This window comes from Anomaloglossus baeobatrachus, chromosome 11, assembly GCF_048569485.1.
Source record: "Anomaloglossus baeobatrachus isolate aAnoBae1 chromosome 11, aAnoBae1.hap1, whole genome shotgun sequence".
NCBI classification, from domain to species: Eukaryota; Metazoa; Chordata; class Amphibia; order Anura; family Aromobatidae; genus Anomaloglossus; species Anomaloglossus baeobatrachus.
In genome coordinates this window covers 121,463,176-121,607,354 of record NC_134363.1, presented here as the reverse complement: position 1 = coordinate 121,607,354, position 144,179 = coordinate 121,463,176, and the positions used below count along the sequence as shown (strand labels likewise).

Here is a 144,179-nt window from a genome sequence, read left to right as displayed (position 1 = left end):
AGGGACAGTACGCAGCGTGCGCACATAGCCTTACACCTCTCACCTGGAATTTTGGACTCTTCTTTATAAACTGCTCCAGGTCTCTCATATGTGAAGGCGTCTTCTCCCAACAGCAATCTTCACATCTCCCCACTGGAGTCAATGGGTTTTAGATCCGGACTCATTGCTGCCACTTCAGGACTCTCCAGCACTTTGTTTCCATCCATTTCTGGGGCTTCTTGAAGTATGTTTTGGGTCATTGTTCTGCTGGAAGACCCATGACCTAAGACGCAAACGCAGCTCTCTGACACTGGGCACTACATTATGTTTAATCTCTTTTTATTCAAGTTTTAAAAGAGCAGCAAAAGTTTCCATACAACATAACATTTCAAAACATCCTCAGCGTAGACATAAATTCTTTAAAAGTAAGAGTCCCCCAACGGGTAAAGAACAACAGTTGTTATGTAAAACCAAATCCTCTACACATTTTTGAGGAAGAAGTCATTTACCAATGCCTTCAATATTTTTATAGGTAAACAGGAAAGATATGAAAAAGGGAAAGAAAAGAAAAAAGAGAAAAGAAGGAAGTGGGATAGAAAGAGGGCAGAAGACAAGACAAAAAAAACCACTCCTATTCATACTGCCCCGCCCTACAGATCTCAGAACACCCCTCAAGCGAACAAAATCAAGGGGAAAGATCCAGGAGGAGAGGGCCAATGCGCAGGGAGGGACTGAGTCCTCAGGAATTGGGGAACGAGGATGAAAATACCGGAGAGTCTAAAAACAGAATCCAGGGGCTCCATATTTGTAGGAATTTGTCTGTAGTGCCATTAAATTTCGTGGTCAGGTCTTCCATCTTATAAAGGCTGCTCATCTCCCCGTACCACTCCTCCAGGGTTGGGGACTGTGAGGACCTCCAATGCTTGGTTATAACCGTGCGGGACACCGCCAGACAAAATCTTAATAGTCCATTCTTCTGAGACCTAACTGACCCTGGGAGGACAGATAAAAGGGCCACCTGTGGCGTGTTAGGAGCATAATTCCCACTTATCTTCTCGTGGACAGAGAAAACAGTGTCCCACATTGGTTTAACTCCACCACAACTCCACCAAATGTGCAGCATGGTACCCCGTCCCATTCCACACCTCCAACACTGATCGGAGACGGAGGGAAAGATAGCATGTAGTGTAGCAGGACAGCGGTACCAACGGGTTAATATCTTATAATTTTTTTCCTGTGCTGCACAGGCCATAGAAAATTTATGTATAAATAGGAATGCCTTACCCCAATCAGCCTCTGAAATTTCAGTCCCCAGCTCCTCATTCCATCTCCTCATGAAATTAGTATTCACTATTTCAGTGTGTTGGATCAGTAGAGTGTATATGAGGGAGACTGTGTGTGCTGGCGGCGACTCCAGGAGAAATAATTGCTCAAATTGTGTAATCGCAGATGAAACAAACCTTTCCCTACCCCCTACAGAAAGGAAGGAACGAATCTGAAAATATTGGAACCATGGAAGAGGCCCCTCTCTATCAGGGGTGGCCACCTCACCATAAGGGGGTAAGCTGTTGCCCCCAAGGATATGAAAAAAACGAGTATCCTCACTCGACCTTCTGCCCAAAAAACTATCCACTCCCAAGCCAGGGGTAAGTCTGGGTTAGAGAAAAGGGATGAGAGGGGTCCAGGACCCCGAGAGAGTGAGCGCCTGCCAACCTCTGCATCCCACATCCTCAGAGCAGCTTTTAAAAGGTCGTCCTGAGGACCAAATGAGCCTCTGTTTTTGGGGTCAATCCAGGGGAGATAGTGCAATGGGACAGTGGAAGAGTCCTGCTCTAATCCCACCCACTGTTTCGAGAACCGATAGTGGTGCCAATCCAAAAGCCTGGTCAGGACAGCCGCTTTGTGATAAAGCTTAAAATTAGGGAGGCCTGCCCCACTTGAGCACTTACGCCTGGATAATTTATTCCTACCTAATTAGGGCCTACCTCCTCCCCACACAAATTTACCCGCAGCCAATTGCAATCTAACAAAAAAGGTGGGCGGGGAAATTAAAGGGACAGTTTGGAATAAATAAAAAAATCTGGGGAGGACATCCATCTTGAGCACGTTAATGCACTCAAACCATGACAAATTGCGGTTATAATTATTTAGGTCTTTTAACGTCTTCTCTAGCAGGGAAGTATAATTAAGAGTGAGTATTTTAGAACTATCTGTCGGTATCTTAATCCCCAAGTAATTAAGGGCAGAGCTCTGCTATTTAAAGGGAAAGTTAGCTTTTAAATTAGCCACTTCTTGGCTGGCCAATGTGACGTTTAGAGCTTCAGATTTGGAGTAATTGATTTTAAAATTAGTTAAGTGGCCAAAGGTCTCGAATTCACTAAGCAGGGAGGGGAAAGAGACTAAAGGCTGTGAGACGAACACCAGTAGGTCGTCAGCATAGAGGGCTATTTTACTTTGACCATATTTTGTCGGGACACCATGGATGTTAGGGTTGCTCCGCAAAGCTATGGCAAGATGCTCCATTATGAGAACATATAGAAGGGGGGACAAGGGGCAACCCTGACGTGTTCCGTTATTAATATATATCCGCGAGGACAACATACCATTGATTTTTACTCTGGCCGAGGGCCCCCTATATAATGAGGACATTTTTCCTATGAATTTAGAACCCAATTTGGTGAAGTGACGCCAACATAAAGCCCCAGCTGACCTGGTCAAAGGCCTTCTCAGCGTCAACTGAGAGCAAACACAAAGGGATCACTTTGACCTTCGCCCGAGCCAGCAGGAGGAATGCCTTATTTGTGTCATCTCTGGCTTCCCGTCCCATAACAAATCAAACCTGATCTGTATGCACAATTCTGTGCAATATAAGGACCAGCCTGTTGGCCAGGATTTTGGAAATTTGGAAAAAAATGTGACATCAATATTAATCAGAGAGATTGGTCTGTAGTTAGATACAATAGAGGGGTCCTTCCCCGGTTTGGGTATGACACTAATATGTGCCTCAAGAGATTGGGCCACAAAGGGAGAGCCGTCAGATACAGAGTCGAAAACCTTTTTCATAAAGGGCATAAGCTGGTCCCCAAACACCTTGTAAAATTTGGGAGAAAATCCATCAGGGCCTGGACTTTTACCTGCCGGAGAGTTCTTAATAACAGAGGAAATCTCCTCTTCAGTATAGTCTTCTTCTAGGACTTCCACTAATTCAGAGGGGACCATCAGGAGAGCGGTTGGTCGAATATATTCCTCTAGGTTGCCCTCAAGTAACGTCGGTGGCATGTCGGCGAATTGTCCTCTAATGTTATACAGGTCCTGATAAAAAGACTGAAACATTTCTATAATCGTATTTGGGTCCTGAGTGGCAGTACCCCTGTTCGTCATAATTTGAGGTATATGGCCCAAATCCTTCCTGGGATGTATAACTCGCGCGAGCACTCTTCCACTCTTATTTGCGTGTTCATACATAAATCTACGAAATCTAATTTGCTGTCTAAGATATTTTTGGTCTAGTAGGCATTTTAGTTCCTCTCTAGTTTTGATAAGGTCCGAATACACTGACAGGGATAGGGACCGTTTGTGAGAGCTCTCCCAGATTTCAATCTGTTGCAATAAGGAAGAAATGAGTGAGGCTCTCTCTCTCTTGATCCTGGAACCGTGCTTAATCAAAATACGCCGAACAACACACTTAAGTGCCTCCCATTGGGCAGCAAGAGGGGTTGGGTCTGACAAATGAATGCCCAAAAATTCAGTGATAGAGCTCTGCACCTCCTTGAGACAAACTTGGTCCTTAAGTAGGTTGTCATTAAGGCGCATTGTCCACTCCCGCTGGGAAGGATTCGGGGGAGTGATATGTAAAAAAACAGAGGTATGATCCGATAGATAAATGTGCCCAATGGATGCCTGGACTCGCCAAATCAACGCAAATTGACTAATTAGTAGCATATCATTCGGCTATAAGATGAGTGTGCAGGCGAATAAAATGTGTAATCTCGATCCTTTGGGTGTAAAATACGCCAGGCGTCTACCAAGTGTAGATTTTGCAAACTTTTTTTTTAGGGCCCTGATCCTTCCACCAGAAATAACGTGACGCCCAGATGATGTGTCCACGGTCGGGTCCAAGGTTAAGTTAAGGTCGCCGCGGGCCACCAACACACCCTCTGTGAATTCTGACAGGAGGGTTAGGATAGAGGAACATGCCAGAGTGGGGTCCCTATTGGGTAAGTACCAGTTAGCAATTGTGTACTGTATGTGCGTCGAGTCAACTCTCAGTTTCAAAAACAAGTATGTACCCTCAGGGTCTACCTTGGTCTCCAGTACAGAATGGACTAGCGACTTGTGGATGGCTATAGAGACACCCCTGGATTTGGAGGTTGGGTTACAGCTATGGAACCACGAGGTGTAGTATCTGTCCCTCAAAGAGGGGAGATGACCAGCCTTGAAATGGGTTTCCTGGAGCAACAGAATATGAGCCCTCTTTTTATGCATACTGTACAAAATTTGGGACTGTTTTTGCGGGATGTTCAGTCCCCTCACATTGAGGGACCCTATGTTGATTTGTGCTATGTGGCAATATACAACACAGAGGAGGGGGGAGATGGAGGGGTGAAATAAAACAAAAAAAAAAAAAAGGGGATGGGGGACGCACACACGAAGGAGAGTACGGTAGAGAAAAAAGAGAAAAAAAAATACGTAGGAGATAGGAAAGAGTGGTAGGAGTTTGATAAAAGTAGAAAGAAGAAAGATACAGTCCCTTTCCTGTGCCACCCAGATCAATATAACCCAGAAGACACCCGGAGCCCCTATGTAAGGAGAGAGAGAGAAAAGAATTAGAGGAAGTGCTCAATGGCACCCCTCTATATGGGATGAGTAACTACGTCACCAATGTTGTGACGAGTGTTCCCTGGTAGGGAGTGTGCTTTCCATGAAGGGACTCCTCGGCCTGTCCCAAGTTGAGCCACAAAAGATAAACTGTTACTCACTATTACATTACACTTATGAATGTTAAAGGTGCAGGGGGGAAAAAAAGGTGTGGAGAAGGAAAGAGAACATTGTGTTAATAAACAGACAACACTTAATCCAATACACCAAGCTCTATGAACCTCTCCTCCTGAAGCACCGGATTTACTTACGACTGAACCTCTAACAATGACCCCGGCTTATATCCAAGGGGCCCGCATATCAACGAAAGACGAACAACAGGTCCGCTCTTGAAGTGTCCTGAGAAGAAGAGTGGTCAAGAACCCCGTGGGAGAGAAAGAAGTTTACCACCAGCCTCCAGCAAGTCATTTGGGTAGGGGTCCACTCCGACGGCCTCTCCTGCCACATCCAGAGGTGCTTCGTCCAGGGGTACCTCTTAAGGGACGTTAAGGTGGACCAGAGAGGGAATCCCTGGTCATTTCCGGCCAGTCCAGTATCTCCACCGACGGAAGGTCAAGGGCTGCAGTCAAAGAAGGAATGTCTGATGGGGACCGGAGGACAAGCATCTGACCATCATGGCGCATCTGCAGACGAAAGGGGAAGCCCCAGCTGTACAAGATGTTATGGGACCGAAGCAGATCTAGGAGCGGTCTCAGGGCCCTTCGCCTCTGAAGGGTGAGGCGGGACAGGTCAGGTAGAACCTGTAGCTTTGTTGTTTGGAATGAAGCAGAAGATCCAGCACGCAGGTTTTGCAAGATGGTTTCTTTCTGTGTATAATGGTGGACTCGACAAATCACGTCTCTCGGGAAATTTGGGTCTGTTGATCTGGGGCCCAAGGCCCTGTGAGCTCTGTCCAGTTCTAACTCCTTATCAGGGGGAACCCCCAATATTTTATTAAAGGTATGCTGGAGGACGGCTGGAAGATCTCTTGAATCAACCGACTCGGGCAAGCCTCTGATCCTGAGGTTTTTACGATGCCCTCTATTCTCGGCGTCGTCCAGGGCCTCTATGAGATATTGGAGCTGGTGAGCATGAGAAGATAGGGTCTGCTGTTGTGAAAGTGACTCCGACTCCTGGGACTCAATCTTGTTAGAGTGTATCTGGATCTGTTTATCCACCTTTGTGACATCAGAGCGCAATTCAGAAATCTCGCTGCGGAATGCGTTTTCGAGTCTGGCCATGTAGTCCTCCATATCTTCTCTGGAAGGGATCGCATTAATGCAAGTACGGATCTCTCTCAGTTCATTTAAAACCACCGACCCTTGAGCAACATGGGCTGCAGGGTTGCTGAGAGGTGGGCCCAGTTGCATGGACCCCCCCCATATGTGCATTTTTATCTCCTGAGCCCTCACCCTCCACAGGGCTGCTTACCTGAAGTAGCTCTAATGGAAAAAGTTCTGGGGATGATGGGGTGATGCCTCCCAGTGGCCCACTGTGTGAGGCCAGATCCACCAACAAAGGTAGGAGTTGTGGTGTTGAGGGGAGGCCCTGCACTCTCTGGTCTGCATCAAAGATCTTCTCTCCTCTGTCAGCAGCGACGGGCCTGCAGTTCAGTGGAGGGGATTTACCTGCAGCTCTGCCAGAGATTACCTCATGGTCTGGAGCAGAGGAAGAAGCTGCCAGCGTCATTTGCAGCCCGGGATCCAGCACGGCGTCTTCATCTCTTCCCTGCCTAACTGAGCTTCTGGTGAGTACACCGGAGTCCCTCTGGGGGGCCCCTCTGTTCAAGGGCCCAGAAGCACTGGACCTCTGCACCTGTTCAGCGTCGGGTTCTCCTGCAGAGAGAGCTGAACTGCCAGGGCCGGTGGCCGTGTTGTTTTTCTTCTGAATGGCAGTAACTGAGGGCGACACTGCAAGGAAGAGTCTGATTCCCCTGGCCTCAGAAAGCGTGTCAGCAGTTGCACCCCGGGATGGTCTCCCCTGCCTCCTACCCCTCATACTCTGGAAATCCATTTGTGAGCTTGTAATCAGCAGATATTTGGGACAGGTCGAGGAGCTGATGTGAAACACGTTTTTACTCCTCCATGGCCAGGCCACGCCCCGTCCTGGGCACTACATTATGACAAAAAATCCTTTGGTAATCTTCAGATTTCTTGATGTCTTGTACACAGTCAAGGTACCAAGTGCCAGACCCAGGAACTCAACCTCAACAGATCTTTGATACTTTGATCTGACACTGTTGCCCCCTGAGCCTGCAGCACAGCTTGAATTTCTTTGGAACTTGATTGGATCTGCTTATCAACAATACAAACCATTCTGCATTGCAACCTTTCATCAATTTTTCTATGCTATCAATGTCCAGAGAGATTAGCTACAGTGCCATGGGTTGCAAACTTCTTGATTATGTTGCTTTACATGGACATAGGAACATTAAGATCTCTGTAACCTTAAGATTGTTGATATTTTTCAACAACTTTGGTTATCAAGTCCTCAGACAGTTCTCGTCTCCTCTTTCTGTTCTCTATGCTTAGTGATGCACACACAGACACACAATGCAAAGATTGAGTCAACTTCTCCCCTTTTTTGCCGAGAGATCGGCTGAAAGGACTTTTTTTGTCCAGCATGGCCATTCTACATGGAGGAATGACCCGATTGAAGAACATGTTTCTTCTGTGCTTCAGCAACGAACGTCTTACTGGGAGGAACTCAAGACACGTCTACTGGAGCCACCATGAGCATCTTGAAAGGTTCGATAATGTGCTGAGGCTCCTTCTCTTGATTGGCCAACAAAAAGGACTTGGACAGTGTATCTGCCTTGACATTCTTCTCGGCCAGAAGTGCAGAACGAAATCAAAGACAGCAAAGAACAACGACCACCGGGCTTGGCGTAGATTCAGCCTTTGGGCCAACTGTAGATAGGCCAAGTTTTTCTGGTCAGTGTAGATGATTACTGGATGCACCGCCACTCCTCCTGAGCCATCTTGATCGCCAACAGTTTTCGGTCACCGATTGAGTAGTTGTACTGAGAAGGAGAGAAGACCCTGAAAAAGAAATAACAGGTTATCATCTTACCAACAGCCAAATTCTGTGTATGAACCGCATCAACCCCAGAGGACGAAGCATCCTCTTCCAGGAGGAACTGTCTTTTCATCTTCGGTCTATGCAGCACTGGGGACAAGAGAAGGCTTACTTGAGGGTGATAAACACTCTCTACTTTTGGAGTCAATACTTGCAGGTCAGGTCCGAGATGGGGAGAATCCAGGACGAGAATTACAGGATGAACTGACTGCTGGATCGCCTTTAATCTGTCAGGCTGAGGCCACTTCAGCATCGCCAATACCTTGTCTGGATTCATTCTCAAGCGGTGTCCGAAATTATGCAGCCTAGGAACAGCAGGGTAGACTGCTCAAAGAGGCACTTTTCGAATTTGGCGTAGAGACAATTGTCAGTTAGTCTCTGTAGCACATGGCGAACATTCCTCCTATGTGCAGGCAGATCGGGAAATAACAACAGAATGTAAGCTAGGTACACCACCACACATGAATAAAGCAGATCTCAGAATATATCGTTGACTAATTCCTGGAATACTGCGCAAGCACTGCTTTGTCCGAATGACATTACTCAATACTCATATTGGCCATCACAGGTATTGAAGGCCTCCTTTCATTGTCACCCAACCATATCTGGTCGAGGTTGTATGCACCATGGAGGTCGAGCCTGGAGAAGATCCTAGAACCTCAGAGCTGGTCGAATAATTCCGGTATAAGTGGCAGCGGTATTTACTTTTGACCGTGAGTAGATTGAGACCTCAATAGTCGATACATAGAGAAAGAACCGTCCTTATTCTTCACAAAGAGAATCTGGCTCCGGCCAGCGAGAAGGAATTTTGGATGAATCCTCTTGCCAGGTTCTCCTTAATGTACTTGGACATGGCTTGAATCTCAGTTCTCAGCTTGAGAGAGGGTAAATACGACTGTGGTGAGTAGAGCCAGGAAGAAGGTCAATAGGGCAGTCATACAACCTATGTGGTGGCAGAGTCACTGTCTCCTTCATTTCAAAGACGTCCGCATAGGCCCAGTAGGCAGACGGTAAACGGCAGACCCGGAAGATTAGAGGGTCTCACAGGCCACCGAGCAGGTTGCACGAAAATGAGGCAGCTTTTGTGGTAGGAGGGACCCCACCTGAGCACATCTCTAGATCTCCAGTCCAAAACCAGTTCATGCTTCCAAAGCCACGGCAGGCCCAGTCAAAGTGGATGCAACATACCAGGTAATACATGGAAGGTGATTCTTTCCATGTGTAGCAATCCCACCCAAAGGTCATCTTGCTTGGTGTCGAACTGGACAACCTCGGACAGAGGCCTTTCATCCACAGACAACACTGCAATGGGAGTTTGAAGCTGCTGGACAGGAATCCGATACCGATCCACTATGACCTGTTGTATGAAATTCCTGGCGATACCAGAAGCGAGTAGGGTCATGTCAGTGAATCTGGTGTCGCCACTAGTTGCCGACAGGGTCATATATAAGTATATAAGGGTGGAGAGGACTTGTTCTCACCTATTGTAGCCTCTCCTAATGACCATAGGCTGGACAGTTTCCTGGCTTCCTGGGACCGAAGGAGATCAGGTGGGTTGGACTTCTGCACTAGAAGCACCCCTCTCCAGTGTGACAGACCTCAAGGCGGGCCTTCGCCGGATTGACTTGATCCGCCTCCATGGGCTCGAAAGGAGTCATAAAGAATACAGTTAGTGGTATGATGTGCCTCTGAAATGAAGGAGGCATGCACAAGGACCTCTTCTCCTGATTCGTCTCTCTGGATCATTCTTGGAACCGAAGGTCAAAGTGGATATCAAATGATACTAGGTCATTCAGAGAAAATGGCACATATTGACCAGCCAGCTTGTCCTTTATCCTCCTAGACAATCCTTCTCAGAATATAGCCACCTATGCCTCATTATTCCAGCCCAGTTCAGAGGACAGGGTGCGGAAACAGAGAGCATACTGGTCTACGGTGAGACTCCCTTCGCGGAGTCTAAGGAGCGGGGAATCCGCAGAGGAGACTTGACCCGGCTCGTTGAACACCTTGTGCAACGTCTCCAGGAAGACAGACAGATTCTGGATGATTGGATCATTCCTCTCCTACAGTGGGTTGATCCAAGGAGAGGGCCTCGCCAATCATGTGCGACATCATAGCAGTCACTTTGGCCCAGTCCGAGATGGACTGATGTGACAAGAGTTTGAAGTGCTAGGAGCACTGGTTTATGAAGCCCCTGCATAGCTGGGGATCACCGTCAAACTGTAGAGGAGATGACAGATGAGGACTGTAGCTTGGAGCCGGGATTTCTGCTGGAGTATTAACCACAGCTGATACCGCAGATGAAGATAAGGCTTGCACAAATGGGTAGCAAAGAATTGCCAAATAAGGGAAAAAAAATCATTATATAAAATAATTCAAGAAGATAAGGCTTGAAACCGGGTATCCAGTGATCGTAGATGAGTCAGGATCTGGTCCTGTTTTTCTCACTACCAGACCACCTCTTGCTGCAAGCCGGTAAACAGGACAGCACTGGAGTCAGCGGGATCCATGGCCTGGGCAAACTGTGATGCTCGCCAGTGCAAGTGGGGAGTGGACCCACTGGGCCACAGCACACAGAAAATATAGAGGGGCTTGACTATGATTTCTCACCAGGTTTTCACCAGAGCCTCTAAAGGTGAGGGTGTTGCACTCTATGTAGAAGCCAGGTGCCACTCAGGAAGACTGGAGCTGCGACAGCTGGCACCAAAGGCATTTACACAGACAGTAATGACTATATTCAGTTAACAAATACTGTAGTAGAATCCGAAATCTGGTTACTACAGTATATTTTTAATGTCCCTAATCTATCCCTATCACCTAATCTAAATTATTTGACCTCAGATGTCAGAAAGGCAGGTATTGACTATGGATAAGTTACGAATATGCAGGACTGCAGGAACAGACTGGACGGCTGGTATAGGGAGGACTGGAACATGGACACAGGGCTAGTACTTGTGAAGGAACACAGGTGTGGGTATATAGGACCCTCAGGAACACAGGCACGTATTGGGACACAGGAACAGGATACAGGTACGCCAACGGGAATCAGGAACGGCAGGACAGGCAAGGTATGGGCTCAAGAACACTTGTTCAGGTCAGGGGACCTCACAACTAGCAAACGTAGTAACAACTGACCTTATACGTTGCTCAAGCAATCCCTAAGGGGAAGGCTGCCTTAAGAACCCAGTGCCTCTCAGCCATAGGATAGAAAGACTTCTGGATTTAGGAGCGCTGTCCCTTTAAGAGGCAGGGAGCGAGCGCGCACACCCCCTAAGAGCGCTCTCTAGAGACCTGTGCAGCATGTGCAGGAAGACACAACAGGGCAGTAGGACACAGTGGAAGAAAAGCATGCCGGCGTCCCTGCCGAGAGAACGGTAAGAAGAAATACAGGGACGCCGCCCTCCCCCTTTGTCCGTGTCGGAACTGCGGGTTGAAAAGGTGCGGCTAGGGCCTCTGGTGTCAGAATGTTTAAGCGGGTGTTCAAAAGCGGGTTAAAAGAAAAATGGGTTAAATGCTGCGCTTAAAACCACAAATCCAGTGTATATGATGAATTCCTTTTCATGCGTTCAAGGAGTTGTGCCTGTCACAACTACAGCAGGTGAGTGCCTGTCCTAAGACCTACGTTAACCCCATATCGGGTAAAACCCTACGTGCGCTTCTTTTCCACAGTTATACAGTCTCTTTCTATAAGCGGGTGTGGACAGACTTCAGATACGTCAGGATCTGATCCTGGTGTACCAGCTGGTGGGATATCTCCTGGCAGAATGCCAGAAGTGTAAGGGATTTGGAGTCACTGGGGTCCATGGCCTGATCAAATTGTCAGGATGGTGGGTGTAGACCCACTGTGCCACGGGACTGGGCTCATCTTGGAGGAGCTTGACTAAGCAGCTACCTGGTTCTTCACTAGAGCCACTGATGATGTGGACAAGCTTGCTCCTGCAGGTAGCCACCAGGTGCCACTCCAGGGCAGTACCCAGGGGTCAGGAATGCAGGTACGGACTCTGGACAAGTGAAGGCTCTGCAGCTACAGACTGAACTGCTGGTAAGGTAAAGGCAGGATGGGAACATGGACCTGGGTACACAGGGATAGCATTGGTGCAGGAACAGAGAGAGGTGTGAGTATATAAAATCCCTCATGAACCCAGGCAGGTACTGGGACATAAGAGCAGGATACAGGTACACCAGCGGGAATCAGGAATGGAAGAACAGGCAAGGTACGGACTCAAGCACACAGGTTTGGGTTAGGGGACCTTAGTAAACATAGTTACAACTGACTTTACAAGTTTCTTAGGCACTTCCCTAAGGGGGAGGATGCCTTAAGAAAGCAGTGTCTCTCAAACATAGGCTGATAGGCACTTCCAGATTTTCGAATGCTTCCCTTTTAAGAGGCAGCGAGCACACTTGTCCCCTAAGCACACTCCTGGGAGACCTGGGTGGCATGCGCAGGCAGGCCCCGCGGCAGGAAGAAGCAGCAGGGTAGCTGGAAAGGATAGCATGCCGGCATCCCTGCCAGGAGAAGAGGGAAGAAACCTGAAGGGTTACCAGTGGCGGTACAACATTAATAGCTGTGTGTTCAGTAATTTAGAGGGCACACCAGATTTACACTGTTATACAAGCTGGAAACTGACTGATTACATTTGATCAAAGTGTCAGATCTTCAGTGTTGTCCCATGAAAAAAATATAATGAAATATTTCCAAAAATGTGAGGTGTGTACTCACTTTTGTGACATACTATATGTGGTGGATGCAGATTTAAATATCTGTACTCTGTCTCCTCAGTGTAGACATTTGGGTTAAGTATCTGCCACCTTCCTCCCAATGGAGGGTCATGTGACCATAGCTGCCCCTCTGCCTCCTCCCGCTGACAGCGCTGCCTTCCCATGGTCACATGAAAGGTCTGGTCACATGACCGTCCAGCAGAAGACAGTCTGTGGGGGCGGAGAATACCAGTATTAGTTTTTATATCCCAATCCGTGACAAAGTCTTGGCTTACACCTCTTACAATAAAGTCATTTTTAAAGGGAACCAATCATTTCAAAATGACCTTTATAAACCAGGTTCTCGTGATCTATGTATTTTTTTTTTACATTTCTTGCAAATGTTGTTTTTCTTTCATATTTGAAATCATGATTGTATGTATATATATATATATATATATATATATATATATATATATATATATATATATATATACAGTCATATGGAAAAGTTTGGGCACCCCTGTTAATGTTAACCTTTTTTCTTCATAACAATTTGAGTTTTTCCAACAGCTATTTCAGTTTCATATATCTAATAACTGATGGACTGAGTAATATTTCTGGATTGAAATGAGGTTTATTGTACTAACAGAAAATGTGCAATCCGCATTTAAACACAATTTGAACGGTGCAAAAGTATGGGAACCCTTAACAATTTCTTGATTTGAACACTCCTAACTACTTTTTACTGACTTACTAAAGCACTAAATTGGTTTTGTAGCCTCATTGAGCTTTGAACTTCATAGGCAGGTGTATCCAATCATGAGAAAAGGTATTTAAGGTGGCCACTTGCAAGTTGTTCTCCTATTTGAATCTCCTATGAAAAGGGGCATCATGGGCTCCTCAAAACAACTCTCAAATGATCTGAAAACAAAGATTATTCAACATAGTTGTTCAGGGGAAGGATACAAAAAGTTGTCTCAGAGATTTAAACTGTCAGTTTCCACTGTGAGGAACATAGTAAGGAAATGGAAGAACACAGGTACAGTTCTTGTTAAGCCCAGAAGTGGCAGGCCAAGAAAAATATCAGAAAGGCAGAGAAGACGAATGGTGACAACAGTCAAGGACAATCCACAGACCACCTCCAAAGACCTGGAGCATCATCTTGCTGCAGATGGTGTCAATGTGCATCAGTCAACAATACAGCGCACGTTGCACAAGGAGAAGCTGTATGGGAGAGTGATGCGAAAGAAGCCGTTTCTGCAAGAACGCCACAAACAGAGTGGCCTGAGGTATGCAAAAGCACATTTGGACAAGCCAGTAACATTTTGGAAGAAGGTCCTGTGGACTGATGAAACAAAGATTGAGTTGTTTGGTCATACAAAAAGGCGTTATGCATGGAGGCAAAAAAACACGGCATTCCAAAAAAAGCACTTGCTACCCACAGTAAAATTTGGTGGAGGTTCCATCATGCTTTGGGGCTGTGTGGCCAATGCCGGCACCGGGAATCTTGTTAAAGTTGAGGGTCGCATGGATTCAACTCAGTATCAGCAGATTCTTGACAATAATGTGCAAGAATCAGTGACAAAGTTGAAGTTACGCAGGGGATGGATATTTCAGCAAGACAATGATCCAAAACACTGCTCCAAATCTACTCAAGCATTCATGCAGAGGAACAATCACAATGTTCTGGAATGGCCATCCCAGTCCCCAGACCTGAATATCATTGAAAATCTGTGGGATGATTTGAAGCGTGCTGTCCATGCTCGGCGACCATCAAACTTAACTGAACTGGAATTGTTTTGTAAACAGGAATGGTCAAATATACCTTCATCCAGGATCCAAGAACTCATTACAAGCTACAGGAAGCGACTAGAGGCTGTTATTTTTGCAAAAGGAGGATCTACAAAATATTAATGTCACTTTGATGTTAAGGTGCCCATACTTTTGCACCGGTCAAATTTTGTTTAAATGCGGATTGAACATTTTCTGTTAGTACAATAAACCTCATTTCAATCCAGAAATATTACTCAGTCCATCAGTTATTAGATATATGAAACTGAAATAGCTGTTGCAAAAACCTAAATTGTTATAAAGAAAAAAGGTTAACATTAATAGGGGTGCCCAAATTTTTTCATATGACTATATATGTATATATATATATATATATATATATACATACATACATACACAGTACATATATATATCTATATATATAATTGCCTTATTCGGTCTGTCTGTCTTGCTCCAATAGTGTCCTTACGGTGACAAACAGCAGATTGGCCGCTCGCCTCGGCTCCGCCCCCTCGCACGGATTGGCCGTTCGCCTTGCCTCGGCTCCGCCCCCCGCACGGATTGGCCGCTCGCCCAGGCTCCTCCCCCCCACGGATTGGCCTCTCGCCCCGGCCCCCTGCACGCATTAGCAACTCGGCTACGCCCCGCCCCCTCACGCATTGCACACTCGCTCTGGCCCCGCCCCCTGCACGCATTCCCCGAAACGACACGGAGCCCCGATCCCAGGTGAGTGCTGTAGCCCCGGGAGCCCACACCAGCATACGCCGGCAACCCAGCCGACACATACCCTCGCATTGCTGGGGTTGCCGCCGTACGCTGGTGTTGGCTCCCGTGCGAGCGGGGGGCGGGGTACGCTGGTAACCATGTAATATTGTGTAGCATGGTTACCAGCGTACACCGGCTCCCAGGTGAGCGCATCAAGGTCCTGCAGCGGCGGAACACACACACGCACACACATAAGAACAGACACACACACACATCAGATCACACTCACTCACTCTCACACACACCTCACACACACATCAGAGAGCATCCACACACTCACAACATCCCGTGATATCGCTTGCTTCTCGGCGGCGATTCTGTGCGTGCAGTGACCTTCCAGGACCTGCCGCAGGATCACATGGCAAGAAGCATGTGGTATCTCCGGATGTTGTGAGTGTGTGAGCGCGTATGTGCGATATCGTCAGTGTGTGTGTGTGCGTGTATGCGATCGGATGTGTGCGTGTATGCGATCGGATGTGTACGTGTATGCGATAGGATGTGTGCGTGTATGCGATAGGATGTGTGCGTGTATGCGATAGGATGTGTGCGTGTATGCGATAGGATGTGTGCTTGTATGCGCTAGGATGTGTGCGTGTCGGTAGAAGGCAGAGGAGCACGGCGTGCAGCACAGCAGCTGGGACCGCCCACCGGAGGGCACAGGCAGAAGTGGGGTGTGAGTGTATGCGATCAGACGTGTGCGTGTATACTGTCTGATGTGTGACTGTGGAGCACGATGGAGGGTGCACAGCATGGGGGATGGTGCACAGCATGGGGGATGGAGCACGATGGGGGGTGCGCAGCATGGGGGATGGAGCACGATGGGGAGTGCGCAGCATGGGGAATGGAACACGATGGGGAGTGCGCAGCATAGGGGATGGAGCACGATGGGGAATGCGCAGCATGGGGGATGGAGCATGATGGGGAGTGCGCAGCATGGGGGATGGAGCACGATGGGGAATGCGCAGCATGGGGGATGGAGCACGTTTGGGAATGCGCAGCATGGGGGATGGAGCACGTTTGGGAGTGCGCAGCACGGGGGATGGAGCACGATGGGGAATGCGCAGCATGGGGGATGGAGCACAATGGGGAGTGCGCAGCATGGGGAATGGAGCACAATGGGGAGTGCGCAGCATGGGGATGGAGCACGTTTCGGAGTGCGCAGCATGAGTGATGGAGCACGATGGGGAATGCGCAGCATGAGGGTTGGAGCACAATGGGGAGTGTGCAGCATGGGGGATGGAGCACGATGGGGGGTGCGCAGCATGGGGGATGGAGCACGATGGGGGGTGCACAGCATGGGGGATGGAGCACGATGGGGGGTGCGCAGCATGGGGGATGGAGCACGATGGGGGGTGCGCAGCATGGGGATGGAGCACGTTTGGGAGTGCGCAGCATGGGTGATGGAGCACGATGAGGAATGCGCAGCATGAGGGATGGAGGACGATGGGGAGTGCGCAGCATCGGGGATGGAGCACAATGGGGGGTGCGCAGTATGGGGGATGGAGCACGATGGGGGGTGCACACCTCCCCCCAAAACACACACACCGCCACACACGCACTGCACAACACACCACACACACACTGGGAACCACAAACACCGCCCTACCCAGACACCCACACACACAGACAACGCCGCACACACACAACACCCAACATACAAACACCGCGGCACACACAAATATACGCACATGCCGCACAACACACACATTGCACAAAACATACCTCCCACCAAAACACACACACCCCACACCCACACAAACCGCGCAACACACACACACAACGCTACAGACACACAGCGCTCCACAAACAACGCAACACACACAACGCAACACAAAAACAACACCGCTCTCACCCCCCGCCACACCCAGACAACACCCAGAACATGTACAGCGCCCTACACAAACACTTGGTAACTACACACAACAACATATATATATATATATATATATATATATAACAAAAATCATACATTAACTACACAATACGTAAATTCTAGAATACCCGATGCGTAGAATCGGGCCACCTTCTAGTATATTATATATATATATATATATGTATATATATATATATATATATATATATATAAAAAAACAAACTGTCCACTTAGGTTATTTTAGACAATCCCTGTTCTTCTAAGAAGAGTTTTCAGCGGGTTTGTTATCAGCAGAGAGAAGATTACAATGACAGGTAACACTGCTATACACAGCTGATACCACAGGGCCCACTAATCACAAACAACATGTCACAGCTCCTCCTCCCTTCACAATGACTTTTGTACACTCTCATTGGTCACTTTAATACAAATCACAGTGTCGGGGTCTGAGGGTTGTGGCTAAAGTACGTGTGGTTTTTCCTGAACTAACAGGAAGTTGGTTTATAAAAAGTCCCAGTGGTCGGAGTGAGAATTGCAACGTTTCTATTAGTTAAAATGTCAATTTAAAAGAAAAATACATATGACCACAAAAAGCTTTTTTAAAGTGCACCAATCACCAGGATTTTCGTATATAAGCTAAAGCCAGTGCTATACTGGCGCTATCAGGCTGAGTCTATACATACCTGTAGTGGGCAGCTCAGATGTATAGGTTTTGAAATCCAAGAAAGTGAAGTTTGTAAAATGAGCAGCAGCAAAGGAGCAGATCACATATTCAGAATTATCCTTTCCCCTGTTAGAATTAGCATAAGTATTATACAAATGATTCACTTTGTCTATGGAAGGACGTGTGTGAGGTCATACTCATGTGACCTGGTATCCAGCTTTGGTGGCTGAGTCCCCCCACCCACCAGTGGACGGACCGCCACACCATCATGATCCCATGTGCACCAGCGGATGGACCGCCACACCATCATGGTGCTATGTGTACCGGCGGATGGACGGACCGCCACACCCATTTCTTGGAGATGACTGGACAGTTGCTGTAAATAAGCACCTGTACCTTGTCACCCTCACCTCACCCCATTGTAGATTGTAAGCTCTTACGAGCAGGGTTGTCATTATTTTTGCTTTAATTATTGTATTTTGCTTAACTGTTACTTATGAATATTTGTATATGAACCTCTGAATTGTCTAAAGAGCTGAGGAATATGTTGGCGCTATAGAAATAAAGAGCATTATTATTATTACTAGAAGGTGGCCCGATTCTAACGCATCGGGTATTCTAGAATTTATTGTGTAGTTAATGTATGATTTGTGTTATATATATAGATGTTGTTGTGTGTAGTTGCCGAGTGTTTGTGTAGGGCGCTGTAAATGTTCTGGGTGTTGTCTGGGTGTGGGGGTGTGTGAGAGTGGTGTTGTATGTGTGTTGCATTGTGTGTTGCGTTGTTTGTGGAGCACTGTGTGTCTGCAGCATTGTGTGTGTGTGGTGCTGTGTGTGTTGCGCAGTTTGTGTGGGTGTGGGGTGCGTGTGTGTGTTTTGGGGGAGGTATGTTTTGTGCAGTGTGTGTTGCGCGGTATGTGCGTATATTTGTGTATGCCGCGGTGTTTGTGTGTTGGCTGTTGTGTGTGTGTGCGACGTTGTCTGTGTGTGTGTGGGTGTCTGTGTAGGGCGGTGTTTGTGGTTCCCAGTGTGTGTGTGGTGTGTTGTGCGGTGTGTGTGTGTGTGTTTTGGGGGGAGGTGTGCACCCCCATCGTGCTCCATCCCCCATGCTGCGCACCCCTCATCGTGCTCCATCCCCCATGCTGCGCACCTCCCATCGTGTTCCATCCCCCATGCTGCGCACCCCCCATCGTGCTCCATCCCCCATGCTGCGCACCCCCCATCGTGCTCCATCCCCCATGCTGTAGCCCCCATCGTGCTTCGTCCCCATGCTGCGCACCCCCCATCATGCTCCATCCCCCATGCTGCACACCCCCTATTGTGCTCCATCCCCCATGCTGCGCACCCCCTATCGTACTCCATCCCCCATGCTGCGCACCCCCATCGTGCTCCATCCGACATGCTGCGCACCCCCCATCGTGCTCCATCCCCAATGCTGCGCACCCCCCATCATGCTCCATCCTCCATGCTGCACACCCCCCATTGTGCTCCATCCTCCATGCTGCACACCCCCCATTGTGCCCCATCCTCCATGCTGCGCAACCCCATCGTGCTCCATCTCCCATGCTGCGCACCCCCCATCGTGCTCCATCTCCTATGCTGCGCACCCCCCATCGTGCTCCATCCTCCATGCTGCGCAGCCCCCATCGTGCTCCATCCTACATGCTGCACACCCCCCATCGTGCTCCATCCCCCATGCTGGGGCTGCCGGGGGCGGGGCCGAGTGTGCCAACGCGTGCCGGGGGCGAGCAAGCGAGGTGTCAGCGTATGCCGGCTCCCTGCACATGTGTACCGGGAGCCGGTGTACGCTGGTAACCATGATACACATTGGGTAACTAAGGGAAGCGCTTCCTATAGTTACCTGATGTGTATCATGGTTGCCAGCGTACACCGGCACCGTCACGATCCCAGCATCGCAAAGTTATGTCCGCCGGGGGCGGGGCCAAGCATGCCAACGTGTGCCGGGGGCGGGGCCGAGCGAGCGAGGTGTCAGCGTATGCCGGCTCCCTGCACATGTGTACTGGGAGCCGGTGTACGCTGGAGCGGGCGATGCGTGCAGAGGGCCAGGGCGAGCGGCTAATCCATGCGGGGGGCGGGGCCAGGCCGAGGCGAGCGGCCAAACCGTGGGGGGGGGGGCCGAGCCCAGCGGCCAATCCGACAGTTGTCACTATAACGACACTGTCACCGTGAAAGAATTTTGGAGCAAGACAGACAGACAGACAGAATAAGGCAATTATATATATAGATTATGATCATCATCATGGTGTCATGTGCACCGGCAAATCAGCAGACGGACCACCACATCATCATGGTCGGTCCCATGTGCACCAGCAGATCAGCTGACAGACCGCCACACCATCATTGTTGGTCCCATGTGCATCAGCGGGCTGTGGATCAATGGATGGACTGCCACACCAACATGGTCCCATATGTATCGGCAACTCAGTGGACGGACAGCCACACAATGGTCGTCCTTCTCTTCTGCAGACATCACTCTCTCATTGTCAGGCCTGCCGGAATATACCGGAGAGCGCTCTGCCCCGTTCAGCACATCTGCCGTGCACTCTGCCCTGTACAGCACATCTGCCGTGCACTCTGCCCTGTACAGCACATCCGCCGTGCACTCTGCCCTGTACAGCACATCCGCCGTGCACTCTGCCCTGTACAGCACATCCGCCGTCCGCTCTGCCCTGTACAGCACATCCGCCGTGCGCTCTGCCCTGTACAGCACATCCGCCGTGCACTCTGCCCCGTACAGCACATCCACCGTACACTCTGCCCCATACAGCACATGCCATGCGCTCTGCCCCGTACAGAACATCCGCCGTACACTCTACCCCATACAGCACATCCACCGTACACTCTGCCCCATACAGCACTTCCCATGCGCTCTGCCCTGTACAGCACATCCGCCGTGCACTCTGCCCTGTACAGCACATCTGCCGTGCATTCTGCCCTGTACAGCACATCCGCCATGCACTCTGTCCCCTACAGCATATCCGCCATGCGCTCTGCCCCGTACAGCACATTCGCCGTGCGCTCTGCCCCGTACAGCACATCTCATGCGCTCTGCCCTGTACAGCACATCTGCCGTGCACTCTGTCCTGTACAGCACATCTGCCGTGCGCTCTGCCCCATACAGCACATGCCATGCACTCTGCCCTGTAGAGCACATCCGCCGAGCGCTCTGCCCGTACAGAACATCCGCCATACGCTTTGCCCCATACAGCACATCCGCCGTACACTCTGCCCCGTACAGCACTTCCCATGCGCTCTGCCCTGTACAGCACATCTGCCGTGCACTCTGCCCTGTACAGCACATCTGCCGTGCACTCTGCCCTGTACAGCACATCCGCCGTGCACTCTGCCCTGTACAGCACATCCGCCGTGCACTCTGCCCTGTACAGCACATCCGCCGTGCACTCTGCCCTGTACAGCACATCCGCCGTGCGCTCTGCCCTGTACAGCACATCCGCCGTGCGCTCTGCCCTGTACAGCACATCCGCCGTGCGCTCTGCCCCATACAGCACATGCCATGCGCTCTACCCCGTACAGCACATCCACCGAGCGCTCTGCCCCGTACAGCATATCCGCCATGCGCTCTGCCCCCTACAGCATATCCGCCATGCGCTCTGCCCTGTACAGCACATTCGCCGTGCGCTCTGCCCTGTACAGCACATTCGGCGTGCGCTCTGCCCCGTACAGCACATCCCATGCACTCTGCCCTGTACAGCACATCCGCCGTGCACTCTGCCCCATACAGCACATGCCATGCGCTCTGCCCTGTACAGCACATCCGCCGTACACTCTGCCCCATACAGCACATCCACCGAACACTCTGCCCCATACAGCACTTCCCATGCGTTCTGCCCTGTACAGCACATCTGCCGTGCACTCTGCCCTGTACAGCACATCTGCCGTGCACTCTGCCCTGTACAGCACATCTGCCGTGCACTCTGCCCTGTACAGCACATCCGCCGTGCACTCTGCCCTGTACAGCACATCTGCCGTGCATTCTGCCCTGTACAGCACATCCGCCATGCACTCTGTCCCCTACAGCATATCCGCCATGCGCTCTGCTCCGTACAGCACATTCGCCGTGCGCTCTGCCCCGTACAGCACATACCATGCGCTCTGCCCTGTACAGCACATCTGCCGTGCACTCTGTCCTGTACAGCACATCCGCCGTGCGCTCTGCCCCATACAGCACATCCCATGCGCTCTGCCCTGTACAGCACATCCGCCGTGCGCTCTGCCCTGTACAGCACATCTGCCGTGCGCTCTGCCCCATACAGCACATGCCATGCGCTCTGCCCTGTAGAGCACATCCGCCGAGCGCTCTGCCCCGTACAGAACATCCGCCATACGCTTTGCCCCATACAGCACATCCGCCGTACACTCTGCCCCGTACAGCACTTCCCATGCGCTCTGCCCTGTACAGCACATCTGCCGTGCACTCTGCCCTGTACAGCACATCCGCCGTGCACTCTGCCCTGTACAGCACATCCGCCGTGCGCTCTGCCCTGTACAGCACATCCGCCGTGCGCTCTGCCCTGTACAGCACATCCGCCGTGCGCTCTGCCCTGTACAGCACATCCGCCGTGCGCTCTGCCCCATACAGCACATGCCATGCGCTCTGCCCCGTACAGCACATCCACCGAGCGCTCTGCCCCGTACAGCATATCCGCCATGCGCTCTGCCCTGTACAGCACATTCGCCGTGCGCTCTGCCCTGTACAGCACATTCGGCGTGCGCTCTGCCCCGTACAGCACATCCCATGCACTCTGCCCTGTACAGCACATCTGCCGTGCACTCTGCCCTGTACAGCACATCCGCCGTGCGCTCTGCCCCATACAGCACATGCCATGCGCTCTGCCCTGTACAGCACATCCGCCGAGCGCTCTGCCCCGTACAGAACATCTGCCATGCGCTCTGCCCCATACAGCACATCCGCCGTACACTCTGCCCCATACAGCACTTCCCATGCGTTCTGCCCTGTACAGCACATCTGCCGTGCACTCTGCCCTGTACAGCACATCTGCCGTGCACTCTGCCCTGTACAGCACATCCGTCGAGCGCTCTGCCCCGTACAGCACATCCGCCATGCGCTGTCCCCTACAGCATATCCGCCATGCGCTCTGCCCCGTACAGCACATTCGCCGTGCGCTCTGTCCCCTACAGCACATCCGCCATGCGCTCTGTCCCCTACAGCACATCCATTCCACCGAGCGCTCTGCCCCGTACAGCACATCCGTCGAGCGCTCTGCCCCGTACAGCACATCCGCCATGCGCTCTGTCCCCTACAGCATATCCGCCATGCGCTCTGTCCCCTACAGCACATCCGCCATGCGCTCTGTCCCCTACAGCACATCCATTCCACCGAGCGCTCTGCCCCGTACAGCACATCCGCCGAGCACTCTGCCCCGTACAGCACATCCATTCCACCGAGCGCTCTGCCCCGTACAGCACATCCATTCCACCGAGCGCTCTGCCCCGTACAGCACATCTATTCCACCGAGCGCTCTGCCCCGTACAGCACATCCATTCCACCGAGCGCTCTGCCCCGTACAGCACATCCATTCCACCGAGCGCTCTGCCCCGTACAGCACATCCATTCCACCGAGCGCTCTGCCCCGTACAACACATCCATTCCACCGAGCGCTCAGCCCCGTACAGCACATCCATTCCACCGAGCGCTCTGCCCCGTACAGCACATCCATTGTACAGCACATCCATTCCACCGAGCGCTCTGCCCCGTACAGCACATCCATTCCACCGAGCGCTCTGCCCCATACAGCACATCCATTCCACCGAGCGCTCTGCCCCGTACAGCACATCCATTCCACCGAGCGCTCTGCCCCATACAGCACATCCATTCCACCGAGCGCTCTGCCCCGTACAGCACATCCATTCCACCGAGCGCTCTGCCCAGTACAGCACATCCATTCCACCGAGCGCTCTGCCCCGTACAGCACATCCATTCCACCGAGCGCTCTGCCCCGTACAGCACATCCATTCCACCGAGCGCTCTGCCCCGTACAGCACATCCATTCCACCGAGCGCTCTGCCCCGTACAGCACATCCATTCCACCGAGCGCTCTGCCCCGTACAGCACATCCATTCCACCGAGCGCTCTGCCCCGTACAGCACATCCATTCCACCGAGCGCTCTGCCCCGTACAGCACATCCATTCCACGAGCGCTCTGCCCCGTACAGCACATCCATTCCTTCGAGCGCTCTGCCCCGTACAGCACATCCATTCCTTCGAGCGCTCTGCCCCGTACAGCACATCCATTCCACCGAGCGCTCTGCCCCGTACAGCACATCCATTCCACCGAGCGCTCTGCCCCGTACAGCACATCCATTCCACCGAGCGCTCTGCCCCGTACAGCACATCCATTCCACCGAGCGCTCTGCCCCGTACAGCACATCCATTCCACCGAGCGCTCTGCCCCGTACAGCACATCCATTCCACCGAGCGCTCTGCCCCGTACAGCACATCCATTCCACCGAGCGCTCTGCCCCGTACAGCACATCCATTCCTTCGAGCGCTCTGCCCCGTACAGCACATCCATTCCTTCGAGCGCTCTGCCCCGTACAGCACATCCATTCCATCGAGCGCTCTGCCCCGTACAGCACATCCATTCCACCGAGCGCTCTGCCCCGTACAGCACATCCATTCCACCGAGCGCTCTGCCCGTACAGCACATCCATTCCATCGAGCGCTCTGCCCCGTACAGCACATCCATTCCACCGAGCTCTCTGCCCCGTACAGCACATCCATTCCACCGAGCGCTCTGCCCCGTACAGCACATCCATTCCATCGAGCGCTCTGCCCCGTACAGCACATCCATTCCACCGAGCGCTCTGCCCCGTACAGCACATCCATTCCACCGAGCGCTCTGCCCCGTACAGCACATCCATTCCACCGAGCGCTCTGCCCCGTACAGCACATCCATTCCTTCGAGCGCTCTGCCCCCGTACAGCACATCCATTCCATCGAGCGCTCTGCCCCGTACAGCACATCCATTCCATCGAGCGCTCTGCCCCGTACAGCACATCCATTCCACCGAGCGCTCTGCCCCGTACAGCACATCCATTCCACCGAGCGCTCTGCCCTGTACAGCACATCCATTCCACCGAGCGCTCTGCCCCGTACAGCACATCCATTCCACCGAGCGCTCTGCCCCGTACAGCACATCCATTCCACCGAGCGCTCTGCCCTGTACAGCACATCCATTCCACCGCTCTGCTCTGCCCCGTACAGCACATCCATTCCACCGAGCGCTCTGCCCTGTACAGCACATCCATTCCACCGAGCGCTCTGCCCTGTACAGCACATCCATTCCACCGCTCTGCTCTGCTGCTAGACGTGGGGCTGGTTACACACAGCAGGAAAAATAGCAGCTATTTTCTATAGTGATTCGTTCTACAACGAATTGGGCTGAGGTTTGCGTCAGTGTCGGGCGCCCCCTGCCGGCTCTTGTGTGATCCTGCTCTGAAATATCGGAACATAAACTGCGCAGCCACTACACAACACAATCAGACGCAGCGTCATTTCCGCGCCGCCTGCGCTTCTGGCTGGACCGATTCACCGACTCTTCCGGACGTTTCCGGAATTAGCCGAGGGCAGGAACAGGGGGTTTCCGAACGCCAAGCCTTCTGTTTCCGGAACTTGCCGAGTGCCGGGACCAGTGTTTCCGAAGCTGCGCAGTAGGAGCAGCAGAGTGAAGCGCCCGCAGAGCTCAGTGTTTCCGCTGCCGGGCTCGGGGTAGAGCCGGCCTAGTGTGTGCTGCGCGCCGGGCTCCTGACTAGCGCTCCCGTGCGTAACTGACAGCGGCGGAGACGGCCCCGGCTGCGGCCTGGCTGGTAGGTGAGGCGGAGGGAGGAAAGGACGGAGGGAGGCCGGGAGCTTCCCCCGGTGCGGGACACAGGGAGAGCCGGAGGAACCGGGCGAGAGACAGCGAGAGGCCCGCGGGGGAATCAGCACCATGATCAAACTGTTCTCCCTGAAGCAGCAGAAGAAGGAGGAGGAGTCCGCGGGCGGCACCAAGGGCAGCAGCAAGAAGGCGTCCGCCGCACAGCTCCGCATCCAGAAAGGTGAGCACCGGGAGCGCTGCCAAACCCAGCCACCGGGGGGTGCTGCCCACCAACCCAACCACCACCGGGGGGTGCTGCCCACCAACCCAACCACCACCAGGGGGTGCTGCCCACCACCCCAACCACCACCGGGGGGTGCTGCCCACCAACCCAACCACCACCGGGGGGTGCTGCCCACCAACCCAACCACCACCGGGGGGTGCTGCCCACCAACCCAACCACCACCGGGGGGTGCTGCCCAGCAACCCAACCACCACCGGGGGGTGCTGCCCAGCAACCCAACCACCACCGGGGGGTGCTGCCCACCAACCCAACCACCACCGGGGGGTGCTGCCCACCAACCCAACCACCACCGGGGGGTGCTGCCCACCACCCCAACCACCACCGGGGGGTGCTGCCCACCAACCCAACCACCACCGGGGGGTGCTACCCACCAACTCAACCACCACCGGGGGGTGCTGCCCACCAACCCAACCACCACCGGGGGGTGCTGCCCACCAACCCAACCACCACCGGGGGGGTGCTACCCACCAACCCAACCACCACCGGGGGGTGCTGCCCAGCAACCCAACCACCACCGGGGGGTGCTGCCCAGCAACCCAACCACCACCGGGGGGTGCTGCCCACCAACCCAACCACCACCGGGGGGTGCTGCCCACCAACCCAACCACCACCGGGGGGTGCTGCCCACCAACCCAACCACCACCGGGGGGTGCTGCCCACCAACCCAACCACCCACCGGGGGGTGCTGCCCACCAACCCAACCACCACCGGGGGGTGCTGCCCACCAACCCAACCACCACCGGGGGGTGCTGCCCACCACCCCAACCACCACCGGGGGGTGCTGCCCACCACCCCAACCACCACCGGGGGGTGCTGCCCACCAACCCAACCACCACCGGGGGGTGCTGCCCACCAACCCAACCACCACCGGGGGGTGCTGCCCAGCAACCCAACCACCACCGGGGGGTGCTGCCCACCAACCCAACCACCACCGGGGGGTGCTGCCCACCAACCCAACCACCACCGGGGGGTGCTGCCCACCAACCCAACCACCACCGGGGGGTGCTGCCCACCAACCCAACCACCACCGGGGGGTGCTGCCCACCAACCCAACCACCACCGGGGGGAAGTGCTGCCCACCAACCCAGCCACCACCGGGGGGTGCTGCCCACCAACCCAGCCACCACCGGGGGGTGCTGCCCACCAACCCAGCCACCACCGGGGGGTGCTGCCCACCAACCCAGCCACCACCGGGGGGTGCTGCCCACCAACCCAGCCACCACCGGGGGGTGCTGCCCACCAACCCAGCCACCACCGGGGGGTGCTGCCCACCAACCCAGCCACCGGGGGGAAGGGGTGCTGCCCACCAACCCAGCCACCACCAGGGGGTGCTGCCCACCAACCCAGCCACCGGGGGAGGGGAGGGGTGGGGTGGTGCTGCCCACCAACCCAGCCACCGGGGGAGGGGAGGGGAGGGGTGGGGTGGTGCTGCCCACCAACCCAGCCACCGGGGGAGGGGGAGGGGAGGGGTGGGGTGGTGCTGCCCACCAACCCAGCCACCGGGGGAGGGGAGGGATGGGGTGGTGCTGCCCACCAACCCAGCCACCGGGGGAGGGGAGGGGTGGGGTGGCGGTGGCCACCACCTAACCACTCACTAAAGGGGGGGAGCGCTGGCTGCCCCTTACCCAGCCACTGAGGGGGAGGGGCGTTGCCAATGCCCAACACTGCCTAGCCACTGGGGGGAGGGGGGCGCTTTGTCCCCATACTCTTAAGATATGCTGCAGTCGTGTCTTCACCTTTAGGCTATGTGCGCACGTTGCGTAACTGCATGCGTCCTGCGTCCCCTGCATAATCTATGGAGATTGTGCAGGAGCCGTGCGCACGTGGCGTCTTAGAGCTCAGCGCTTCGGCTGCTGCCCGAAGCGTGCGTTCTAAGAAATGACATTTTCCTGCGCTCTGCCTGCATCCCCCGCCCTGTCTATGGGAGGAGCTGCACTCAGAGCGCATGGAATCGGCTTTTTTTTTTTTTCCATTACGGACTGTTTCTGCAGCGATTTGAAGCGCACGTGTGCTGTTCAAATCGCTGCAGAAATTTCTGCAGGGACAGAGCGCAACATGCGCACATAGCTTTGTATGTGGCAGTATTGGCGGGGTGATCATCAGGCTGTCGCGGTGCCTCTGCTCTAATGGTGGTCTTTCAACTCACTTTTACTGTATAATATAAATCAGCCTCTTAAAGTGATTCTCCCCATGCAGGGTGCTGTTGAAAGGAGGGGTCCTTCTATTAATGAGCGCACAGCCACTGAGATCCCCTATAATCTGAGTTGTGTGCAGACCCCATTTTTGCGGCCATTGATCCTACACCTGACTTGATTTGCTATAATAGGTAACTCTTAACTTTTGTTTTCCTCAGCAGCTGATCATGGATCTCCTACAAGCAGCTGATAACAGAAAACAATAGATTCAATTGAATAGCGCTATAAAAACACTAGAAAAGTGTTGGTAGCTCACACTATGTATGGCAACTGATCAATCACTTTTCCCCATAAGGGTACTTTCACACTTGCGTTCAGCGGAGTCCGTCACTATGGAGACTAGCGCAGTCCGATAACGCACTGCGCTATTCTCCATAGACTTGTATGGATGACGCACTGTAACGCAAGTGTCTGCGTTGCATCTGCTGGACGACGCAGCGTCGTTATTTTGACGCTGCGTTGGGCGGAAGAAAAGCAGCATGTAAAATTTTTTTGAGATGCGCAATCCGTAGGATTTCACTGCGCATGCTCTTCTTTTTTTTTTTTTTTTTGTAAATCACAAACTTTATTTTGTCTCGCGGTGGCCGAACGCTCAGCTGAGCGCCTGCCCGCCGACATGTGACAGTGCTCAGCTGAGCGCCTGCCCGCCGACATGTGACAGTGCTCAGCTGAGCGCCTGCCCGCCGACATGTGACAGTGCTCAGCTGAGCGCCTGCCCGCCGACATGTGACAGTGCTCAGCTGAGCGCCTGCCCGCCGACATGTGACAGTGCTCAGCTGAGCGCCTGCCCGCCGACATGTGACAGTGCTCAGCTGAGCGCCTGCCCGCCGACATGTGACAGTGCTCAGCTGAGCGCCTGCCCGCCGACATGTGACAGTGCTCAGCTGAGCGCCTGCCCGCCGACATGTGACAGTGCTCAGCTGAGCGCCTGCCCGCCGACATGTGACAGTGCTCAGCTGAGCGCCTGCCCGCCGACATGTGACAGTGCTCAGCTGAGCGCCCGCCCGCCGACATGTGACAGTGCTCAGCTGAGCGCCCGCCCGCCGACATGTGACAGTGCTCAGCTGAGCGCCCGCCCGCCGACATGTGACAGTGCTCAGCTGAGCGCCCGGCCGCCGACATGTGACAGCGCTCAGCTGAGCGCCCGGCCCGCCGACATGTGACAGCGCTCAGCTGAGCGCCCGGCCGCCGACATGTGACAGCGCTCAGCTGAGCGCCCGGCCGCCGACATGTGACAGCGCTCAGCTGAGCGCCCCGGCCGCCGACATGTGACAGCGCTCAGCTGAGCGCCCGGCCGCCGACATGTGACAGCGCTCAGCTGAGCGCCCGGCCGCCGACATGTGACAGCGCTCAGCTGAGCGCCCGCGACCGCCGACATGTGACAGCGCTCAGCTGAACGCCCGGCCGCCGACATGTGACAGCGCTCAGCTGAGCGCCCGCCCGCCGGCTATTGAGAGCGATCAGCTGATCGTTCACAATAGTCTGCTGCCGGTAAAACTGTAAAGAAAAAAAAAAAAGCTTTCCGTTGTTTTGTACAATCCGTAGCATCCGTTGTGCCACTATATGCAACACATCCGTTGCATCCGTCACACAACGCAATGCAACGGAAGCCGTCCAACGCAAGTGTGAAACTAGCCTAACAAAAAAAAAAACATTGTCAGACCCCTATAAAATAACACTTGACAAAGCTTCTTCCTCAGTATTGCTGATCCTCCTGTCCCAATGCTTCCGGACCCCCTATTCCTGTACTTACATCAGGCCCAAAATGATGCTTTGGTCTGCCGGTCGTGGCCTGTATGGGGAGCTGACCTCAGCCTGATCTGCTGCACCTCGTCCATCACAAGAAGCCGCCTTGTCATTCACAATTGACCTGTTGATTCCGGCCCCTCCAGAGCCCCGTGCTGCCGGCCCCTCACATTCCTCAGCATGAACCGTGCACACATACAGCAACATTCACTGCAAACGCAGCATCTACTGAAAGCAAATCACTATACAGAGAGCAAGACCATTATTGCCCTTCAGTCATCTTAATCCTTGTCTGGGGGTCTTTTCACTTGTATTCGGTGCAAGAGGTTTGGGGGGTTTCACCAGTGATATGAGAAGCCCGTCACCTGCCTGACGTGCATTGATGCAGCTCTGCTCCATTGGTTAGGCTAGTTTTACACTTGCGTTGTTTCCCTTCAGTTGCAGTCCGCCGTTATGGAAATCAGCGGAATCCGTTAACGCATTCCGCTGCTTCCCATAGACTTGTATGGACGACGGATTGCGAGTGATGGACCTGCGTTGCTTCCGCTGGGCAGAAGGAATGCAGCATGTAACGTTTATTGCTTGCGTTAAAATGACGCAGAGCGGCGGATTCTGTTACATCCGTTAATAGTTATAATGGATCCCTATGGTGGTGGATTCCGTTGCAAAGTGCTTTATAACAGAATCCGCCGCTGGATTCCGCTAATTTCTACTGAGCATGCCCAGAATGAAAAAAAGCAAAAAAACTGAGCCGACGTATTCCGTTAGACGGACGCCAAATGGATGCAACGGGTCCGTTATTTCACAGGAATCAGCTAACGGATTCCTGTGAAATAACGGACCCGTTGACAACAAAAAAATAACGGATGCGTCAAAACGGCGCAGCAACGGACCCAGCGGATTCAACCCAATGCAAGTGTGCAACTAGCCTTAGTGGGAGCAGCGATACACTGGGGCACACTTATGGTCAGGTGTGGGGCTGTTTCTGGAGGAAGCCATTTTTCTCCTTCTTCAGAGACTCCCAGCAATGCCCTCTCCCCCTTGTATCGAGCCTTGGTTGTCGGTCCCCCCACGCTCCCTGCTACAAATGATGATTGTCAGTGGGACATAGTTAGGAATGAACGTTCTGTAGGGAGCTGCCGTTTGGGCTTTTCCATCTTCACGAGGCTTATAAGCTGGAGTCTGAGTGAGGTGCTCACTAGCAGCGTACATGTTGCAGTGGCCCCACCCCGTGATCTGGCTTCTTATAAAAATGGTTGGATAACAATGTGTTTCCAGCAAATACATTTATCACCTATCCACAAGTGATGTGTCATTGCTGGGGTGCCACCATTGGGACCAGAACCACACCATAGAACTGGAGCCTGCATATGTCGTGTATGAGCAGTAGTGATCGTGTGCAAGCACCACTTCACTCCAAAGGCTGGAGAGCTAAGAGTCTGCACAGACTGATTCAGGACAGTCCAGTGGCCTCTCTAGTAATCTGTGGCCGATGGATGGAAACCTGGGAAGCATCATGTGCATCACTCTAAAATGATGACGTGGCGCCTGGTAGGAGACTGTCCTCTGGTCTCCCACCTGTTGGCTTCAGATTACTGGTGTGACCGCTGGCTTGGGGTTCAGCACAGGTGAGGGGAGAAAAACATCTGAATTGGCTCCCAAACCAGATAATGCATATTTATGATGGATGTGCACCCTATATAGAGTGGGCACCTCATCAGATGATAATGCTGCTATAAACAATACAAATCACCAGAAGAAAGCAAATATTCTCACCACTCAGTGACCATTGAGTGGTTTCCATCTGGCCCTTAACATTTTGATGTGTTCTTCAGTGTCTTGCAGAGTGTGCCACACACATTTGACTTCACATATCCAGCACCATCTCATTCTGTTCCACTTTATACAAACTGTCCATCCCGCTGATGCCCCCAATTAGGCCTAAGGCTATGTGCGCACGTTGCATAACTGCGTGCGTTCTGCGTCCCCTGCATAATCTATGGAGATTGTGCAGGAGACATGCGCATGTGGCGTTTTAGAGCGCAGCGCTTCGGCTGCTGCCCGAAGCGCGCGTTCTAAGAAGTGACATGTCACTTCTTTCCTGCGCTCTGCCTGCAGGTCTCGCTCTGTCTATGGGAGGGGCTGCAGTCAGAGCGCATGGAATCGGCTTTTTTTTTTCATTACGGACTGTTTCTGCAGCGATTTGAAGCGCACGTGTGCTGTTCAAATCGCTGAAGAAATTTCTGCAGGACAGAACACAACGTGCGCACATAGCCTTAGACACACGGCATGAAAATCGGCACGAGCGGAGTGCGATAAAACATCGCATTCCACTCAGTCCAATATTACGCTATGTGCCAGCACACATGAGCGATTATTTTCTCGACCCCAATCGGACCGAGAAAACAATCGCAGCATGCTACAACTGTAATGTGAGACAATTTCTCTCACACCCATTCAAGTCTATGGGGCGAGAGAAAGATCGCACTGCACTCACGGTACACCGGTGTACCGTGCATGCAGTGCGAGAATGGCAATAGCTGGCAACGGAGGACAGAGGGAGATAAATCCCGCCCGCCTCTCCTCCGGGACGGCCCGCCCCTCCTCCGCGCCGGCCCGATCGTATGATCGGACCTCAGTCGCAGTGACACTCGCATGACACTCTGCTCCTGCTGTACTGCCAGCGTGATCAGAGTGTCATGCGGGGATCGCATTAGTCCCCCGTGTGGCCCTGGCCTTATAGGATTATAGAATGGTAGAGTTGGAAGGGACCTCCTGGCTCATCTGGTCCTTCCCTGGCTCAATGGATTCACTAAACCATCTCACACAGATGTGTGTCCAGTCTCTATTTGAAGTCTTCCATTGAATGAGAACTCTCCTTCTCTAGTGTCTGCCTGTTCCACACATTGATCAACCTCCTTGTCAAAATGTTTTTTTTTTTTGCTAATATGTACAGTCTTTTTCTAAAAATAAGACACTGTCTTATACTTTTTTTTTTTTGCCCCCCAAAAAGCGCTAGGGCTATTTTTGGATTAGGTCTTATTCTTGGAGAAACGAAACATGGTTGGGGTTAAGTTTACACCCCCCCCAGCAGACACACCCCTACCCTCCCCAGGAGACTCATACTTACCAGACCCTGGACGTCTGCGTGGCTCCCAGGTCCTCCTTGTGATCTCCAGGGAGCGCTCCCGGCAGGTATGCTCCACGCTGTCTTCCTTGCTTTTGGCCGACACTTACATACAGTACATCAGATCACACTTAGATATCTAACTATTTATCTCATACCTTATGTGCCGGGTGCATGTCATTGAAGAATGCAGACCATGTATAATGTCCAGGAGAAGGTAGAAACAGGCGGCACTCATCGACATCCAAATGCAGTATTTTATTTTTTCATATGAGGAGAGGGTACAAGTGGAGGGAGAGGGTGAGGAAAGGTTTACAACCCCCGCTACACTGCTAAAATACAGATATGTGTGTGAAAAATAACATATCAACTGTATGATACAATGAAAATGTATCGGTGTCACAGAACACAGCCAAACAGAAGAGAATATCCATATAGCTTAAATAGCGTTATATATGTATACACCATGTGAAACACATAATGCGCAATGCATGAGGCATATAGCCCGGGCAGTTAGAAGGGCTGTAATATTGTGTCACCCACAAACATAATCACAGAATCAATTGCACATCATACCTGCCAAAGTATACGGTCCCAGTACCACGTCCCGACCCCGACACGTGTTTCGCCCTACACTGTTAATTATACTTATGGTTGATCTTGCTACATTTCCAATTCCAGTGTTTAAGTTTTCTATCTTGAAGCACCTTTTTGTTGTATCTAACTTAAATCTATTAATAAATATTCTATTTATATATTTAGACTGAGTCACTTTTTGACCATTATTCTGGTTAATGTTGTGGGTTAAAAAACTTAATTTGTGAGCGCGGTCTATAGAATTCCATATTATATGCTTTAGGGATCCTATGGTTTATGCACACACACACACGTACACACGCTCACTAGTCACTACCACATCCGGCAGTACAGAATGCCACCGGCCGCAGGGAAAGACTGGTCGCAGTGCAGTGGAACGCTTCGCAGGTCCTGTAAGCATTCCATCTGCAGGTCTTTGTGTTCCACCGCACTGCAATTCAAGATCCTGCTGGCCAGAAAAAAAATCGGTATCACTGGATGTGGTGAGTGCAGGTGTGCAATCTGATGGGTGATTCTGTGTGTGTGATCTGATATGTGCGGTGCCGGGTGTGAGATCTGGTGAGTGTGATTGCACGGTGTCCGCTGTCTATAATGAAGTGTTTTGCTGTATTCTTTAACTTTTTTAGCTGCATGGACCCTTCATTATTGAACGCAATTAGGGCTTATTTTTGGGGGAGGGCTTATTTTTAGAAAAACCCGGTAATCTGTATCTTCTCCATTTCGGTTTCATCCCATGTCTTCTCGTGTTTCCATGTGTAAATGAGAATAAGAATGATCCCTCTATGCTGTGACTTCCCTTCAGATATTTGTACACTATTATTAAGTCTCCTCTTAACCGTCTTATTTTTTTTTTTTGCACTCCAAACATTCCCAGAACCTGTAACCGTTCCTCTTGGGACATAGTTTGCAGACCGCTCACTATCCTGGTAGCTCATTTCTGAACTTGCTCCAGTCTGTTGATGTGTTTTTTTTTTTTTTTTTAAATGTATTGCCCACAACTGGACACAGTATGCCAGATGAGGTCTGACCAAAGAGGAGGATAATTCCTTCACGTGATCTAGACATTATACTTCTCTTAATATTTCCCAAAATTGTGTGTTGCAGTTTTTGCTGCTGCTTCACACTGTTGACTCTCATGCTGTCTGTGATCTATCAGTATACCAGTCTTTTTCCACACGTGCTGTTGCTTAGCTCTATTCCTCCCATTCTGTAGTATTATTTTTGTTTTTCTTGCCCATATGTAGAATTTTGCATTTCTCCCTCTTAAATACCATTCTATTAGTCGCTGCCTGTTGTTCCAGATTATCTAGATCCTTCTGAATCCTTCCTCTATCCTCTCTAGTGCTAGCTATCCCTCCTAGTTTTGCATCTTCTGACAATGTCATTAGTTTATCCAAAGTTCATTTATAAAAATTTTGAACACTGCGGCCAAGACAGAGCCTTGTGGTACCCAATTTGAAACACTCTTCCAATTGGACCAGCAACCATTTATTACACTTTTTGAGTAGGATCACTGAGCCAGTTATGAATCTACCTAACCATAACCTTGTCAATTCCATACTTTTTTCCATTTTTTTTTAATAAGGGTAGTATGAGATACTTTATCAGAAATACTACATCTATCCCATTTCCCTGATCCACCCAGTCTGTGATTCCATCATACAAGGGAATCAGATTAGTCTGGCATGACTTGTTTGCTACAAACCCATGCTGACTCTGGTTAATTACTGTATTCTTAGCCAAGTACTTCCAAACATGCTGTTTAGAATTAAGGCCCACTGGCCTTTAATTTCCTGGCTCCATATTCTTCCTTTTTTGAAGATAGGGACAGTTGCCCTTCTTCAATCTTCTAGGACTTCTCCTGTTTTGAAGGACTTTTCAAAGATCCTGGCTATTGGTTCTGCAATTTCCTCTATTTCTTTCCGTACCCTGGGATGTAATTCATCTAGACCAGGAGATTTACATTATTTTAAGTTGGCTGTGTCCCCTCACATCTTTTTTTTTTATTGCTTTTGGCCTCCCTTGCAAGCCTCACTTCATTACTGGCTTCAGCTCTTCTAACGCTTGCAATAGAGTCCCTGCGCACAGCATTATATTCTTCTTTAGATATGCCTCTCTTTCCATTTGATAAACATTTTTTTTTCCTTTTTAGCAAGTGTTTAGGTTTTGTGTTCATCCATCCCGGTCGTCTTAAATGCTTCCAAATCTTCCTTGTTTTAGGAATTGTTAGAGATTGTGCGGTGAGAATTTCATTTAGCAAAATCTCTCATCCTTCTTGGACATTTGAGTCTGCTAATGAATGGACAGCGACGCGCACATACCTCACTGTTCATGGCAGCCGACGGAGGATGGATGCGCATGATCCGGAGTCCTCTGCATTTCCAGTCATGCGCACTATACCTCACTGAAGCGGGGAAACTTACACCCGGCATCAGTGTAGTGCGCATGATCAGAAGTCTCGGGCACTCTGGATCATGCGCAATGCGCATCCATCCTCCGCCGGCTGCCATGAAGAGTGAGCGTCGCTGTGCATTCGTTGGCATGTTAGTATGCCCACAGGGGCGTGATACCATTCTATGTGGGCCGACTAGCTAAGGGAACAAACTCCTTTGGGACTAGTCCCCATGCCCATTAGCATATAATATACGATCTTTAGAAATACTTTTTTCTAAAGATCCCTTTATCTATGCTAGTGTATAGAGGGACGGTTAGGCAGGGATTAGCAATATACACCCAAAACTGCTCGTGGTTCTGGGTGCATATTGCACCTGACAGATTCCCTCGAAATATTGTACTTAAATATAGTGATGCCCCTAGTGTACCTTTTATAAACTAGCATGCTGAAGTCCTGTGTGTGCCCCCTAAAGGGTTGTGTAAGTGTGGATAAAGTTGAGCGGCGCTTTCCCATGAGTTTTGGCGGCCGCCCACTCTACTGAGTCACTCCTATGTAACTAATGGAACGGCCACCTTCTTGCATTCCATAAGGGATATTGGGTCTCCAGCAGGGCTGTGGAGTCGGAGTCGTGGAGTCGGAGTCGGAGCTCATTTTGGTGGAGTCGGAGTCGGAGTTGGAGTCGGTATAAAATGCACCGACTCCGACTCCTAAAATATATAATAAATTGGGGACAGGAGTGCAATGCAGAATGTGCTGAATATTTTACTAAATAATAACATTTAGTATAATGCTTATATTTAAGTGAAAAATTTATTGTAGTATAATGTGAACATCAGACATTTAATTGTTTTTATGATACAATAATCAAGATATTTGGATAGAACATAAAATATTTATTGGATACAACTTTAGAACACAAAAAACTAATAAATTGTAAATATGTAATATTATATATATATACACAGTGTATATACACACACGATATATGTAATCTACTGTATATTATATAGTGTATTACATATTTACAATTTATTACAGTTTTTTGTGTTCTAAAGTTGTATCCAATAAATATATTTTATGTTCTATCCAAATATCTTGATTATTGTATCATAAAAATTATTAAATGTCTAATGTTCACATACACATATTCATGTACTACAATAAATTTTTCACCTAACTATAAGCAATATATGTAGGAGTCGGAGTCGGTGCAAGAGAATTTGAGGAGTCGGAGTCGGAGTCGAAGGTTTGGCTTACCGACTCCACAGCCCTGGTCTCCAGTTCTTAAGGGCACTTTACACGCAGTGACCTCGCTAGCGATATCGCTGCTGATTGCACCCGCCCCCATCGTTTGTGCGTCACGGGCAAATCTGTGCCCGTGGCGCACTATCGTTAGTCCCCGTCACACGGACTTACCTGCCTAGCGACGTCGCTGTGGCCGGCGAACCGCCTCCTTTCTAAGGGGGCGGTTCGTGCGGCATCACAGCAACGTCACACGGCAGGCGTCCAATAGAAGCGTAGGCGCGGAGAGCAGCCGAAAGAAAGTGACGCCCACCTCGTTGCCGGAGGACGCAGGTAAGGTGTTCGTCATTCCTGGGGTGTCACGTAGCGATGTGTGCTGCCTCAGGAACGACGAACAACCTGCATCCTGCACCATCAACGATATTTGGGATTAGAACGACGTGTCAATGATCAACAATAAGGTCAGTATTTTTGATAGTTGGCGGTCGTTCGTACATTTCATACACAACGACGTCGCTAACAAGGCCGGATGTGTGTCACGAATTCCGTGACCCCCCAACGACATCTCGTTGCGTGTAAAGCGGCCTTTAGGATCATGTTGGTTCCAGTGGTCAGGTTAGCAACCTTTCTTGATCAGTGTTTTTAGTGAGCAAATTCCCACCTTCACAGATGAGTACTGTTGGATATTACTTTTAGAGATGAGCACTTTTGCACTTTACTGTTGAAAATCTGAGAAATGGCAAAAAATTTGAAACACTTTTCACCTTATTGCCCAGGAGACCGACCACCACGGGCCGAATATCTGCAGTGCTTACTAGCTCCCCCCTTATTGTATTCTAAAAACTGCGTTGAACTGTCGGATTGCTGGCTTGTGCTGTTGGCTTCTAATCCGGGCCACCTTCAGTGCAGTGATTACAAGATACACAGTAGCAGTGGTTGGTTTCCTAGGCAACGAACAGTAAATCAGTCAATCTGTCAAGAACAACGCAAAATTTTAATACCGTGACTTTAATTATCAATAAATTTGTATTCTTTTTGTAAGTACAGATCTATGAAGATGTAAGAATTTAATATAGCAACTTTTTTAAAACCTGTATTTGGCCACTTGCTGTCCATTGGTGCAAAAAAGACATTGAATATTGGCAATCACAAAAAACTGCTGTATGAAGATCTTTTTTAATATACCATATTTTTCGTTTTATAAGATGCATCGGATTAAGATGCACCCCAAATTCAGAGCTAGAAAAGGTGGGAAAAAAAATGCGGTCTGTCTTGTAATCTGGTGGTGTCTTACCTGAGGGGGCAGTAGTTGTGCTGGGGCTGCGGCAGAGACTGGGGCTCGAGCTGTGGCGGAGGCTGGTGCTGTCGTGCTGGGGCTCGGGCAATGGCGGCTGCTATACCTGCGGATGGTGAGGGCTTCAAAGAAATGGCGCCCGGAGTCAGCGCAAATTGAGCTCTAGGCTCAATGGCAAGCTGAGATCTCATCTGCGCAGGCACCATTTTCCTGAAGCCCACTGGAGGGAGATCAATGGGCTGAAGGCGGTGCCTGCGCAGATGACAGCTTGAGCCAAGAACTCCAACTGCCACGCACCAACTTCGGGCGGCATTATTTGAAGTCCTCACTGCCCAACCTGCAGCGCCAGTAAAGCCGCCGGAGACCCCGCACAGCAGCACCAGCTGCCACAGCCGTTGCAGCAGCTGGAGACCCTGCACAGCAGCTGCTGACACTGCACAGCCGTGGCAGCATTCCCCAGCCCCTTGCGACTCCTCTCCACCACCCCGGTAAGCTACATTCAGATTATAAGATGCACCCCTCACTTTCCTCCCAAATTTTTTGGAGGAAAAGTGCGTCTTATAATCCGAAAAATACGGTGTGTGTGTATATACACACATTATATATATATATATATATATATATATCAATATATATATATATATATATATATATATATATGTATATATGCTTTTTCATTCAAGTTGAAGCTGTGTGCTGCCTTCACATTTTTTGCTGTCCATTGGAATCAGGTGAGACTGATTAGAAGGATTTTGCACCACAACAGGTTAAGTTCCGCTCCTATTTTTGCATTGTGTGTGTGTGTGTATGTATATATATATATATATATATATATATATATATATATATATATATATATATATATATATATATATATATATATATATATATATATATATATATATATATATATATATATATATATATATAAATTATGTATGTGTATATGTAATGTCTTTATTCATTTAGTTACAGCTCAATGGTGGAATGATTACACTCTAGTTACTACAGCTCAGCAAGAGCTGATTGCTGCTGTTAACTATTTAGATTCTGCTGTCAATCACTGACAGTGCTCTTTTGCTCTTTACATGGCCTGCTTGAAGAAATAAACGTGTTTTGGTATTGTCATGTCCATAAAAGTTTTATCTATCAATGGAAAATTATTTAAATTGAACTCTTAGTATAGAAAAAGACGCCCGAAATGCTGTCTTTCATTTGCCACACAAAAAAATACAATAAAAAGCGATCAAAATGTCACGTGAAAATGGTATCAAGAAAAATTTACGCTCAGTATGCAGAAAAACAAGCCTTCACACAGTGACATTGGCAAAAAATGTTATGGGTTGAATGTAAATTTTTTTTTTTTTTTATCTACTTCTAAATCTATTTAACCACTTAATAAATATCAGATCACCAACCCAATGAACGATGTGAAAAGAAAACCCAAACAACAATGGTTCAATGTTTTTGTTTGTTTTTTTTTTTACTTTCACTGTGGTAAGATTTTTTTTTCACATTTTTCAGAGCATTATATGATATAATAAATGGTGTTGTTCAAAAAGACAGCTCATCCTGCAAAAACCATTTATGTAGACCTAAAACTAAAAAGGTTGTTTTTTGAAAAATGGGAGGAAAAGATGAGTGAAAATTTCTGTGTCCTCTAAACGTTTGAGGATCGCGCTGGGCCAAACGGTATAAACTAAGCACGTAGGGCCTGATTCATACTTTGCGATTTATTAGTGTCATTTTTTTTTTCTTTTTGGGTCCTATCTTATTTGCTGATGTTTTTTGCATCAAATTCTTCAAAATGGCGCACGCAATTCATGAATTCAGCACAAAAGTCCATGGCCAGAAATCTTCCCAGATCTCCGTTCCATTGAGAACGTGGTCATTCCTCAAAAAGCGGGAGGAGAAATATATACCCAGAAATTGTGATAAACTCCAAGTACTGATGAGACCAGAATGTGCGGTCATCAGTCAGGATCTGTCCCAGAAGCCAATAACCAGCTGCTGGGGAGAAGGCCAGAAGTCCTGTGTAATAAGGGACAACACTAAATATTCAGTCTTTACATAAACTTCATATATTTGTAAATAAGTGTAAAAACTTATGAAGTGTTTATAATTGTACTTCAGTAATCATAGACATATCTGAGTAAAAGATCTACCGTATTTTTCGGACTATAAGACGCACCCTGGTTTTAGAGGAGGAATATATGAAAATAAGATTTTAAGCAAAAATTGTGATCATGACACACTGTTATGGGGCGAGGATCTGCTGCTGACACTGTTTAAGGGGTAATGTCCCCAAATTATCTACTAAGGTACCCCATCTTGGTAATGATCTTCCTGCCTTGTATATGTACTCCATCCTGCTATATGCTTCCATCCTGCTATATGGCCCCATCCTGCTATATGGCCCCATCCTGCTATATGGCCCCATCCTGCTATATGGCCCCATCCTGCTATATGGCCCCATCCTGCTATATGGCCCCATCCTGCTATATGGCCCCATCCTGCTATATGGCCCCATCCTGCTATATGGCCCCATCCTGCTATATGGCCCCATCCTGCTATATGGCCCCATCCTGCTATATGGCCCCATCCTGCTATATGGCCCCATCCTGCTATATGGCCCCATCCTGCTATATACCGCCATCCTGCTATATACCGCCATCCTGCTATATACCGCCATCCTGCTATATACCGCCATCCTGCTATATACCGCCATCCTGCTATATACCGCCATCCTGCTATATACCGCCATCCTGCTATATACCGCCATCCTGCTATATACCGCCATCCTGCTATATACCGCTATCCTGCTATATACCGCTATCCTGCTATATACCGCCATCCTGCTATATGCCGTTATCCTGCTATATACCCCCATCCATCCTGCTATATACCCCCATCCATCCTGCTATATACCCCCATCCATCCTGCTATATACCCCCATCCATCCTGCTATATGGCCCCATTCTGCTATATTCCCCCACCCATCCTGCTATATGGCCCCATCCTGCTATATACCCTCATCCTGCTATATTGCCTGTATCCTGTATCACACAAAAAAAATAAACATTTATACTCGCCTTTCCTCGCTCCATGTAGCATTGCTCCTCCCCCTGTCTGTGGCGGCAGCAGCGCCGCTGATCTGTGTGGAGCCATCACCATTCACTTCCCTGCAGCATCGCTCATCCTCCTGTCTGCGGTCAGCTGACCTGCGTGACTAGCAGCGCGCACAGGGATGACTTCATCGCTGTGCTCACCGCTCTCTACACAGATCAGCTGACCCGGCAGACAGGAAAACATTGCGAAGCTGCAGGGGACGGTGAGTATGCCATACTTATTCACTGCCCCCCGCGCTGATGATGATGCACGGGGAGCAGTGAATATAGACTAACATGATAACTGTTTACTGTGCGCGCACCCCCCGCCCATCACCCCGCCCACCTGTCAGCTCCAGCCTCAGTGCTGAGATGATGGGCGGGATGATGGGCGTGCATATGTAATGAGCGGGTCCACATGGTCACGGCAGGCGCTGCTACAGCCTGCTCATGCCGCCGATGACCCGCTCCACCGCAGCACCCTCATTCCCGGCCACAGCCCTATATTCAGACTATAAGACGCACCCCCCCACTTTCCCCCAACATTTGGTGGCAAAAAAGTGCGTCTTATAGTCCGAAAAATACGGTAAATACGATTGGAAAATCAAACTGTGTGTCAGTCTCATAACTTTGGTCACAACTGTAGCCTGACAAGTATGATGGTCATCCAGTTGCTTCTTCTCTAGAGCACTATGTCGTCCTTGCATTCACAAGGTTGCTGTTTTGTATTTCAGATATTAATGAACTAAATTTGCCGAAGACGTGTGAAATAGAATTCTCAGACCACGACGACCTTCTTAATTTCAAGCTAGTCATCTGTCCCGATGAGGTAAGTATCTTGATGTGGTGACATGGAGCCCCAGGACTGCCTGACCTTAGTCCCTGTTAGTGTGTACTTCCTGTAGGTGCCGGAACAGCAGCCTATTACTACTAGGACACAGTAATGTACAAGTATATACATAAACTGAGTGTCCACCCTATTGGAGACACCCGTCTAGTAGTGCGTTATACCTGCTTTTGCTTTCATAACTAGCAATTCATTGTTCTATCAAGTCCACTGGGTGATAAAACCGTTCTGCAGGAACATTACTCCATGTGAGCAGGATAACTTCTGAGCAGATCATCTATAGAAAGGGTCTTCTACTATGATGAAATTCGGGGCCTCTTAGAATAGTGTTAGGGCATGTGCAGAGTTGTTAAATTTAGGCTGGGCCTACATGACCACTTTGGCTGCAACAGACACAAAGTACCCAATGCTGCACCCCTACATGCAGATATGCACTACACCACTAGTATATAACTATCATAAATTGATAAGCCAGCACTGTGGCATTATCTGTGAATATTATTATTTTATTATTGCTTATGGGGCTACAAATTAATAGGCAGGTAGTTAAGTAACTGCCTGGCACAGACCTCTGCCGGATCAGAGCATTCTCTGACCACTACTGCCGGGGATTCTGCAGCTTCCACTGACATCTGGTTGACAGAGCAGCTCTCTCTCTTCCGCTCTCCTCTGTTTATGGGTGGTCTACGCTGACAAGCTGATTGACAGCTGGCTCTCTGCTGCCTAACTGCAAGGAGCTGGCTATCAATCACCATTACTTCAGCAGTGATAACTCATTGATAGAGGAGAGCGGAAGAGAGAGAGAGCTGCTCTGTTGACAAGATGTGAAATGAAGCAGGGAATCACCGGCTGAGCCGACATAGATGGTCCCTGTGCAGATCGGGCAGGTAGTTGGCAACTCCCTGCCCCAAACAAAAAAAAAAAAAACAAAAGTCCTGGATAACACCTTAAGCTATAATTGGTCAATTTTCCCCAGCCAAGAAAAATATAAATCAATTGGCCTCTGTGTCTATTCTCCCAATTCATTACAAGTCCCTGTATTGTGCCCAACTTTCTCAATTTATTACAATTTCATGTTGTCTTTCCCATCCCCCCACATTCCTCTGCGCCTTCCCCATTCCATCTGTCTGCTCAGCCGGCGATCCCCACGTCTTTGCTCCCACCTGCTGCTCCCCCCCAATTCATTACTATTGCTTGTCCTTTTTAGCACCCACATTATGCTTTCCCCCCACTGTGTTAAAAAAAGGAAGAAATCCCCCCCCCCCCCCCCCCCCCCCCTCTGCAGATGATCCCTGATGGCTCCGCTTCCCTCCTCTGGCCGGCTGATCAGTGTGCCTCGTATGTGCGATGCTCAGTTCACTTGATTTTCCCCATTCCAATGTGGTTTGTCACTGATGGTTATCCACAGAAAACTGGTGGACATGATTTTATGCTGCATCAAATAAAAGCACAAATTTGCATTTTTAATTTTTTTAAATTTTTTCCAGTTAAAACCAATGAAGTGTAACGTATACATATCTGCCATTGACTCTATCCACCTCTCTAGTAAATTTATATATTCATTTATGATGATTCGTATAAAATAAATAAAAACTTAAGTGGCATTGCTTTTTTTTTTTTCCCTTTTTTATTTTTGGAAAAATAAAAATTCTCCTTAAAGGGATGGGGGGGAGGATTCCTGGTCCCTAGAGGGTTAATCGGGTTCTTAAAGGAGTCAGTTTAAAAAACAAAACAAAACAAAGTTGTGGCTAGCAGAAACAGCGCACCTATGATTCAGTGGCCTGCTCAGGTACTACAGGTGAATGGGCCGGGGGCCGGTTGCTGTCAGGGTGCTGTGGATCTCCTGACCAGAACCTGATGGCTTCATATGTGTATCAGACCGAGATGGATGTGTGAGTATGGCCTGAGCACTCAGTATGCAGAAGGTCGCATACAGCCCAGCAGCACTCTGTGCTCCCATGTAATGGCTGTTGCTCCCAGCTGGGGGCGCTGTGCTCTTCGTCCGCTCTGCAGCAGCAGCCAGATTCTAGGTGGTTATAGAGCAGCCTGCGCTTGTGATAAGAAGGCCGGCTGCTGCTATGGAATACATAGAAGGTTTTTCTTTATAATTTTCTGGATCAGCAATCTGTTAACTGGCGAGGGAAAGATGAATAAGTGCATTAATAAAAAGCGTCCATGTAACTTTTCACTGGGTCTTATCTTGGGCACCAGACGCTGAACATTGAATCACAGGAGACACTTTTCAGTAGGCACCGATGGAAAGGTTTCATTTTTTACCTAATATTTACAATAGTAGGTCGGATGTAAGCGCATTGTGCCTGGAGACACAGCCATGGTGCAGGTTTATCACGTCTCATGGACGAGTCCACTATATATATATATAATATATACAGTTTGTCCACCGCCATTAACTTGAGAACGGCGGCAGCTATAGGCATAGAAGTGGTGTCTAGGTATAGTAAAGTAGCCATGCGCTACGCAATGAAACCACCTATAGCGCCACCTGGTGGAAAACTACGGAGTTAGCATTTTTATCTTGAAAACAGAACGAGATAGAGAAAAAAAGTGAATTTTGAAATTGTAGGGCATCATCAATTCAATACGAATCGACACCTTGCATACAGAAATGCTATGATATGAATCCCATGATGCCCCCAAAACATTGAATGCTGGTCACGCATATGGCGCTCATTTAACTTTGATGCTCAAAGTGGCCCCCGTCAGCTGCAATGCACATCTGGAGTCTGGACAGCATACTGTATCTTGCTGCACATTGTGCAATATGGTAGGTGACACGTTTGCACAAGCATCTGTGATACGTCGTCGTAGGTCCTGCAATGTTGGTGGAGGAGTCGCATTCACCTGCTGTTTGATGTGACCTCACAGAAAGAAGTCCAATAGGGTCAGGTCAGGTGAGTGTGGAGGCCACTCCCTGCAGCCACCATACCCAATGACATGTAGGAAGGTCTCCATGAAGTATCGCTTCACGTCCGCAGCCTTGTGAGTTTTACACGTTCTAATCATAGCATTTCTGTATGCAAGGTGTCGATTCATATTGAATTGATGATGCCCTACAACTTTGTAATTCACTTTTTTCTCTCTATCGCTCCGCTTTCGAGATAAAAATGCTAACTCCGTTGTGTTCCCCCAGGCGGCGCTATAGGTGGTATTGGACACAGTGTGTGTGTGTGTGTGTGTGTATATATGATAAATATATATATATATATATATATATATATATATATATATATATATATATATATATATATAATGTATGTTCCTTCACATCACACCTACCTCAGCTTTTCTAACATACCATTATGCATCCATAGACCTCACTATGGATTTCCCCTCCCCACCTCCTTCTTACTCCCTTTTGCAGCTATAACAGCCCCTGCTCTTCTGGGAAGGTTTTCTACAACATTTTATAGTGATTGTTGGAATTTGTCCAATCATCCAGAAGAGCAGATACATTGTGCTTGGTGATGTAAGGCTGTATGCAGCTGCCCGGCTGTGGAAACCTATCCCATGAAGCTCCGGGCGCAGTTTGTGCTGATGTTAATACCCACAGAGGTTTGGACTCTGCAATTTTGGAGTCGGCAGGGTGTTAGTGACTTTTCTGTCCTCTGCTCCTCAGCACTTGGTGACCCCGCTTTGTCACATTACGTGGTCTCCACTTCGTGGCTGAGTTGCTGTGGTTCCTTCCACTTCTCAAAAATATCACTCACAGGTGATGGGGAAGATTCAGGAAGGAAGAAATGTCATGATCTGACATGTTACACCGGTGGCTCCTATTACAGGACTGCACTGGTATCTGTGAGTGCTTTACCACCATCCATACTGTCACATGTTAGTAAAGGTAGAGGGCATAGCGGGGATCAGGAGGCGAGGGGGCCTGATGTTATCTACCAGGGGCAATAGGACTGCTTCAGAAACCTGAATTCAATTAAAGGGGTTGTCCACTACTTAAACATTGATGACCTATCGTTACAATAGGTCATCAATGTCTGATCGGCCGGGGTCCAACACCCGGCACCCCCGGCTGGGCACTGTACAACTGCCTTCTATTCAAATCAATAGGAGGGAGATATAATAATAATATTAATTGCACAGCGCTTTACATACATTGACAACACTGTCCCCATTGGGGTTCACAATCTAGAGTCCCTATCAATATGTCTTTGTATGTTCCCGTGGATTTCCTCCCACACTCCAAACACCTTGCAGATGTTGTCCTTGGTGGTATTTGAACCCAGGACCCCAGCGCTGCAAGACTGTAGTGCTAACCACTGAGCCACCACCCCTAGATGTGCAGTACCTGCTGCGACCGCTCTCGGTTGACGGGACAGCTTAAAACTGAGCATTCCCAGCCACATGCTGTCAGCGGCGGCACCAAGAACAGCTGATTGGCGGGTATGTGGGGTGTCTGATTTCGGTCGATCAGACATTGATGACCTATCCTAAGGATGGGTCATCAATGTAAAAGTAGTGGACAACCCCTTTCAGATGTGGGGCTGATACTTTCCTGTATATATCATCCTCCTAAATAAACAACAATTAATTTAAATGGTTCTATTTTCTGAATACATCTTACTACATGCTATTAATATTTTGTCAGGGTGCCATATAAGCTGCTTGTAGGTTGGTCAGCCAATGCCAGACGGCTCCAGTAAAGCTTTGGTAATGTTTCAGATACAGGTCTGTGACGATTAAAGCTGAAGCCTATGAGATATTGATCTTATTTTTCCCGGAGAGCCTTAGCTTGCCATATACGATGGTTGTAAATGTGATGAGTATTCTGCAGCTAATTGTCATCGCTCCATTTCTTTCTTTAGGGCTTCTACAAAGGCGGAAAATTTGTCTTCAGTTTTAAGGTAAGTTATCTGAAGATGTCTAAATCTTCTTTCAAGAACAGGAACATACATGCTGTATTTGTGTCTCCAGATTCTGATGATTTAATGCTGTTGGCTGACAGTGTCTCTGGCAGAGGTCACCAATCTGTGGCTCAGCCTATATGTGCTTCTTGAATTCCTACGGCCACTTGTCGAAAATTATGACCGTATGGATTGACAATAACATGCTAGTAGTAGACACCAAATACTAAAACCCAAAGACCACAAATAGCCACCAGAAAAATTCTAAATACACATGTCTTGAAACCAAAAATACCCCAGGGCTGACAGTACAGTGTATGGAAGTGCCCGGACGGTGCGGACTTGCAGCAAGTGACGCCGCAGGTAATATAAGATGGTCGGCACCTCCGTACCCTCTACCACTATTTACCTACTTCCTCATTCCAGCAAGATCCACAACTCCTAAACTCCCAGCCACATCGACAGGCGGTGGAAGCTTCTGTATGCTCCTTATTTATTTTACTACTAAGACCATTTAATTTTAACCCTTTAGACCGCATACTGTTTGATAGACTTTGGGTGTTGCCCCGGTGCACTTGACGGTTTTCTGGTGGCGGTTGGTGGTCAGACACGCTCCACCTTTCTTTGGGCTTTGTGGGATTGTGTGTCTGGATTGACTACATGGGCGCACGACATCTGATTTTCTTTTACTCTCTTTGAAGATGTTTCCTAATGACTGCACGCTGCCTGTTTGGCTCTATACAGGTGTTAAAGGGAACCTGTCATGTTATAAATTTTTGCTTGCGATTGTATGCGGTGACAGAACACAGTGGTGTTATATGTGCGGTCGATCGGTCATTGCATTTAACTGTTGTGTTACTTGTTCTTCTGCAGGTTGGACAGGGCTACCCTCACGATCCGCCAAAAGTGAAGTGTGAGACAATGGTATATCATCCAAACATAGACCTAGAGGGTAACGTCTGCCTAAATATTCTAAGGTATGGAACACAACCAGATCTTTACATCATATTTTCTCAAACGCCGGAACAATTCAGAAAATGATATTCCTGGCTGCAATTCATGCTGCTCACAGTTAGGATGGCATCAATCACTTGACAGGTTCCCATTAAGGGTGAATCGGTCACCAGTTTTTTGCCACTTAATCTGAGAGCAATATAATATAATGTTGGGGCAGAGATCCTGATTCCAGCAATGTCACTTACTTGGCTGCTTGATGTAGTTGTGATTAAAATCACAATTTTGTCAGTAGTAGATCATCACTCGAGGACGAGTAAACCTGCTGTATGTAGTCCTGCATATTCATGAGCTCTATGTAACCTTGCCCTGTACCCTGAATGGCAGCTTCCTGCCTATGCACAGTGTAGTCAGAAAGCTTCCAATCGGTGGTGTGGGTGGAGATATACAGAGTTCCGCATTCAGACATCTAGCAGATCTGAAGCAGAAAAGCAATAATTTTATCAAAGCTGCAGCAAACAGTTCAGTAAGTGACATTTCGCTGGAATAAGGATCTCTGTCTCTACATCAAGCTGCTCTCAGATGGGGGAGCACAATCCTGGTGACAAATTCCCTCTAAACGGTCATTCTCAACATTGATCTTTTGGAGACAAGTGACAGCTCAGAGCAACAACGGTATGACTGAGCCACTGCTCCAGTCTGTGCACTCTACTATACTACAAGCGGAGGCAGCAATGGAGGAGTGCAGGGGAACTAACCCCGGCCAGCCTCACAACAGCACATGCCCCTAGTATAGGAGACTGTCCACCTATGGTAACCTGCAATGACCAGTAGCATAGGTACCAAGCAGTACAAAAAATGTAACATCCCCACAGAGAGGATTTGTAATAGCAAATAAATTGCAAAGTTTTTCCAAGCACTTTGCATTTTAACTATTTAAAGGGAATCTGTCAGGTGATTTTGTAGTACAATACTAATTTTAGTCGTGTCTAACCAACATGTTCTATGAGGAGGTAAGTGCAAATCTGGATATTGGTAATGCAGCTCATGGGATTTTGCAAAGGCATTTGATACTGTACCACATAATAGCTTTATACTGAAGCTCCAGAAGCAAGGACTAGGGGAAACTATATGCAACTGGGTAAGGAATTGGCTAAAAGATAGGAAACAAAGTGTAGTCATAAATGGTACCTTCTCTAAATGGGCTAGAGTCAGCAGTGGGGTGCCGCAGGGATCTGTGCTAGGACCAATTCTTTTTAATCTCTTTATTAATGACCTTGTGGATGGGAATGATAGTAACGTGTCAGTCTTTGCTGATGACACCAAACTATGTAGGATATTAAAAACTGATCTTGATAGTACAATATTACAAAAAGATCTGGATAAGATGTCAGAATGGGCAGATACTTGGCAAATGAGATATAATGTTGATAAATGTAAAGTAATGCACCTAGGACGGAGTAATCCTATAACTGCGTATACATTAAATGGAAGTAAACTCGGGACTACAGAACAGGAGAAGGACTTGGGTATTCTCATTACAAATAAGCTGAGCAGCAGCACTCAATGTCAAGCAGCAGCTGCTAAAGCAAACAAGATTCTGGGGTGTATAAAAAGAGAGATTAGATCCCGTGATCCCAACGTATTGTTACCCCTCTATAAATCACTTGTAAGGCCACATCTGGAATATGGGATCCAGTTTTGGGCTCCACATTTTAAAAGGACATTCAGAAGTTAGTTCAAAGGCGGGCAACTAGACTATTACAGGGAATGGAGGCCTCCCATATGATGACAGGTTGGAAAAGTTAGATATGTTTAGCTTAGAAAAAAGACGTCTCAGAGGAGATCTCATTTATATGTATAAATACATGTGTGGTCAATATAAAGGACTGGCACATGACTTATTTCTTCCAAAGACAGTACTAAGGACCAGGGGGCACTCACTGCGAGTGGAAGAAAAGCGATTCCGACACCTAAATAGTAAAGGGTTCTTTACAGTTAGAGCAGTCAGACTGTGGAATGCCGACCACAAGAGGTAGTAATGGCAGATACTATAACAGCTTTTAAAAAAGGGCTGGATGATTTCCTCAGTACACAACATTGGGTTATAAGTGACTTGGGGACAAAATGTAGAACTGGTGGAGGAAGGTTGAACTAGATGGACTTTTTTCAACCTATGTAACTATGTATCTTTAAATAGGACTTAAGGAGGCCTTTCAGAAACAGTAAGGCTTGAGACATAACTGCATGAAAATCGGAGTGAGTGGAGTGCGATAAAACATTGCATTCCACTTGGACCAATATTAGCCTGTGTGTCAGCGCACATGAGCGATTTATTTTCTCAGCTCTAATCGGACCGAGAAAACAATCACAGCATGCTGCAACTGCAATGCGAGACTCTTTCTCTCGCACCCATTCAAGTCTATGGGGCGAGAGAAAAATCGCACTGCACTCGCATTATATTGGTGTACTGGGTGAGAATGGCAATAGCTGGCTATGGAGGAGAGAGGGAGATAAATCCCTCCCGCCCCTCCTCGGCGCCGGCCCGCCCCCCTCCGTTTCGGCCCGTCCCCCTCCCACCTCTCAGTGCTGGCTTTAGTGATAGTAAATGTGAACAGAATTTGCACTGCTGCTCCCTCATAGTTCTCAGTAGTGATTGTGAATGCACTGGGAAGGGAATAGAGCATGTGTAAATTGTATTTACATACATTTGGCTAGTGTGCACAAGACTCTGAATTCTACAGAGCTTACAGCAGGATAACAGGATAAGATAGAGCTATAAAACTTATTGATCCTGAAAGGTTTCCTTAAGCCCTAATTAAAGGAAGCCTGTGATTGGGTTTTTCCCTTATAAGCTGCGGCCACCACCAGTGAGCCCTTATATACAGCATTCTAGAATACTGTATATAAGAGCCCAGGCAGCTCTGTATAACATAAAAAACACCTTTATAATACTCACCTAGGTTTCAGTCAGGTCTGATGGGTGTCACTGCTCTCGGTCCGGCGCCTCCTCCATGTTGTACAATCGTCGCGTCCTCTTGCCCAGACCGTGTCCATGACTAGTCTTGCGTCATTCAGAGAGGCCTTTATTGTTCTCCTGCGCATGCTCATATCGATCTGCCCGGCTGAGGGCAGATCACAGTACTGCAGTGGGCAGGTGGTCTTTGACCCTTTCTTGTGCCTGCGCATTACAGCACTTTGTTCTACCCCAGCAAGGCAGATCAAAGTGTGCCTGAGCAGGAGCGCGATGCCTGCCTGTGTGGATGACGCAGGGCGAGTCATGGACACAGGGCTGGGAACGAGGACGGTGATTGCACAAGATGGAGGAGGTGCTGGACCGAGAGCAGCAACACCCATCAAACCGGACTGCCCATTAAGTGAGTATTATAAGGGTGTTTTGTACATTATACAGAGTGACCTGGGCTTGTATATACAATATTCTAGAATGCTGTATATAACAGTTCACTGGTGGTGGCCGCAGCTCAAAAGGGAAAAATCAAGTGACAGCCTCCCTTTAAAGATGGATAGCATTAGCATAGTACTAGAAAATCACCTGATTCCCTTTAACAATGTTGGACTAACTCCTTCAACCCTTTATTTTTGTGTTTGTGCTCACACAGGGAGGACTGGAAGCCTGTACTCACAATAAACTCTATAATATATGGCCTGCAGTATCTTTTCTTGGTAAGTACAGAATTAATGTGTGTATTGAAGGGGGGGGTTTGTTTGTTTTTTTTTTGTAGCGTGGACTGTGTAATGCGGTTTTCTGCCTGTAGGTGTCACTGCAGCCATGACCATCATTGATTCTGCTTTTACCTTGTAGGAGCCAAACCCCGAAGACCCATTAAATAAAGAAGCTGCTGAAGTTCTTCAGAATAACAGACGCCTGTTTGAACAGAACGTGCAGCGGTCCATGCGGGGGGGCTACATAGGATCCACCTACTTTGAACGCTGCCTGAAATAGAACTCCGCAGCTTCTGAGTGCGATACCCGCCATCCATCTGACCCACCTGTTTCTACCCCCTCATCCTTTGCCATGTTTCCTCTCATCGCTCATTTATCAAGAGTCACTCCATTTACATTCGGCACCCCTCCTCCACTACTACAAAATAAAAAATAAAAATGATCCAAGCTGAGCTCCCGATGTGGAAAGAGCTATGCAAGGTCCTGCGCCTCCCGGCCTGCTGCTGCCCCTGTTGCCTCTGGGAGGGAGCGCTTGTGTGCACACATAACATAGTACTTATTGTGCCGCCGCCCGGCTCTGCCATACCTCACCGTGCTCTTACTTCCCTCTATAATGGAGCAGCTGGGATTTCCTTAGGTTGATAATTGTCCCTTTCTTGTCCCATGATTTTTGCCATCAAACCTAATTCTAATGTTGGGAGACTTCCTTATTTCCTAGTTTGACCCACCACGAGTCATTTCATCATTTTTTTGGTGGCCTTACAATATTTTTTTTTTATTAACTGATTTCTGATCTGATCAATTTCTTAAAAAAATGATGGAATTGAGCCCAAGATGATTTTTATTTTCTTTGTAGCATCCATTGTATGGACAGCCTCGTAATTCGAGGTGCTGACGATTGCTATTTGGAGAGGCGCTGACGTTCTTCTCCATTGTCTGGGGGGATTACATACCACAAATCGCATATGGACCCCAACACTGTTTACTCGAGGCCTTTTTTTTTTTTTTCTGGGGTCAAACAGCATGTACTTCCACAAGCTCAGCTGAGTCGTGTCTGTTGATTTAATAGTGGGGGACAGTGAGCACAAGACGCTGTCCTCCCACCACCCTCCGTTTTGTTTTAGTCCATATAACAGTCCTCACCTGCCCCTCCCTCCTCCCTTCCTCTGTGCGGGATCAAGGCTTTTTAAGTGCACGTATTTATTAATGAATGGCTTCAGATGGGTTGAATAGACGAGCAAGGGGGGTATAAAAAAAACTCCGTTGTGGACCGGATCTAAAAAGCTGACTGGTATTTCCACCTTCAATGCGAGGAAGCTTTTTGGTGGTCCTTGGGTGGCGATGGGCTCTGTACTCATCAGGGTTAAATAAGGACCCTATCAATTAAAACAGGTTTTAAGGCCAACATAATGGTGCCCCTCTCCCACCTTCTTTGTGAACAGCCATGCCTGCGCCCTGATCTGTACGTCAGCGTGCCCGGGGGGGCAGAGGGTGCCCTTCTTCAGTTAAGAGTCTCATTCTCAAAACTTGGATTACTGTACAGTAATGGGTACGTCAGGTTTTGATAAAGGGGCTCTTGGAGTCCACTTATTGATGTGTATGGTTTTAAATAATAAAACAAAAAGACAAAAAATAAATAAAATGTAAACCTGATCCGATTGACGTCCTGTGATTCATGTTGGGATCAGGTGTCAGTGGTGCCCGAGAGGAACCATGGGAGCCTTTATAGTGGTGTGCGGCAGGTGCTGGGAGATCGAGAGGGGGTTGGATGCGGTTCCTTTTGGGGCTTTTGCTTCTTGTCATGCTATTGGAGGGGTATTGTGTTGGATGATTCATCATGGTAATTTCTCATTTTAGTACTTCAGAAAATTACACAGATGAAGGTGGTAGCACCCCTATAATGCACCCTTGTAATGCACCAGTACATGTCCGGACCCCCTGGTCATCCTTTACACTGCAGTGGTCCAGCTACAGGAGATGCTACTCCATTGACATCAGTGCAATTAAAGGGAATCTGTCACTAGTTACCATCTTACTCCCCAGATCTGCATAATACAATTGCATAGATTGTACTACTGAATTTACATATGGGATGACAGAAACAATGATCACAGTAACTGATGATGATTACATAGCTCCTGTTACACAATTATAATGAAAGGGAATCTATCACCGGGTTTTCGACCCCCCCCCCCCCCTTCCCCATCTGAGAGCAGCATAATGTAGAGACAGAGACCCTGATTCCAGCAATGTGTCACTTACTGAGCTGTTTGCTGTCACTTTGATAATATCAATGCTTTCTGTGTTGCACATCTAGCAGTTATACAGAGCTCATGAATATTCTGGCCTACCTGGCAGCATGTCGAGTAGTTCTGTAATGATAATCTACTGCTGATCAAACAGCAATTTTATTTTATTTTTTTTATTTCTCCCCCCCCCCCAAAAAAAACTACACTAAGCAGCCCAGTAAGTGAAACACCACTGGAACCAGGATCTCTCCCCCTACATTATGCTGCTCTCAGATTAGCTGTCAAAAACCTGGTGACAGATTCCCTTGAAAGCGGACCTGTCACTAGACTTCACAATACAAAGTCCATATCTTATTACATGGCATTTAGACCTGATGAGTCTGGTGTACTTACTTTGAAAATTCAAATCACAATGGCTGTATAATCCAGATATTAAGATGAGCATTTTTAGGTACAGAGTAAAAGTTTGAGTCAAAGCCCCTGATTCATCACATTTTTGGCAGAAATCTGGCATAAACCGTTTGAAATATTGAACAGTTTTTGCTCAACTTGTAGCTGTGTAGTTTTGCAGTTTCACATCAGTCTAGTGGCAAGTGGCGTGTCCAATCATGGAGACAAACTGATGAATTATTACAGAAATGTACTCTAGCTCCCAGCTACACTATATTTACGCTGACACACAGCAGCTGATAGAGGTGCGAAATTAAGATGTACACACCTCCTAACGAATTTGTCACATCTTGCTCAAGCAGACCTTTCTTCAAGACTGGTGTATAAAATACCAGTATTGATTAGTCGGGGGCCTAAGTCTTCAGTCTCTGCCTTCCCAGCCTAACTGACAGCTGCAGCATATAGTGAGCAATGAGAGATCTCAGCAGCAGCAGCAGGACTGTGAGGAACGGTCAGCAGACTGAGCGGGTAGAGATTTAGAATTGTGTATCCATTCTGACATTATCAAAGGAGCTATACCAGTTTCATCAGGTCTAAGTGATTTCATTGTGAAATTTGGTGGCAGATCCACTCTACAGTTTCTAACCTAATTAATTTTGAAGAAAATATATCAAAATATGATAGACTTTTCATCTGGATTTAGAAGGAAATATATATCTGTTCAGTGGCAGAGAGTCACAGGATAGCTACTGTAGTGGATTCCAGGCAGAAATTGTGCAGATTGGTAGCAGACAAGGGCCAAATTCCCATTTCTGCCAGGTCTACATTGGTGCGACTACTGTCAAGCTGATTGATGTATTTTCAGAAGAGTGTATGAAAAATCATCCAAAAATTTAGCTTTTCATCTGTGCCTGTATTCTATGTTCATGAGACATCTGTATTTCTACATCAACATCACCCTGCACCTCCGCTGATGAGCTGGTTTTTGCTCCGGCCTATTCAGCAAAGAATAGGAGTAGTACTGCAGTAGCCAACAATGGCTGTGACAGTGGAGCTGCATTCTGCAGTCATTGGCAAAGTACAACTGTGCCAATAGGCACAACACAGCAACAATCAAATGATAGGGTGGAAAACCTCTCGCTAGGGCTACACAGCGATACATGACCAAAGATCACTGGGTGCTGCCGCTAAACCAAAACAATACAGACAATATTAAGTAACACATGGTTCAACAGTTACAGGAGGGTTGAGGGCCCTGCTCACAAGCTATACTCTATAAGGAAATAGGGGGGATATAATAGGTAAAACATGCTTGTGGTGTATGGTCCAGACATCATTATAATAAAAAGGGGTTTTCCTAAAAGCTGCAGGATCAGTGATCAGCCAGAATCCCACGTGGTATTGGGTGCATGGTGGATGTGGATACAGACAAATAGGAGGGACCAGATCCTGAGGAAAATGGAGAAAGCGAAGAGATAGCTTAGTAAATTGAGGTGATAGGCTTATTTGAACAGATGTGTTTATAAAGCACATTTAAAAATGTGGGGGCTGGAGATTAGTCAGATTGTCTGGGGTAGTGCTTTCCGGAAAACCGCCGCAGCATGAAAGAAGTCTTGGAAAAGGAGGTGTGAGGTTCAGATTATTGAGATGTGAGTCTTAGCCCACCTGCACACGCGGAGTATTTGGTGAGTTTTTTTTACCTCAGTATTTGTATCCAAAACCATGAGTGTGTGATAAAAACAGAAGTGGTGCCGTGTTTCTATTATACTTTTCCTCTGATTGCTCCACTTCTGGTTTTGGCTACAAATACTGAGGTAAAAAAACTCACCAAATACTCAATGATTGCACGTGGCTTCAGGAGAACAGGGTCCCACTATTACCACATGCACACTTTCAGTATTTGGTGAGTATTTTAAATCAGTATTTGAAAGGCAAAACTAGGAGTGGAACAATCAGAGGAAAAGTATAATAGAAACACGGCACCACTTCTGTTTTTATCACACACTCATGGTTTTGGATACAAATACTGAGGTAAATAAACTCACCAAATACTCAGTGTGTGAATGTGGCCTTAGATCAGTTGCAGAACAGACAGCACAGAAAGGGTGATCGAGACGAGGGAGGACGAACAAACGAACTTCACCTAATAGATGAAAACACTCATGTAGGACCACGCTGAACGTGTTTGGTGGGTTTGGCGTTCACCGTGGTCTCACATAAGTTCTGTTTATTATTAGTTTGCTTTTTCTTTTCTTCTGGTTATAGTTTGGTACCGAGGGTCTATTACTTTGTCCAGCACGTATACATCCCCTTTTATAGTTATTGATTTAACTATATATTTTTTAGTGGTGTTTATATGTTTTGTTTTAACAAAAAATCTCTGTATACACACAGTATGATGACCCTTCTGTACCCTTTCAACTAACCCAGCAATGAATGGTGACCCCAACACAGTAAAATTCCCAACTGTGACCCCACACAGCCATCCAATCAGTATGAGTCTTCCTATCCTCCAGATAGTAGAAAAGCCCCCACATAGCCTTCCGCACAGTATGACGGACCCCACACGAACCCTCACACTGTATATATGCTTGCATAAAGTATAATTGCCCTCATATAATGCTAGATAAAGTATAAAGGCTCCCACATAACTCTCCAAATATTATAATGGCCCCACAAAGCCTTCCATATAGTACAATGGGCCCCACATAGTCTTCTATATAGTATAATGTTCCCACATAGTCCTCGACATTATCTAATGCACCCCATAGTCCTCCATATACTACAATATACTCCCCATATTCCTCTATATAGTGTTATGTACCCCACATAGTATTATGCAGCATTCCATAGCATTATGTTGCCCTCATTGTATTATGCACCCCACATAGCATTATGCAACCCCATATAATATTATACACCCCCACATAGTTTTAATCATCCCACAAAACAATATACACCCCGACATAGTATAATGCAGCCCCAAATAGCATTATACACCCCCACATAGTATTATGCAACCCCATATAATATTATACACCCCCACATAGTTTTAATCATCCCACATAGTCTTAAACACTCCCACATAGTATTATGCAGCCCCATATAGTATTATACACTCCCACATAGTATTATGCAGCCCCATATAGTATTATACAACCCCCACATAGTATTATCCACACCCCACATAGCGTTATGTGCCCCCACCGTGTACTGAATAAATACATACTCCCCTCTCCTCATTCCCCCACCACTGCTCCTCGTTCCCCTGCTGGGTCTGTGCTCTGCACATCTCAACACAGTGGTGCTCAGTAGTGACATCACCACTGGCCTAAGCTGTCAGAGCGCACACAGCGGGACCATGATCAGAGGGAGCGCTGCACTCCGTCTCATCATTGCTTTCAACTCAGAGGTGTAGATAGGGGTTCGGCTCTGGGGGGCGCAAACATCTGAGTGCGCTCCTAACCAAGTAACCATAATAACTATGGTCGTGCAGACTAATCGTGGGTATACGGGAACCTCAGCAGATGACACGGATACATAGTGGTAGATATCAGTCCTGCATCACATAGAAGAGGTTACAGCATAGTTACAGATCGTGACTTACAGCTGACGTTCTTTTGCATGGAGTTGGTCACTTTTCCCGTTTTTTCCATCTGGCCAGGCCGCCATGATAACTTCTTCCAGCCATGACTCGTCTACAGAGATTACAACAAAGACACATTTGACTTCTCACATTCTCTAGAAAAGTGCCCACATTTTGCTTCTAGAAAATAACAATGCCTCCAGTGTGCTTGTGACATTCACAATACCCCGAGTGCCCCTATAACAATAATGGTTCTTAAGTGTACATTTAAACAATTCATAATGTCCCCAAGTCCCCCCATGTACAGTTCCTGCACAGGTACACAGTACACCTTTACACCTCCCCTATGCACAGTGTGATGGGTTCACAGCTCCCTAAAACAATGGCCCACACAATGTATAATGGCCACCCTGTAGCTGAAAAACTTATTAATTGCCCCCACATTGTACAATGACTTCAATAGTAGCTCCCCACACTGTATGAGGCCCCCCAAAGTAGTCCCCACAGTATGACAGCCCTCCACATTGTCTCCCACACTGTGTAATGGCCCATTAGTTCCTGCCCTGTATAATGACCCCTACATTAGCTCCCAACTGTATAAGGGCTCCCTGCACTGTATAAGTGCCCCCCACACCAGTGGCATAACTAGAGTCCGATGGACTCTGATGCAAGATTTGGATTCCCCCCCCCCTATTCCCACTCCCCGTGCATGTTTATGTCAGATGTATGGGCTCTTGTAGCTTTATAAATTCTACAACCCCTGGCAAACATTATGGACTCACCTGGCTCTGAGGATGTTCATTCAGTTGTTTACTTTTGCTTTAAAAAAAAAAAAAAGCAGATCACAGACATGGCACAAAACTACAGTCATTTCAAATGGCAACTTTCTGGCTTTATCAAACACTAAAAAATCATGAAAACATAATTTGCTAGCCAGTAACTGTTACTTTTCAAGACCAAACAGGGGGAAAAATTATGGAATCACTCAATTATGAGGAAAAAATAATGGCATCACCTTGAAAATTTTCATTCCCAAAACTAATACCTGCATCAAATGAGATCTGCTCGTTAGTCTGCATCTAAAAAGGAGTGATCACACCTTGGAGAGCTGTTGCACCAAGTGGACTGACATGAATCATGGCTCCAACACGAGATATGTCAATTGAAACAAAGGAGAGGATTATCAAACTCTTAAAAGAGGGTAAATCATCACGCAATGTTGCAAAAGATGTTGGTTGTTCACAGTCGTGTCTAAAATCTGGATCAAAGACAAACAACATGCGAAGGTTCTTAAAGGCAAACATACTGGTAGACCAAAAAAAGACATCAAAGCGTCAAGACAGGAAACTTAAATCAATATGTCTCCAAAACAGGAAATGCACAACAAAATAAATGAGGAACAAATGGGAGGAAACTGGAGTCTATGTATGTGACCAAACTGTAAGAAACCGCCTAAAGGAAATGGGATTTCCATACAAAAAAGCTAAACAATAAAAAGATGACTGCCTGAATAGAACATGTAAATTTCCAGTCATTGATGATATGGCGCTGCATGTCAGGTAAAGGCATTGGGGAGATGGCTGTCATTACATCTTCAATAAATGCCCAAGTTTACATTGAAATTGTGGACACTTTTCTTATCCCATCAATTGAAAGGATGTTTTGGGATGATGAAATAATTTATCAAGATGATAATGCATTCTGCCATAGAGCAAACACAGTGAAAACATTCCTTGAAAGAAGACACATCAGGTCAATGACATGGCCTGCAAATAGTCCGGATCTCAATCCAATTGAAAATCTTTGGTGGAAGTTGACGAAAATGGTCCATGACAAGGCTCCAACCTGGAAGCTGATCTGGCAACAGCAATCAGAGAAAGTTGGAGCCAGACTGATGAAGACAACTGTTTGTCACTCATTTAGGCTGGAGTCACACTTGCGATTAACTCGCACGAGTGCAATGCGAGAAAATATCGCATTGCACTCGGACCAATGTTAATCAATGAGGCAGCTCCGATCTGCTATTTTTTCTCAGTCCAAATCGGACTAAGAAAAAAATCGCAGCATGCTGCGTTTTGGTGAGTTTTACGCGCGAGTCACTCTAATGAAAGTCTATAGGTGCGTGAAAAAAAACGGATGTCACACGGACGGCACACACACCGTGTTTCCCCGAAAGTAGGACCCCCCTGAAAGTAAGACAGGGTGGGGGTTACGGGGGGGTCCTTCAATGTAAGGCCTCCCCCGAATGTAAGGCAGGGTTGGGGGGCCGCTGTGAAATGTAAGGCCCTTACCTTTGGGCCGCCGTTGTCCCCTATTGGGTCCCCAGGCTCCAGAGGTGTCCTCAGGTGCAGCTGGGCGGGTCCAGCGCTCATGGGGTTAACTCGCCGTGTTAACCCCGCAATCCACCCAGCTCAACAGCTCATTGGCCGCCCCTGCTCCCCACGTCACCGCCGGCCCCCGGCTCGAGCGCTGATTGGCCCAGCAGCTCGGGCTGTAATTGGCCGCCCCAGCCCTACGTCACCGCTGTTTCCCTGCTGATTGGCACAGCGTTCCCTGCAGCACAGGCCTTCCGCACCCACAGCCGCACCGCAGAGGAAAACGTCCAGCATTTAAAAACCAAGTAGGGAAACATGTACTGTATAGGGTATGGGGCTGTGTGCAGTGGGATACGGCACTGTTATGGGGTATGGGGCTGTGTGCAGTGGGATACGGCACTGTTATGGGTTGTGGGGCTGTGTGCAGTGGGATACAGCACTGTTATGGGGTATGGGGCTGTGTGCAGTGGGATACGGCACTGTTATGGGGTATGGGGCTGTGTGTAGTGGGATACGGCACTGTTATGGGGTATGGGGCTGTGTGCAGTGGGATACGGCACTGTTATGGGTTGTGGGGCTGTGTGCAGTGGGATACAGCACTGTTATGGGGTATGGGGCTGTGTGCAGTGGGATACGGCACTGTTATGGGGTATGGGGCTGTGTGTAGTGGGATACGGCACTGTTATGGGGTATGGGGCTGTGTGCAGTGTGATACGGCACTGTTATGGGGTATGGGGCTGTGTGCAGTGGGATACGGCACTGTTATGGGGTATGGGGCTGTGTGCAGTGGGATACGGCACTGTTATGGGGTGGGGGGCTGTGTACATGTTATACATGGAAATACCGTCATACGGTAATACGGTAGTAACAAGATATTCTTGATACGCTACATTTGTTTTATTCTACTGTTTGGTGATGACCGACTCTTCAGCATGTTAATAAATGTTAATTTATTGGTTAAAAAGAAATTGTCATTTTTTTTTCGGCTAATGTAAGACCTCCCCCGAAAGTAAGACAGGGTGGGACTTTTTGGGGTAAAATTAATGTAAGACAGGGTCTTACTTTCGGGGAAACACGGTAGTGACATGCGTTTTTCTAAATACATTTATCGCATGTTGCAGAAAACACTGGAAAGGAGTGAGGTCTGTCGATGTCGGTCAATTTCTATCTCTGTAAGTCGGTCTCTCTGTCTGTCGGTCTCTCTCTCTGTCGGTCTATCCCTCTCCCCTCCTCTCTCATACTCACCGATCCCTGATCACTGGCGCGGCGCTGAACGGCTGTCACAAAGCTCTGGCGGCTTTTACTCTTTTGAAAAAGCCGGCCGCTCATTATTCTATCTAGTGTTCACTGCTTTCCCCGCCCACCGGCGCCTATGATTGGTTGCAGTCAGAAACGCCCCCCCACTTTGAGTGACAGCTCAACCAATCACAGCCGCCGGTGGGTCTTTATCGTGCAGTAAATTAAATAAATAATTTAAAAAAAACAGCGTGCGGTTCCCCCCAATTTTCATACCAGCCAGGGTAAAGCCATACGGCAGGAGGCTGGTATTGTCTGGATGGGGAGCCCCACGTTATGGGGAGCCCCACGTTATGGGGAGCCCCCACAAAAACAATATCAGCCAGCAGCTGCCCGGAATTGCCGCATCCATTAGATGTGACAGTCCCGGGACTGTACTCGGCTCATCCCGAATTGCCCTGGTGCAGTGGCAAACGAGGTAATAAGGAGTTAATGGCAGCAGCCCATAGCTGCCACTAAGTCCTAGATTAATCATGGCAGGCGTCTCGCCGAGATACGTTCCATGATTAACCTGTAAGATAAAGAAAATAAAGACATACACCAAAAAAACATTTATTTGAAATAAATGACAAAAAAACACCCTCTTTCACCGCTTTATTAAACACCCAAATACCCCTCCAGGTCCGACATAATCCACAGAGGTCCTACGACGCTTTCAGCTCTGCTACATCAGAAGCTGATAGAGAGCGGTCACAGACCACGACTGCTCTCTGTGAGCTCCCCGCAGCGACTGAAGTGATCTGCGCGATCAGCGATGATATCACTCAGGTTACCCGCGGCCACAGATCTCAGGTGGAGGACTTCTGCTGTGGCCGCGGGTAACCTCAGGGACGGCACCGCTGATAGCGCAGATCACTTAAGTCACTTAGGGGATTTGCGGTCACCGGTGAGACCTTCACTGGTGACCGAAAATCAGGCCATGACACACAGACAGAGCCGCGGATGACAATGAAGTCGGGTGAAGTTCATCCGACTTCATTCTGATCGCGAGGCTCTGTCTGTGTCTGCTGTCAGCGGCTATTCAGCTCTGCTACATGGCTGTCTGTTTCTGCTGTCAGCAGCCATGTAGCAGACCTGAATGGCAGATGACATAGCTGCTGAGAATAAAAACGGATCACATACGGATCACACACGGATTGCACAGGAGCTACAATAATGAGAAAAATCACAGAATCGCATTGAAGTTGCATTGCACACGGATCAACACTCGGACAGAGCTCATGCTACTTTCTAGCATGAGACTCGGTCCGATTTTACGCTCGCAAGTGTGATTCCAGCCTAAGTCCATGCCTCAGAGACTGCAAGCTGTTAAAAAACCAGAGGTGGTGCAACAAAATACTAGTGATGTATTGGAGTGTTCTTTTGTTTGTTTGTTTTTCATGATTCCATAATTTTTACCTCATAATTGAGTGATTTCCCCCGTTTGGTCTTGAAAAGTAACCGTTACTGGCTAGCACATTATGTTAGCTTGGACCCTATGCTAGTATATATGGGCCCCCAGTCTGGGCCTATACTAGTATACATGAACCCACAGCCTGGTCTCTATGCTAGTACAGTGCTGGCCAAAAGTATTGGCACCCCTGCAATTCTGTCAGATAATAGTTTCTTCTTGAAAATCATTGCAATCACATATTCTTTGGTATTATTATCTTCATTTAATTTGTCTTCAATGAAAAAAAAAAAAAATTGTCATAAAGTCAAATTGGATAAAATTCCACACCAAACATAAAAAAGGGGGTGGACAAAAGTATTGGCACTGTTTGAAAAATCATGTGATCCTTCTCTAATTTGTGTAATTAGCAGCACCTGTAACTTACCTGTGGCACCTAACAGGTGATGGCAATAACTAAATCACACTTGCAGCCAGTTGGCATGGATTAAAGTTGACTCAACCTCTGTCCTGTGTCCTTGTGTGCACCACATTGAGCATGGAGAAAAGAAAGAAGACCAAAGAACTGTCTGAGGACTTGAGAATCCAAATTGTGAGGAAGCATGAGCAATCTCAAGGCTACAAGTCCATCTCCAAAGACCTGAAAGTTCCTGTGTCTACGGTGCGCAGTGTCATCAAGAAGTTTAAAGCCCATGGCACTGTGGCTAACCTCCCTAGATGTGGAAGGAAAAGAAAAATTGACAAGAGATTTCAACACAAGATTGTGCGGATGGTGGATAAAGAACCTCGACTAACATCCAAACAAGTTCAAGCTGCCCTGCAGTCCGAGGGTACAACAGTGTCAACCCGTACTATCCGTCGGCGTCTGAATGAAAAGGGACTGTATGGTAGGATACCCAGGAAGACCCCACTTCTTACCCCGAGACATAAAAAAGCCAGGCTGAAGTTTGCCAAAACTTACCTGAGAAAGCCTAAAACGTTTTGGAAGAATGTTCTCTGGTCAGATAAGACAAAAGTAGAGCTTTTTGGGAAAAGCCATCAACATAGAGTTTACAGGAAAAAAAAGAGGCATTCAAAGAAAAGAACACGGTCCCTACAGTCAAACATGGCAGAGGTTCCCTGATGTTTTGGGGTAGCTTTGCTGCCTCTGGCACTGGACTGCTTGACCATGTGCATGGCATTATGAAGTCTGAAGACTACCAACAAATTTTGCAGCATAATGTAGGGCCCAGTGTGAGAAAGCTGGGTCTTCCTCAGAGGTCATGGGTCTTCCAGCAGGACAATGACCCAAAACACACTTCAAAAAGCACTAGAAAATGGTTTGAGAAAAAGCACTGGAGACTACTAAAGTGGCCAGCAATGAGTCCAGACCTGAACCCCATAGAACAAAGGTCCCCAACCGCCGGTCCGCGGACCAGGAACGGGCCGTTGGGGGTTTTCAGCCGGTCCGCGGCGCCGCTGACAGCTAGCTCTGCGGCCCTGCGCCTGGTCAGAGCACGCTCTGTGTGGATTGATAATGTTCTCTGCCGTAGCCGTGACAGCTCGCAGCTCCCGGCAGAGAACATTATGCAGGATGGGGCGGGGCATAGGGCGGGTCTTTGTGACGCAGCCCTCCACAGCACAGCATGGTACCTGTTGCACGGGATGGGGCGGGGCATCGGGCGGGTCTTAGTGACGCGACCCTCCAGCAAAGCATGGTATGTACTTGACGGGGTGGGGCGGCAGGCTCTCCTCACTGACTCGCCCCCGGCAAAACATGTTATGTGGGGCGTGCCGGGGCGGGGCAGCAGACTGGCCTCATTGACGCGGCTCCCGGTACCGCTGTTCAGTGTGTAGCGCTGCTAAGCAGCAGTGCTGTATACACTGACGCTCAATGTACAGTGCTGCTACTTAGCAGCGCTGTACACCGAGGTCTTGCCAGCATCCTCCCCATACAGCGCTGTCTGGTGCATATAGCAGTGCTAGTAGCAGTGCTGTACACTGAGACTTAGGCTAGGTTCACACACTGCGTGTTTTTGACGCTGCGTTTTTGTGCGTTTTTTGCGGCAAAAACCGCACAAAAACGCACCCGCGTCAAAAAAACGCAACAATAAACGCACACGTTTTTGCCGCGATTTGGTGCGTTTTGCTGCGTTTTTGCTCACTGCGTCTTTATGCGGTTTTTATCAGTGAACAAAAAAAAAGGTCTGATGTCATTTCCTTCTTCAATATGTTCTTCATTCTCCACTAGTGTATGCAGGAGAGCAGACAGCTGCAGAACTACAAGGCTCAGCATACTCCATCCAATATTGTATGCAGGAGAGCAGACAGCAGCTGCAGAACTACAAGGCTCAGCATGCTCCATCCAGGACTGTATGCTGGAGGGAGAGTCAGGGGGAGCAGACCTACAAGGCTCAGCATCCTCCATCCAATAGTGTATGCAGGAGAGCAGACAGCAGCTGTTGAACTACAAGGCTCAGCATTCTCCATCCAATAGTGTATGCAGGAGAGCAGACAGCAGCTGTCAAACTACAAGGCTCAGCATCCTCCATCCAATAGTGTATGCAGGAGAGCAGACAGCAGCTGTCGAACTACAAGGCTCAGCATCCTCCATCCAATAGTGTATGCAGGAGACCAGACAGCAGCTGTCGAACTACAAGGCTCAGCATCCTCCTTCCAGGACTGTATGCAGGATTTCTTTGCCCCCCCCCAAACAAAAAAATGACATGGGCTTCGCCATATTTTTGTATGCTAGCCGGGTACAGCAGGCAGGTACGGGCTGCCCCCAACCCCCAGCTGCCTATTTGTACCCGGCTGGGAACCAAAAATATAGAGAAGCCCTTTTTTGTAATTATTTCATGAATTTCATGAAATAATTAAAAAAAAATGACGTGAGCTTCGCCTAATTTTTGTGTCCAGCCAGGTACAACTAGGCAGCTGGGGATTGGAATCCACAGTGCAGGGTGCTCATGCTTTCTGGGCACCCCCGCTGCGAATTGCAGTCCGCAGCCACCCCAGAAAATGGCGCTTTCATAGAAGCGCTATCTTCTGGCGCTGTATCCAACTCTTCCAGCTGCCCTGATGCCGGGTGGCTCACTGGGTAATAATGGGGTTAGGGCTAGCTGTATATTATCAGCTGGCCCTAAGCCCGAAATTCATGGTGTCACGCCAATATTAGGCATGGCCACCATGAATTCCTAGTAAAGATAAAAAAACACAACACACAGAAAAATATTTTTATTAGAAATAAAACACAACACAATTAGTGACTCCATCTTTATTGAAATAAAGAACCCCCCTCCGCAGTAATCCTGGGTCAAGGGTCCCGCGCCGTCCAATCCGGATCCAATATCATCTGATCGGTTTGCTGGAAGGCAAAGCGATCAGATGATGTGTCAGGTTCAAGTGCCTGAATCACATCACACATCAGCTGATTGTATAAAAGCTGTTTATACAATCAGCAGATGCATCGGTGCAAAAAAAAAAAAAAATGCTCACTTATGTGCTGATTACCGGCAGCTCCTGGAGCGATTGGAGGAGTCTGATTCCGTCCGATCGCTGCAGGAGCTGCCGGTAATCAGGGATGAAGTCTCCTGACGCATCCGCTGATAGGTTAAGCCGGCCGAGCACCAGCGTCACCCCGAGACTTACGATCAGCTGATGCGTCAGGTGACTGCATCAGGTGATCCATCGCCAGGTCCTGCATCCTGCAGGCATACATACCCGGGGAGACTGCACACACCTGGAGCGGCGGTACCGGGAGGAGATGGGAGCGGGCATGGCACCGGGAGTCTGCAGACAGGTGAGTATGACATTTTTTTTCTACTGTTCACTTTTGTTTTCGCAGCCGCTTCCACCTCCTGCCCGTACATGACGCCGCACGGCAGCAGACATGCACAGGACTGGAGGTGGAAGCGGCGGTGACGGTACCGAGAGGATTCACGCTTCTGTGTTTACTGACAGAAGGAATCCTCTTCCTGTACATGTCACTTTACTACCCACCTCCTGCGTTTATAGCTGCATTTTTGGTCTTAGAAACGCACCAAAACGCACCTATTTGCGTTTCTCATTGCGTCTTTCAACATCCCATTGCACTCAATGGATGAAAAGCGCAGTGAAAAACGCGGGAATAATTGACATGCTCCGTTTTTGTGGCACCACAAAAACGCAACTGAAACAAAATGCTGTGTGCAGACAGCAAAAATGAAAACTCATAGACTTTGCTGGGGAAGCAAAGTCATGTAGTTTTCTGAGCAAAAATGCACCCGAAAACTGCGCAAAAACGCCACGAAAAACACACAGTGTGAACTTACCCTTAATGTACAGTGCTGCTACTCGCAGAATGTGCTCAGACAGAAGTAGGGACAAGCTGCGAGTTGGAGGGGGAGGAGCTCTGGATGCCAATGAGCAGCTACATATGATGTCAGGTGTCTCACCCTTATGACTCCTGTAGCTGTGTTCTGATGTGGTGCGGCCCAGCAGCAGATTTTCTGGTTAAAGAAATGAAAAAAGCAAATAACAATTAAAATTCATAGCAGCAGTGGCTGTGTCCAGTAGCAGCAATAGTGGTGGTTATCATCATCAGTGCACGTCTCCAGTAGCAGCAGTAGCGGTTATCATCATCAGTGCCCGTCTCCAGAAGCAATAGCCATCTTTCTGTGTTAGGGGCCCACTACGCCTCCTCCTCAAACCCTTGTAAAATGAGTAAAAAACAAACATCGCTGAAGAGCTTCTTTGAAAAGGAATAAAGACCCAATGAGACAGATGATGACTCCATGACTGCTAAAAAAAAGAAAGCTGCATTTAAAAGAAAATACAATGAGTCCTACTTAAATTATGGGTTCATCGCAACTGGCAATTCACATGCCCCAAGCCCACTCTGTCTGATATGTGGCGACCGACTATCTAACGAGGCCATGAAGCCTTCAAAACTGGTTCGCCACTTACAGACCAAGCACCCTGCATCAAAAGACAAGCCGTTGGAGTTTTTGAAAGAAAAAAACGCGAACACGAAAGACAGGAGCAATTATTGACGGCCACCACATCAACAAATGTGTCTGCCCTGCGAGCATCATTATTAGTGGCTAACCGCATTGCCAAGGCTAAGAAGCCCTTTACTATTGGTGAAGAGTTGATCCTACCTGCCGCTAAAGACATTTGCCATGAACTATTAGGAGAGGCTGCAGTTAAAAAGGTGGCACAGGTTCCTCTTTCAGCGAGCACTGTCACTAGACGAATTAATGAAATAGCAGAAGACATTCAGATACAATTGTTGGAGAGGATTAATGCGTCACCCCATGGTACGCAATCCAGGTTGACGAGTCTACTGACGTTGACAACAAGGCAATGATGCTTATTTATGTGCGATATATTTTTCAGGAGGATGTGCATGAGGATGAGGATATGTTATGTGCATTATTGTTGCCAGCCAACACCACAGGTGCAGAACTTTTCAAGTCTTTGGATGATTACATATCAGGAAACCTAAACTGGTCATTTTGTGTCGGTATATGCACAGACGGAGCAGCTGCCATGACTGGACGGCTTTCTGGTTTAACTGCCCGGGTCAAAGAGGTTGCGTCTGAATGCGAGTCTACGCACTGCGTCATCCATAGAGAAATGCTGGCAAGTCGAAAAATGTCACCTGAACTTAATATCGTTTTACAAGATGTGATTAAAGTTATTAATCACATCAAAGCACATGCCCTTAACTCACGTCTGCTCGAGCAGCTCTGTGAGGAGATGGACGCGGAGCACAAACGTCTTCTCCTTCACACAGAAGTTAGGTGGCTTTCTAAAGGCAGAGCACTGGCCAGAGTTTTTGAGTTATGAGACCCGCTTTATAGATTTCTTTTAGAAAAAGAATCGCCACTTGCAGCATATTTCAGTAGTAAGGAATGGGTCACAAAACTTGCTTACTTATGTGACATATTCAACTTGTTGAATGAACTTAATCTGTCACTTCAGGGGAGAATGACAACTGCCTTTAAGTTGGCAGATAAAGTTGCTGCGTTTAAAGGGAACCTGTCAGCAGAAATGTCCCCTAAAACCTAACAGATTCCCCCTCTGCAGCTCCTGGGCTGCATTCTAGAAAGGTCCCTGTTATGATTGTGCCCACTTTCTGACCGAAAAAAAGTGTTTATAAAGTTGTACCTTTTTGGCTTCTGATTCTGTAAATCCGTCACGGGGGCGGGCTGCCTGATGGCCGTTATTCTGCCCCCTGGTCCTGTATGCCGCCCCCATCGCTGATTTCAATACTTCTGGACGCCGCCCACTGCTCCAGCCATCCCCGCGCATGCCCAGTGCCCATCTCTCGGGGATGAGCACTGTGCCCAGCGTCACCGCTGGTGACGTGCACGCAGGGTTAAGATTATGGGCGGTGCTGTGATGTTTATTCCTAAGCAACCGCCCATAATCGCGGGACCGCGCTTTCCCCCTCGGCCTGCTTCTTTCTGCGCAAGCGCGCTGCTGCTGACCTCACTTCGCCTCCTTCCCATCTTGCCCCGAGGCAGGAAATAGATGGGAAGAGCGCGGAGCAGTGACTACACCGAAAGCGCGGTCCCGCGATTATGGGCGGTTGCTTAGGAATAAACATCACAGCACCGCCCATAATCTTAACCCTGCGTGCACGTGACGCTGGGCACAGTGCTCATCCCCGAGAGATGGGCACTGGGCATGCGCGGGGATGGCTGGAGCAGTGGGCGGCGTCCAGAAGTATTGAAATCAGCGATGGGGGCGGCATACAGGACCAGGGGGCAGAATAACGGCCATCAGGCAGCCCGCCCCCGTGACGGATTTACAGAATCAGAAGCCAAAAAGGTACAACTTTATAAACACTTTTTTTCGGTCAGAAAGTGGGCACAATCATAACAGGGACCTTTATAGAATGCAGCCCAGGAGCTGCAGAGGGGGAATCTGTTAGGTTTTAGGGGACATTTCTGCTGACAGGTTCCCTTTAAAGCCAAGCTAGAGGTGGGGACGGCGAGTGAGAACAGGGATATTTGACATGTTTCAAACATTAGCAGGAATTTTCGAAGAGACCGAATCTGATCCTTCATTCTCCCAACTGGTGCATGTTCACCTATCTCAGCTTTCAGAAGAGTTTGAGCGCTATTTTCCGACCACAAAAGACCCACGAACTAGGAAGGAATGGATTTGCAACCCATTTGTGAACAAGCCAGGTGAATCGACCTTGTCCATGCTTGAAGAAGACCAACTGCTTGAGATTGCAAATGATGGTAGCCTTAAAAGTATGTTTGAGACTTCAAATTTCTCAACGTTCTGGATTAAAGTCAAGGCAGAATATCCTGAGATCGCCACAAAAGCACTGAAAACTCTGCTTCCATTTCCAACATCCTATCTTTGTGAAACTGGGTTTTCTGCCATGACAACAGCAAAAACGAGATTATGAAGTAAACTGGACATAAGGAACACACTTCGGGTTTCATTGTCTCCTATCACCCCTAGATGGGACTGTCTTGTTGCAGGAAAACAAGCCCAGTGCTCCTGTGGCGCTCTGGACAAGCCAGGGGCCACAGGTAACAACACACACACACACCCACCCCCAGCAGTTTCACAGCAGACATCCCCAGTGAAACTTGATTCCTTTCCTCGGGATCAGACTGACACACCAGGTGGGCGGAGTCAGGAGATGGAGACGCCCACCCAGGAGTTAGCTGGCCTGAGGCAGGAAACAAGAGGAGACAAGTCCTAGCCTCCTAGGAGAGGAAAAGAGAGGAGGTCTGCAGAGAGGCAGACGCAGACTGGGGCCTAGGATTGGAGCCTAGGGGCCTCGTGCAGCAGAGAGTCAGGCAGACGGTAGTGGCCGTCTGCAGGGAGCCGGGGAGACAGTTGGTGGAACCGTAGGTAGCCGGGGCTGGGCGGTGGCCCACCGGTACCGAACCGGGAAGCCAGCTGGAAGCCGGAGCGCAGGAGGAGCGTGCACGGAGGTGGAAGAAAGGACTTACACCACCAAACTGGGTCAGGGGAGAAACAACAACCGCAGCCGTCTGTGGGCACCCGTCCATCCAGCCGAGTGTTTTACCAAGGACTGTGTCGTGATTACTGGCTGGCGTCACGGACAATCTCCCTTACCAAATCCCCTTTTACTGTGGAGCCTGGGATCACAGACCGGGTCACGCCACCATGATACCCACAGAAGTGACCCCGTGGCCCGGATCTGAGTACCCCTGGTCCCCGGGCGACACACTCCCACTGATCCAGGGAAACAAGTCCAGTGCTCCCACTGATCCAGGGAAACAAGCCCAGTGCTCCCACTGATCCAGGGAAACAAGCCCAGTGCTCCCACTCATTCTGAACCTATAGTAAGTTGAATCACATTCTCATTATAAATGTCATAATTATATTATATAAATAGATAGATAAAACAAGCGCACTATGAGAAGCACCCGTGGAATCCTTTTAGCGTTTAAAATATTAGAATTGCTCACCTTTGTTGGTTGTGCGCCCCCGCACAACTTCAGTGTAAGCTTATCAGTCTGGAGTTCCTCCGAACAGATCCTGTATCCAGGCTTCAGGAGTCCAGATTTAGGGTAACGTTGTCGGCTACTGATTTCCACCGGCACCATGGAATTCAGGTTTTTTTTCCTTCAATCCTCCAGCTACCAGCTGGATTTTTTGATATGTCAGCAGGTCCTTTGCAGCTATTACCGATTCCCAATAGGGAGGGGGTATATGAAAAAATTCTTTCGGTCTAATATAGCGCAATAAGGATATATGCTGATATTAGTTATTTAAACTTTATTAATTAGGCGCTCCTATTATTACAACGCGTCTCAGCGGAATTGCTTTCATCAGGTAAAATAGGAGCAGTATCAAACTACTAGGATACTGCTCCTATTTTACCTGATGAAAGCAACTCCGCTGAAACGCGTTGTAATAATAGGAGCGCCTAATTAATAAAGTTTAAATAACTAATATCAGCATATATCCTTATTGCGCTATATTAGACCGAAAGAATTTTTTCATAATAATATTATAAGTATGCACTAAGCTCCACCCCTCCATAACCCCGCCCCCATATGACCAAAGCTCCGCTCATGTCCCACCGGGCCATGGAAAACTGGTCTTGCTTAAAGCCGGTCCCTGGTGCAAAAAAGGTTGGGGACCTCTGCCATAGAACACCTGTGGAGAGATCTAAAAATGGCAGTTTCGAGAAGGCGCCCTTCAAATCTCAGGGACCTGGAGCAGTTTGCCAAAGAAGAATGGTCTAAAATTCCAGGAGAGCATTGTAAGAAACGCATTGATGGTTACCGGAAGCGGTTGTTCGCAGTTGTTTTGGCTAAAGGTTGTGCAACCACGTATTAGGCTAAGGGTGCCAATACTTTTGTCTGGCCCATTTTTGGAGTTTTGTGTGAAATGATCAATGATTTGATTTTGTTTCATTCTCTTTTGTGTTTTTTCATTGCAAGTGTCGCGGGAGGGGGGTGCGCTGCTCGACCGCGCTTGCGGCTCGGGTCCGGCTGCTGCTGCTCGGTGGCTCGAGCGGTGGGCGGGATCCGGGGACTCGAGCGGCGCTCCTCGCCCGTGAGTGAAAGGGGTTGGTTTGATTTGGGAATTTGGGGTTTGTGACGCCACCCACGGGTCGTGGTGAGGTTGGGGCACCACCGCTGCTGGTGATGGGGATCCCAGGAGCGTTGTTAGGGAGCAGCTGGGATGTTTTTCCCCTCCTTGGGTAGGGGTTGGTGGTCCTGGGGCCCGGTAAGGTGAAGGGAGGAATGCAGGGTAGGTGAGGTGCAGGGTCGCGGGGGCAGCGCGGTGCCAGAGGGCACGGTGGTAATCAATCAGCCAAGAACAAATACAGAGTCTCCGGTAAAACAAACGGCTGGATGGACGGGTCCCGCAGCCGGCTGCTGTGATCACTCCTGGATGGTTGGTGGTGGCTGCCTTTCCCTGCACCTGGTGTGTGTCTTCGGTCCCGATGACTTCCCACCGGTAACCCATTGCCCAGCTTGGATAGATGCCGGGGGAGCCCCTTTTGCCCGCAGGCTCTGGCCCTGGGAGCTGTAGCTCTGGCGGTAGCTGTATCTCCCTGTTCGGTTTGGACGGTTCCCTTCAATCAAGTCTTGGTCGCCAGGAAACCCCGGAGGTTCCCGTCGCTAACGGATTTAACCAGTTTAACGGCGACTCCCAGCCTGGTTGGGGTCCGCAGGCCCTGCCGGTTTGTGCTGGCTTCTCTTCGCTGCCCGGTTCGGTACCGGTGGGCCACCGCCCAGCCCCGGCCCTACGGTTCCGCGTCGATAGGCCACTCCTGCAGACGGCCACCACCGTCTGCCAACCTTGCTGTATGTGCCCGGGCCACGTACCCGGACACGGTCAGTCTCCTCCTCTGCTACTTTACTCCTTCTCCTTCACTCCTTCACTCTCCCTAACTGAACTCTACTCTTCACTCGAGCTCTGCCCGAGCTTAACTGCCTTCCTTTCCCGCCTCCAGGACTGTGAACTCCTCGGTGGGTGGATCCCATCCCCAGCCTGGGCCCTATGCTAGTATATATGGATCCCCAGCCTGGATTCTATGCTAGTATATATGGATCCCCAGCCAGGACTCTATGCTAGTATATATGGATACCCAGCCTGGACTCTATGCTAGTATATATGGATCCCCAGCCTGGGCCCTATGCTGGTATATATGGATCCCCAGCCTGGGCCCTATGCTAGTATATATGGATCCCCAGCCTGGGCCCTATGCTAGTATATATGGATCCCCAGCCTGGGTCCCATGCTAGCATATATGGATCCCCAGCCTGGACTCTATACTAGTATATATGGATCCCCAGCCTGGGCCCTATGCTAGTATATATGGATCCCCAGCCTGGGCCCTATGTTAGTATATATGGATCCCCAGCCTGGGCCCTATGCTAGTATATATGGATCCCCAGCCTGGACTCTATGCTAGTATATATGGATCCCCAGCCTGCACTCTATGCTAGTATATATGGATCCCCAGCCTGGGCTCTATGCTATTATATATGGATCCCCAGCCTGGGCTCTATGCTAGTATATATGGATCCTGTCACGCTCCCCGGCTCCTCTGCCATGCTCCCCGGCTCCCCTGCCATGCTCCCCGGCTCCCCTACCTTGCTCACCGGCTCCCCTGCCACGCTTCCCCGCTCTCATGTCACGCTCCGTCGCTCCCGTGCCATGCTTCCCGGTCCCCCGCTCCACAGCCTCCATGCCCTATCACCTGCGGTCTCCAGGCAGCCCGGTTCCCGCTCCCGGCGCCCGTCGGCAACGCTGAGCCAGCCCGGCACTCCTGCCTCCTGTGCACCGCTCCCTGCTCTGGCTTCTGGCACCCAGGCCTCGCGCATGCGCATTAGGGCGCGCGCGCGGTCATTGACCCTCTCTTAAAGGGCCAGTGTCCTACAACAGGATATTGAAAGATCAGGTACAGGGTATATAGGGGGATCTTTTCCAAGTGGGCGGGGCCAGTTCTTCGTGTTTGCTAAGCTAGGAGTCAGGTCTCCTTGTGTCTTGTGCCATACTTACCTATCTGTCTTGTAGAGTCGCTGCTGTCTCGCCAACCGGTCCTGACGATTCCCGAACCCCGAATGGTGACTGTCTGCCATCCCGTCAGTCCCTACCATCTCCGATCCCTGGATCCGTGTGGTGACCCACCTCCTCGCTCCGTTGGTTCCGGATTCTGCCTGACGTCATCTCGGCCTCCGAACCTGAGCTCCGTCACCCAGACTACCTTCAGAGACTCCGTGGTCCCAGGGACTTCTTCTGTCAGGTTTCCGGGTTTTCCAGTTCTCTTTTGACAAAAGCTTGCCCTCGGTTAACATGGAGTTTACTGTTCTGTTGCCCTACTTCCTGTCCAGCTGCTTAAAAGGCCGCCTCTAAGCCTAGTCCAGTGCCTGAGTATACTGCTTGCTGTGTGCTCCTGCCTTGCTGCTTCTATTTCCTGATTGCCTTTGGATCCTCCTGAAAGAATACCGACCGACTCTGGACCATACCCGGTTTCTTCAAGCTGTGCCTGGACTCCGTCTGCCGTCTGTGTTCAGCACTTCTGCCCGGTTTCCTTCCGGTTTGTAACCACTCTGGACTATCATCCCGTACGGACACTCCTGGACTTTACTACTTGCCCCTTGTGTCCCGGCTGCTGCGCATTTAGGCCTTCCGGGGTGATTGCCGGACAGTCCCTGTATAGGGGTTCGCTCTGGTGGTCTCCCTGGGGGAGTCCGGTGTGTGGCCCCGGGAATTCCCTTCGCTCCGTTTCGGGAAAGTATTTCGTGTGTTTGTTCTGCTGTGTTTGTTCCGTTCTGTACCTACCGTGGTTACATATTATAAACATCTTGTACCAAGGACTCGTCTCTGGTTGTCATTGCCCTAACGCTATCGAAATCCTCAGAACATACAATAGTATTACATCTTCACTCCACTCCTCTGAACGGACTGTCCTGCTACCCGTAGTGCTCCGGCTACCGGGCACCTTGCCCTCGGTGAGGTGTTCAGCCCAGTGGATCCACCTCCTGGGCCTGCCCGTCCACCTGGTCCTAACAGTAAGAACAGGCCATGGATCCCGCTGAAGCACTAGCGGCCCAGCTGGGCAACTTGCAGCAGGAACTTGGACGACAGCGCGAGACCCAGTCCCGCATGCTGGCCTTCATGTCCTCGGTGGATACCCGCCTAAACATGCTGCAAGCAACTGCCACGTCCCTGGCATCTCAGGCTTCTACAGCACAGTCCACGGCCACAGTTCCCGTGGCGGCTACCTCGGAAGCTTCTAAACTCCGCTTGGCCTCTCCACCCCGCTATGCCGGAGATCCTAAGACCTGCAGAGGATTCTTAAATCAGTGCTCCCTCCACTTTAAGCTGCTTCCGCACCTGTTTGCCTCCGACCAAGCCAAGGTGGCGTTTGTGATGTCCCATCTGGAGGGTGAGGCACTGGCCTGGATGAACCCCTTGCGGGAGAGGGAGGACCCTGTAACTGCTAACATCCAGGACTTCCTGCAGGCGTTTAGAACCACCTTTGACGAACCCGGGCGTGCCGCCGCATCCGCCTCATCACTCCTCAGGCTACGTCAGGGGACCATGACGGTGGGGCAGTATGCCATCCGCTTTCGCACCTTGGCCTCAGAATTGGGGTGGAACAATGAAGCCCTCACCGCCGCCTTCTGGGAAGGACTCTCCAGTCGTATTAAGGACGAGCTGGCAGGCCGCGATGTTCCTTCCACACTGGATGCCCTAATTGCACTAGCCACCCGCGTGGACCTTAGATTCCAGGAACAATCCAAAGAGGTGTCCCGCGAGAGACGTCCGATACGGCATTCCTCTCCTCCGCAGAAGCCCGTCGTACCTCAGTCGGCATCGTCTGGCGTCTCTGTCCACGAACCCATGCAGATTGACCGTCTGAGGCAGTCCGAACAACGCCGAGCAGAACGGCTCGCTAAGGGTCTCTGCTTCTACTGCGGAGAGGGTACACACCTGCTACGTTCCTGTCCAGAGAGGCCAGGAAACTCCAAAGCCTAGGGTTGGTAGGAGAGGCCACCCTAGGTGCTGGGACTCTCTCAGACCCGGTTACGTGGACCGTTCAAGTGACAACGGGAGAGACGCGGTTCACGGCCGAGGCGTACCTCGATTCCGGGGCAGCAGGCAATTTCATCCAGCAGGCCACGGTGGACAAGTACCAGGTGCCGGTTACTCCACTCGACAAACCCCTCGTGATTGCCTCTGTAGATGGGAGACCCCTCTCTGACACCATCTTGTGGATCACCAGCCAGTAGAGCTACGTATCGGTGCCCTGCACACCGAGAACATCACTCTCTACGTCCTCCCACACATGTCTCATCAAATCCTGCTGGGACTCCCCTGGTTACGGACACACGAACCGTCGGTCAGCTGGCGTACTGGTGAAATTACCCGATGGGGCTCCTCTTGCCACGAGAACTGCCTGAAGTCCATACAGCCCATCTGACGACCTCCGGTTCCGGAGTCCCTACCAGGACTGCCTTCGGCCTATTGGTCCTTCGCAGACGTCTTTGATAAAAAGAAGTCAGAGGTACTGCCGCCACATTGTCCTTACGACTGTGCCATCGACCTACTCCCGGGAACTACACCACCTCGAGGACGGATATATCCTTTGTCCCCTGCTGAAACAAGGGCCATGTCTGCCTACATCACTGAGAACCTGGCAAGGGGATTCATCCGGAGATCCTCCTCTCCTGCTGGAGCAGGCTTCTTCTTCGTTAAGAAGAAAGAGGGCGACCTGCGCCCATGCTTTGAATACCGGGGATTGAACCAAATCACCGTAAAAAATAAATACCCCCTGCCGCTCATCCCCGAATTGTTTGATCGGCTTAGAGGAGCTCGTGTGTTTACCAAGTTGGATCTTCGGGGTGCCTACAACCTGGTCCGCATCCACTCTGGGGACGAATGGAAGACCGCATTCAGTACTCGCGATGGGCACTACGAATACTGTGTGATGCCCTTCGGCCTGTGTAACGCACCAGCAGTCTTTCAAGAATTGGTGAACGACGTGTTCCGGGACCTTCTCTATGTCTGTGTGGTGGTGTATCTGGATGACATCCTGGTCTTCTCTCTGGACCTCCAGACCCACAGAGAGAACGTGCAGCTGGTACTACAAAGACTGAGAGAGAATCGTCTGTACGCCAAGTACGAGAAGTGTGTCTTCTAGCAGTCTTCTCTTCCTTTCCTGGGTTACATAATCTCCGATACCGGTCTGCAGATGGACCCAGAGAAGGTCTCTTCCATTCTCAACTGGCCCCCTCCTTCCGGACTGAAGGCAATCCAACGGTTTCTTGGATTTGCGAACTATTACCGTCAGTTCATCCCTCACTTCTCTGCCCTGACTGCGCCTCTCTCCGCCTTGACCAAGAAGGGGGCTAATCCAAAGGACTGGTCACCTGCGGCCGACACCGTGTTTGGCTCCCTGAAGCGGGCATTTGCTTCCTCTTCTGTGCTCCACCGTCCTGAGTTAAACCGACAGTTCACCTTGGAGGTGGATGCCTCCTCCTCGGGAGCCGGAGCAGTGCTCATGCAGAAGTCCTCCTCCGGGAAGATGGTTACTTGCGGTTTCTATTCCAAGAGCTTCTCAGCGGCTGAACGCAACTACACCATCGGTGACCGAGAGCTATTAGCAGTCAAACTGGCTCTGGAGGAGTGGCGCTACCTTCTGGAGGGAGCAGTGTACCCCGTGATCATTTACACGGACCACAAGAACCTGGAATACCTGCGGTCTGCTCAGCGACTGAACCCACGACAAGCCAGGTGTTCCTTGTTCTTTGCCAGGTTCGATTTTCAGCTCCATTTTCGGCCCGCGGATAAGAATGTGCGAGCAGATGCCTTGTCCAGGTCATTCGTGCCCATGGAACAGGAGGAGGAGACATCCCAGCCCATCATCTGCCCAAGTAAAATCATTCCGATGGCCCCTGTCACCCTGGCCCAGATACCGCCCGGGAAGACCTATGTCTCTGAGACTGACAGACAAAAAGTGTTGCATTGGGGCCATGCCTCGAAAATAGCCGGCCATGCTGGTCAGAAGAGAACATGGAGTACAATTGTACGTCACTACTGGTGGCCATCCCTTCGCACGGACGTCGCGTCTTTTGTCTCAGCCTGCTCCTCTTGTGCCCGGAACAAGACGCCCAAACACCTGCCATATGGTCGCCTTCTGCCTCTGCCAATTCCCTCCGTTCCGTGGCAACACATTGCAATGGACTTTATTACAGACTTGCCCTTGTCCGCCGGACACACAGTCATATGGGTCGTGGTGGATCGGTTCTCCAAAATGGCTCATTTCGTCCCTATGGCTGGACTGCCCTCTGCCCAGGAGCTCGCTGACGCCTACATACAGCAAATCTTCCGGTTGCATGGCTTTCTATCACACATTGTGTCCGACAGAGGAACTCAGTTTACCTCCCGCTTCTGGAGGGCCCTCTGCAAACATCTGGGAGTGGCTCTGGACTTTTCTTCAGCCTACCATCCTCAGTCGAATGGCCAAGTGGAACGAGTCAATCAGATCCTGACCTCCTTCTTGCGTCACTACGTTAATACCCATCACGATGACTGGTCCACGCTTCTTCCTTGGGCTGAATTCTCCCATAACCACCACGTCAGTGAGTCCTCCTCCAGCTCTCCCTTCCATGTCGTTTACGGACTTCAGCCTTCCGTCCCATTACCTGTATCTTCTTCCTCGAATGTCCCTGCTGCTGATGCTGTAGTCCGTGACTTTACAACAATTTGGGACTCTGTCAAGACGTCCCTTGGACGTGCTTCCCTGCGGATGAAGAGACACGCAGACAAGAGGCGTCTGGATCCTCCGTGTTTCTCTCCAGGAGATCTGGTCTGGCTTGCTTCCAAATACGTCCGATTGAAGCTACCATCATACAAGCTGGGTCCTCGCTACATCGGGCCGTTTAAAGTCATCAGCAAAATAAATGAGGTCTCCTACAAGCTGCAGCTCCCGGCGACGATGAGGATACCCAACTCCTTCCACGTCTCCCTGCTCAAGCCGGTTGTCCTTGGTCCCTTCTCCGCTGCTGCCAGTTCTGCTCCTCCTCCTATTGCTGATGATGACATCTATGCGGTAAGGGATATCGTGGCCATGAAGACAGTGCGGGGCCGACAGTTCTTCCTGGTGGACTGGGCTGGGTATGGTCCTGAGGATAGGTCCTGGGAACCCCGGGAGAACGTGGGTACTCCCCTGATACGTGCCTTCCTGTCCCGGTTGCGGGGAGGGGGGCGCGGGGGAGGGAGTACTGTCACGCTCCCCGGCTCCTCTGCCATGCTCCTCGGCTCCCCTGCCATGCTCCCCGGCTCCCCTGCCTTGCTCACCGGCTCCCCTGCCACGCTTCCCCGCTCTCATGTCACGCTCCGTCGCTCCCGTGCCATGCTTCCCGGTCCCCCGCTCCACAGCCTCAATGCCCCATCACCTACGGTCTCCAGGCAGCCCGGTCCCCGCTCCCGGCGCCCGTCGGCAACGCTGAGCCAGCCCGGCACTCCTGCCTTCTGTGCACCGCTCCCTGCTCTGGCTTCTGGCACCCAGGCCTCGCGCATGCGCATTAGGGCGCGCGCGCGGTCATTGACCCTCTCTTAAAGGGCCAGTGTCCTCCAACAGGATATTGAAAGATCAGGTACAGGGTATATAGGGGGATCTTTTCCAAGTGGGCGGGGCCTGTTCTTCGTGTTTGCTAAGCTAGGAGTCAGGTCTCCTTGTGTCTTGTGCCATACTTACCTATCTCTCTTGTAGAGTCGCTCCTGTCTCGCCAACCGGTCCTGACGATTCCTGAACCCCGAACGGTGACTGTCTGCCATCCCGTCAGTCCCTACCATCTCCGATCCCTGGATCCGTGTGGTGACCCACCTCCTCGCTCCGTTGGTTCCGGATTCTGCCTGACGTCATCTCGGCCTCCGAATCTGAGCTCCGTCACCCGGACTACCTTCAGAGACTCCGTGGTCCCAGGGACTTCTTCACTCCACTCCTCTGAACGGACTGTCCTGCTACCCGTAGTGCTCCGGCTACCGGGCACCTTGCCCTCGGTGAGGTGTTCAGCCCAGTGGATCCACCTCCTGGGCCTGCCCGTCCACCTGGTCCTAACAGATCCCCAGCCTGGGCCCTATGCTAGTATATATGGATCCCCAGCCTGGGCCCTATGCTGGTATATATGGATCCCCAGACTGGACTCTATGCTAGTATATATGGATCCCCAGCCTGGGCCCTATGCTAGTATATATGGATCTCCAGCCTGGATTCTATGCTAGTATATATGGATCCCCAGCCTGGGCCCTATGCTAGTATATATGGATCCCCAGCCTGGGCCCTATGCTAGTATATATGAATCCCCAGCCTGGACTCTATGCTAGTATATATGGATCCCCAGCCTGGGCCCTATGCTAGTATATATGGATCCCTAGCCTGGGCCCTATGCTAGTATACATGGATCCCCAGCCTGGGCCCTATGCTAGTATATATGGATCCCCAGCCTGGACTCTATGCTAGTATATATGGATCCCCAGCCTGGGCCCTATGCTAGTATATATGGATCCCCAGCCTGGGCCCTATGCTAGTATATATGGATCCCCAGCCTGGGCCCTATGCTAGTATATATGGATCCCCAGCCTGGGCCCTATGCTAGTATATATGGATCCCCAGCCTGGATTCTATGCTAGTATATATGGATCCCCAGCCTGGGCCCTATGCTAGTATATATGGATCCGCAGCCTGGGCCCTATGCTAGTATATATGGATCCCCAGCCTGGATTCTATGCTAGTATATATGGATACCCAGCCTGGGCCCTATGCTAGTATATATGGATTCGTAGCTTGGGCCTTATGCTAGTATATATGGATCCCCAGCCTGGATTCTATGCTAGTATATATGGATCCCCAGCCTGGGCCCCATGCTAGTATATATGGATCCCCAGCCTGGGCCCTATGCTAGTATATATTGATCCCCAGCCTGGACCCTATGCTAGTATATATGGATCCCCAGCCTGGACTCTATGCTAGTATATATGGATACCCAGCCTGGGCCCTATGCTAGTATATATGGATCCCCAGCCTGGGCCCTATGCTAGTATATATGGATCCCCAGCCTGGGCCCTATGCTAGTATATATGGATCCCCAGCCTGGGCCCTATGCTAGTATATATGGATCCCCAGCCTGGACTCTATGCTAGTATATATGGATACCCAGCCTGGGCCCTATGCTAGTATATATGGATCCCCAGCCTGGGCCCTATGCTAGTATATATGGATCCCCAGCCTGGGCCCTATGCTAGTATATATGGATACCCAGCCTGGGCCCTATGCTAGTATATATGGATCCCCAGCCTGGACTCTATGCTAGTATATATGGATACCCAGCCTGGGCCCTATGCTAGTATATATGGATCCCCAGCCTGGGCCCTATGCTAGTATATATGGATCCCCAGCCTGGGCCCTATGCTAGTATATATGGATCCCCAGCCTGGACCCTATGCTAGTATATATGGATACCCAGCCTGGGCCCTATGCTAGTATATATGGATCCCCAGCCTGGACTCTATGCTAGTATATATGGATCCCCAGCCTGGACTCTATGCTAGTATATATGGATCCCCAGCCTGGGCCCTATGCTGGTATATATGGATCCCCAGCCTGGGCCCTATGCTAGTATATATGGATCCGCAGCCTGGACTCTATGCTAGTATATATGGATCCCCAGCCTGGGCCCTATGCTAGTATATATGGATCCCCAGCCTGGACTCTATGCTAGTATATATGGATCCCCCGCCTGGGCCCTATGCTAGTATATATGGATCCCCAGCCTGGGCCCTATGCTGGTATATATGGATCCCCAGCCTGAACTCTATGCTAGTATATATGGATCCCCAGCCTGGGCCCTATGCTAGTATATATGGATCCCCAGCCTGGACTCTATGCTAGTATATATGGATCCCCAGCCTGGGCCCTATGCTGGTATATATGGATCCCCAGCCTGGACTCTATGCTAGTATATATGGATCCCCAGCCTGGACTCTATGCTAGTATATATGGATCCCCAGCCTGGGCCCTATGCTGGTATATATGGATCCCCAGCCTGGACTCTATGCTAGTATATATGGATCCCCAGCCTGGACTCTATGCTAGTATATATGGATCCCCAGTCTGGGCCCCATGCTGGTTTATATATCCCCAGTTCTGCAATTAAAAAAAAAAAAATCATACTCACCTCACATCTGCAGTATTTTGCAGCAAAACCGGATCCGTTACAAATACGTTTCAGTTCAGTTCATTTCCAATGGAATTGCGTTAAGATGCGGTCACATGCGGTTGCGTGCATCATACACAACCACATGTGACCGCATCTTGCCGCGATTCCATTGGAAATTAATTGAACTGACACGCATTTGTAACGGATCCGGTTTTGCGGCAAACTACTGCTGATGTGAGGTGCGCCATCCAGCAGGTCTTGATTGGCGCAGCTCAGGCAGGTCATGGAGCGCACAAGACAATAGAGTCCTGATGCTTTGCGATGACGTCATCACACTGGGACTCTAATGTCCTGCGTTTGCGCTCACAGCTGTCATCAGTGGCAGTGCAGGGAGATCGTGTCTCCTCAGCACTACTGCAGAGGTTAGCTATATCGGCTCGCTACACACGCCGATATAGTTAACAGTGGCGTAGCTCCGGGTGGGCCCCTGATGAGCACGCCCCCAAACCCCCCTTCCCAATAGCTACGCTACTGTTTCCAAGTGTGATCCTAGGCAGGGGGGCTCGGTACTGGCACTGACACCGTGGGCAGCCGCTACCGGGCCCCCCAGCTCACGGGCCCCATAGCAGTGGCATGGCCTACCTCTATTGGCGGTACGCCACTGCACTGCAGTGTTATACTGTGAAGCAGTGTCAAGTGGCGGGTTTTTTCATCATGCCGAAATTGCTGCATTCTGTGATTGGCAGCATATCTAGGGTCGCGTGCATCCTTACAAGTCTATAAAGCTAGTTTCACACTTGCGTTCAGCGCATTCTGTCACTATGGAGAATAGTGCAGTCCGTTAACGGACCGCGCTATTCTCCATAGAGTTGTATGGACGACGCACTGTAAAGCAAGTGTCTGCGTTGCATCCGCTAGACGACGCAGCGGCGTTATTTTGACGCTGCGTCTAGCGGATTGAAAGCAGCATGTAACGTTTTTCTGCGCTTGGCGGAGTGTCAAAAAAATGCAATCTGCAGGAATCCATTAGGCGTCCGTTGTTTTTATAATGGACGCCTATGGTGGCGGATTCCGTTAGAATGCGTCATTTGACGGATTCCGTTAACGCAGCTGACTTTACACAACTGCGCATGCTCAGATGTGTAAAGTCAAGGAAAAAAAACTACAACGGACTGCGTTATTTTGTACGATCTGTAGCATTCGTTGCATGCGTCACACAACGTAATACTACGGATCCCGTTCAACGCAAGTGTGAAACTAGCCTAAGTGCGTGCATACCTCCCAACCATCCCGGATTCTGCGGGACTGCCACGATTTTAGAGGTCTGTCCCGCACTCCCGCGGCTCACAGCTGATGTCCCGGCTCCTCCCCTCAGTGGAGTGAATAAGTTAAATTAAAGTATCATCGGCTCTGGATTTTCGGGGCAGCCGGGACTCGAATTTGTAGAACTGTAAGTTCATTGTTTCAAAGGCAACAGCTTTACCACTGAGCTACTGCCTCTATTGAAACCAATAGGAAGATTTTGTTATCTTGACCTCTATACTGCAGGTGAGACACCAGAAGCAGGTTATTCAGCTGCAAAGATCGATGGAGGGATGGATGAATGGAGGGATAGAGGGAGGGATGGATGATAGAGGGATGAATGGAGGGATAGAGGGAGGGAAGGATGGATGGATGATAGAGGGATGAATGGAGGGATAGAGGGAGGGATGGATGATAGAGGGATGAATGGAGGTATTATTATTATAGGTATAGAGGGAGGGATAGAGGGAGGGAGGGATGGATGGATGATAGAGGAATGAATGGAGGGATGAATCGAGGGATAGAGGGAGGGATGGATGGAGGGATGAAGGGAGGGATGAATCGAGGGATAGAGGGAGGGATGGATGGATGATAGAGGAATGAATGGAGGAATGAATGGAGGGATGAATCGAGGGATAGAGGGAGGGATGGATGGATGATAGAGGGATGAATGGAGGGATGAATGGAGGGATAGGGGGATGGATGGATGATAGAGAGATGAATGGAGGGATGAATGGAGGGATAGAGGGAGGGATGGATGGATGATAGAGGGATGAATGGAGGGATGAATGGAGGGATGAATGGAGGGATAGAGGGAGGCATGGATGATAGAGGGATGAATGGAGGGATGAATGGAGGGATAGAGGGAGGGATGGATGATAGAGGGATGAATGGAGGGATGAATGGAGACATAGAAGGAGGGATGAATGGAGGGATAGAAGGATGAAAGGAGGGATGGATGGATGATAGAGGGATGAATGGAGGGATGAATGGAGGGATAGAGGGAGGGATGAATGGAGGGATAGAGGGATGAATGGAGGGATAGAGGGATGAATGGAGGGATGAATGGAGGGATAGAGGGAGGGATGAATGGAGGGATAAAGGGATGAATGGAGGGATAGAGGCAGGGATGGATGGATGGATAATAGAGGGATGAATGGAGGGATGAATGTTGGGATGGATGGATGATAGAGTGATGAATGGAGGGCTAGAAGGAGGGATGAATGGAGGGATAGAGGGATGAATGGAGGGATAGAGGGAGGGATGGATGGATGATAGAGGGATGAATGGAGGGATAGAGGGAGGGATGGATGGATGATAGAGGGATGAATGGAGGGACGAATGGAGGGATAGAGGGAGGGATAGAGGGAGGGATGGATGGATGATAGAGGGATGAATGGAGGGATGAATGGAAGGATAGAGGGAGGGATGAATGGAGGGATGAATGGAGGGAGGGATGATGGATGATAGAGGGATGAATGGAGGGATGAATGGAGGGATAGAGGGAGGGATGGATGGATGAATGGAGGGATGAATGGAGGGATAGAGGGAGGGATAGAGGGATGAATGGAGGGATGAATGGAGGGATGAATGGAGAGATAGAGGGAGGGATGGATGGATGATAGTGGGATGGATGGATGATAGAGGGATGGATGATAGAGGGATATATAGATACATGACAGATAATAGATAGAATCATAGATAGAGAGATAGAATCATAGATAGATAGAATCATAGATAGAGAGATAGAATCATAGATAGAGAGATAGAATCATAGATAGAACTAATCATAGATAGATAGATGGATATATAGAATCATAAATAGAGAGATAGAATCATAGTTAGATAGATAGAATCATAGATAGAGAGATAGAGAGATAGAATCATAGATAGATAGAATCATAGATAGATAGAGGGATAGAAATAGAGAGATAGAGAGATAGATAGATAGAGGGATAGATAGATAGATAGATAGATAGATAAATACTGTATCTCAATGTAGGTGAAAGAGTCAGATTCATTTGTTCCCATAAAACTACTATAAAGAAATGAGGAAAAAAATAAAAATACAATTTTATTTTTTTTCATCTTCACCACCTTGGATTCAAACCAGCAACGTTCAAAACTTGTGTCCAGCAGCCTCCTGGCTTGCCTAGCTCTAGCCGTTGAGCCACTAGGATTGATGATGTCAGAGGGAGGATTTCACATAAATGAACCTACAATGCAGCCTCTTACACAGCAGATTACACAGGACACAGCTACATTGTACAGAGCAGCATCTCTATGTCCTGTATTCTAGAGGGAGAGGAAAAGAGGATTTTTTTTTCTTCTAATAAAGTTACTAAAAATAATAAAAAAAATAGAATAATGTAATTTTATTACACTTTTTTATAAAATAATAAACATCACAAATCAGCAAATAACATGGACATATTTGGTGTCCCTGTAATCGTAATGACCTGAACAACACAGCGAACAGATTATTTATGGGGATCGGTAAATGGCGGGAAAAAAAAGGCGCAATTTATTATTTTTCTTTATTAAAACCCATAAAAAATGTAATAAAAATGGATCACTGAGGCCGTGTTCACACATAGCGTAAATGCTGCATTTTTTCTGCAGGTGTCCGCGCCAAGAGTGCAATAACAATGTTCTCTGATTATTGCGTGATTGCGGTATTTTTTATACATTGTCCCCCTTATTTGATACATGTTTGTTGCTGATGTGAATCCTGAAGCTTATAAAGAAAGAAACACCAAATCCGCACAGTTCAGCGGCGTCTTTCCACGCACCAGGAGCGGAGATTTCAGGACGTCTCATCCACTTTGCTTGGACAATTAGTCCATATTCACATGTAGTGTAAATGCTGCATTTTTTTCTGCTGTTTCTTTGCACATTTATTCTGCTGTGTTTAATTGTCCAAGTAAAGTGGATGTGATTCCATGAAAAGATGCCGCTGAATTCTGCGGTTTTCGGGGGGGGGGTTCTCTGGAGGTTTCTATGTGGAGCTTAAAAAATGCAGGAAAAAGCTTCTCTGTACAATAAAAACACTTAAAATCGCAGATTCACATCTGAACCAAAAACACATTAAATAATGGAGAAAAGGTAGAAAAAATGCAGCAAAAATGGAAAAAACAGAGAAGATTGTTATTGTGTAGTTTGGTGCAGACAGAAACAAAATGAAACAGAATTTATGCACGGATTGATAGGCACAAATAAGCAACATGTCATATAGTGACACAGAAATATAAAAAAATTCTGACTGCTATGAATATGAATGAACAGTCCAGGGCATCTGCTGAATGACCCTTACTGCCAAATGGGTGTGGCTAGGGGCGTGGTCAAAATTTGCCACGGCGCGTGCAGCGCGCCGCATACTTTGTCCCTCTTTCCTTTCTTGAAAAGTTGGGAGGTATGCGTGGGAAAGATCGGACCGCACTGTTGTCATCCGAGTGCAGTGCAATATACCCCGGTACAGAAGATGGAGAAATCCCTGCTGGGGAGATAGGAAGGAACCAGCCAAGGAGACTGCAATATCAGGTACAGCATGGTTACTAGAAGTAGGAAACATGAATTCAGATAAAGGGAGGACACGACAGCACAAAGCAGCACTGTCGCCCATAGCAACCACTCAAACTTTCAGCAGCTACACTTTATTAGTAACGAGAGCTGGGCAGTGATTGGTCCCCACCGTCCATGTACCGCTCACAGACTTGCCCCGGCAGTACCCACACCCCCACAAGCTACGACTGAGCTCGGGGCACAAGAAGAAACCTGCTGGGAATCATCACTGAATTCCAAACACTAGCGGACAAGACACACAAACGCTCAGAGGCAGCCCTGCTCGGGTGGCTGCCATTTTCTCGAAGACCAAGTTACCACTGAAGCGCACGGCCGGCAGTGACGTCACACGCTCCTGCAGCGAGGACACCTGATAGAATAATTGTTATTGTGCACACTCAGCGCAGAAGCATCTCACGTGACCGGTGACGAAGTGGCGCTCCCACGTAAAAATATCCTTGTGACCAGTGACGTCACGGACCGGACAAACAGGAAGAGAGTGAGGAGAAAGAAGCCGAGAACGAGCAGTGGTCTGACCCGGGAGGAGGTGAGTGGCGGCGCCGGACACGGTGTATCCCGGGGGTCCTCTGGTGCTATAGCAGGCAGGTGACAAGGGCTCAGTCACTGTGGGACTACAAGTCTCCGCATTTCCTGTACTACGTCTCCTGCCTGGTCTATGCTGGGGGTTGTTGTGTTCGTCCTTCCCTGTACGGCCTAGAGCTTGGCGGATATGAGAGAGAAAGTTCTCCTACACTCACCCCTTTTCTGCTAGCCACCTGAGAGATGGGTAACCCTATGACAACACTTCCTGTCCTGTGAGCCTTCTTAGTGATGAGATGGATCCCGGCAGTAATAATGGCTCCTGAGTGGAGGGAGTGCTGTCATAGGAGCCATGTATAGGGAATCAGAACCATACAAAACCCAGGCTGTGTGTGATTGCGCTTCCATAGGAGGCCAGAGCGGGGTGATCCTTTTTAAAGATTATTTATTGATGGCCACATAATTCACATACATTGCGTTTCGGCTAGCAAGCCTTCTTCAGGTATTATAAGCAATATTACACCTGAAGAAGGCTTGCTAGCCGCAACACGTTGTATGTGATTTATGTGGACATCAATAAATAATCTTTAAAAAGGATCGCCCCGCTCTGGCCTCCTATGGAAGCGCAATCTCGCACAGCCTGGGTTTTGTATGGTTCTGATTCGTGGTGCCTATGTGAATCCAATGAAGGATTCTCTGTGTCCAGGGATTGCAGCAAGCAGGGGCCAGTTGCCATGGCTCAATACAGCTACTTTCAATTCGAATTATACCTTCAAAAAGGTGAGCATTGAATTCATTTCTATCCAAGTCTTTTCACCACTTACTGCGCTTAGGTCAGAGCCGCACTTGTCTTCCCTTTTGTACCCATCCAGGCAAACTATTCAATTTATCATGGGGTGATAGGTGATGGTGATCATTAGGTTGGTGGGGTCCGACACCCCACGATTAACACAGAACCGTGCGGATCAGCACCCTTCAGTGTGCACATCCAGACACCGGTGGAGCTAATAGCATCAGATCGGGGGGATCCGACACACCACAATTAGCACAGAAGTGTGCGGGGCAGAACCTTTCAGTGTGTACATCCAGACACCGGTGGAGCTAATAACATCAGATCGGGGGGATCCGACACACCTCAATTAGCACAGAAGTGTGCAGGGCAGCACCATTCAGTGTGTACATCCAGACACCAGCAAAGCTAATAGCATCAGATCGGGGGGATCCGACACACCTCAATCAGCCGTTATTAGGGCAGACCCATGTGGATCAGCACCGCTGAGTGTGTACATCCAGACGCTGATGCTAATAACATCAGGGGAATCCGACACCCCAGGACCCGCCGTTATTAGCGCAGAACTGTGCAGAGCAGCACCATTCAGTGTGTATATCCAGACGCCGGAGGAGGTAATATTAGATCGGGGGAATCAGACGCCTGACACCCCCCGATCAGCCGTTCTTCTCTCAGAACCATACAGAGCAGCACTGTTTAGTGTGTACAACCAGATGCTGGCGGAGCTCATTACATCAGATTAGGGGGGGTTCCAACACCTGACACCCCACGATCAGTGGTTATTAGCGCAGAGCCGTGGGGAGCAGCACCATATGGTTTGTACATCCAGTCACCGGTGAAGCTAAGAACAGCTGATCAGGGGGGTGTTGGGTGTCGGACCCCCAGCAATCCAGTCCTGTTCCACATCAAGTCATGTGTTATGTGCCCAGAGAACCCCTTAATTAGCTGCTTGTGGCTTATAACAGTTTGATGGTTATTCCCATAGATCTAAGAAGCAAAGATGGATTTTTTGTTCGGTCGTCGAAAAACCCCAGAGGAGATGCTGAGGCAGAATCAGAGGGCGCTGACCCGCGCCATGAGAGAGCTCGACCGAGAGAGGCAGAAACTGGAGCAGCAAGAGAAGAAAATCATAGCCGACATCAAAAAGATGGCCAAACAGGGGCAGATGGTGAGTGCCAGTGCTGTGCTGCAGAGGTACCGACACACCTGTAGATCGCCTACATGGGGGGGGGGGGCTGATATCTGCCTCCTTTCTTATATTGCGGATGCACAAAATTTGTTGTTTAACACAGCATTGCTGGTCTGTCTGTTTAAATGTGTTCTTCTATCTTTTTCAGGATGCTGTGAAAATTATGGCCAAAGATTTGGTGCGCACACGACGATACGTGAAGAAATTCATACTGATGCGGGCAAACATCCAGGCAGTGTCCTTAAAGATCCAAACCCTGAAGTCTAACAACTCCATGGCTCAGGCTATGAAAGGTGTTACTAAAGCCATGGCCACCATGAACAGACAGGTACAGCCTGACTCCTCCGGCTGTGCACCAGTAGGAGTCACTATAGAGCTCCAAATGTATAAATCACTACAATATGGCTCAACCGGGTCTCTTGGCTGTTGAGGAAAATACAACTCAGTTGCCAGGATGTAGATGTAGTTCTGGAGAGCCACAGGTTGGAGAACACTGGTGCTGCAATGGTGACACAAACTGCAACTGTCTTATGTCGTGAAACTTTGGAAAAAAGCTTCTCCATATGGTCTGATACTGTTTTTTAGACTTCTTTACTCAGAGCCGCTAGTCAAGAACTCCAGATCACAGGGACAACAGAATATGTTTTACAGAATTTCATCAAATGGCTCCAATATCTTAGCTTCCTCAGAGTATAAAATAGAAGGGGGGGAATACTGGGGTTAACTACAGTTAACCTTAAGGGGAATCTGCCAACAGGTGTTTGCCATGTAATATGAGGACAGCATGATGTAGGGGTTAAACATTGAATTCAGGGATGTCACTTATTACGCTGTGGATGTTGTTTACTTGGTCAAGGTTTTATCACCAGAAGGTTATCATTGCACAGACTACAGCCTGTGTCCAACCAGTTCCATCCTTCTGTAATAAGCAGCTCACTGTCAATAGACAATGTACACAAGCTGTGGTGTTAGCACTCTGAACTCCACTACACCTAAGAATTCTGAGTGTGTGACAACTATTGCAACCAGTAAACTAAAGTATACATTGTTGGATTCAGGGTCTTTTTTTTCCAAACCTGCTGACACTCCCTAATGATATATATTTTTTTTCATGTTTTGGATGATGCTAGTTTCAACCTAACGATTAGACATGTCAGTGGCTCCGAGCATCTTCCATTGTTTGCCTATGAGCATTCTTATGGTGACACCACTAATAGTCAGGTTGTCTCCTAAAGCCACAGTATTTTTCTAACCTGGCTGTGGCTAAGTATTGGACAGTTCTTCCTCCTTCTCTGATCTCGTGTCTTTGTTACTCCCTTTGTTGCAGCTGAAGCTTCCGCAGATCCAGAAGATAATGATGGAATTCGAGAAACAGTCAGAAATCATGGACATGAAGGAGGAAATGATGAATGATGCCATTGACGACGCCATGGGCGATGAGGACGATGAGGAGGAGACGTATGTAGACCTGTCTTAGAATGTGATTTTTTTTTTTTTTTTTTTTTTTTTTTTTTTTTTTCCTTTTGAGTTTTGAGTAAGGAACATCAACTAATCAGACTCCTCCTGTAGACATGACAAAGATTATGTTGAGAGGGGAAGTCAACCTAAAAGTGATCTGCTTTCCAATAGACATGTCAGAAGATTACATCACAGGTGTATGATGTTCAGCCTCGGCTGATTTCTTTAGAGAGCCCTTTGGCATGGCACTGATCTGTACGGCATGTATTCTAAACAAAGGGCCTCTGCAATTCTCAGCTTTATTACAAGGTTATAGATTTCACGTAGCTAAAGTTGCCATTGAGGCTCGTTTCATCTGAAAATGGCTATTAATACCATATGAAAAAATCACTTTGGGTTTGTGTTCCCATTACCATGTCTGAGCTCAAACTTTCTGTACTGTATGGTTGTCATTGCTAATATTGGCGTCTGCTCTTGAATAATGGGGGTGAGGGTTATTGGGTGGGTGGTATTCCACTGTAGAGTACCGTGATTCCTCAGCGCTCTGTAATGACCCTGCTCTTCCCTCTGCAGCGATGCGGTGGTCTCACAAGTACTGGATGAGCTGGGCCTGACACTGACTGATGAGCTGTCCAGTGAGTATTATTCACTTGTCCGTCTACTTTTGGTAAATTAAAGTTTATATTCTTTGTAAACTCTCTTCTAGTCCCAAACAGCAGCAGCAATGGGGATTACATCCTCCTGTAAGACAGGACAGGGGATGGCAACTAGCTTAGGTTGATTTAGGCTATGCAGCAGTACCAGTATCTGTGACCACTTGCGTTTATATCACGTATAATTATGAAACTTCATATCCAGTCTGCTCAATACACAGTTTTATTGGGGGTGGGGGGGGTGAAAGTCCGTGCTGCTGCTTTGGCCGGGTACTTTGAACCGCAAACAGTGAGACCTTTCTTCCAAAGCCTGATTCCTCAAGTGCTCAGATGTCCAGCCCCTTGATGTTTAACACGAAGTCCCAGAGAGGGGTCATCTAACATTTCTACCATTGGAACCCTATGGAGCTCGAAATTCCTGGGACTTCTAGTGTTAAGGAACAAGCTGAGCTCCAGGAGGCTCAATTAGTTCAGTTCCTCATAGCCTGAAGGGTCTGAAGATAACTTTTAGATTCTTTTTGACATCTATTTGTCCCTTGAGGTGTTCTGACCTCATATATTCTTTGGTGCTATCCACAAATATATCTTTAGAGCTCTTCCAACATCGAGGGACTGCCTCAGAGATGTGAATCAAGTCCTGTTTGGCCAGTATGGTCAGATAATTATTAGCAAGACTTGCTCCTATTTGATCTTTTCTAAGACCTTGTGAATCATTGGGATTGGTAGAATGGAGGCTCTCCAGCATCCTTGTGGCCCGATCTGGCTTCTCCTGTTTACGCCACGAAAGCCATCTATGCCTCATGGATCTTTGGGAAGGCTTTTACTTTACTGATAGACAGATGTTTCACCACTGCCTCTAGCTGCACACCAAAGATACGATCCAACTGATATTCCATGGAGCAGACGGCACCTTTAGAAGGGACATCTGCTCTCCATGGTTCTATCTAGAGTCTTTCTTCCTGTGTGGAGACAATCCAATGTAGGGGTAATCTTGACTGTTGGACAGCAATGTCACAGAGAAAATCGAATTCTAACCCACCTTTTGGAAACACTTTAAAATGTAATCTCTGTGCACTCCTTTACCTGAGGTCATTTGCGGCAGTGTATGAGGAATTGGCTTCTGTGGCTTGTGCAGCGGAGACATTCAGCATTTGCGTAAGGCGCTGTCGCTCCTTCGATCCTTAAGATGAGGAAAATTTGTGCCGTCCTCACCAATTAATACCGTGTGTTTAAATAAATAAATAACACCGCTATCTACATTAGGGGGTCCCACTATTCGTTTTCTTCTGGATCTACAACATGAATCTTTTTGCCTTTGTCTAGGACTTTCCATTCATTAGTTAGCTTTTTAATAATGTAGTTAAATACCATATATACTTGAGTATAAGCCGAGGCCCCTAATTTTACCACAAAAAACAGGGAAGACTTATTGACTGGAGTATAAGCCTAGGGTGTGAAATGCAGCAGCTACTGATAAATTTAAAAAAAATAGATACCAATAAAATGTAATGTGCCCCATCCTTGTGCCCTGTAGTAATGTTCCCCAGCCTGGTCCATCTTGTAGTAATGTGCTCATCCTTGTTCTCCTCCCCCTTTCCACCCCCCCCCTTGTAGTAACGTGCCCCATGCTTTAATAATGTCCTCCTTCCGGTCCCCTTCTTGTCCCCCATTATGCTGTTGTTCATACACACAAAAAAATAAATTTTCACCTGTCCTCCGTTGCTACAGTGTTTTCTTACCTGCTTCTTAGGGATCACAGGCACATAGACCCCCTTGATGATCGCGTCCAGTGCACGAAGCTGACGCTGCTGTCTAGCGTCATCGCTTTACTGCAGTTCAGTGGTTTGCGGCACTGCAAAGCATTAATCTACAGTAAAGTGATGTCGGTAGATGGCAGCGTCGGCTTTGTGCGCTGGATGCGATCTCCGAGGGGTCTATGTGCCTGCGGTCCACAAGAAGCAGAGAAAATTTCACGGGCTATAGCCTGGGTGACCTGAACACAGAGCTCAGAAGATTTTCCTTAGTCATGCGATCCAAGAATCATTAAAGGGTTTGTCTGAGACCAAAGGTGAACTTCTTCATACTAAATGTTTATTAAATAATCTAATATCTTTTCTAATATTATTTTTTTTTTTTTTTTCAAATAAAAACTCCCTACCTTTACCGCTCTATCTTCGCCCCTCTCTTCCAATGACTTTTTGTTTGAGTATCCCAGCATGCAGCTTCGGTAACTCCCAGCTGCTGTCTGGGCCCTGAAACAGAGTCAGTGGTGATATCAATCTTAGGGGCTGGTGCAGTCCCTGATCTACTAAGCAGGCGTGAGTTGTCACTTCTGGCACATGCTCAGTATATGCACTCTGCTCTACATTACTTTGAATGCACACTGACAGTGCACTCTCACTGCCTCTAAAGAGAAGTGACGAGCCAGCAAGTGAGCACACTGTCAGTGCACATTGTAAGGGAGAGAATGTGGTGATCAGGGAGAGCAGAGATCAGTCCAGACCCATCAATATAGGATGTATAGCTATAAATATAAGTCACTTCCATCTACATAGACCCACATAGACAGGAATTTAAAGAAAATGCTAACACCTGATTTTTTTATTTTTAGGAAGGATAGGAAAAAAAAAAAAGCTCAAGTGGGGAGAGGGACTAGTACAACTATATAGACCTAACCAATTTCTATCACATATCCTGTCTAGGAGGACTGGACCCCTCCCACCCCATTGTTACTGCATAATAGCAAGGAAATGGGATGTTCGTATCCGCTACCTTCATGTCACTTTAGTATTTGCATCTACCTGGATAGTCTAAAAAAAAAAAAAACGTGCTTTTTGTTAGTGTAGTGTTTTTTTTTTTTTTTTGTTTTTTTTTTGGTGGATAAACTTTTGATGGTGTTGTCGGTAAGAATTCAACCAGCCGCACATAGGTCACTAATGGCTTTTCTCATTCTTAGGAAATGGTCCCCTCTGGGACCTCAGGTTTTCTAAATCTCCTTTCAGTACTTCGAGGGGTTCTGTTTAGCAGCAGGTGTTACCCCTCTCCCGTTAGAGAACACGTTATGCGAGAGAAAAGAAAGATAACCATTAGCCGAATGTACCTTCGGGAAGGGCCAGTATAAGGTGTATGGGCACCATTTATTCCTAAGGATTTGCTGCAACAATGAATTACATTTGGAAGCTGCAATATAATACAGCAAGTCTTCTGCAAAGTTGACATATTTCCAAAAGCTGGAGCCCCAAGTCACTAACCCCTTAACTACCGCGGGCTACAAAATTACATTCTAGTGGTCAGTGTTAATCTTCCACACCACCCCCCCCAGTACACTATATGTTAAAACTCATGTTTTTAATTTTAAAAGTACAACTTGTCACGCAAAAAAATGAGCCCTCACATGCCTATATTGACGGAAAAATAACATTACGGCTCTTGGAAGAAGGGGGGTGAAAAAAAAAAAAGACTGCACAATTCTACAGTTGAGGTACATTCTGTTTTCCATAGAAACCTACTTACATGTCTTTCCATCTTGTAGGCCTTCCCTCCACCGGAGGATCCCTCAGCGTAGCCGGAGCCAAGAGGGGAGAACCCACAGCCGCTCTAGCCGACGCCGATGCAGATCTGGAGGAGCGGCTGAACAATCTGCGACGAGACTAACATGTCCAACCCTGCACTACAGACTCTGGGTTTTACTTTATTTTATTTTCTGCGTTATACATGGGGATGTAGGTTAATGGCTCGGAGCCTCGTATACTGAGAGCATTAGAAGGCTGGAGCGCAGTCAGCGTGTCACGAGCAGAGCACCTCCAGTCCCCGGCCATTAGCTGATCCCGTCCGTGCAGTAGTAACCGGACAAGGAAGACTGTTCTGATTTTATATTATTACCTTTTTTGTGTTGCCGAGTTCTTATTCTCGTGTTCCTGTCTCTTCTCCACTTTCATACAGGGCAACAGGTGTCGTTTTCTGTAAATAAAACCTATCTGGAGAACCAAAGCCTTTTATACCACTCCCTCCATGTCCCTACAGTGCAAAATGGTGAATTACTGTTACAGCTAGAAGTCAGGTTATACACATTTTGATATCATGTGTAATACAAAATTATAATAGCCCGAAATTTCATCATTTTTGGGTATAGAAGTATTTTAGTATCTTTTTATTGGCTAACCAGAAACACTTTTTCGGGTCCACCAAGAAAGGTATCACTCCTAGAGTATTTTTGGGCATAGATGTATTTACATTGATCTTTGTATCAAAATGGTCTTGAGAAACGTTATAGAAACCAATTCACACTCGATTTTTCCCATGGTAGTTTGAAACATATTTGAAACATAAAACTTAATTTTGATTGCTAGCCCTGGGTATTGTTCTATCCTGGTAAACACAGGGTCATTTTGTGTTTATTAACTTTATTCTCCCGCCCCCCCCCCCCCAATCTTTTAAAAGGAGTCTGTAACTCAACTTAAATGGTATTATTTCCTACACAAATTATACACTGGAATCTATGATCAATCCAGTAGAGCAGAAAGGACGGCACTGTCCACCACGTAGCCAGAAAGTCTTATTTCCAAAAAGTGTGCAAGTTAAAACTCGCTAGAGACGAGCTGGGTGCAGGCCCTCTATGGACGTCGGCTGTTTCACGCCTGAATGCGCTTCTACGGGTCCATGAGGGCCTGCACCCGGCTCGTCTCTAGCAAGTTTTAACCTGCACATTTTTTTGGAAATAAGACTTTCTGGCTACGTGGTGGACAGTGCTGTCTTTCTGCTCTACTGTACTAGATTGATCATTGGATATTTTATTTACTCCAAGACGAGCCCCCCCGCCCGCCAGTTTTCACATGGAGGACTCGGGCTGACCTTTTTCCCTTGCGGCATCTGTTAAGGTATTGCAAGACTTTTTTTTTTTTTTTTTTTTTTTTTGTTTGTTTATTGACACACTAAAATATATATTGCTGGTATTAGTTGCTGGCGAAGCAACTTAGTTTATGTTCACATGATGCTTTAGTGCACCTGTGACCAAGGGCTCAGTGCATCCTTATACCCACTCAGTTTGCATATTGAGTACGTTACCTGATCCTGACTGATTGACCGTCATTGACCCCGGCACGGCAGAGCTCAGCAGCGTTGATGCAGTGGGAGTTGCTGGCGCATGCTCATTCCAGGCTCCTGTCTGTACTTCCCATATCACTATTGTCAATGATGGCTGCAGGCAGGAGTCGGGGGATGAGCGATCACCTGCACCTGACATTGTGTGAGCGCTCCTGGGCTCCTTCCTTGTATTTCGGAATGAGTTCATACAACGCTCACTGTGGAAAAGTGAACACTCAATCTGGATGAGGTAGCACACTCTGTATACAGATTGAATGGATTCAATGGTGCAGCGACTCATTGGCCTCACCAAGCAAGCAACTGTTATGTCTTTTGGGGGGGTCACGGACTCCCTCTAAGGCCGGTTTCACACATCCGGCATTTTGCCGCTTTGCCAGATCTGTCACACTCCAGTATAGTGTAATACTGTACATTGGCATTGTGGCAAGCTACGGTCACATGACAGCATGTGACCGGACGTTGCCACAATGCCATTGTACTGTATTGCACTGTACTGGAGTGTGACCGATCCGGCAAAGCAGCAAAATGCCGGATGTGTGAAAGCACCCTAACCTTCACCCATGAAGCTGGCACCTGCATCTCTTGATAACTTTACTCAACCTGGTATTCCTCAATCTACGGATTCTTACAAAGCGTGTAATTCTTGTTAATCATTAAACTATCGGTTTGCATTGTGTCTAATAAAAAAGTTAATCATTGCGGCTGATGGGTACATTTAGGATGTTGAGACTGATCAGCTCAGGCTCCGCAGAGTTATCTTAATGGGATTAAAAAGATTCAACAGCTGCAAGAAAAAGTGTAGATACCATATTTCAATAAATGTAAAGTTTTAAAATCAAAAATCATAAAAAAAGATTATATTAAAAAGACACTGGGTCTACTCGTCTCAGAGAGCTCCCACAATGTAATAGCTCCCATGAGCTGATACGTTCTCCTTTTCCTACTTCACCGGGACTTCTGTTAGTGATGACCATAGTCCTATAAAACCCCTCCGATCCTAGAATGTAATGGAAAGACTTTGCCACGTGTGAATATGCCCCCATCAGTTGGGTGCAGAAATCTCTACAAGTGAAAATGGGTTCAGAGAAGGTTTGGAGGCTAGCACGGTTTGCCCCAGTTACATAAATGAAACAAAAATTTCTGCAACAAATCTGTGTGTACGGTTACAGGTTTTTTGTTTTTGTTTTACCCTTCTTACATGATCAAAATAAGCGTTTAAACTTGGAATTATTACTTGGCTTGTTCTTCCTTAATTTTTACTGCTCATTTCTAAGGAGGCTGGCCTCTGTGCAGTGTTTACAAGCTCTTTGATAGTGAACTTGATGCCCTGGGGATTTCTGGAGGGTGCCTTTTAGCATCTGAAGCTGCCTCATATAACCGCTTTGGGCGCTCATAGATCGAGCGAGCAGTGGGATGATGTGGCTGGTCTACACTGCCAGTCAAGCTAGAGCGCCAGCCCTGCCGCAATTGGGTATACTGGAGGCTGTAGAGCCGCGTACTCCTGAAATAAGATTAGAGTAATCCTTTTGAGGGTTACTTATGTTACTACATCTCATAGTAAGGCCTCCGTCACACGTTTGTGCCTCAGGTACGTGTATGGATAGTTTTCTCACGTACCGGAGACATGGGCACATGTTGACATATATGTTTTCCTATAGTTTCGAGCCACGTAAGTATTTTTGCACGGAACGTGTGTCCGTTCTGTACTTGCGTGTGCCCCACACGCCGACATATCCGGTTTTCTCCGGCATCACGGGTGTCACATGGAACGCAAACGTGTCACACATAACACACATGGACCATACGGATGTGTTCCGTGTGACACGCACCGGAGAAAAGACGTGTCTTTTTTTTTTAAAACTTTACTCCCCTTCTCCAGCCCTCCTGTCTCTGCCACTGCTGTCACTTGCTGCCGACCGCCGCTCATTATGCTAATTGAATATTCACTTCACTGCGGCCGGAAACAGCAGCTGCTGGGAGTCGGCAGGATCGGAGACCGAAAATCAGCACCAGGGACAGGTGAGCAGAAAGTTCCCGTTCTCCGTGTGTTATCACGGATAACACACAGAGAACACACGTGTGCCGTACACCGAGGACTATCCGCATCTTTGACACGTCCGTGATTTTCACGGGCGTGTGACAGAGGCCTAAGTGAGCACATGGCCCAAAAGAGTAGTAAAGCAGGTGAGATTACACACACTAAACCAGTGATTACAACCCCCAGTATTGCCATAGTCACGGTGTTCTGTGAGTAGTAGTTTCAGAGCTCTGTGGACTTTTTTGGCACAGCTGATTGGACAGGAGCCCTGAATGGTGAACGGCATTAATACATGCTGGATGTTTTCTTTGTTACTCTCGGATTGAGAATTCCAGCTCTGTTGGTCATTATTTATTTACCACATCCTCGTATATTAGATTCATTCAAAGGGAATCTGTCACCAGGTCTTGTATCTTAATATGAGTGCTACATCGTGTAGAGACAGAGACTCTTCTGCTGATAAAATGACTTTTGATCGCCAGAAAGCTAGTAATCCTGCTGCCATGCAGTCCTCCATATTCATAAGCTCTGTATAACCCTGTCTCCACTGCTGATTAGCAGCTTTCTGCCTATGCACAGTGTACACAGCTGCAAATCAGTGATGAGGATGGGTTTATACAGCGCTCAGCAGTCATTTGTTTTCTCAGTTGCAGCTATCAAACTGACAGCAAGCAGCCCAGTAAGTGACAAATTGCTGAAATCGGGGGCTCTGCCCCTACACCTGGTGATGCGTTCCCTTTGGAGAGTGCTGTCCTGACCGCAGGTTCCTTTTCCCCAGTCTGATCTGCTACTATGAAGGCTTTCTGCAGTTCTGGCTATGACTTTGTGTCCATATCTTGTGTGTGTGGATATAAAAGAAGTGAAGTATGATTATGAGCTGCTTCCTTTGTGACTCATGGACTCACGTGCCTATGGTGAGGTGTTCAGAGGTGACCTCACCTGGAAAGCACAGGCGAGGCCTCATCCTTACACGGCTCATGTGTCTATGGGGATGAGACATTGAAGGTGTCGAGTGACAAGAAAGGCATAAATCATTATTCGGATTCCTCTATACCATTATAAGAGTTGTGCACATGATGACAGATCAATCAGGCAGTACTGCAATCTGTGCCCTGATGGCACCCACACCCTTCATGGCAATGGGAGACGGGCACAAAGCCCTGATGATTCACTCATTATGTTTCAGCCAAATGCATTAAGATACTTCCTTCGTGCTCCGTTATTGTTAAATATTCTCATTGGATAACATGGCACATGCACCAGGTCTTTGCACAGGAAGAAAGATCCGCTATTTAGACTAGTGGATAGCCCTGCGCAAGGTTAACCAGCCGCAGGAGAACTACTGATGCACATAGCCAGTAGTTTCCAGCTGTCCACAAACACTGAGGCTGGGGTAATTTCCTTGGTAAGAGCATGTTAAGAAGAATTGTAGCAGTGTTAAAAAAAAAATAATAGCATTGTTTTGGTATATGGGAATATATTGTAGGATTGTACATCTGCTTGAGATAATGGATTATCCAGAGATCAGAGTCGTCATGCAAGTCACTTATGGGAGCAGCGGTGATGATATGATTGCCAACAGGTAGTCTGAAAACGCATCCCGTCTGCTCTGCTGCCGGCTCATTATAGCTGGTCTGAGAGGCAACACACAGCGCACTGTCACTGTGCATGTCATACAATGACAGCACGCAGGGACTAGACCAGCCCTGAAATGAGCGTCACTGATGACCCTTTGTTTCAGAGAGAGGCAAATGCTGTGTCAGTGACTGCAGCCTTTGTCCCCTGATGATGCTTTGTTTGAGTATCCCAGCATGCACTGGGATTCTCAAACAAAGCGTCATGAGAGAGAAAGTAGGAAAAAAATCAATAGCAGTTCTAGTGTAGTTCGTGAATAGTAGGAAATTTGTAATGCAACCATATTTGAAATTAGTTTAATTACCCCAATAAATATATAGGGATTTGGTTGACATTTGTTTAGCCTTCAAATCACCCCTTTAATAAGCAATTCTCTAAATATTTAGATTACAGATTACAAGTGACAACTTTCAATTCAACAGGCAAAATGTTCCTTTTATTGATCCTCCCAATTTTAGCAAATGTTTGTACAAGTTCCTGGGGCTGACGGGGCACAGGCCATCGAAACAGAAAAATGTCCAGTCTGCTTAGTATACACTCAAGTATTGATGGACAATACCGAAACAATGGAAATCCCATAAATTAGGGGTCAATTAAAAATAAAAAATGCCCGACCTTTTTTTTTTTCTCTGTCCTGATATAATTTTCCCTGTTGAACTTTTTTGATGGGTTCTTCTAATGCACCTGCAACAATCATACATAAGAAATTCTAGACGTATACAGTTTTCTCGTGGTCAGCGTGGTTCCGAGGTTTCTGGCAGCCTCGTCCGAGTCTGCTTGTAGCCCATTAATAGGAGGAATTGTACAAGGTAGATTAACAAAGGTGACCAGCAGCTAGGAGACAAACAGCTTGTCGTCACATGGAGCGAGGCTCCCCCATCTGTCTGTCCAAAGAGAATGGTCGGATTTGAAGAGGACAGGAGGATGGTGGGAAAGTAGAGGACTCGGCGCACACAGACCCACTCCGGAATAACGGAACCTGTGCAGAGGATAAGAAAAAAAACATTAAACCTGTTAATAAAAATGCCTTTAAAACATTCTCTCACACTCATTATTCTGGCATTTGGCAAATATAAATAATTTTGGTTGCTAATTGATCTAAAACTGGAAAGGTTTATTCTAATTTCATGTCAGATAGTAAGAAAAACATGCAGATGTGTATATAGAGTGGATGTAAACTTTTGGTTTCAACTGTAGGTATATATATATCCTTATCCTAGGCCCCTTCCTGGTATACATGTCTGCTATCTTGGTATATATGTTCTTATCCTGGGCCCCTTCCTGGTATACATGTCCTCTATCCTGGTGTATAGGGCCTTAGCCTGAGCCCCTTCCTGGTGTACATGTCCCCTATCTTGGTGTATATGTCCTTAGCCTGGGCCCCTTCCTGGTGTACATGTCCCCTATCCTGGTGTATATGTCCTTAGCCTGGGCCCCTTCCTGGTGTACATGTCCCCTATCCTGGTGTATATGTCCTTAGCCTGGGCCCCTTCCTGGTGTACTTGTCCCCTATCCTGGTGTATATGTCCTTAGCCTGGGCCCCTTCCTGGTGTACATGTCCCCTATCCTGGTGTATATGTCCTTAGCCTGGGCCCCTTCCTGGTGTACATGTCCCCTATCCTGGTGTATATGTCCTTAGCCTGGGCCCCTTCCTGGTGTACATGTCCCCTATCCTGGTGTATATGTCCTTAGCCTGGGCCCCTTCCTAGTATATATAGTCCTCATTCTGTCTCTAACTTATAAAAAAAACACAACATTCTACTCCCCTACCTCCACTCTTATGTCATGCGCCATCCACTGGAGCCGGCGTACAGTGGCCAGTAGCTGATATTGCTGTGTGCGCCATGGCACATGACATCACTGTCTTGCGCCGCCCCCAGTCATGGTACCTCTGACGTCAGCTGCCGACCACTATTTGGCTGGTAGCATATATTGCGGCACAGGGACCTGATGGGTTGTATTTGCACATTGAATGCATCACAAGTTGCTGCATATGAGGCTACGAATGGTCAGAGTGCCCTCGCTAATCTCTCTGCCTTCTTCCATAAGCACTTACAAGGGAATGGACACGTGAGGATCAGAACACCATGGAGCAAAGGAGGCAGACTGCCTGGTCTGATAAATCACAAAATCCCATTTCAGACCAGAGATGGCGTTTTATGGTAAAACCATCCCTAATGGCAATGACTCCACCTCCCCTTCTTCCGCGGTGTATGGTGCACTCACCTTGTCACATGTTAGATTTGCAGTCCCAGAGATTTCATACATTCTTTATAGGCTTGGATTAGATCCTGGCACTTTTCTTCACCTTTCTCTGCTGCACTGCAGTAACAAAAAAAACCAAGCATTAAGTTACTGTTACAGTTCTGTCTGAATACGGAGTCTGGCCCCGATTCATCATTTACTTTCATGTCTTATGGTATTTATTGCTGTTTTTTGAGACAAATTCATTAAAATAGCATACGCAATTCATAATTTTTGTGCAACATAAAAGAAAAGGATATATATTCTATCTTTTAAAGGGGATGTCCACTCTTCGGAAAACCCTTCATAATTATGTGTGTTGCCTCTTGTAAATTAATAACACCTATACTCACTCTTCCTTTAGGCCTCTTTCACACGTCCATGTCTGCGGTACGTGTTTGGTCCATTTCCTCATGTACCGGAGACACGGGCACACGTAGACCCATTTAAATCAATGGGTCTGCGCTCACGTGCGTATTCTGCCATGGACCGTGTGTACGTGTGGAGCATATGTGTGCCCGTGTGCTCCACGCGTAGACATGTCCGTTTTTTTTCCGGCATCACGGGTGTCACACGTCCCGCATACGGACCACACGGAGGTGTTCCGTGTGACACGCACCGGAGAAAACACGTGTCTGAGAAAAAAAATAACAAATCTTTACTCCCCTTCTCCAGCACTGCAGTCTCTGCCACTGCTGTCACTTGCTCCGACCACCGCTCATTATGCTCATTGCATATTCACTTCACTGCAGCTGGAAGCAGCAGCAGCGGGGGGTCGGCAGGACCGGAGACCGAAGATCAGCACCACGGACAGCGACGCCAGGGACAGGTGAGCAGAAAGTTCCCGTTCTCCGTGTGTTATCACTGAGAACACACGTGTGCCATAAACACGGCTCACGGAGGGCAAAACGCACCTTTGACACGTCCGTGAAAAACGTGCGTGATTTTCACAGACGTGTCAAAGAGGCATTAAGCTAAGTCATCAATATCTGATTAGTGGGGGTGCGACACACGGCATCCCCACCGATCAGCTGTGTCCAATGCTGGCGGAAGCCAGAGCTGCTCAGTTACCGAGCTGCACAGCTCCATCAATTCTATGGCCTACTGCCAGGTACTGCACAAGTCAATAGGGGCAAATGTGCGTACAGGTCCACAGCCACTATTCTGTTGACGGAGCTGCGCAGCTCCATAAGTAAACAGTTTCGGCCACCGCCAGGAACAGCTGACCGGTGGGGGTGTCGGGTGTCGTACCCCGAACCATCAGACATTGATTACCTTAAGGATAGGTCATCAATGTTAAAGTAGTGGACAAGCATATTAAATGCATTTAATTGGGATTTTATGTGATGTACCAACAAGTAGCAAGCATTCGTGAAGTGTAAAGGAAATGATAAAGGGTTTCTTTGTCGCTCCATTGGGAGACCCAGACAATTGGGTGTATAGCTACTGCCTCCGGAGGCCACACAAAGTATTACACTTTAAAAAGTGTAACCCCTCCCCTCTGCCTATACACCCTCCCGTGCATAACGGGCCCATCAGTTTTATGCTTTGTGTTGAAGGAGGCACACATGCACACAAGCTCCACATTTTAGTCAGCAGCAGCTGCTGATTGTATCGGATGGAAGAAAAGAGGGCCCCCCACAGGGCCCCCGGCATGCTCCCTTCTCACCCCACTGAGTCGGCGGTGCTGTTAAGGTTGAGGTACCCATTGCGGGTACAGAGGCTGGAGCCCACATGCCGTTTTCCTTCCCCATCCCTTAGGGGCTCTGGGAGAAGTGGGATCCTAACCGGTCATCCAGACACTGGGACCGGGCTCCATCCACAGCCCCTGGGGGAATCTGACGGACAGGAGACTGGAGATCATCAGGGACAGGGCCCTGCATCCATAAGGTACTCTGTGTCCCCTTAGGGACGGTACATGCAGCGCCTGTATTACAGACGCCGCAGCGGCTCCTGTGTGGTTCCTGAGACCGGGACTACCGCGCCGACCGCGCCTGTTTGCCGGCCGCGCTTTTAACTTTAGTCCCCGGCTTTTGCGGCCTAGTACCATATACTCCCGCCCCCGGGCCTGCCAGTCAGGGGTAAGGGCGGGACGGCCGACTGGACGTCGGCAGTGAGGGCTGGAGCATACTTTGGTATCCTCCTCCCCCCTCACTGAACACTGTGGGGCACCAGTTTCCCGCACTTTATTAGGCACGCCCACGGCTCCATCCTCCCCTCAGAACGCTGGCAGCCATTGTTATAATCACTTCTGCCGGTGGGGGATTTCAGAACGGGCTCTGCAGTTCTGGGAGAAGTGGGATCCTAACCGGTCGCCGGTCACTGGGACCGGGCTCCCTCCGCAGCCCCTGGGGGAATCTGACGGACAGGAGGCTGGATATCATCAGGGACAGGGCCCTGCATCCATGAGGTACTCTGTGTCCCCTTAGGGACGGTGCATGCAGTGCCTGTGTTACAGACGCCGCAGCGGCTGCAGTGTGGTTTGTGAGCCGGGACTACCGCGCCGACCGCGCCTGCTGGCCGGCCGCGTTTTTAACTTTAGTCCCCGGCTTTTGCGGCCTAGTACTGTACTCCCGCCCCCGGGCCTGCCAGTCAGGGGTAAGAGCGGGACGGCCGACTGGACGTCGGCAGTGAGGGCTGGAGCATGCTTTGGTATCCTCCTCCCCCCTCACTGAGCACTGTGGGGCACCAGATGCCCGCACTTTATTAGGCACTCCCACGGCTCCATCCTCCCCTCAGAACGCTGGCAGCCATTGTTATAATCATTTCTGCCGGTGGGGGATTTCAGAACGGGCTCCGCAGTTCTGGGAGAAGTGGGATCCTAACCGGTCGCCGGTCACTGGGACCGGGCTCCATCCGCAGCCCCTGCATCCATGAGGTACTCTGTGTCCCCTTAGGGACAGTGCATGCAGCGCCTGTTTTTCAGACGCCGCAGCGGCTGCTGTGTGGTTTGTGAGCCGGGACTACCGCGCCGACCGCGCCTGTTGGCCGGCCGCGCTTTTAACTTTAGTCCCCGGCTTTTGCGGCCTAGTACATGTACTCCCGCCCCCGGGCCTGCCAGTCAGGGGTAAGAGCGGGACGACCGACTGGTCGGCAGTGAGGGCTGGAGCATGCTTGGGTGTCCTCCTCCCCCCTCACTGAGCACTGTGGGGCACCAGATGCCCGCACTTTATTAGGCACTCCCACGGCTCCCTCCTCCCCTCAGAACGCTGGCAGCCATTGTTATAATCACTTCTGCAGGTGGAGGATTTCAGAATGAGCTCTGCAGCTCTGGGAGTCCCAGGCAGGGAATCTGGTGGACACACCACCGCTTGGGGCGGTTGGTAAGCCACACCAGTTGTCAGGTGCTGGACCCCCTTGGGTGCCGTAGTATGTATATATATATATATATATATATATATATATATATATTGTATACATTTTCTCTATTCGGCAGCATTATTTGCTTTTGGCTATATCTCTAAGAGGAGACAACAGCATGTCGTCCGCAGAAAGCAAGGGTGCCAAGGCACAGGCTTATTTTGCAACCTGTACCTCTTGTGCGGCTATGTTACCTGCAGGTTCCACCTACCCTCATTGTGACAATGCTAGGCCCCTGTGGCACTCACTCAGCCGGACCCTCCGGCACTGGTGGGACCCTCGGCTCAGGTGGTACTGCCGGTTTCCACTGCACAGATGGAAGGGACAGAGTTTACAATTTTGACTGAGAAACTCTCTGAGTCGCTTCACATTCCATGGCTCAGTCTATGGACAGATGGTCTGCTAAGATACTAGAAGCTTGGCAGTCCAGATCGGTAACACAGGGCCAGGGCACTGTGAGTTCATCATCCCCAGGCCCCTCTCGGTCGGTACAGCAAAGGGCTCCTGGGGTGGCACCCAGATCCCACGGTGAGAACTCCGACACGGACCGCAGCCTCAGACAGGCTAAGCGGGCTTGCTGGGAAACTTCCCCGGCTGCATCACGCGGTTCGGGGTCTCAGCATGAGGACCCTCTGGAGGATGAAGTGGAGGTCGCAGCTCAGGGCTCTGATCCTGACGTTGCTCTCAATCTGGATACATCTGAAGGGGACGCCATAGTAAATGACCTTATAACGTCCATCAACCAGGTGCTAGTCCTTCTCCCCCAACTACACCTATAGAGGAGTCGGCTTCACAGTAGGAGAAACACCAGTTTAGGTTTCCCAAACGTACCCAGAGTGCGTTTTTCGATCACTCTAACTTCAGAGATGCTGTCCAGAAGCACAGAGCATTTCCGGACAAGCACTTTACTAAGCGCCTTAATGACACACGTTACCCTTTCCCCCCTGACGTAGTTAAGGGTTGGGCTCAGTGTCCCAAGGTGGATCCTCCAGTCTCCAGACTGGCGGCTAGATCCGTAGTATTAGTGGCAGATGGTTCATCGCTCAAGGATGCCACCTACAGGCAAATAGAGCTCATGATGAAATCCATCTATGAAGCCATAGGCGCGTCTTTTGCTCCGGCATTCGCAGTCGAGTGGGCACTCCAAACTATCATCAGCTTGTCTGTCTGAGACTAATGCGGTCGCACGTACCTCTGCTCCGCAGGTTGTGTCTTTGACTTCTCAGGCGTCGGTTTTTTCGTCCTACGCCATGAACACCGTCCTGGACTCTGCGAGCCGTACAGCGGTAGCATCCGCCAATTCGGTGGCAGTCCGCAGGGCCATGTGACTACGCGACTGGAAGGCAGACTCTGCTTCCAAGAAGTTCTTAACCGGTTTGCCATTTTCTGGCGACCGTTTGTTTGGCGAGCAATTGGATGAAAAACCGATGGGTGAGAGACATTCCGTCTCACGGTTACAGGATAGAGCTCAGCTCTCATTCTCCGACTCGTCTCTGCAGATGGAGTTGTGATCCCCGTTCCGCTTCAAGAACGTGGTCGCGGTCTTTACTCCAACTTGTTCGGGGTACCAAAAAAGGACGGATCATTCCGGTCCGTTTCCGGGCCTCATTCTGCTCAACAGACACGTGAGAACCAGACGGTTTCGGATGGAATCTCTCCGCTCAGTCATCGCTTCGATGTCCCAGGGAGTCTTCCTAGCATCAATCGACTTCAGGGATGCTTATCTCCATGTGCCGATTACACCAGAGCATCAACGCTCCCGGTGTTTCGCCATCCGGGTCGAACACTTTCAGCTCGTGACTCTGCCTTTCGGCCTGGCGACAGTCCCACGGGTCTTCACCAAGGTCATGGCATCAGGGGCGATGAGCCTACACTCTCAGGGACACTCGGTGATCCCTTACTTAGACGATTTCCTAAGTCAAGGCACCCTCCCGGGTGGCATGTCAACACAGCCTGAACATTGTTTTGGAGACTCTCCAGAGGTTCGGGTGGATCATCAATTTCCCAAAGTAAAAATTGACACCGACCCAATTCACTGACTTACCTCGGGATGGAGTTCATTCTCTCTCAGAGATAGTGAAGCTTCCGCTGGACAAACAGCGTTCGCTGCAGACAGGGGTGCACTTTCTCCTTCGGGCCCAGTCTCACCCCTTGAGGCGCCTCACGCGCTTCCTAGGGAAGATGGTGGCAGCAATGGAGACAGTTCCCCTTGCGCAGTTTCATCTGCGTCCACTCCAATGGCACATTCTCCGCAAATGGGACAGGAGGTCGACGTCCCTAGACAGGAACGTCTCTCTTTCACTGGCAGACAAAACCTCTCCTCAGTGGTTGCTTCTTCCCACTTCTTGGTCGAAAGAAAAGTCCTTCCTGCTCACATCCTGGGCTATGGTCACGACGGACGAGAGTTTGTCAGGGTGGACAGCGGTCTTCCTCCACCACAGGGCTCAGGGAACCTGGACTCTGACAGAGTCCTCCCTTCAGATCAATGTTCTGGAGATAAGGGCAGTGTAGCTAGCCCTAAAGTCGTTCCAGCGGTGGCTGGACAGCAGGCAGATCCGGATACAGTCGGACGACGCCACATAGGTCACGTACATCAACCACCAGCACAGAGCGCTGGCGGCGGACGCATCAGTTCAAGGCTGGTCGCAATTTCGACTGACTTATGTATTTCCTCCTCTGGCGCTGCTGCCCAGAGTGTTACTCAAGATCGGGTCCGACTGCCGCCGCGCCATCCTCGTCGCTCCAGACTGGCCGAGGAGGTCGTGATACCTGGATCTGTGGCACCTCACGGTGGGTCGACCGTGGGCACTCCCGGACCGACCAGACTTGCTGTCTCAAGGGCCATTTTCCATCTGAATTCTGCGGTCTTCAACCTGACTGGTTGGCCATTGAGTCCTGGCTCTTAGCGTTCTCAGAGTTATCTCTATCACGCCTTTCGCAGAAGGTGGTCTTCCTAGTGGCAGGCACATCACTTCGGAGAGTGTCTGAGCTAGCAGCGCTGTCATGCAAGCCCCCTTCCTGGTGTTTCGCCAGGATGAAGTGGTTCTGCGTCCGGTCCCGGAATTCCTACTTAAGGTGGTATCCTCCTTTTCTTCTCAATCAGGATATCTCCTTACCTTCTTTTGGCTCCCATCCAGTTCACAATTGTGAAAAGGATTGCACTTGTTAGATCTCGGGAGAGCACTCCGGCTCTTCTTTTCGCACACTGCGCCCCCGCGCCATTCTGATGCGCTCTTTGTCCTGGTCACTGGCCAGCGTAAGGGGTCGCAGGCTTCCAAGTCAACCTTGGCTCGGTGGATCAAGGAACTGACCCTTGAAGCCTACCGTTCTTCTGGGCTTCCGATTCCTTTAGAGCTGAAAGCCCATTCTACCAGAGCCGCAGAGGCATCCTGGGCATTGCGTCACCAGGCTACGGCTCAGCAGGTGTGTCAGCACTACCTGATCGAGTCTGCACACTTTCACGAAACACTATCAGGTTCATGCCTATGCTGTGGCAGATGCCAGCCTAGGTAGGCGAGTCCTTCAGGAGGCGGTTGCTCACCTGTAAGAGAGGGCCGTTTTTTCGGCTCTTTTTATCGAGGTATTCTTTTACCCACCCAGGGACTGCTTTTGGACATCCCAATTGTCTGGGTCTCCCAATGGAGCGACAAAGAAGAAGGGAATTTTGTTTACTTACCGTAAATTCCTTTTCTTCTAGCTCCTATTGGGAGACCCAGCACCCGCCCCTGTTCCCTTCGGGCTGTTGTTCTTTTGTGTACACATGTTGTTCATGTTGAAGGGTTCTTTTGGTTCATGGTTTCAGTTCTCCGAACATCCTTCGGATTGAATTTACCTTAGACCAATTTATAAGTTCCTCCTTCCTGCTTTGGCACCAAAACTGATGGGCCCGTGATGCACGGGAGGGTGTATAGGCAGAGGGGAGGGGTTACACTTTTTAAAGTGTAATACTTTGTGTGGCCTCCGGAGGCAGTAGCTATACACCCAATTGTCTGGGTCTCCCAATAGGAGCTAGAAGAAAAGGAATTTACGGTAAGTAAACAAAATTCCCTTCTTTGTAAATATTTAAAAGTATGAAACTTGTGATGTGCATTTGTATTCAGCCCCCTTTAGGCCTGTTTCACACGCATGATTTGGCAGGAAAAAAAGCAGCTGACAAATTGCACATTTTTTATTGCGTTTGCATTTTTTTTTCCATGCCTTTAGTGCGTTTTTTAGTCATGGTGACCGCAGGGGTTTAGGCGCTGTACCCCCGTGGTCGCCATGACTAAAAAGGGCACAGCCGGGACCGGACTCTCACTGCCAGGAACAGTGCCTGCGCCGCTCCTGGCAGTTTAACCCCCAAAATGCTGAGATCAGTGCTGTTGCAGCATTTAGGAATCATGGAGAGGACTCTCTTGTCTCTCCCTGTCGATTGGGTCCCTGTACTGCGATCACAGGGACCTGATTGCTGTAATGGCAACCCTGGGTCGTAATCACAACGACCCTGGGTTACTGAGGTACAGATTCCTTCAGACACCAGGGCACCTATGTCACTGGAGTTCACTTCAGCAAGGTCCTGCGGTAAAGACCACGAAGCCTAGTTGCAGGGAACCCCGGTAATGTCACAAGGTGAACCAAGTTCATGCCAGCGGATCTACAGGAATCCCTGGTGATCCACTGGCATGAACTCGATTCACCTTGTGATGTCACCGGAGTTCCCTGCAGTAGGTCCCTCTGTAAAGACCGCGAAGTGAGGCTGCAGGTGTACCGCCCCTGCAGCAGTCGGACTGCTTGCATCCGGGGCTGCTGTGGCTCGAGGGTCTCCGGACCCGGGGGTTTGCAGCCACTTGAAAATAAAGGGGGCTATTTACAGGGAATTAGAGTTCATGACGCCACCCGTGGTTCGTGGTAAGGGGAGTACCGCCGCTGCCGATGGGAGTACCCGTTGAAGATGGAGTGGGGCAGCCAGATGACATTCCCTCCATGGGTAGGGGAGGCCCGGGACTCAGGATGATGAGATTTAGGGTGCGTGGTGCAGGCTGGACGCAGGGGAGGGCAGCGTACTCACTCAGGCTGTGCTGGTGTTGATGCGACCATTAAGCAGACTCTGACACAGGAGTAAACCAAGTCTCTGGGTGCCACTCTGGGGAACTCGTCCGGGAGTCTGCTCCCGTTGGTATTGCTGATGATCTGAGGCCTGCCTCCATGCACTAGCATTTAGACGTTCCTGAGTGACCCCTCGGCCTGAAACTGTCGGGGTCTCGCTCCCTATAATTAAATAGAGAAGCTGTGCTCTCGATGGCTGACACTTGGGATTTCAGTGGGCGACATAAGCTGGAACGCCCTATTCCCCTTGTTGTGTTGGTGCCTTCGATCTCTGAGCTCTTGGGGAAAGTTCATAAAGAGACTATCCTCCACAGGTGAATTATCAGGTTGCGTGAAGCTACTCCCTGATCTAGGGTCCAGTACCCTGCTGTGCTTGGTACCGGTTTGGTTACTGGACTTTCCGGTGCCGACCGTTCTCCAAAACTAAGTCTGGGCACCCTTCTCCAATACCCTGCGACCGGGTCTCCGACTCCTTCGGTCCCAGACCACCATCTGCGACCTAGCCAAAGTCTCCCAGGGAGCTACAACTCCCTCAGCTCCCCACTCTCTGAGGGCTACCACTCAACTGAACTATGTCCCTCCCACCAGTCTCATCAAGAGGAGGAGGGGAGGAGAGAAGATCCAGCACCGACGTAATAAAAAAATTCTTTATTCAAAATTCATAAAAAAGGTAATTCCAACCAAGTGCACAATATATTTACGCTTGACGCGTTTCGGAGAAAGTAGTTGCTTATGAATAAGGAGTCTACTTTCTCCGAAACGCGTCAAGCGTAAATATATTCTGTACTTGGTTGGAATTACCTTTTTTATGAATTTTGAATAAAGAATTTTTTTATTACGTCGGTGCTGGATCTTCTCTCCTCCCCTCCTCCTCTTGATGTGACTGATTATTCAGGTGTGGAAGCCAAACCACTTGTTCCGTGTACTGGACCAGAGGTTGGAGATACCTGCTTTGGAGTGGTGAGCTGAACTAAAATCCTTATTTGTGTCCTCCCACCAGTCTGCCTGACCCCTAGGTGGGTAGCCCTTTTCCAGCTAGACCACCCACTGGTGTGCCTGATAGGGTGTGGTTAGGATTTGGATACTGATGGAAGCAAAACCAAAGGTTAGGATCCCAGACCCATGGGGGGGTGAGTTCTGCACCATAAGGACAGGAGTGCAGTTCCCTGTGACACCCTGAATAGGTCAGGGGCGTCACACAGGGAACCCCCGGATGTAAAAAAAAAAATCACATAAAAACGCACAAAAAAAAACCAACGTGAGGATTACACATTCATTCTTTTCCTGCGTTTTTCAATGGCTCTATTGAAGACAATTGGAGAAAAAAAGCAGGAAAAAACGGTGAAACAACTGACTTGGTACAACTTGTTCAGCAAGAAAAAACCCTCACATGAGAAACAAAAACAGGAAATCATTAAAATGGAAAATGTCAAAGAGGGATTAATAATTACACCCTCTCTCGACCTTTCCTGTACAAGTATATGCAGTTCTTCCCCCTTTAGTAATAAAATTTGTCTCATGTTACGTGGAGAGCCATGTAGCCACCTCTACAGCTCTTCACACCCCTTCCCCACCCCTTGAGTAGTGGCCTTACATAGGGTCATCTTAGCGTGTGAGGCTAATGGGCACTTGCCCGGGGGCTCCATGAATTTAGGGGCACCTGCTAATTTGTGAATGTTAAAGCGTAACTAAAGTTTTGGACAACTTTACACTAAAAGAATGGTAATTTTTCATACTGGTGACCTGTATTTGAACAACACAACAAAATAGAAAAAAAAAAGACAAATTGGATCTAATTTCACACAAAACTCCAAAATGGTCTGGATAAAATTCTTGACAGTTTTCCAAAATTGTGGGTAAACTACTTTGTTTCAAGCATATGTTGCTTATTAAAATTCACCTGTGAAAAGTAACAGGTGTGGGCAATATGAAAATCACACCTGAAACCAGATAAATAGGGGAGAAGTTGACACAATCTTTGCAGTGTGTCTGTGTGTGCCACACTAAGCATGGAGAAGAAAGAGAAGAGAACTGTCTGAGGACTGGAAAAACAAAATTGTTGAAACATATCAATAATCTCAAGGTTACAAGTCCATCTCCACAGATATTTATTTTCCTTTGTTCATGGTGACAACATAATGAAGAAGTTTACAACCCATGGCACTGTAGCTAATCTCCCTATTTGTGAACAGCACAGAAAAATTGATGAAAGGTTGTAATGCAGGATAATCCGAATGGTGGATAAGCAGCCCCAAACAAGCGCTAAATAAATTCAAGCTTTCCTACAGGCTCAGGATGCATCAGTGTCAGTGCAAGCTATCTGCCGAATTGAATGAAATGAAATGCTTTGGCAGGGGACCCAGGAGGACCCCACTGCTGACGCAGAGACATAACAAAGCAGTATAGCAGTTTGCCAAAATATACGTGAGCAAGCCAAAATCCTTCTTGGAAAGTGCGTTGTGGACAGGTGAGACCAAGATAGAGCTTTCTTGTAAAGCGCATCACACTACCGTTTACTGAAAAAGGAATGAGACCTACAAAGAAAAAACACTAGCTACAATCAAATATGGTGGAGGTTGAAGGATGTTTTGGGGTTGTTTTACTGCCTCTTGGTACCTTGACTGTGTGGCAGGCATCATGAAATCTGAAGACTACCAAAAGATTTTGAGTCGTAATGTAGTGCCCAGTGTCAGAGAGCTGGGTTTGTGTCTTAGATCATGGGTCTTCCAGCAGGACAATGACCCTAAATATACTTCAAGAAGCCCCAGAAATGGATGGAAACAAAGTGCTGCAGAGCTCTGAAGTGGCAGCAATGAGTCCGGATCTAAATCCCATTGACTTCTGTGGAGAGATCTGAAAATTGCTCTTGGGAGAAGGCACCTTCAAATATGAGAGACCTGGAGCAGTTTGTAAAACAAGAGTCCAAAATTCCATGTGAGAGGAGGAAGAAGCTTTTTGATGGTTATAGGAAGAGATTGATTTCAGTTATTTATTCCAAAGGGCGTGCAATCAAATATTAAGCGGAGGGTGACAACAGTTTTGTCCTGATCATCTTTGGAGGTTTTGTGTGAAGTTAAGTCCAATATGCCTTTTTTCGCTCTTTTTTTGTGTTGTTCCAATACACACAAAGGAAATAAAAAATGGGAACAAAATGTGTAATTGCAATCATTTTCTGGGAGAAATACTTCATATTCAGGAACAATTTCAAGGGTGCCAACACTTTCGGTCATAACTGTATGTTTAATATTATCGACAATTTACTTTTTATTCCCGTGAGTGGTTGTCGTAGGGGCCAAAGCATAATGATTTTCTCAGGGGCCCATAATGCTGTTAAGACGGCCCTAACCTTACACACTATGGAGCAGTGTGGAGCCACTCCTTATATTACAGCCTGCATCATGGACTTTCAAGGACTATCTGAATCTACAGCGAAAAAATAAAAAAAGACTGCTGGAACACCATTGTAAATGTGGACAAGGTGCTAGCCAAAATATACACAATCTATATGAAGTGAAAGCTGCACACCAAATTCAGAAATATGAATAAGCATAACTGCTTTATAATACATAAGGAATGAAAAATACAATTAGCCATATGAAAAATTGAAAAAATTGAAATGTGACATTGCAAAACTGCTGAGGATTATTTGAAAAAAAGAGATATTTAGCTAATGTATTGATCAATTCATTACTGCCCCATAACCACTTCACGGTAATCTCTAATTTAGCAGGTTTCAACTGCACATAGAGGCAACATTTGGTTAGGTACCCATACACACAAGCAGGTTTTAACCACATATAGAGGTAACATTTGGTTAGGGACCCGATAAATAAGAGATTACTGTGAAGTGGTTATGTGGCAGTAATGAATAGATGAATACATTAGCTAAATATCTTTTTTTTTTTTTCAAATAATCCTCAGCAGTTATGCAATGTCACTGTCACGAACCACCGGGGGGGTCACACAGAAATCCCCCGCGCTGGCTACCAGTACGTCACAATCGGGGTGTAACAAGTGGGGGGTCACCCCTCCTTTATACCTCCCGACCGACAGACAGAGCACGTGACGCGCTCTCTAGCGCCCCTCTTATAGTCAGGCCAATTATGGAATTGCCCGACAATAAGCAAGGAGGCCGCTATACTACTTATGCCGATTATTGAAGGGTCCCCAGTGAGAGTAGGGTATATATTCCCCCGACCTCCGCGGGCGGAATATATAAAACCTCCCCGGATCTCACTGGCCTCCCCACAATAATCCTTGGCACAACTCGCTGCCACCAACCGCTTCACGGTAACTATTAGCCGAACACACAGACGTGGGATTCAAGATCGAGATAACAGAACAGCCCAAGATTAATTATATAATTTAATCAGCCTAAAGCACACTAGAAACTACAATATATACAATAGAGAATCTACAGAATATACATATGTCAGAGTACAGTTACAGATAAAGCATGGTTTACAAACAGGTATGCAATTCAATCAGTTACCTTGTGCGTCTGGCCACAGGGGGGCGCTGTAGACCAGGTTTCTAGGAACTCCCACAGATGCTTCCTGCACGTGACCCCCAGCGAAAGAACACTGGAAAATGGCCGAAGTAGGGTTATCAACCTGGGCAAATCCAGGTCCCCTCCTACCTTCGTGACCTCAGAGGGAGCACTGCTCCACCCCTGGCTGGAGTTATGGACAAAATCCACAACATGGAATATGGCCATACCTTGGCCTGGGTGCGTCGTAGGCGGACGCCAATGCTCTCATTGTGACAGTTATGAATTTAGCTACAGAATGAGAGGACTCATGACTTGTCTACTAGTTCCCCATTGGCTGATATCACGCCTGGGGTATTTCCCAAGCTCCCGCTCCCATAAAAAGGGTGTGCCAGCATCGTCCGCATGCGGAGACACCATTTTTATGGTTGCCATATTTATCGGAAATATGGCTTGCGAGATATGAACCATTTTTTACTGGAGTCGTTCTGTCTGGATACTTCCAAGCTTGCTAATTAGATAGCAGCTCCTACCACAGGGTCACGGCAGGGAGTCATCCTGTGTCCATTGTTCCCACATCACCTAATTTCCATATCATAGGAGATGGCCATGGGATGTGACACCTTCACAGATGCTGGACATTGAGGACAAGAAGGGAGGGGGGCACTGCCAGGGAGTGATGAGCGATTATGACTGGAAGTCATAATTCATCTTCATATCCCGGGATTTGCCTCACACCTCCCCCCTTTTGAGGGCGCTAGGGGGCAGCACACTCCGGTGTTCCCCCGTGCGCCCGTCCGCGACCTCTCCTTGTCGGGACAGCCCGTCTGCGTTACCGTGGTCACGGCCCCTTTTGTGGCGAATGGTGAAGTGGTATTGCTGGAGCGCAAGGCTCCATCGCAACAATCGCCCATTCGTCCCAGAGACGGTGTGCAACCAGCTGAGGGGATTGTGGTCCGTCTCCACGATGAAGTGGCGCCCGTATAGATAGGGTTGCAGACGCTGCAGGGCCCACACTATGGCCAGGCACTCCTTCTCCATCGTGGAATAGGCCACTTCCCTTGGTAACAGCTTCCTGCTCAGTTACAAGACTGGGTGCTCTTGGCTCGCAGAGTCCACCTGGCTGAGCACCGCACCGAGGCCGAAGTCACTGGCGTCGGTCTGTACTACAAACGGCCGCGTGAAGTCGGCTGCCTGTAGCACGGGCGGGCTGGACAGGGCGTCCTTTAGGGCCTGGAAGGCTGTCTCGCAGTCCATTGTCCAATCGACTGCAGAGGGCAGCTTCTTCTTGGTGAGGTCCGTCAAGGGCTTTGCCAGGCTACTATAGCGTGGAACAAACCTCCTATAGTACCCAGCGGTCCCCAAGAAGGACATCACCTGCTTCTTGGTCCTGGGGGTGGGCCAGGATGCGATGGCCTCCACTTTCTCAGGCTCGGGCTTCAGTGTTCTCCCGCCTACCCGGTGACCGAGGTACTGGACCTCGCTCATGGCCAGCTGACACTTTCCCGGCTTGATGGTCAAACCTGCCCGGTGGATCCGCCTGAGCACCTGTGCTAGATGCTCTAGGTGGTCCTCCCAGGTGGGACTGAAGACGGCAATGTCATCCAGGTACGCGGCCGCGTACCCTTCAAGTCCCTTGAGCAGGGTGTTGACCATCCGCTGGAAAGTGGCAGGGGCATTCCTCATCCCGAATGGCATCACCGTGGACTCGTATAGTCCAAATGGGGTAATAAAGGCAGAGCGTTCCCTGGCCTTGCGAGTCAGGGGGATCTGCCAATATCCCCGGCTCAGGTCCATGATGGTCAGGTACTGAGCCCCGGCCAACTGATCGAGCAGGTCATCGATGCGTGGCATTGGGTACGCATCGGCGACCGTGACAGCATTGAGCCCCCTGTAGTCCACGCAGAACCGAGTGGTTCGGTCCTTCTTAGGGACGAGGACTACAGGCGAGGCCCAAGCGCTGTTGGATGCCTGGATCACCCCCAGCTTCAGCATCTCGTCAATCTCCTGGCGCATGTGTTGCTGCACCTCCAGGGAGACCCGATATGCTGAACGCCGGATCGGGGGATGATCCCCAGTGTCCACGTGATGGACAGCCAAGTCAGTCCTTCCGGGCTGGTTGGTAAACAACCCCCGGAAGGGGAGGAGGGTGGCCCACAGCTGGGACCGTTGGTCCTCCAAGAGCTGGTGGCCAACCTCCACATCCTCAATGGATCCGCCTGCCCTAACCTGGGCTAGCATATCCAAGAGGGTTTCCGCTTCTCCCTCCTCGGGCAGGTTGCACACGGGGAGCGCACATGCCTCCCGCTCATGATGTGCCTTCATCATGTTCACATGGAAGGGCTTCCGCCTTCCACGGGCAGGGTCCAGGGTGACCAGGTACGTCACAGGGTTGAGCTGCTGGTACACGAGGTATGGGCCTTCCCAGGCTGCCTGAAGCTTGTCCTGTGGTACGGGGACCAGTACCCACACCTTTTGACCCACTTGGTAGGTCCTCTCACAAGCGTTCTGGTCGTACCAACGCTTCTGATCGGCCTGGGCTTGAGCCATATTGTCGTGTACCAGTTGCGTCAAGGCCTGCATTTTGTCCCGGAAGCGCATGACATACTCGATAACCGACACTCCAGGGGTGGCCAAATCCCCTTCCCAAGCCTATTTCACCAGAGCCAGGGGGCCCCGCACACGTCGCCCGTACAGGAGCTCAAACGGTGAGAATCCTGTTGAGGCCTGTGGAACCTCCCGGTAAGCAAATAACAGGTGTGGGAGATACCGCTCCCAGTCACGCCCATGGGAGTCGACCAACATCTTAAGCATCTGCTTTAAGGTGCCATTAAACCGCTCGCACAGGCCATTAGTCTGTGGATGGTACGGGCTGGCCACCAGATGTCGCACCTGGACTTGCTTACAGAGGGCCTCCATCAGCTGGGACATGAATTGGGTCCCCCGGTCAGTGAGCATTTCCTGGGGAAAACCCACTCGGGAGAAAATCTCCAGCAATGCGGTGGCCACCTTGTCTGCCCGAATGGACGACAAGGCCACTGCTTCTGGGTACCGGGTGGCATAGTCCACTACCGTCAGTATGAAGCGTTTCCCGGAGCTGCTGGGGATGGCCAGCGGGCCGACCAGATCCACAGCCACCCTCCTGAAAGGCTCATCGATGATGGGCAGAGATACCAGTGGGGCTTTGGGGCGTGGCCCCGCCTTCCCCACTCTCTGACAGGTTTCACACGAACGGCAGTAGGCAGCCACATCGGCCCCCCATTTTTGGCCAGTAGAAATGCTGGTTTAACCTGGCCTTGGTCTTAGCGATCCCTAGGTGTCCGGCCATCGGAATCTCATGTGCGATCTGCAACAACTCCGTCCGGAACGGATAGGGTACCACCAACTGTCGGTCCCTGGGCCACGCCTCCGGTGAACCCTGCTGGACCGTGGCCCGGTACAGCCGTCCTTGGTCCCAGACCACTCGCTCCGGGTCCGAGTCCGAGGGAGGCTGTGCCGCCTGCTCCTTAAGAGCTTTCAGGCTGTCGTCAGCTTCTAACGCTGCCTGAAACCCCTGACTAGATGCGGCCAGAATCGACGAGACTGTCACATCTTCGGTCAGTACCCCGGGACCTGTGTCCTGGCCTCCACCTGACTCGGCTGCCACTTGGTCAGAAGGGGAAGAGCTATCGGACCTCCGGGAGGCCCCTTGGCTTCCAGCACTCCCACTGCGGGTGACAGCGGCCACAGCCGCTGCGACCGTGGGTCGTGCCTGCTCCTCCTCCGTTCCTGACCAAGTCGCCGGTTCAGGCAGACCTACCTGGCTTCCTGACACCCCGGTTGTGGGGGAACCATGCACCGAGATCTTACCTGGGAGCACTTCCGCTCCTGGACCGGCCCCAATCTCACCTGCCTGTTCCCCTCCTGCAGCAACAGAACCCCGCTGTGAAATCTCTGGGGACCCCACATTTGCTGTGGTAGCCCCCACCCCACACACTGGTCCTCCCCCTGCAGCACCCTGCTCTCTGCTTATCCCTGCAGAGGGCAACAGATCCCAGCTCACAGGCTGATTACTTGTAGAGGCATTGTCACACCTTTCTCTGACCCCCTCCCCTGTCACAGCTGCAGCTGTGTGTGTGTCTATGGTGTCTGTGCAAGCAGAAATATCAGAGTTCACTCCCTCCTCCCTTACATCATTCATAGATAACACATTAACATTGTCCGGAGGCACGTCAGTACTGGCTGAAGGTTCAGCCCTTGGGGGGGGCCCAAACTGGGAGGTTATCTGCCCCAAATCTGTCCCAAGTAGCACGTTTGCGGGGATCCGATCAGTTACCCCCACCTCCCTCACCCCTCGCCCTGCGCCCCAGTCCACATAAATGTCAGCAACAGGCAGCGCCGGGTCAGTGCCTCCAATCCCGGAGACAGCGAGGGTTTTTCCAGGGATCAAGTCTTGGGGGGACACCATCTCAGGCCGCACCAGAGTCACCTCCGAGGCGCTGTCTCGCAGTCCTATGGTCACAGACCGGCCGACGGTGACAGGTTGGAAGCTGTCCAGGGACCTACCACCACCCCCACCCACACAATACACCTTGGGCGGCCCTTGGGACGGGGACGGAGCCGGGGCCTTGGGACGCTGAGGGCACATGGCCTTGAAGTGTCCAGGTAGGTTGCACTGGTGGCACCGTCTTGGCTCTGCCACGGGCCTGGAGAGGGGAGTTGAGGGGGACACCCCCTGCAGTCTAGGGGCAGGTGGGGCAGTCGCAGAGTTCATCTTACCCCCTCTCCAGGTGCTGCTGGTGGCTGCTCTCCTGGCCTCAGGAGCCCGATTGTTGGTGTAGTCATCGGCCAGGGCAGCTGTAGCCGTGGACCCCTTTGGCTTCTGGTCTCGGATGAACTGGCGGAGATCCTCAGGGCAGTTCCACAAGAGTTGCTCCGTGATGACCAAGTCCAGGATCTCTGGTCCGGTGGAAAGCTGCAGGCCTTGGGTCCAGTGGTCGGCAGCTCGGGCAAGTGCCCGCCGGTGGTCAGCCCAGGAGTCCTTTGGTCCCTTCTGCAGGGTCCGGAACTTCTTGCGGTAGGACTCTGGAGTGAGGTTGTACTGTTGGATCAGGGCCCGCTTGATGGTGTCGTAGCCCTGATCTGCCTCAGCAGGCAAGTCCCCAAGGATTTCCAGGGCCTTACCCCTTAAACGGGGGGTCAGGTATTTGGCCCACTGGTCCTTGTCCAGATGGTGCTGCAAGCAAGTCCGTTCAAAAGCAGTCAAGAAAGAGTCCAAGTCTCCATCCTTCTCCAGCACTGGGAAGTCCTCAACACGGACCTTTGGAAGTTTGGTGTCTTGAAGGTCACGTGTGGCTGATGAGGGCCGGAGCTGAGCTAGCTGCAGCTGGTGGTCACGGTCTGCCTGTTGCCGTCGCTCCGCAGCCTCACGCTCTGCCTGGCGCTCTTCACGCGCTGCCTGCCGCTCTGCCTGCCGCTCTCGCTCTGCAGCCTCACGCTCTGCCTGCCGCTCCGCAGCCTCAGCCTCACACACTGCCCTGCGCTCTGCCATGAGTTCCTGGTAGCCCTCCCGGTCTCCAGCCTGGAGTAGGGCCATAGCCATTTGAAGAAGGCTATCCGAGCCTCCCAGGCTCGGTGGAATGGCACGTGGTGATCTGCGGCCCGCTGCGGAGCCTGGTGATTCACTGTCCATTGCAGAGCGGAGGGCTGGCATCTGGCTCGTTGAGGACCCTTGGGTGAGCTGCTCCTCATCTTGTCCAGCAGTGCCAGGTTGTGCAATGTCCTCTGCAGAGCTGTTTTCTGGCGTCGAGCTCCTGGAGGACTCGTGGGCAACCTCCTCATTACTGTCCACAGCACCGTCCTCCCTCTCTTCGGCTCCTGCTTTAGCATTGGCCAGTTGCCTAGCTCTGCTCCTGGTGCCATCAGCCATTCTTGCAGACTTTTGGTCACTGACACAGAACTGACACCTGATGCCTCCACACACCTTACAGTATCTGCACTCTGACACTCTAGTGTTGAGCTAGTCTGAAGACCCCAGCAGCCACAGCTGCTGCAGGCAGTCTTTAGTGTCTGGGAGTATGGGTCTCACACTCACACACACTATTATCTCGATCCCACCGCTGCCACCAATATGTCACGAACCACCGGGGGGGTCACACAGAAATCCCCCGCGCTGGCTACCAGTACGTCACAATCGGGGTGTAACAAGTGGGGGGTCACCCCTCCTTTATACCTCCCGACCGACAGACAGAGCACGTGACGCGCTCTCTAGCGCCCCTCTTATAGTCAGGCCAATTATGGAATTGCCCGACAATAAGCAAGGAGGCCGCTATACTACTTATGCCGATTATTGAAGGGTCCCCAGTGAGAGTAGGGTATATATTCCCCCGACCTCCGCGGGCGGAATATATAAAACCTCCCCGGATCTCACTGGCCTCCCCACAATAATCCTTGGCACAACTCGCTGCCACCAACCGCTTCACGGTAACTATTAGCCGAACACACAGACGTGGGATTCAAGATCGAGATAACAGAACAGCCCAAGATTAATTATATAATTTAATCAGCCTAAAGCACACTAGAAACTACAATATATACAATAGGGAATCTACAGAATATACATATGTCAGAGTACAGTTACAGATAAAGCATGGTTTACAAACAGGTATGCAATTCAATCAGTTACCTTGTGTGTCTGGCCACAGGGGGGCGCTGTAGACCAGGTTTCTAGGAACTCCCACAGATGCTTCCTGCACGTGACCCCCAGCGAAAGAACACTGGAAAATGGCCGAAGTAGGGTTATCAACCTGGGCAAATCCAGGTCCCCTCCTACCTTCGTGACCTCAGAGGGAGCACTGCTCCACCCCTGGCTGGAGTTATGGACAAAATCCACAACATGGAATATGGCCATAACTTGGCCTGGGAGCGTCGTAGGCGGACGCCAATGCTCTCATTGTGACAGTTATGAATTTAGCTACAGAATGAGAGGACTCATGACTTGTCTACTAGTTCCCCATTGGCTGATATCACGCCTGGGGTATTTCCCAAGCTCCCGCTCCCATAAAAAGGGTGTGCCAGCATCGTCCGCATGCGGAGACACCATTTTTATGGTTGCCATATTTATCGGAAATATGGCTTGCGAGATATGAACCATTTTTTACTGGAGTCGTTCTGTCTGGATACTTCCAAGCTTGCTAATTAGATAGCAGCTCCTACCACAGGGTCACGGCAGGGAGTCATCCTGTGTCCATTGTTCCCACATCACCTAATTTCCATATCATAGGAGATGGCCATGGGATGTGACACCTTCACAGATGCTGGACATTGAGGACAAGAAGGGAGGGGGGCACTGCCAGGGAGTGATGAGCGATTATGACTGGAAGTCATAATTCATCTTCATATCCCGGGATTTGCCTCACAGTCACATTTCAATTTTTTCAATTTTTCATATGGATAATTGTATTTTTCATTCCTTATGTATTATAAAGCAGTTATGCTTATTCATATTTCTCTGAATTTGGTGTGCAGCTTTCACTTCATATAGATTGAATCTACAGCGAGGCAGAGGATGGTTCTCTGCTCCTCACCGGCAGATATGTCACAGAGGGAGAGGCTGAGAGTAAATAGGCAGTGAAGGGAGCAGGAGCAGCAAATCAAAATCCCGGCTGTGTCCCAAATGTCCTCCACTCCCCTCTAGAGTGATTTTATGCGCAACAGAATTTTTTGAGCAATTTTGGAGATATTTTCAAATAGGTGCAACTTTTTTGCTCTGTCATATAAAAGGTTTAAGAGGGGAAAATAGACAATGTTTAATATTGTGATAAATTAACGAACCATGTTCACTATTTCGATGAAGTCGATGCAATAATGCCTCAAGATAAAAAAAAAATGACTTAAGAAACCCCCACAAAATGATGAAATGGACTTAATGATATAAGCCATTTTTTGCTTTGGACAAAATTATTGAATCACGTGCGCCATTTTGAAGAATTAGGAGCAAAAAAGGCAACAAAAACCACAAGATAAAAAAGATGTTAAAAAAGAATTGGCCAGATGATGAGTGGAGCCTTCATGTTTTATCTCCATGTGTAATATAGTCAGTGGTCTAGCACCCTCTGGTGGTACAGTGCTGTAACATCACACTAAAAGCCATATGCCGTCTTATACCATGAATTGCCTTTTATTTCTGAAAGAAACCATGGCAAAGCAGACAACAGATTTTATTTCCTTAACTAAACTAGAATTATGTCTCCCCCAAATCTATTATCTTTTAAAATAGTACAATACCTACAATACCAAATATAAATTAGAAACACATTCTGCTTTGTTTTTTATCCAGAGCTGTATTCAGAATTCTTTTCGCAGCTGTGTGCTGGAAGAGACAAGTTACCCAGATGCCATATTGTACTGGTGTACCGCTGAGACCAGTGATTGACTGCAGAACTATGATGGCTGGAGCTCTGTCAATAAAGACCATAGTGGAGCTGGAACATGGGGTTTATCAGGTGAGTACTTGGTCTTATATACTTCCTATGGCCAAATCATCTTCTAAACTTGGGAGACCCCTTTAAAGCATGGAGTCATTTTGAAGCACAAAATTTGCCGAATAGACAGAAGCAGTTAATGGGATGGATTTTGCATCCTGAGAGACAACAAGAACTCAGCAGAATTATGAATGCAGCTCTGGATGTCACTGTAGCATTAGACTAAGGGGTGCTTTTCACGCTGCAACATCGCTAACGATATATCGTCGGGGTCACGGTGTTTGTGACGCACATCCGGCGCCGTTAACGACGTCGCAGCGTGTGACACGTATAAGCGACCTTAAACGATCGCAAAAGAGGCAAAAATCGTTGGTATGTGAGACGTCGTTCATTTACCAAAACTCGTTGCCTATTCAGTAGCGACGTTGTTTGTTGTACCTGCTGCAGCACATTGTGACCCCGGTGTGACACCGCAGGAACGAGCAACAACCTCGTACCTGCGGCCGGCCGCAATGAGGAAGGAAGGAGGTGGGCGGCATGTTACGGCCGCTCATCTCCGCCCCTCCGCTTCTATTGGGTGGCCGCTTAATGACGTCGCTATGACGCCGAACAAACCACCCCCTTAGAAAGGATGCGGATCGCCGGCAAGAGCTACGTCGCAGGGAAGGTAAGTCCGTGTGACGGTGTAAGCGATGGTGTGCGCCACGGGCAGCGATTTGCCCGTGACGCACAACCGACGGGGGCGGGTATGCTCGCTAGCGATATCGGTACCGATATCGCTGCGTGTAATGCGGCCTTTATACTCAAGAGCAACAAAAACACTGAACATTAATACAGGATAAAGAAATGTGATATTCTGTATCCTGAAAGCTACTGAAGAAAAAAATATCCTTACAAACATTCTGAATGTAACTAATGAATCCACAACATCTGGAGAGTAACAAGAAGAGCATCATTGGTTCCAACCAGTAGATCCAGTGGATTACTGGGTCTCTAGCAATGAAAGGTGTTATAAGTGCTCAGTAGCCACCATCATGCACCTCTGTAGCATTAGACCAGGCCGGAATGCAGAAATGTGTTCTAGAACATTCTCAGCCTCATACCCCGAGGCCGGACCGTGCTCTTAATTTCCTGCTTGACTTACAAACAGAGAGGACATGGGTCATAGAGCAGATGGCACGAGAGCCCTGGTGTGCACATTTACCAAATGCATAGAGTTAACCCCATAATTTATATGCCACCATCAGTGAGTAAATCAGGGACCACCTCCATGTCTGGCTATAGGGCCCTGTTAGTCTCGGATAATGGGTTTTCATTTTTGGGCTGGAGCAGCAGTAGGTTAGGATTGTACTGCGAGCCTCCTCCCTGCATAGGTCCCGTAGATAGGGAAACATGGAGGACTTGTTGCTGTAGATAAGGAGATTACTGCGCCTGTAGGCAGAGGATAGGAATAGTAGAAGATGGCTAATCGAAGGGAGAGTTGTGTGTTTTCTGTACACACAAAATAGCTGAATCATCATTATGAACAATTCTGCAACTTTTCAATATACTTTTTCTTTCAATTCTTCCCCATTTTCAAGATCTCTGCTTGCTATGACTGAACACTTTTCAGAGGTTGATCCCTTTAAACAGATTAGAAGAGACTGTGTTAGCACAGAATGATTGTTCAAACCAAACACAGGCGCTCAAGTGCATCATGGTGTGGCTAAACCTTTAAAGGGAATCGTCAGCGGGTTTTTGCTACCTCATCTGAGAGCAGCAAGATGTAGGCTAAGAGATTCTGAATCCAACAGTGTTCCACTTAGATTAGGGTACTTTCACACTTGCGTTATTTTCCTTCCGTTACAATCCGCCCTTTTGGGAAACAGCGGAATCCGTTAACGGATTCCGCTGTTTCCCATAGACTTGTATGGGTGACGGATTGTACCAAAAGGAGCTGCGTTGCTTCCGCTGGGCGACGCTCCGTTGCTTCCGCCCAGCGGGAGGAACGCAGCATGTAACGTTATTTTGAGCAGCGGAATCCTCTGGATTTCACTGCGCATGCTCTTTTTTTTTTTTTTTTTTTTTTTTTTTTTTTTAAATCAAACTTTATTTTGGCTCGCGGTGGCCGAACGTTCAGCTGAGCGCCCGGCCGTCGGCAAGCGACAGCGCTCAGCTGAATGACCGGCCACCAGCATGCCCGGCCGCCGGCAAGTCACAGCGCTCAGCTGAGCGCCCGCCCGCCGGCATGCCCGGGCGCCGGCAAGTGACAGCGATCAGCTGATCACCCGGCGGCCGGCTGCAGGGAGCGATCAGCTGATCACCCGGCGGCCGGGAGCGATCAGCTGATCACCCGGCAGCCGGCTGCAGGGAGCGATCAGCTGATCACCCGGCGGCCGGCTGCAGGGAGCGATCAGCTGATCACCCGGCGGCCGGCTGCAGGGAGCGATCAGCTGATCACCCGGCGGCCGGGAGCGATCAGCTGATCACCCGGCGGCCGGGAGCGATCAGCTGATCACCCGGCAGCCGGCTGCAGGGAGCGATCAGCTGATCACCCGGCAGCCGGGAGCGATCAGCTGATCACCCGGCGGCCGGGAGCGATCAGCTGATCACCCGGCGGCCGGCTACTGGGAGCAATCAGCTGATCACCCAGCGGCCGGCTGCAGGGAACGATCAGCTGATCGTTCACTATAGTCTGCCGCTGGTAAAACCGGGAAAAAAAAAAAAAAAAAATCAAAACGAATTGCGTTGTTTTGCAGCATCCGTTGCATCCGTTGTGTCACTATATGCAACACATCCGTTGCATCCGTCACACAACGCAATGCAACGGATACCGTTCAACGCAAGTGTGAAAGTAGCCTTACTGGGTGCAGCCGTTCTGACACAATCTGAATGAATTTTTAGGTTTAGTTATGTAGCAGAGTCCAGATGGCTGTTCCACCCACACCAGGCTCAATGATTCCCTCAGCTGAAAGTATGCTAGTATTGTACTCAGTCTAGCTCAGGGGTGCGCAACCTGCTGCCCGTGATGCCATTCTATGTGGCCCACAATTAAATGGACACAAAAATGCATAAATGACAGATTAACTATATATGAGCAGCCACATACAAAGAGAAGAGCGGTGGGAAGCAGCTGAGGAGCAGGCACAGGCTACGCATAGTCCACTGAGTAGACATCATGGAGCCTCATACATCAGAAACACGAATGTGAATTTGGTATGCGGCCTTCTTCCACTTTAGATTATCGTAGTTATGACACCTTGGGCAGTAAGCACAAAACCTATCTAATATATAAAGCTGAGTGTATGTATGTATGTATGTATGTATGTACGTGTGTGTGTATGTTCGCTAAAGGAATTTGCACCGTCGCATGTACAATCACAAAATTTTGCACAGACACTCCATTTGACTCAGGGAACGTCATAGACTATGTTATGAAATGTTGGCGTGTCACAATGCAGCCAGGGAAAGAGACAGACAGAAACAGACAGAAAAAGACAGGGAAAGTGACAGACAGACACAGGAAAAGAGACAGACAGACACAGGGAAAGAGACAGACACATGGAAAGAGAGACAGACAGAGGGAAAGTGACAGACACAGGGAAAGAGACAGACAGACACAGGGAAAGAGACAGACAAAGAAAGAGACAGACAGGGAAAGAGACAGGCAGAGACAGACAGGGAATGAGACAGACAGGGAAAGAGGTAGACAGGGAAAGAGACAGACATGGGGAAAGAGACAGACAGACACAGGGAAAGAGACAGACAAAGAAAGAGACAGACAGGGAAAGACAGGGAAAGAGACAGACAGAGACAGACAGGGAATGAGACAGACAGGGAAAGAGACAGACAGGAAAAGAGATAGACAGACATGGGGAAAGAGACAGACAGACACCGGGATAAGAGACAGACAGAGAGACAGATAGGGAAAGACAGGGAAAGAGACAGACAAGGAAAGAGATAGACAGACACAGGGAAAGAGACAGACAGACACAGGGAAAGAGACAGACAGACACAGGGAAATAGACAGACAGATAGGGAAAGAGGCAGACAGAGACAGATAGGGAAAAAGATAGACAGACAAAGAGATAGAGAGAGACAGACAGAGACTGTAAGAGAAACAGAATGACAGTTACTATCCCGGGCAACGTCAGGTGCTACAGCTAGTAACTTATATTATAGAGAGCCATGTGCATTCATAAGATTTTCCTCATTAGGGTAACTATATTCAAACAGGTTTTTTGACGAGGATTTAGAAGCGGCCTTTACTACAAAATGATCATATAAAAAATGCTTCATATACCGTACTCTTTGAATAAACCTTAGATTGATTTTACTAGGAAATGCTGAAAATAATGTGAAAAAGCAACATTGAGTGCACAATAGGAGCTTTTTGACATCAAAATCAATTGGAAGTTTATTCAAAGAGTATTTGAAACGTTTTGGGTTTTTTTTATGTGGATTTTGGAGCAGAATCTATTTCTAAATCATTATAACAAAGCTTTGTGTGAATCTACCATTAAGCTATTTGCACATGTAACGTTCCAATCTCAGACAAATCCACCGACTTTTTCAAGCAGCAGAAGCATTAGGAAACCACTGTCTTTTCTGGCAACTTTTCGGATATTTTTCTTGTAGTGACTTTACTGACATCATTATTTTTTTTAATCATATGTATAAAATAGTGAATAGCTTAGAAGTGGAAGCCACCTGAAGAATGGTAAATTCACTTCTTTTAACTGATTAGCAGATTTAGAAAGCTAAAACTGTCAAAAGTCTGAACATACAAAGAGAAAGTTGTTTTTACATTGTAGTGCATAAAACATAGCTGGGCAAAGTGCGGACCGCAGGCCACATCTGGCCCTCTGGCTGTTCCACTTCTGCCCATAGACCGAGATTGCTGAAGGGCTGATAAAAGTGGTCCACGGACTGCATAATTTCCTCGCTCACCACCCGTCGGCTGACATCTGCCCAATAGCCCCGCTATTTGCATCCTAAAAATGCAGGCAGCTATGAATATATTCGTGGAAGAAGAAGCCACTTGCTCCTTCGTCCACCAATCCATATGTGAGACAGTAGACACGATGATGTCACATCATCACGTGTGTTGTGCGGAGAGTCAGTGCACCGTAGACAGATGCTGAGAGTTGGGAGAACGGGAATGAAGTGAGTAGGAGGTGGGTTTTTTCACATGTGTATGGGATGTTTGAATTTATGAAGGTGGCTATGTGGGGGCTCATACTATATATAAAGGGCTAGGTGGGGGCTCATACTGTATATACGTGGCTCATACTATATGTAGAAGTCTATGTCCAGGCTCTTCCTGTATATAGTGGGCTGTGGAAGGCTAATAGTGTATATAGAGTAACTATCTGGGGGCTCATACTATTTATAGGGGCTATATGGGGCTCATATTGTATATATAGAGAAGCTATGCAGGGGCTTATACTGTATATAGGGGGCTGTGTGGGGCGTATACTGTATATAGAGGAGCTATGTGTGTGTTCATACTGTAGTTGGCTATGTAGGGGCTCACACTGTATATAGAGAGGCTATGTGTGGGTCATAATGTATATAAAGAGGCTATGTGGGAGCTCACACTGTATATACTTGACTTTATATAGGGGGCTATGTGGGGGCTCATACAGTATATAAGGAGACTATGTGGGACCTCATACTATATGTAGAGAGGCTATATGGACAGGGGCGTAATGATCGCAGTCAAAGAGATCACAACCGGGCCCAGCAGGGCTAGGAGTCTGGTGCCCTCCCTGCAGAGAAGCAGCCGCCTCCTCTCAGTGAAAGAGGAGCTGCGCTGTTCAGTGGTTTTCAGCGCCAATAGCGGCAGACCACACGGCCACTATGGGGCCCGTGACTCGGGGACCCGGTGCCGGCAGCGGACCCCCCCCTCACCTGCAGGCCCATGCCCGTCATCGCACAAAGCAATGATGAGAGAGGGAATAAAGCACTCCATCCTTCATCATTCTCCCCCGCGCTTAGGCTTGATATGTCAGCAAAGCAGAGTGCAGTGACATCACTACTGTGCGCTGCTGTACTGAGGCATGCAGGATACTCTGACCGGAGTAGTGGAGGAACAAGGAGAGGTGAGTACTTGTTTATTTTATTTTTTTATTAATCAGTGAGCACATGATGACCAGAAGCATATGGGGGTGCATTAAATGGTATGTGGGCTGCATAATACAAAATGAAGAACTATGGAGTACATTATAATACATATAGGAATATGGGGGCTGCATTATAATACATGCAGAGTTATGGGGTACATTGTAATACAAGCAGGACTATGGGGCTGCATTATATTATATGGAGGACTAATGGGGTTACCTTATACATGGACTTTGGAGGGTGCATTATAATATATGGAGGACTATGGGGTGCATTATAATACATGGAGGACTATGGGGGTACATTCTAATAGATGAAGGGTTATCTGGAACCCATTATACTGAGCAGAAATAATTTCAGCCTATTGGTTTGATCCTTCACAACAATAATAGTCTCTCATGTGGCCCCTAAGGAAAATTATATGCCCACCCCTGGCATATAATCATTTTTTTAGGGTTTCTTTAGCTCTTTTTTTAGGCGTGTTATGCAGCGTGTGTAACTTGTCTGAAAAAAGACATTGCATACACATAACATAAGAGTAAGTGCACAGAGATTTTCAGGGAGTTTTTAGAGCAGAACCTGATCAGAAACCTTGAGTTTTTATAAATGTTGAGGTATTGTGTAGGATTTGGAGAGTGTTCTCTCGGATTCCGCTTCAAAAAGTCTCTGCTGATTGGTTGAGGTAAGAGTCCTTTAAGTAGAATTTGCAGCTATCAGATAATCATAGTAAATACTTTTTATATGTAATAATTGTCACAGAAGGTAATACCTTCTTTCATTTTTAATTTGGTCCTCGGGATTGGTTCAGTATGACAATGTGCTCCTTGAACCATAAATGTTTGTCCATCCTTGGTCTAGACAATCCTCTGTGAGCTCAGCTGTCTGCAGCCCATATTGATACTCCCGCTCTTATACATTGTAGCAAACCATCAGAACAGGGGAGAGATTTTTGGCGCTGATTCACTTGATGATGTTCTAGACTGGATACATTTGTTAGAAAACTTTAGCTGTGAAGAATATGTTATCTGCACACGTCTGAAGTATTCGGCCATAGAAGCCAGGGTGCAAGCAAAGATTGTAAAAATATAAAAGTCTGAAAATTGCAGACCACTTTACTATAAAGGGGCTTTCCATCTTTTTTTTGTAGATGAAGCTTTATACTTTTGCTATATTCTAATACTTTGCGTTTCAAGTTCTCATGATCTGTATCTGTTTGTTGTCAATAAATATGTTCTTTATATTTGGAAGTTAAAACCAACCCCATACTGATCCCATACTCCTCACACCTACCGGCTACCCCTGCACCTCCTACACCTATACCCCTACATGACCTTATTGGAAACAGTAATGGAAATCCTGCCCGCCTTCCTCTGATACTGACAATGAGGCAGGGGTAATATAATACTTCAATGTGCAGCCCGGTCACTGGGGACAGAACTGGCCACATTATCCCTGCATAACTGCACCCCGGCTATCCTGCCCTCTTTATCTGCAGCTAATGAGGCCCAGGCTGACTCAGCAAGGCCCCTGCTTTCTACAGGTTGCAGGCAGGGAGTGTCAGTCCCCGGGGCTGTGCTGTCAGATAAACAGCCAGCTATCTGTCAATTTACATCAGCAGCCATGCATGTGGACAGCGTATGTGTGCCAAGTAATCACCTACAGCACAAGCATACATAGATGGCCCACACCTTCCCTTAAGCAAATGCACGGTGTACATACTTTTGTTGAAAATTATATAAATCAATCTGTGTAGCAGAAATGTCATGACTTTTTACATTTTTTATTTATGAAGGGTATTTGTGCAACATACAAATCTTCAAATTTGGGATGGCTAAAAATGCGGGTGAATTAATGTTATAACTGCGGTATTTTGGACTACTGGAGGGCTATATAGTATAATTTTATTGATACAACCATGTAGGACCCTTAGTACACTGATACACTGAGGTCTCAGAATCTGTGTTATAATATTGAAAAATATTATTGTCATATAGTGCTATAATAGTGACATACTGTACCTAACTAATACACCACTATATAGCACCAGTGCCATATAGTGTAACAGTGTACTGACATAATACATCACAGTACCCATCAGAACTATAATAGTGACATACTGCAAATAAGTAATACACTGCAATATAGCACCAGTGCAATAATAGGGACAAACTAACTACATAATGCACCACTATACATATCAGTACAATAATAGTGACATACTGTACCTAAGTAATACACCACTATATAGCACCAGTGCCATAACACTGTCATACTGTACCTACATAATACATCACGGTACCCATCAATACTATAATAGTGACATACTGTAAATAAGTAATACACTGCAATATAGCACCAGTGCAATAATAGGGACAAACTAACTACATAATGCACCACTATACATATCAGTACTATAAAAGTGAGATACTGTACCCAAGTAATACATCACTATATAGCACCAGTGCTATAATAGGGACAAACTGTACCTAGTTAAAGCACCACTATAAAGCACCAGTGCTATAATAGCAACATACTGTACTTAAGAAATACACCGCTATAAAGCACCAGGGCAATAATAGTATCATTTGTACCTAACTAATACACCACTATAAAGCACCAGTGCTATAATAGTGTCATACTGTACCTACATAATGCACCACTATACACATTAGTACTATAATAGTGTCATTCTGTACCTAATTAATACACCACTATTCAACACCAGTGCTATAATAGTGTCATACTGTATGTAAGTAATATACCACTATAAAGCACCAATGCTACAAAAGTGTCATACTGTACATACATAATGCACCACTATACACATCAGTACTATAATAGTGACATACTATACCTAAGTAATACACCGCTATATCGCACCAGTGCTATAATAGTGTCACACTGTACTTAAGTAATACACCATTATATAGCACCTGTGGTATAATAGTGTCAAACTGTACCTACATACACGTTAGTACTATAATAGTGACATACTATACCTAAGTAATGCACCGCTATACAGCACCAAAGCTATAATAATGTCATGTTAAAGGTAGTGAGAATTCAGTACTGAAATATATAACAGCGCTTCAAATAAGTAATACACTGCTATACAGCACTAGTACTATGATAGTGTCATTCTGTACCTAAGCCTAAGTAATACACCACTATTCCACATCAGTGCTATGAGTGTCATACTGTACCTAAGTAATAGACCGCTATATAACACCAGTGCTACAATAGTGCCATACTGTACCTACAAAATGTACCACTATACACATCAGTACTAAAATAGTGACATACTGTACCTAAATAATACTGCTATACTGTACGTACATATCACTGCCATATGGTGCCCAAATTATATAAGTATGTATTTAGGGACTAAACAATGCCAAAAGAAATATGAAAATATCTGGATTATCAGATGCCAAAATCATCTAATGCTATGTATGATGCCAGGCACAACCTATATAGTCTTCCTATGGACTGTATGCCTGGCAGTGCCCAGCTGTTACGTAATAAAAGGCCAAGTCATCTCATGAGCGGATAACTGTAACCATGGCGATATGCCAGGGAAAATGTGGGTCACTTGCAGCTCGGACTAAGAGCTGGCACCGGCAGAATTTGACATTGTGTATATAATAAGGTTGCCTGTGATAGCAAAAAGGTATTAAAGCTGCAGTAACAGCTGCTCAGGAGGGTCCCGCCTGGCACTTATATAGTGCACCTCTCATTGTCAGCTTCTGGCTGATAGGTTGATTGTGTGGTGGTGGGCGTCTATTGGGCCACAGGGGTCAGGTTTGTGCCACTTCCATGTTTAGTCTCTAATACCAGTCTGCTGCATAAGATGTGCCAAATTCATCAAGAAATGTGCTCCCCTTAAGAAATGTGTCTCATCTATCAGCCACAATCTGAGATCTCCTCTACACATAGCTGAAGTATTAGGTTCTAATTTATACCACTTTTGAGAATCTGTCTGGCCCGGCCTGGCTTCTCCCCCTCAAGCAAATGAACACTAAACATCCCAAAATTTTTACGTTAGTGCGTGTGGTGCAAAACTGTCCAACTATGTACCCAAGAAAACTGGTGTAAATTACTGCCTGAAAGATGTAGAAAAATTCATGATAGGAGGACAGTCAGATCAGGGGTTTAGACTTGGACAGCAGGAGGCTGGAGTGATCCTTCACCTGAGGCTTGTGATAATGGGAGGACACTGACCGAAACCTAATACAGTGACAACAGTCAGATGGGGCCCTGTAGGAACCTGTAACTGTGAAAGTAAAGTTATTTCTCTAGGCATAACGTATCCCTCAGTGTCTATCGATCTATTTATCTACAGTATCTATCTATCTATCTATCTATCTACAGTATCTATCTATCTATCTATCTATCAGATGTGGACACTAATATTAAAGGCCATCCTTCCATCTTGCCCTACCCATTTATACACACACGCGTGCATTTACATGCGTATTTACATTTAGTCACACATATATGCACACATAAAATACATACATACCACTACATAACACTCGCATTTACATATTGCACACATACACATATGTGCCTTGCAAAAGTATCCTTCCTCCCCCTCGTCTTGTTCGAAGATGAACCTCCATCTCAGTCTTAAATCACTGATAGACTAAAACAGGTTTTGGTCAAGGATATCCCTGTATTTCGTACCATCCATCTTCCCCTCGACTTGGACTATTTTCCCTGTCCCTGCTGTCGAAAAACATCCCCACAGCAAGATGCTGTCAGCACCATGTTTCACTGTGGGGATGGTGCACTTGGGGTGATCAGCTGTGTTACACTATTTTGGACCAGTATATTGACTCATTTAGATATTCAGTACAGTCCACGATATTGGACAAAAAAGCAGAAGAAACATCTAATATCAGTGTGCAGGAGAGAAGGGCAATTCACAGCCTGAAGAAAAACAAGATCACTATTAAGCCAGCAGATAATGGGGGCGCCATAGTTCTCCTGAATACAACGGACTACATTAAAGAAGCAAACAGACATCTGATTCTGATGGATATACAGTACTACACCAGACTGAATGATGACCCAACCCCAAAATATATGAGGCAGTTGAAAAAAGTCATCAGATGTCTGGGTACAGATCCCACAAACCTTCTGGACCTAATACCTGAGAATCCAAGGATGGGAGTTTTCTATATGCTACTCAAGATTCATAAACCAGGTAACCCTGGGAGGCCAATCATCTCAGGGGTGGGAACACTCACTGAAAAAATCTCTGGGTGGGTAGAAAATGTCCTTAAGCCATTGGTGAGAAACACATCCAGCTATATACAGGACACCACTGACCTTTTAAAGAAACCATCTACAATAGGTCCCCTACCTGAGAGTACCATCTTAGCCACCATGGATGTGGAATCCTTATACTCTAACATCCCACATGAAGATGGACTAACCGCCTGCCAAATGTTTCTTGAAGCTAATGGGATCCCTTCTGAGTCTGTATTAAGACTCACCAAATTCATCCTCACACACAACTTTTTCTCTTTTGGTGAGGAGCTATATCTACAACGCACAGGAACTGCTATGGGAAGCAAAATGGCACCACAGTATGCCAATCTTTTCATAGCTAAACTGTAAAATGACTTTTTAGCATCCTGCTCCCTCAAACCATTGGCCTATTTACGTTACATAGATGACATCTTAATAATCTGGACCAAATCTGAACAAGAGCTTCTACAATTCCATGAAAAATTCAATGCATTTCATCCAACCATAAACTTGACATTGGACCACTCAAAAACAGAAATAAACTTCTTGGATACCATCATAAAAGTTCAAAATGGCTCAATCCAGACATCAGTGTATCGGAAGCCTATTGACCGTCCCACATACCTCAGATGGGACAGTTTCCATCCCAAACACATTAAAAAGTCCATTGTCTACAGCCAGGCCCTCAGATATAATCATATCTGTTCCAGCCCAGCAGACAGGGATGAACACTTAACCCATCTTAAAAAGACATTTTTAAACCAAGGCTACCACCCCACCTCTATTGATGATCAGATCAATAGAGCAACAAGAACCCCTAGAAGTGAACTGCTTCAAGACAAACAAAAAGAGGAAAATAGTCGAGTACCTCTGGTGGTGACCTACAACCCACAGCTTGAGGTACTGAGAAGAATGGCCAAGAAACTTCACCACATTCTACACAAGGATGACCGGTTAAAAACAATATTCAAAGATCCTCCATTGCTGTGCTACAGGCAACCTCCTAATTTAAGGAGCATCATGATCCGAAGCTCAATGCCCTCAGACACACCAAGAGGAACTGCAATGTAAAGAGCTGCAAAACCTGCTCTCATGTAGAGACCAAAGACCGGATACAGATCCCTAACACACAGAAGGACTATAAGATTCCTGGGACATTCACATATTCCTGTTCCAACGTGGTGTACTTAATCCTGTGCACTATATGTCCTATTGGGGGTCTCTATGTTGGAAAAACAGGATAGAGACTGAGAGCAAGGATGAGAGCTCACCGCCACATAATAACAGACAAAAAAACCTCATTTACCTGTGGCCAAGCATTTCTGTGCTCCAGGACACAACATAAACCACATGAAAGTTGTCATATTAAAAGGCAACTTCAGATTACAGAGCCATCACAGGGTCTAGGAATACAAATTCATCACAATGTTTAACTCTGTGGACACAGGACTCAATCTGTCAGGAGGATTTATGACTCATTACAAAATCTGAGGCGTCTGCTCCAGAGACTGCTAGGGCACCATGCATCTGATCCTACATGGATATTGGGACAAAAAAACCTCTCAGACTACTAATCAAAGCTAATTAAGGATTCACTCTCTAAGATCAGTGTTTGTTTATTTAAATGTCCTTTTGCTATGCATCCCTCTGCCCTGTTTTGTGTATATATTTGTGTTTCTTCAGATATTTTGTCATACCATGCCTGAGGAAGAGACCTGAGATGTCTCGAAAGCTTGCTTTATAACATCATTTTATTTTAGTTAGCCATTAAAAGGTATATCACAATTACAAGATTACAGTCATATGAAAAAGATTGGGCACACCTATTCATGTTAAACTTTTTTCTTTATAACAATTTGGGTTTTTGCTATTTCAGTTTCAGTTCATGGTGTTGTTTGGAGATCTTCTTGGTCTTCATGGTGTTGTTTGGAGATCTCCCTGGTCTTCATGGTGTTGTTTGATGATCTCCTTGGTCTTCATGGTGTTGTTTGGAGATCTCCTTAATCCTCATGGTGTGGTTTGGTCAGTGGTGCCTCTTGCTTATTGGTGTTGCAGCCTCTGTGGCCTTTCAGGAATTTTGTGTATATACTGGCAGACCCCGGGACACTTAAATTGCTCACAGGTGGACTTCCTGTCACTAAGCATGTGACTTATGAAGGTTATTACTTGTACCAGAAATATTTAGGAGCTTCATAGCAAAAGGGGTGAATACATACACTCCCTGACAGACGTCCATGCTATGTAAATAAAAGCTTATAACTTGACTTTAAATTCATCCATTGGTTTTTTAAATTACTCTTTTGAAAGCTGAAACCCTCCCAAATTTGGTTTAGGTTATGAAAATAAAGTTGCTACAAAGCTGAAATATTTATCATGTAATGAACACAGAAAGGTCAGATTTTGGCAAGACAAAAGTTTTGTCGCCCACAGAAAGTAATATGAAATTCAAACAAATAATTAACTTCTAATACAAAGATATGTTGCATAACATTGGTGAATGAAGTTGTGGTGCTATTAGAGCCATATTTAATATTTTGTGTGACTTCCATGAGCTTGAGGGACTCCATCCATGCGGTTCAACAATGATTCATACAATTTATTGATGAAGTCATCAGAAATAGCAAAGAATGCAGTCTTACATGCCTCCCAGAGTTCATCTAGATGCTTTGGTTTTGTCTTCCAAGCTTCCTCTTTCATCCTACCCCAAACATGCTCAATGATTTTCATGTCTGGTGACTGGGCTGGACAGTCCTTGAGCACATTGATCTTCTTTGCCAGGAGGAACTTTGTTGTAGAGATTGAAGTATGAGATGGAGCACCATCCTGCTGCAGAATTTGACCCCTTTTATGATTGGGAATGTAAGAGGTAGCTAATACTTCTTGATATTTTAGGCTATTGATATTGCCTTCCACCTTGCAAATGATTCGCACACCCCCATACTGAATGTAACCCCAGACCATGGTCTTTTCACCACCAAACCTAACTGTTTTCTGGATTCATACGGCCTCCAGTAGGTCTCCTGCAGTATTTGCGGCAGCTGTGGTGTAATTCAACTGAAGATTCATCAGAAAAATTCACCTTCTGCCACTTTTCCAGCGTCCATCTGTTTAGCAGGCTGTGGGACTTGGCAAATGCCACACGTTTTTTTAATTGCCTTTTGTTTAGTGCTGGCTTCTGGGCATTGATTCGACCATGGAGGCCATTTGAGACAGAATCCTACAAACTGTTCTAGTTTACACAGGGACTTAAGGTGACCAGGCCTGTTGGAGCTCTGCTGCAGTGGAAGAGGGTATGGCTTTGGATTTTCTAACCAACAAACGCTCCTCCTGAGCAGTTGTCTTGCAGAGTCTGCCAGACCTGGGCTTGTCAAAAACATCTCCAGTCTATTCAAATCTTTTTTTAATTCTTTGTACTTGACGCTGAGACACATTAAAGGTGCCAGCAACCTCTGCAGTGGATCTGGTCTTCAGCCTCTTGATAATCAAGGCTTTGGTCGCAGGGTGGATTTTTGGCATGTTGTCAAAGGTCAAGTTGCAGTTCTACTGAAGGTCTGGAGTGCTGGTTTTCTTTTTATACACACCCACTAATTAAGCGATCATTTAGTGAGCACAGGTGAGGATGTAAATTAGGATTGGGTGCATTATATGACAAGGCGACAAAACATTTGTCTTGTCAAAATCTGACCTTTCTGTGTTCATTACATGATCAATATTTCAGCTTTGCAGCAACTTTATTTTCATAACCTAAACCAAATTTGGGAGGGTTTCAGCTTTCAAAAGAGTAATTTATAAAACCAATGGATGAACTTAAAGTCCGGTTATAAGCTTTTATTTCCATAATATGGATAAGCAACAGACGTTCTGTCGGAGTGTATGCACATGGCAGTTTTCATTTATTTTATCCCATAAATTTAATTTTTACCTATATTTTTCTCACTTCACTTCCCCAATTTAGGCTATTTAGTGCTGATGAATCATACACAAATTGGATTACAAATATATGTAAGCACAGCTCACAATGTAACAAAATAGGTAAAAAGGAAAGGGGGTGAAAACTTATATTTATATGTATATATATATATATATATATATATATATATTCACACATCATATATACATATACCAGCATGTCTCTGTGTATATAGTACAAACATACACACATGCATGCATATAACGCACGCCACCAGCATGTCTCTGTGTATATAGTACATACATACACACATGCATACATATAACGCACGCCTGTACACAATTACATTTTTAGGAGACACTTGTTCAGATGACCAGATATTTTTTCCCCCCATTCCACATTCACAGTCTAATCTAAGAACCTCTATAGTCCACATATTCACTGTATTCATGTATTAGCAGTCTCCAGCCCCGCGGCTGTGCTCTTTGAGGTTTTGGATGTGGGACAGTGATAGGCTCCATAAATATATCTGCTGTGTGTGTGGTTTCATGATACTTATATTACTTGTTTACTCCTGTGACTCCAGCAGTGAGATATAGGGATGAGTGGGCTATAGAGACATAAGAGAGCTGTCATTGAGGTTGTTTCTATAGGCTTTTGTACAGGTCTGACAAATAAAATTGTGACTTGCTCCACTGAAGGTAAAGGGAAGCATTGCTTCACCAGACAGCCTGTAGGCATACTGTATGTAGACCATTGTGCATTAATATTGGACAAAGTGTGACATGGCAATCAGAAGTTGATTTTATTGTGCTAGATGGAGTCCTGGTTACTATTTGTTTTGTTATTTTTGAATTGTAACTATTCTGTACATACAGCATCAGACTAAAGGAAGACAAGGGTCCTCCGGTAACATAGAGTCTAGGAGTCCACTGTTCCGCCATGTCCAAATATTACATTACACCAATTCACAAATAACCCATTCTTCTATAGAATAATAAAAAGAGTAGATTGTTAAATAAATGAAAAGATTCTGCTTTGTCTGCACAGAGAGAATCAAGAATATTGTACCAATGACTGTTCATATAAGGGGCCCCCCCGGGGGATTCCCCTGCTCACCGGTGGGCAGTCCAAGTCTGTATACATATATGAGCAGCATACTCAGGTATTCTCCATATTAAAGTTTTGCATATGGAGCAGTAATCACTCATTTCTGTTCATTTTTAATAAATATTAAAAAATATACAAAAAAGTAGCAAAACTTCCATTTCTATTTTGCAAAGTTTGCAATTTGCAGAATCGTGATCCAGTTTCAGGCCGGCGTCGGCAAATTTAATTGTATATGTGGCAACAGAGAAAGGGGTAATGGAAAATATTTTACAGAAATTTTCCAAATCTAGAATTAATGTAAAGACGTCATGGACAGACTTATAGCTAAAAAACACATCCAATATGAACTGCATACATGTTTTCTGAGCTCCAGAAGCCCAGAGGTCACAGGACAACATTCTTACAATATAAACATTTCATATTTTAGGTACTGTCCCTTTAAGTGTGTTACTCTTCTCTTTCATATTTCATCACGTGGCCTGTATACATTATATAATCCATGAGATTTCCCTCTGCCTATACTGTAGAGAAGCAAAGGGAAATCCTATCAGATCGTTCCATGGCCTGAAAGTCATAAAGGGCACCCAAAATTGAAAAATTCAATAGAATATTTTAGGAAAATGTTAGATAACCCTGATTACCCAGAATAATCCTGATTAGATTAGAAATCTACAGCTGTATTACCAAATGAACGGAATAATCTAAAACTCAGTTATATGTGTCTACGGCCGACAAGGATCTGCCATTTTCTATCTATTTATCGATAATAAAAGAGCGCGTTATATCCCTTTATCTACAGAATATTCGCTGAAACACCAGCTAAGAGGTCACGTACTTAGAGAGAATCACAAAAATGTGCAAACAAAAAGTGACGGGGCTTTGGAGTCAAGGACATTAAGTACAAGGTTACGTGACAGACATTTTATTTTCTTCACATCTGGCTGCTATATCCTATTTGATATTACATACAATTACAGGCACTGTTATATTATATGTATGTGTTAAATAATTATAATAATAAATGATGTAATTTGTTATAAAATATATAAAATAAAGCAAACTGGTAACACAGTATATAATATTGTAATAATATAATGTGATATCTAACATAGAATATAACATATACCATATAATTAATAAAATATGTCTACGGCCTGTTAACCTTTCAGTTCTGGATTATATGAGGGTCACTCACCATTTTTCCATGGCAGCTTTGAGTTCAGTGCAGGGTTTCTCTACTGGCGCCGTACTGACCTCCTCTACGGTCGGCGCTGATTCTTCGGATGGAGCGTCGGACATATTGGCCACTAGGTCTTGTCAGTGCACAAGGCTGAGAACACTTGACACAGGCTGTACTTGTAGGAGATCTCTATCTGCGTGACTATTCTAACTCCCCCTTCGATCCCTATCTGTGTCTCGTAGGCAGTGGACGAGAAGAATTTTGTCACACTGACAGGAGGTAGAGCAAGGCCAGCCCATCAGTAGGGAGGAGTGATAAGAGGACAGAGGTCTAGGAGAGGAGCTGACTTCTTGCTAACTTGGGTGATGTTAATTCACAAAACAGAAAAGAATGTGGCATTCAGTAACAGAATTAGTAGTGATTATAAGGACAGGCGCAGCAGTCACAGTGATCGTGGGGTCAGGCGGTGCAGTCGCAGTGGTTATGGGGTCAATCGATGCAGTCACAGTGATCGTGGGGTCAGGCGGTGCAGTCACAGACAGTGATCGTGGGGTTAGGTGGTGCAGTCACAGTGATCGTGGAGTCAGGCAGTGCAGTCACAGACAGTGATCGCGGGGTTAATTGGTGCAGTCACAATGATCGTAGAGTCAGACGGTGCAGTCACAGTGATTGTGGGGTCAGGCGGAGCAGTCACATTGATTATGGTGTGAGGTGGAGTAGTCACATTGTTTAATCAGAGGGTGCAGTCACATTGGTTATGGGGTCAATTGGTGCAGTCACAGTGATTGTGGGATTAGGTGGGGAAGACACAGTAATTGGGGGGGTCAGGCAATGCAGTCACACTTGTTATGGGGTCAGTGATTGCAGTCACAGTGATTGTGGCATGAGGCGGTGCAGTCACAAGGATTATGGGGTCAGGCGGGGCAGTCACAGTGATCATGAGATCAGGCAGTGCAGTCATTCTGATTATGGGGTCAGTGGGTGTAGTCACAGTGATCGTGGGATCAGGTGGTGCAGCTACAATGATTATGGGGTCAGGACTGGCAGGCATACTGTATGTGGGGTCATGTGGAGCAGTCACAGTGATTGTTTGGTCAGGTGGTACAGTCACAGTGACTGGGGCAGGCAGTGCAGTCACAGTGATCGTGGGGTGAGTTGGTGCAGTCACACTGATTGTGGGGTCAGGCGGTGCAGTCGCAGTGATTGTGGGGTCAGGCGGTGCAGTCACAGTGATTGTGGGGTCAGGCGGTGCAGTCACAGTGATTGTGGGGTCAGGGGGTGCAGTCACAGTGATTATGGAGTCAGATGGTACAGTCACACTGATTGTGGAGTCAGGCAGTGCAGTCGATTGTGGGTTCAAGCGGTGCAGTCACAGTGATCGTGGGTCACAGTGATTGTGGGATCAGATGGTGCAGTCACAGTGATCGTGGGATCAGGCAGAGCAGTCAGTGATTGTGGGGTCAGGCGGTGCAGTCACAGTGATTGTGGGGTCAGGCGGAGCAGTCACATTGATTATGGTGTGAGGCAAAGCAGTCACATTGATTGTTGAGTCAGGAGGAGCAGTCACAGTGGTTATGTGGTCAATCAGTGCAGTCACAGTGATTGTGGGGTCAGGTGATGGAGTCACAGTAATGGTGGGGTCAGGCGATGCAGTCACACTAGTTATGGGGTCAGTGAGTGCAGTCACAATGATTGTGGGGTGAGGAGGTGCAGTCACAAGGATTATGGGGTCTGTGGGTGCCATCATAGTGATCGTGGGATCAGGTGGTGCAGCTTCAATGATAGCAGGGTCAGGCGGTACAGTCAGTGATTTTAGGGTCAAGACGGGCAGACACACTGTATGTGGACTCATGTGGAGCAGTCACAGTGATTCTGGGATCAGGCGGTCCAGTCACAGT

The 144,179-nt window shown here is 48.3% G+C and overlaps 2 protein-coding genes and 1 long non-coding RNA gene across 3 annotated transcripts; 2 read left to right on the top strand and 1 right to left on the bottom strand.

The window, feature by feature from the left end:
* Positions 1–25,365: 25,365 nt before the first annotated feature.
* UBE2M (ubiquitin conjugating enzyme E2 M) lies at positions 25,366–53,586 on the top strand. Its single transcript, XM_075328738.1, has 6 exons — positions 25,366–25,808; positions 42,309–42,403; positions 47,257–47,295; positions 48,169–48,272; positions 51,870–51,933; positions 52,073–53,586. The coding sequence occupies exons 1-6, from the start codon at positions 25,700–25,702 to the stop codon at positions 52,211–52,213; spliced, it is 552 nt and encodes a 183-aa protein (XP_075184853.1). The 5' UTR covers positions 25,366–25,699; the 3' UTR covers positions 52,214–53,586.
* Positions 53,587–88,111: 34,525 nt separating this feature from the next.
* Positions 88,112–96,294, top strand: CHMP2A (charged multivesicular body protein 2A). Its single transcript, XM_075327561.1, has 6 exons — positions 88,112–88,221; positions 89,990–90,172; positions 90,342–90,521; positions 91,521–91,651; positions 92,225–92,286; positions 95,837–96,294. Exons 2-6 carry the CDS (start codon positions 90,005–90,007, stop codon positions 95,956–95,958), a joined length of 663 nt encoding a protein of 220 aa, XP_075183676.1. The 5' UTR covers positions 88,112–88,221; positions 89,990–90,004; the 3' UTR covers positions 95,959–96,294.
* A 5,200-nt stretch (positions 96,295–101,494) lies between these two features.
* On the bottom strand, positions 101,495–142,543 carry LOC142256025 (uncharacterized). The gene is made up of 3 exons (XR_012727472.1): positions 142,297–142,543; positions 103,307–103,402; positions 101,495–102,059 (listed from the first exon to the last, which is right to left on the bottom strand). It is a non-coding gene; the product is annotated as an uncharacterized LOC142256025 (long non-coding RNA).
* Positions 142,544–144,179: the final 1,636 nt, after the last annotated feature.

Bases quoted from the DNA above. Each gene is read 5' to 3' on its own strand.
- UBE2M (XM_075328738.1), top strand. From the start codon at position 25,700: ATGATCAAACTGTTCTCCCTGAAGCAGCAGAAGAAGGAGGAGGAGTCC. The intron at 47,296-48,168 runs GTAAGTTATCTG...GTTCTTCTGCAG, and splicing joins AATTTGTCTTCAGTTTTAAG to GTTGGACAGGGCTACCCTCA. The intron at 51,934-52,072 runs GTAAGTACAGAA...TTTACCTTGTAG, and splicing joins GCCTGCAGTATCTTTTCTTG to GAGCCAAACCCCGAAGACCC.
- CHMP2A (XM_075327561.1), top strand. From the start codon at position 90,005: ATGGATTTTTTGTTCGGTCGTCGAAAAACCCCAGAGGAGATGCTGAGG. The intron at 90,173-90,341 runs GTGAGTGCCAGT...TATCTTTTTCAG, and splicing joins TGGCCAAACAGGGGCAGATG to GATGCTGTGAAAATTATGGC. The intron at 92,287-95,836 runs GTGAGTATTATT...TCCATCTTGTAG, and splicing joins ACTGACTGATGAGCTGTCCA to GCCTTCCCTCCACCGGAGGA.